Source organism: Terrapene carolina, unplaced genomic scaffold (assembly GCF_002925995.2).
Source record: "Terrapene carolina triunguis isolate 2854851 unplaced genomic scaffold, T_m_triunguis-2.0 Scaffold42, whole genome shotgun sequence".
Taxonomy (NCBI): domain Eukaryota; kingdom Metazoa; phylum Chordata; order Testudines; family Emydidae; genus Terrapene; species Terrapene triunguis.
This window is the reverse complement of record NW_020664393.1, coordinates 42,176,228-42,320,406: the sequence shown is the minus strand read 5'-3', so window position 1 is coordinate 42,320,406 and position 144,179 is coordinate 42,176,228. Positions and strand designations below refer to the sequence as shown.

At 44.6% G+C, this 144,179-nt stretch overlaps 1 protein-coding gene across 1 annotated transcript; it reads right to left on the bottom strand.

The window, feature by feature from the left end:
- Positions 1-62,734: 62,734 nt before the first annotated feature.
- On the bottom strand, positions 62,735-114,376 carry GCLC (glutamate-cysteine ligase catalytic subunit). Its single transcript, XM_024221008.3, has 16 exons — positions 114,092-114,376; positions 92,542-92,654; positions 90,285-90,467; positions 87,368-87,481; positions 86,661-86,719; positions 86,441-86,577; positions 81,689-81,763; positions 74,102-74,218; positions 72,902-73,040; positions 72,259-72,371; positions 70,849-70,941; positions 70,006-70,110; positions 67,251-67,332; positions 67,051-67,154; positions 66,834-66,954; positions 62,735-63,782 (listed from the first exon to the last, which is right to left on the bottom strand). Exons 1-16 carry the CDS (start codon positions 114,239-114,241, stop codon positions 63,574-63,576), a joined length of 1,914 nt encoding a protein of 637 aa, XP_024076776.1. The 5' UTR covers positions 114,242-114,376; the 3' UTR covers positions 62,735-63,573.
- Between the last annotated feature and the right edge of the window lie 29,803 nt (positions 114,377-144,179).

Genomic DNA, 144,179 nt, shown 5'->3' with positions numbered 1-144,179 from the left:
ATGCGGCACTGCTGTGTGTCCCTGTTATGGCCTCTGTCCTTCATGGCCCTGGAGACCTTTTCTAATATTTTGCCATTTCGTTTACTGCTTCGGAGTTCGGCCAGCACTGATTCATCTCCCCATATGGCGAGCAGATCCCGAACCTCCCGTTCTGTCCATGCTGGAGCTCTTTTGCGATCCTGGGACTCCATCACGGCTACCTGTGCTGATGAGCGACCTGTGCTCTCCACGCTGAGCAAACAGGAAATGAAATTCAAACATTCGCGGGGCTTTTCCTGTCTACCTGGCCAGTGCATCTGAGTTGAGAGTGCTGTCCAGAGCGGTCACAATGAAGCACTGTGGGATAGCTCCCGGAGGCCAATAACGTCGAATTCCGTCCACACACACCCAATTCCGACCCCCTAAGGCCGATTTTATCGCTAATCCCCTCGTCAGAGGTGGTGTTAAGAAACCGGTTTAAAGGGCCCTTTAAGTCGAAAGAAAGGGCTTCGTCGTGTGAACGTGTCCAGGCTTAATTCGATTTAACGCGGCTAAAGTCGACCTAAACTCGTAGTGTAGACCAGGCCTAAGAGAAAACCCCAAATATCTGGACTGTCCCTATAAAATCGGGACATCTGGTCACCCTACCCGTGGGGCCCCCAGGCAGCCCCCCTCCCAAGTTTTATTCACTGGTATTTTTAGTAAAAGTTATGGACAGGTCACCAGCCGTGAATTTTTGTTTATTAAAAATACCTGTGACTAAAGTGTAGCCTTAACTAATAGTAATGTGTCGATCGGGGAGGGGAACAGGGTCGGGGGCTGCACCACGTGGCTCAGCCCTGCTCTGGTGCTGGGTCGGGGGCTGCACCACGCAGTTCAGCCCCGCTCTAGCCGGGGCACAGGGTCGAGGCCGCATCACGCAGCTCGGCCCCACTCCGGCACTCTGGCCGGGGTGCTGGGTCGGGGGCTGGACCACGGACCACATGGCTCGGCCCCGTTCTGGCACTCCGGCCGGGGTGCAGGGTCAGGAGCCACACCATGCGGCTCCCAGAAGCCACGGCATGGTCCCACACTCCCATGGCCCCCTCCAGCGCTCCAATGGGAGCTGCAGGGGCGGTGCCTGCGTATGGGACAGCGTGCAGAGCTGCCTGACCGCGCTTCTGCATAGGAGCCGGAGAAGGGACATGCTGCTGCTTCCAGGAGCCGCTTGGGGTAAGTGCCGCTCGGAGCCTACACCCCTGAGCCTCTCCCCATGCCCCGACCGCCTGCCCCATCCCTGATCCCCCTCCTGCTCTCCAAACCCCTCGATTCCATCCTGGAGCACCCTCCTGCACCCAAAACTTCTTATCCCCAGCTCCACCCCAGAGCCCACACCCCCACCTGGAACCTGCCCCCTTCCTGCACCCCTGCCCCAGCCGTGATTCCCCTCCCACCCTCCGAACCCCTTGGTCCCAGCCCAGAACACCCTCCTACACCCCAAACTCCTCAACCCCATCCCCATCCCAGAGCCCACACCCCCAACCAGAACCCTCACCCTCTCCCACAGCCCAACCTCAATTTTGTGAGCATTCATGGCCCGCCATACAATTTCTATTCCCCGATGTGGCCCTCGGGCCAAAAAGTTTGCCCACCCCTGGTTTAGATGTTGCCATCTCTTTGGTAATAACATAATATACTAAAATTTGGGGATAGTGACTGGCTTGGAGACTAGAATGGAGATCAATATTTACCTGATGTGTCTCTCCCTCCTCAAAAAGGAATTTCACAAATGAAAGTAAATGACAGCTTCTTGCAGCCAGCCAGCTGAAATTGAGTGAGTGTGAACAGTTTGAATGAGTAGGTTGTGAGTTTCTGCTAGTTAAGATAAATTAAACAAAAAGTTGCACATTCCAAGAAGAGCTTCACTTTATCAGGGAAGGGAGAAAAGCAGACTTCATGAAATTCACAGAGGATCGAATTTACCTGAGAGCACTTAAATCCAGAATCACAAAGGTATTTTGTGCAATGACTAATCTCTATGTACACTGCTCCCTAATGGAATTCTCAGCTGCAAATTAGGCACCAGGGCTCCCTTTTCAATGCATGCGGGGAGAGAGGCACCAAAGGAAGGGATTCTCAGTAGCCAGCAAGCTGAGCAGGGAGTCGCCTAAGCTTGCCGGAAGTGCTGAGCAAAGCAGCAGGTCATAAGGCCCAGATCCTCAGAGGACATCGAGGGATCTAACTCCCATTGATCTCAGTATTAGTCATCTGACGGACAGACCAGAGAAAGATGCCTCCTGTCAGATGGGATCCTCAGCCATGAACCCTCATGAAAAATCTCTGGTTAGGGCACTTACTTAGGGTGTGGGAGACTCAAGTTTAAGTCTGTGCTTCAATAAATATTTATACAAAGCAGAACAGCTCCACCAGGAGATGCTGAGAGAAGACCCATCCCAGAATACCCAATAACCTAGTGGTTAGGGTAGTCATTGGGGATGTGAGGCTTGAGTTGAAGTCTGGAGCAGGGACAAGAACCCAAGTCTCTCACATCCTAGGTGACTGTCCTAACCACCAGGATGTGTGTACATTTTTCCAAAAAATTCTTAACCTGCTTGCCTCAGGCTGTCTTTTGTACAGATGATGTACTGCCTCCCCTCCTCCCATCAGTGGTCTGCATCCAGCCCGCCTGCTGTGGGATGTGGCAAGTATTAGGTCCTTGGTGTGTTCAGAGCACGCCTACAGGATTGGGCCCCATGGGCAAGGTAGGTGTAGCCCCCCCACCACTCCCCAGTTTGAGAATCACCCTTTGGGGCCATCAGGGCATTGGCTTATACTAGCACTCCAAGAAGCCTGTTTGCTGTGGGGAGAAGTCAGCCCTTGGGTGGCTTTGCAAATGCTGACCAGTAGGCACATAGGCACATAGGAGATTTAGGTGCCTCTGGGATTAGGCAACAGTTGAGTGGCAGTTTTGAGAATGTCAGTGGCACCTAAATGTGGCCTAAAGAGGCAGATAGGCACCTAAGTATCTTTGTGAATTTGAGCCTTAGTTATAGTGGTGGGTGTGATTGAAATCCCCAAGATGGATGGAAACAATTTTAAATTTTGAAAACATAACTAGTTGGTTATTCGTTTAATGTAGGCATTGACTATTGTTATTTTATTATGGAAAGCAGTGATTTAGAAAATTCAAATGTTTGTAGTGGAATTGGAGGGAAGAGGAAGCCATAAAAAGGGTGGCGAAGTGCAGGGGCATAGTAAAGAGTATGCTGTAGCATTTAGAAAATAATAATGGAAAATCTAGGAGAGTACAGAGGAAAATGCATTCTCCAGAGTTGGAAAGTTATTCAATAGTTACACCAGAGATTCTCAAACTGGTCTGTGGATCGATGGTAGTCTATGGAGAGCGGGCTGATCAAGTTACTAGCTCCTAAATACTCATACTTTATGGAAGCAATTGCTGTAATTGCCACAATGATTTTATGCAGTCATGACTAGGAGGTGAAATGATCCATGGAAATTACAGTAGAAGGGGGAGATAATGGAGATTGTTTCACATCACACTATTCAAAATGTTTGTGAATCTCTGAGTTAGAGGCACAGACTAAGAGGTCCAGGAGGAAGGAAGGGTTTTCCTCAGTCCCCTTAGCATAGAGTCTACACAAATAAAAACAACTTTGAGGGCCCATCTAAAGTGTGGGACTAGCTGGGCTAGACAATTGGATTGACACCGTTTTTTTGTTTGGGACAACATGTTGTAGAACCATTAGGGAATCATGTTTAAGCCTATGTCACAATTCCCTAATGGTTCTATTACATGGACTGACAGAATTACACTTGTAAACAAACCCTACGTTTAGTTTAAACTTTTGCAGACAAACAAGTGTGATAAAGTTCCTCCTCTATCTTGGTGGGTCCTGCTCTTATTGGCGGATTTTCTTGCCTCAGAGATTCACCATGTGGGTTGAGGAACAGCCCAGAGACCTTCCCCTCTGGAAGAACCCACAGTACAGGTCAATTGGGAGGTTTGGGGGGAACCCGGGCCCACCCTCTACTCCGGGTTCCAGCCCAGGGCCCTGTGGACTGCAGCTGTCTATAGTGCCTCCTGTAACAGCTGCATGACAGCTACAACTCCCTGGGCTACTTCCCCATGGCCTCCTCCAAACACCTTCCTTATTCTCACCACAGGACCTTCCTCCTGGTGTCTGATAACACTTGTGCTCCTCAGTCCTCCAGCAGCACACCCTCTCACGCTCAGCTCCTTGAGCCTCTTGCTCCCAGCTCCTCACACTCCCACCACAAACTGAAGTGAGCTCCTTTTTAAAACCCAGGTGCCCTGATTAGCCTGCCTTAATTGATTCCAGAAGCTTCTTCTTAATTGGCTCCAGGTGTTCTAATTAGCCTGCCTGCCTTAACTGGTTCTAGCAGGTTCCTGATTACTCTAGTGCAGCCCCTGCTCTGGTCACTCAGGGAACAGAAAACTACTCATCCAGTGACCAGTATATTTGCCCTCTACCAGACTCCTGTACCCCACTGGTCTGGGTCTGTCACATATCCCTCCCCCCTGCTCAACGCCAAGGGGTTGGGCAGCTTGGAACGCCGGACAGTGCACACATGACAAGCCATCAGCGTTGCCATGACGGCTCCCTGCTCTGTGTTGCACACGGAACTGGAAAGGTTGGAGGGATAAGAACTATCTGGTCACCCTTGTGTTCTCCTTGTTCCGCTGCATCCATTGAAGAGGGGCATGGTCGGTCACGAGGACAAATCTGCGCCCGAGCAGGTAGTAGCGCAATGTTTCCATGGCCCATTTTACAGCAAGGCATTCTCTCTCCACCACTGCATATTTTTGTTCCCTTGGAAGGAGTTTCCGACTGAGGTATAGAATTGGGTGTCCCTCCTCCCCGACCATCTGTGATAGAACGGCCCCCAACCCTACTTCCGATGCATCCGTCTGCAGGATAAACTCCTTGGTGAAATCACGGGCTATCAGTACGGGGTTACTGCAGAGGGCAGTCCGTAGGTCTGTGAACGCTTCCTCTGCTGCGTAAGACCATCTCACCAGATCAGGTACACGGGCTTTCACTAGGTCTGTCAGGGGGCTTGCCCTTGTGGCAAAGTGGGGGATAAATCGTCGGTAATACCCCACCACACCTAGGAATGCCCGCACTTGTTTCTTGCGACTTGGTCGGGGCCAATTTTGGATGGCCTCTAACTTGTTCACTTGGGGTTTTACCAGACCTTTTCCCACAATGTAGCCAAGATATTTGGCCTCCGTAAACCCTACAGCGCACTTGGCAGGGTTTGCTGTAAGGCCAGCTCGCCTGAAGGTATCGAGGACTGCCTCCACCTTCTCCAGGTGGGTTTCCCAGTCTGGGGTATGAATGACCACATCGTCCAAGTAGGCAGCAGCATAACTGTTATGCGGGCGTAATAGCTTGTCCATGAGGCACTGGAAGGTAGCTGGGGCCCCATGTAGTCCAAAAGGGAGGACAGTATATTGAAAAAGACCCTCTGGTGTAGAGAACGCAGTCTTTTCCTTTGCATCTTCTGCAAGGGGAATCTGCCAGTATCCCTTTGTCAAGTCTAGGGTAGTCAAGTACCGGGCATTACCCAGACGGTCCACTAGCTCATCTATGCGAGGTATGGGGTACGCGTCGAACTGGGATACTTCGTTTAGTCGCCAGAAGTCGCTGCAAAATCTTGTGGTGCCATCAGGTTTGGGCACCAGCACAATTGGGCTGGACCACTGACTGTGGGATTCTTCAATGATCCCCAACTCCAGCATTTTTTTTTTACTTCTGCTTTTATTTCCTTCCTTTTTGCCGCTGGCACCCGATAGGGCCTCATTGTTACTCTGGCCCCAGGGTTCGTGACGATGTGGTGATATGTCTCGGCTGTTCGACCCAGTTTTGTCGAGAACACATCTTGGTTCCGGAAGATCATCTCAGACACCCCATTCTTCTGGTCTGGTGTTAAATCGGGAGACACTCTCACCTGTTTGGAAGGCTTGTTTTCCTGGGTTAGGTCTTTTTGGACCGTTGTGCATGCCTCTTGTGCATGCCAGAGTTTCAGAAGGTTAACGTGATAAATCTGTTCTTGTTTTCTGTGTCCTGGCTGCCGCACCTTGTAGGTTACTTCCCCCATGGGTTCAACCACCTCATAGGGCCCTTGCCATTGGGCCAGAAGCTTGCTTTCTGCCGTGGGTACCAACACCATAACCTGATCCCCTGGTTGGAACTGTCGCACTTTTGCCTGGCGATTGTAATGGGTTCGCTGGGCCTCCTGTGCCTTCTCCAAATGTTCCCGTACAATAGGGGTAACCTGGGCTATCCGGTCTCGCATCTGCATTACATGCTCTATTATATTTCTCCCCTCATTGGGTTCCTCTTCCCAGATCTCTTTGGCGATATCTAGTATGCCACAGGGCTGATGCCCGTATAATGACTCCAAGGGGGAAAACCCACTTGAGGCCTGAGGTACCTCCCGGATAGCGAACATAAGGTAGGGTAGTAGGGTGTCCCAATCCTTCCCGTCCCGACTTACCACCTTCCTTATCATAGCCTTGAGGGTTTGGTTAAACCTTTCTACCAACCCATCAGTCTGCGGATGGTAGACCGAAGTTCTCAGGGTATGTATATGGAGCAGCGTACAGAGATCCTTCATTAGCTTTGACATAAATGGGGTTCCTTGGTCGGTTAATATCTCCTTCGGTAGCCCCATTCGGGCAAAGATCCCCACCAGCTCTTTGGCTATAGTTTTAGAGGCCGTGTTCCGCAGGGGGACGGCTTCTGGGTAGTGAGTAGCATAGTCCAAAACAACAAGTATATATTGGTGGCCCCGAGCCGTCTTCTCCAGGGGTCCCACTAGGTCCATGGCTATTCGCTCGAAGGGGACCTCTATGATGAGAAGGGGTACTAAAGGTGCCCTCAAGTGGGGATGGGGACTGTGCAGCTGACACTCCGGGCAGGAGGCACAGTACCTCTGCACTTCTTCATGTACTCCGGGCCAGAAGAACCGTCATAGGACTCGTGCCAGGGTCTTTTCTACCCCCAAATGCCCCCCAAAAAGATGACTATGAGCAAGACTTAATACAGCGTTCTGGTGTTTTTGAGGTACTAGGATCTGCTGTACCTTCTGCCCCTGTACTGGTGCAACCCGGTATAAGAGATCCTTCTTCATTATGAAGTAGGGTCCTGGTCCCTGGGTTTTCCCTTCCACGGGGACCCCATCTATTTCAGTCACCTCCTTCCTAATGTTGTCATACCTTGGGTCTTCTGCCTGGTCCCGTCCAAAATTTCCTCTCCTGGGGCTAATCTGCCCAAGATCTGGGGGCCCAGTCTCTGTTGCCTCTACTGGTTCAGAAGCATTAGGGTGGGGGTCAGACTCAGGTGCTTCTCCCTCCTGCGTGGCCTCCTTTTCAGCTGCGCGGATCCGCCTACCTACAAGAGCGACCCTCTGGCTTTGGGTCAGTATTCGAGTTCCCAAGGCCTTAGCTGCCCTTCTTTCCCTTTTTGTCTTTCTACCCTGTCTGGGAGTGGAGAACAAATCTGGGGATATTTCAGAGAAGATTGGGGGTTGACAGTCTGCTGTGGATGCCTCACCAATTTTAGGGTCCCCATCTTTCTCCAATCCCCCTACTGGGAGTAAGTTTCCAAACCCTGGGAAGTCCCTCCCTATGAGCACTGGGTATGGGAGTTTAGGGACTACACCTGCTGCTACCTCAGTAGTGTTCCCTTGGATCTTGATTTTTACTGGGATGGTGGGGTAGTAACTAACTGTCCATGGACACATGTTATCCCCATACGTTTAGCCTGCAGCAGCTGACTACACTTCACGAGCTTCCCTGAGATAAGCGTGATAGCACTCCCCGAATCAACCAGTGCCGTGGTCCCTACCCCATTTAGTTTCACTGGTCTGGTATACATATGTGGGGTTAGTGAGACCCCCACAAGGTGGATTAGGGAGCATGAATCTGCCCAGTTCCCCAGGTTACACTGCATAGGCTCCTCAGCATTGGGACACTGTGCAGCTATGTGTCCCCACTCCCTGCAGGCATAACATCTGTATGGAGCCCTAGGCGTTCCCCGGTCTCTTGGTTTGGGCAGTCTAACATCACGATCCTCTTCTCCCTCAGTGCTCCGACTCTTTGTGGCCTCTGATGGGCCTTCAGTCTCTCTCTTTTTCCACCTGGGCCCTCCTAGTGGCCCAGTCACCCGAACTTTAGGGCTTGGTGCTGCTAGTTTAACCCACGGTGCCTCTTCCTTAACTGGTCGGGTCAGCTCCCTCGCTGTCCTTCGCCTCTCTACCAGGGCGACAACCTCGTCATAGGTGGAGGGTTCGTTCTGGCTTACCCAGGCACGAAGGTCTGGTGGTAGTCCCCTCATGTATTGGTCGATGACCAGAACCGCAAGTATCTCTTCCGGACTCCGAGACTCTGTTTGCAACCACTTTCGTGCGAGATGGATGAGGTCATACAATTGGGACCGCGGGGTTTTGTCTTCCTGGTACCTCCAACCATGATACTGCTGGGCCCGCACTGCTGTCGTTACCCCAGATCTGGCCAGGATCTCTGCTTTCAGCTGGGGGTAGTCTGCCGCAGCCTCTTCAGGCAGATCATGGTAGGCCTTCTGGGCCTCCCCACACAGGAATGGGGCAAGGATGCCAGACCACTGATCTCGAGGCCAGGCCTCCCGTAGGGCTGTCCTCTCAAAGGCCAGAAGGTATGCCTCTACATCATCCTCCCGTGTCATTTTCTGCAGCCAATGGCTGGCCCGTATGAGCCGCGTCCTATCATGGCCGCGATTCAGCTCTGTAAGGGACTTTATCTGGTTTACCAGTTCCCAAAGCATAGCTCGGTCTTGAGCAGCCTGGTCCATCAGCAGGTGATTAGTCTCTTGCTGCAGCTGCACTGCCTCCTGTTGGGCGGCTCCCTGGACACGGGTAGCTTCCTGCTGGGCCGCCGTAGCTTGGGTTCCACGCCCGCCCTACGGCACCCGTGGGGGGAAAAAAAAAAAAACCCTCTCCCTTTTTTGTTGTTGTTGTTTTTTTTGTTTTTTGTTTTAAATCACCCTCCTTCTTCCGCCACGCTGTGCACCCCAAGATCCCACTTTTGACACCACTGTGACAAAGTTCCGTCTCTATCTTGGTGGGTCCTGCGCTTATTGGCAGATTTTCTTGCCTCAGAGATTCACCATGTGGGTTGGGGAACACCCAGAGACTTTCCTCTCTGGAAGAACCCACAGTCCAGGTCAATTAGGAGGTTTGGGGGGAACCCGGGCCCACCCTCTACTCCGGGTTCCAGCCCAGGGCCCTGTGGACTGCAGCTGTCTATAGTGCCTCCTGTAACAGCTGCATGACAGCTACAACTCCCTGGGCTACTTCCCCATGGCCTCCTCCAAACACCTTCCTTATTCTCACCACAGGACCTTCCTCCTGGTGTCTGATAACGCTTGTGCTCCTCAGTCCTAGGGCAACTAGGATGATCCGAGGAATGGAAAACCTTTCCTATGAAAGGAGACTCGAGGAGCTTGGTTTGTTTAGCCTAACCAAAAGAAGGCTGAGGGGGGATATGATTGCTCTCTTTAAATATATCAAAGGGATAAATACCAGGGAGGGGGAGGAATTATTTCAGCTCAGTGCTAATGTGGACACGAGAACGAATGGATATAAACTGGCCGTGGGGAAATTTAGGCTTGAAATTAGACGAAGGTTTCTAACCGTCAGAGGGGTGAAATTTTGGAACAGCCTTCCGAGGGAAACGGTGGGGGCAAAAGACCTCTCTGGCTTCAAGATTAGGCTAGATAAGTTTATGGAGGGAATGGTTTGATGGGATTACGTGATTCTAATCAATTAGGCAATAACGGCCATCGCTGGTAAAATGAGGGTCTGGCTAGAGAATCTTGCCTGTATGCTCGGGGTTCTGCTGATCGCCATATTTGGGGTCGGGAAGGAATTTTCCTCCAGGGTAGATTGGCAGTGGCCCTGGAGGTTTTTCGCCTTCCTCCGCAGCATAGGGCAGGGGTCGCAAGCTGGAAGATTCTCTGCGACTTGAAGTCTTTAGATCACGATCTGGAGACTTCAACAGCAGAGCTAAGGGAAAGTGGGGGGTCAGCTTTTGTGGCCTGCATCATGCGGGGGGTCAGACTAGATGACCATATTGGTCCCTTCTGACCTTAAAGTCTATGAGTCTATGAGTCTATGAGTCCTCCAGCAGCACACCCTCTCACTCTCAGCTCCTTGCGCCTCTTGCTCCCAGCTCCTCACACTCCCACCACAAACTGAAGTGAGCTCCTTTTTAAAACCCAGGTGCCCTGATTAGCCTGCCTTAATTGATTCTAGAAGCTTCTTCTTAATTGGCTCCAGGTGTTCTAATTAGCCTGCCTGCCTTAACTGGTTCTAGCAGGTTCCTGATTACTCTAGTGCAGCCCCTGCTCTGGTCACTCAGAGAACAGAAAACTACTCATCCAATGACCAGTATAGTTGCCCTCTACTAGACTCCTGTACCCACTGGTCTGGGTCTGTCACACAAGATTATAACACAGTTTGGTTGGCTAGAGTGGCAAGGGTCAATCATTTTTAAACCAAATAAAAAACAAACAAAATAAAACTGCTTTATCTAAAGTAGAGATGTAGGTTAAAGGATGTATGGGGTTTTTACCCTTGGTTGTCCACAACCAGCTTTAAACTGTTTTGCCACTATGTAAGGCAGGTCTAAATCACTCAACTTTTCAGTCCTAAATCACTCTGACTAACAATTATTATAATCTACAAATTGACCATCAGCAGACTATTTAAAAAACAAAAACTAGGATTTGTGTGGATGGTAAGGGAGATAGCAATTGCATCTTCTGATTATTGCTAGTTAAGAAGCTTTAAAAAAAATCTGTTACTTTGAAAACATGCTAAAAAAGGATTTTTACTGAAGTAGTTTTACTTACATTATTTTCTCTGATTCTGTTACGCAGTTTAGATTTTGAAGTAAGTTAGTAACTGGTGGAGTAATTCCATTAGTACTGTAATTATAAAATGCCCTTCAGGGCCAGTTTTCAGCAACGCTTTGTCTATCATGGCTCTTAGCTGGATGATATAAAGTACACGTTGGTAAGATTCCAAGTTTTATCTGCCAATTCATGTCTCAGTATTGGACTGGAATATCACTGTAGATCTCTTTATTAAATAAACTGCCAAAAGTAATATGGATTTCAAATTTAGTTAGTATTTTATTGTGATGAATAGATTGCAGAAGTGTAGAAGAAAAAGGGGGGATGGGTGATATCTTCCCATTTAAAATTCTATACACATACACTCACACACATTCTCTCTCTCTCTATAATCACCTGCTCCTGCATCATTGGTCACTCTTTTATTAACAGAAAAATTAAAAAATCTATAGAGAACATTGTCAGAGTAAGGATTTTGTCTTGAACCCTAAATTCACAAGGCACATTATGTCTGAAAGACCAAGGCCTACATTTTTAAAAGCATCCAGTGATTTTGGGTGTATGACTTGAGACTTGGCCATAATTTCCAAGGGACTGAGCACTCACATCCCTCTTTGACTTCACCTGGAACTTGGTGTGTTCAGCACTTCTGATAAATCAAGCTCAAGATATCTCAGCTGCAGCACTTCAAACAAGTTGCCACTTAAGAGGCTCTTAAGTTTGAAATCCATTTCTTTTAGACATTGGAAGAATATTCATTTCAGCCTATGGCCCCAATTCTGCTGCTAATGAAGTCAATGGTAGTTTTGCCATTGATTTTAATGGGAGAAGGAGCAGAGCTGTTTTTCCACTTTAGTTAAGTTGTCTTTGCATGCCTATAGAATGGAACAGGTGTTTTCACACCTGTAGAGCTAAAATTGGCTTGAAAATGTGCTTTAGATAAACTCATTCCTTAGGCCCCAGCAGTCTGCTGTCTAACACATTTGTGTCTCTGGTTTATGGATGAATTATGATTCCTTAAAGTGTTACTTTCACAGCCAAAACAGCTTTCGAAATCTGAAAAATACTTAAACAATTAAGACCCAATCTAGTATTTTTTTAAATAAAAGTACCACCCCAGAGCTGCATGTAAAAAGGAGAGAAGCAGAAGGCGGGGGAGCAGAGATACTGCTTCCAAGGATAGGTAGGTGGAGCTCGGGAAAGCCCTCTGAGGCAGAATGAAGGTGCTAATGGGACTATTCCATAGCAGATATATAAGGTGTGAACTCCATATCTCTCAAGTGCCCAGTCACTGTGGTATAAAAGTACAAAAATGACTCAGAACCCACTATAGTCAACTGGAGTTTTTCCATTGCCTTCAAGGGCTTTGCATTAGGCCCTGTGTGCCTGGCTGGCTGGTTGTCTCCTTCTCCCACAACTGCTAGCACTTGAGGGAGGCAGTGACCATTATTAGTTAGTGGAGGAAGATCCTTTTGAGCACCGGGATGTGGGCAAGTGCTAGCTCACCCACTGCTAAAAGCCCCTCCTCCAGCCTAAGTAGTGTAGGGAGATAGGGGAGAGGGGTTTTGTTTTTGCTAGCAGGTTCCCAGTGTGACAGTTTGCAAGTGGCCCATCAGCAGCTGTTTCCCTGTTCACCCAGACACCTCTAGAGGGTGCCCAAGCAGACCTTGTTATCAATCAGAAAAAGAGGACAAGGTCATTAAAAGTGAAATGCAATCTCAGAATTATCCGGTAATCAGAATTAAGCAATCAAACAGATTGTGGTTTAATTATTTAAGAGCTTTTCAGATTTGGAATGTAGCTTTGGTATTAAGAGTAATACTTTAACCAAAGGCTCAGGCAGAGGTCAGATTTTTGGGCTGTGTATACTGAGGCATGACATCATAGGTCAGGGGTTTGGAACATACATCACAACTGCACCATGAGCGAAGATATTACTCTTATTAATGACACGAAGGCCCCTTTCTGCAGAAATCCACTGACACTGCAGGTGGAATGCTGTGTTCAGTAAGTTATTGGCACCTCATTATCAGAAAGATGTAGATGAAGTAGGAGGAGGTCAGAGCCCAGCAACAAAAATGATCAGGGACTTGGACAGACAGATTTCAGGAAGTTTTAAATAATACTTTGCATTCATATAGCATCTTTCATGCAAGAATCTCAAAGTACTTCATAAACATTAGTTCTCACAATGCTTATGCGAAGGGCTGAGCACTTATGGAAATCAGGAATAAGTGATTAGTCCTTGATGAAAACAGAACTCGAGTCATGACATGCCAGCTACCGCTGTAGTCATTAGACACACTCCCTCCTTACATATGTACTATAGAGCTTGGCTAAATGAGGATTAAGTGGGACATAATAAATAACTACTAATATTTAAGGGTATAAATACCAAGGAGGAAGAGTAATAATTTGTTAATATTAGGCAGAAATCTCTTGACAATAAGAGAATCATGAAACAATCTAAAGAAGTAGTGAAAGCCCCATCCCTGGAGATATTTAAAATAGGGGGGACAAAAAAATTGAAAGATATATTTCAAGGAACAACTCCACATTGGTATGGAGCTGGATTAATAGATATTTTTTCTGCTACAATTTTATGTCAGTTTGAAGCCCCAGGCACTGCTAGATATAAATGTTTAAAAATATTATTATATTTTATTTGATTAGAAGGTTATAGACATCACCATTCATTATTTGCCACTCTCCCATTTAGTCCAAAATCCTCAATCTTGTGTTTCATTGGCTTCTGTCCAGGCTTACTTAGGCAGCTTCAGGTTTTTTATCAGCAAGGTAAGGGGGATATGATTACAGCTCCCTTTAAATCAAATATTGTACTAAAAGTCTTAGGTTTAAATTTCAATATCTACTCCCTCTACTGAATACAGTATTTTCTTCTTTTGTACCAACCACAAATGCTTCTCTTCATGCTGTTTGTACAACTGTGTCCAACTACATAATTACTTGATCCTCGTGGAAAAAGTTTCTGACCAAGTTTCTTTTTGCTTCAGTGTTTCTTGCCTGGCAGGTATTATAAACAGATGATTGGCTGAAACTTTGTTCTGACTATTTTAACACCACAGCACAAGACCAGCTGTGAACAAACTAACCCTTCTTTCCTAGAGATGAGCTAATTACTGGCATTTGTATTTTTAATATTTACTTTATTCCTTGAGAGTGCTTTTGCTATCCATCTCATCCCAATGTAATTCATGTCAGGCCAGTCCTGCCCCCATTGAAATCAGTGGCCAATTTCCCACCCATTACAATGTACTGTCATGCCCTGTCTGAACATTTCTAACCCAGTTCCTGTGATTCACATTAACACAGAAGCTGCAGCCCTAAGAAAAACTGAAGACTTACTGACAGGTTGTAATTGGATTTTCATTCTTACTTATTCTTTTACATCTCATTGCAGTACTCAGTGCTGTAGGCAACTGATTACTCTCTAAGGCCTGGATTACACCTAAATATTATATTAACCTAGCTAGCTCTGTTGCTCAGACCTGGGTTGAAATATCAAACTTACTGTGGATTCCCAGAGCCAACTCTACCATGTAGGTGGAACAGGTGGTGACTAGCAACAGGAAAATATATAGTTTCAAGACAACAAAAATCCAGGTCAAATAATGAAATTTGTATTTCCCATTCCTGCTAGTACATCTTCCTCTCATGTTATGTTTCCTTCCCATTTCAGACAGAAACTGTAATTAAAAGCCTCCCAGCGTTGACACTTATCCTAGCCACTCAGGAGCACATACATACTTATTTGACAACAATGTTAGCCCTGCCACCTTGTGATTGCCTTGATCCGAGAAAACAGCAAGCTCTGTGGATCTTTCCATCAGATATCATCCCCCGGCCCTTGTTGGCAGCCAATAGAGCTGTCCGTGGAAAATGCAGGAGAATTTTAAAAAGGAAGGGGTGGCTAGAGCCAGAAAAAGACGGAAGAGGCATGAAGATAAAAGAGAGGATGAAAGGCAAATAAGGAAGATAAAAACACTGAGCACTCAGCATCATGAAAACACTTTACACAGAATAAACTAAACCACCCCTCTGAGATTAGGAGGTATCATCAGTAATTTTTCTAGCCACCTACATGGCACAGAGAGGTTAAGTGACCACCTAGGCAAGGGTATTAGCATCTTCACTAGGACTGGGATAGCTCAGTGGTTTGAGCATTGGCCTGCTAAACCCAGGGTTGTGAGTTCAATCCATGAGGGGGCCATTTAGGGATCTGGGGCAAAAATCTGTCTGGGGATTGGTCCTGCTTTGAGTAAGGGATTGGACTAGATGACCTCCTGAGGTCCCTTTGAACCTTGATATTCTATGACTGGCATTCAGGAACTTCTAACTCACAGGTCTGTGCTCAGCCTGCATCTCTCTCTCAGGGAAAATCCTGTCTCATATAAACTCCTGTGGCACCAGAACTGGTTTCATTCTCTTGTTTCACGTTGCAGTGGATGGGCCAGGATTACAGGGGTACCTCAGCTCTGAGGCAGACGATCCTGGAGCTTGCCATTCTTCCCTCCCCCACCCCCTGAAGAAGGTGCACAACTGCAGAAAGGCCATGAAGCTTTGTCCTACTTCTCTCTTCCCCCGCCTTTTATTTGTTTATTCCCCTCACGGTTTCACATCTGAATTTAGATTCTAAGCTCTTCAGACAGGGACCATGTCTTTTAATTACTGCAGAAAGCAGCTTCTGGGTGCTATAATTGTAATAGCACAAGGGAATGACTTGAAGTTTAAGTATTAACTCTGAATTACATTGAATTATTGATTGGAAGCCTGATCCTTGACTACATCTGTGTATTCTTTTTGGGGGTACAGTGCGTGGATTGCCGTGTTAATCACAATCCACTCCATGGAAGGAAGGAAGATAGATCTCACAATTTCAAGGTGCAACACTACAGCTGTGGACTCTGAAATTCAGTCAACAGTTGCTGCACCTCCCCATCTTTTTCACCTCCCCAACTTACAACAGTTGTTGAAGTAGGATTTGTCTACTGCATTATATACAATAATTGGGTAGGTATGAATATGACACTATATTTCCATGAGAATATCAGCTATTCTAATTCATTTTCCAGGAGCAATTAGTTATAGCATTCACTTTTAACAAACATCACAAATTGAAACCATATGCCTATATATTTTATTACTATTCATGTTTATACAGTACCACAGGTGAACATATTTTACAGATATATGTGAAGACAAGATCCTTGCCTTTATAGTCTAATTCAGAGACAAACACTTCAGGAAGAAATCAAGCACAAAAAGGGATACAGGAGTAGATATCAAAAATTAAACAAAAAGAAGACGTAGAGAGCCCAGTCCTGCACCACTGAAATCCAAGCTATTGACTTCAATAGACATAGGATCAGACCCATAATGCAATGAATACTCACCAGCTATGGAGAACGCTGTTTTTCTGATAAAAAAATCTTCTACAAGGACATCCTTCCCAACCTTTTCTAGATTTTCACTGTCCAACTTTTGGATATTTATCCCTGGAGATGGTAATAGTGCTGGTTTTCAGAAGCATTGAGCACCCTCCTCTTCAGTTAAAGTCAATGGCAGCTACACTGAAAAAAGTCAGACTCCATCTGTGATTGTTGGTTCCTATCCATTTTGATGTAACCACAGCCAGTAGTAAAATTATTCAAGACAGCACCTTTGCTTGGCGCAAATAGTGAATCATGACAATTAAATGTGGAAGAGTCGGGGGAAAGCATTTTGTAAATGGTCTGATTTATTCATTTAAAAAAAAAACCAAACATAGCATGTACATAATACCAACAAGGAATAGTAACCAAAAGGAATGAAAACCAGTCAGACAAAAAACAGCTGTCAAATGCTTTCAGATTTGCCTTGTTCTTAACTTCCCAGTGCCAATTTTTGTGTATACATATATCCTTACCACTAAGTATGTTGTGAAGGGGTTGTTTTCCTCTCCAAAATTCTAGTGCAGCATGCCTCATTTTCCTTCCTGGGTCCTATGTAATGGCAGGAGAAGACTGATGTTCCAAAACAAAGGGCTTATCTACATAGGGAAATTGACCAAAATAAGTATTCTGCAATAACTTCATGTGTGGACAGGGGTGCTGGAACTAGGGGCATTGGGGATGTGGCAGCACCCCCTGGATTGAAGTAGTAATAACAACCAAATACATGGTTTCTGCTTTCAGCACCACCACTATAAAAATGTTCCAATGCTCCTGTGTGTGGACTCTCTTATTCCATGGGGAGTTATACTGGGAAAGCTATTGCAATTTAAATTCATTCCTTAATTTATTTTGGACTAAATGCAGACATGTGCAAACTCTTCCCTCCTGAGGTGTGGTGTAATAAAATCTCATTAACACACACAATATATATCCCCTCCCACCTGTGCCTTCTCAGGGTTTCTTCACTTGTTTTGTCCAAATTCTCTCTAATTACTCTTTATTCTTGTCAGCATACTCACTAGGGTGAGAGTAACCTTTTTAATTTTGTATCAGGAATTCAGAAGTCCTTCTCCTAAGGCAGAGGGGTAAGGTTCCAGGAAGTCTTTACCCTTTCCTGAGCCTTCTCTCATTGGAGAAACTCCCAAATATTCTCTTCTCTCTCCATAGTGGAGGACAGGATCTGTCTTTTATATCCTGCTTTCTCTTTCTCAGCAGAACTTGTCGTCACCTATGGTCATATAATCTGTGAGGACAGCAAGCACAGGTAGTTGCTGAGCCTGAACCTCTCTTAAAAACCATGCCGCCCATTACCACACATACTGAAAAAGCCCACATGCACGCGATACATGGAGTAGTAGGTTAAGGCCTAAACTTTCAAAAATGACCAATAATTTTGGGTGCTTCAATTTTTCATTACTCAGCTTGAGATAACTTCTCAAAATGGGCAACCAAAAATTGAAACACCCAAAACTACTGATCACTTTTGATAACTTAGTTCTACAGAGATGGATTGGGCCTGTGACCAAATCCTGCTTATGTCACCCCTGAAAACAAGAGTTTTACAAGAGTGCACCTGGTTACAGTTGCAGTGGGGTCTACAAAAGGTAATGTGCGTTGTGGTAACATCGCCAGAAATCCAAGATGATTTTGGATAGAAGGTGTTTCGGTATAAGTTTATTCCTGAAAACAATAACACTGTATCGGTTCACTTAATACTTCTGCAGTTTAATTATCCTGTATATGTGCAGACAATACATGAATATACACTCTTTTGAATTTTGAGGTTCCTTGTATTTCTTATTAGGATGCCACTTGGACAATCTTTCACTACAAATACATTTAAAGACTGAAATCCAAGTTTTTCAGATCTCTTGCTCATCTTTCCACTTTAAGGTATTTTGAGATATGTGCACCTGACATTTCTTCTGTGCCACTGGCACGGCGTTTGGGCTGTAGCTTTTGATTATTCAAACTTCCTGTTTATTCAGCTTATTTAAAATTTCTATCCAAGCTCTAGCTCTAGGTTGCATGCCTAAATTTAGTCTGTTGTTAAGACCTAAACATCTGAGAAATTTATGCCACTATGATCTTGGGCCCAGACCTTGCAAACACTTAAAAGCAAGCTTAACTTAAACCATTTGAGTCGTCGCACTGACAGGATTACTTGTGCTTAAAGTTAAGCACCTGTAAGCGTTTGCAGGATCAGGACCGTGGTGCATGACCTGATTCCTTCCTGGCAAGACTAATACATTAAACTAGCAACTGGAATATTGCATGAGTGTCTATACATGCCAAATTGTAGTTTTTAAAAATATGATACAGCTCACCTGGGGCCCAAGAGTATAAATTTTACTTTCGCTGGTGAAAAGTCAATAGTACCACTCATGTGAGCAGGTGCTTGCCAGAGGAATAAAAGTTATACAATCTAGTCCTTGATCTTTGACTGTTCTTGTTTCTCTCATATGACTCCATTATTTAAAGGCCTTTAACAGGCTTCCTCTTTCTCTGTGTATTTAATATAATGTTTTATCCTTAGCATGTGAGGCTAAGCACTTTACGTTTTGTGTACTGTGGTTTCTGTATATACACATATCATTTGCTGGTTTATGTCTAGCACAGGGATGGGCAAACTTTTTGGCCTGAGGGCCACATCTGGGTATGGAAATTGTATGGCAGGCCATGAATGCTCACGAAATTGGGGGTTGGGGTGCAGGGTCTGGCTGGGGGTGCAGGCTCTGGGGTGTGGCCAGAAATGAGGAGTTCAAGGTGCGGGAGGGGGCTCTGGGCTGGGGCAGGGGCTTGGGATGCAGGAGGGGGGGGAGGGGATGAGGGCTCCGGCTGGAGGTGCGGGTTCAGGGGTGGGGCTGGGGGTGAGGAGTTGGGGTGCAGGACAGTGCTCTGGGCTGGCACTAAAGGGTTTGGAGGGTGGGAGGGGGATCGGGGCTGGGGCAGGGGGTTGGGGTGCAGGAGGGGGTCAGGGGTGCAGGCTCTGGGCAGCATTTACCTCATGCAGCTCCCAGAAGCAGCAGCATGTCTCCCCTCCGGCTCCTACGCCTGTCCGCAGGCACCACCTCTGCAGCTCCCATTGGCCGTGGTTCCCGGCCAATGGGCGCTGCAGGGGCAGTGCTTGGGGTGGGAACAGCGTGCGGAGCCCCTGGCTGCCCCTACATGTAGGAGCCGGAGCGGGGACATGCTGCTGCTTCCGGGAGCCGAGTGGAGTGGGGCAAGCCCCGACCCCACTCCCCAGCTGGACCGCCAGAGCAGGTCAAGCCCCGGATCCTGTTCCCCAGCAGGAGCTCGAGGGCCAGATTAAAACATCTGGAGGGCCAGATGTGGCCCCCGGGCTGTAGTTTGCCCACCCCTGGTCTAGCAGCTACATTTTTACCATTTGCTAGCCTTAAACGTCAGGCTTTTATCCATTCCATTTTAGTGGTGGTCTTTATTTTCAAAAATATAAAAAGTTGGCTGGTTATTACAATTTTTTAAAAAGGCTTAAAACATATTGTTCTACTTACTAGGCTTGTCTCATTATATTGTTCTGTCATTTAATGTAGAGCACTGTGGCATGCATGAAAGGCAGCTTTCTAACACTGAAATAAAGTATTGAGGTTGGGATTTGCCTTTTTTAAAAACTTTGTAACCAAAATGGGGCTCGGTTACGCTTTTTCTTCAGGAAGGTTAATTTAAAAAATCCAAAATGTATTGAAACAAAGGTAAAGGCTCACAGAAGGAGTTACTTTCTTCTAACATTGACAAAGGCTGTTTATTAGAATCAGGAAAACAGCATTACCTCTAAAGTTACTGTGTCTCTGTACCTGTTTTACTTTAGAGCTTCTTTCTAGAACATCACTGCCTTCAACCTAGCCTCTGCTACAGAAAGCACCCGCACACACACAATTACATCCCCCAAATACCTGTGCAAAAGGAATAGTCATAGAGGACAGTGAAACTCTTATAGCTTCAGGTAACCCTGGTTGGTGCCAGAAGCTCTTCTAGCCAACATATAAAAGTGCCTCTGCATTCATACCTGCAGCATCCCTTCCTGATGCTATCATTACACAAGTTAAGAGTTGTGTATGCTCCAGTTTATTGCTGTAATGTACTGAATTTTGGGCAGTCATTGCTAGCTCATTAAAAACGTAAAGCTTGCTGCTTCAGTGTAATCTGTGCTAAAACAGACCACTTCAACACTTGAATGTTGCTTTTAATGTGAAATTAGTGCATGTGGATGCTTTTAGTAAAGAGTATTTGTTGTATTTTATTATATAATAAGAGATGTAATGGAAGCTGTTCAGAGAATATGCACACTAGTAATGGAAGCCAGGATACAGCGTTTTCGAAGGCAGATGTTAATGAAAACCCTCAGTGAAATGATTCCAGTTCTTCCTCTTGTTTTGGCCAACATTGAGGTAGTTGCCTGGGTACATTTCTTGTTTGGAGCATTGATCATATCAGTTAAAAACATCACACTTTTGATCTAGCTCTTTGTTGAGAACTCTGACTGCAAAGAAAACACAAGTCAGGACATATAGTTCTGGCTTATCTCTCAGTGAGTAGAATAGCTGTGCATATTCATATTCAAAGATTCATCAGAAAACCCCATCCTACTTATTCATTAGCTATTGGCAGATTTATTCGTTTCCATCCAGCTAATAAAAACAGCATGTATAGCAATGGCATCAAAGCAATGTGTGAAAGCAGCATTATGGGAGTCTTAGCACAGCAGCCCACGCTGTTGATAACAGAGATGACTACATACATTTTTTAAATTAAGGTCAATTATTCTCAGCAACAAGTTAGAATAGCTGATTTCTGACATTTAAGAATTGGCAGTGTTGTGTGTTGGCACCAAGAATGTGTGAATGGCCAGGAAAGGTTGAGATGACAGTAATGCGTCAGTTATGTTTGTACAGCACCTAGCACAATGGGGTCCTGGTCCATGACTGGGGCTCCTAGGTGCTATTGCAATACAAATACAGTACAAATAATCAAAAGGGAATCACAATGATTCTGTCAGGTTAAAATCCTGGGGGGGTTAAGTAGCAAATGTCTTTATTGCAGTATCCTTAACAAAAGCCATTACTTACAGTTTACCACCTCAATTCTTGAATAGTTACTTGATCTAGTGCTAACAACTATAACAATTCTGTTTAACTCGGATGATAGAGGCCCATGGTTTTGGACCTGTGGAACCAGGGTGCTCATCCCAGTTCGCCACTAACCTGCAGCACTCTGCCAAATACAGCACCTCCTTTTCTAAGGCATGTAAAAATCAACAAGTCAAGTAACTTGCTACGAATCTATCTGTAATGTTTTCACAGAAATGATATGGACAGCTAGATATTAGGAAGTCTATAGGAACCCTTGTTTGTTCTTAGACAAATGGAGAAGAGGAAAATGGCTACATTTATCAAATTGTATTGTGTTAGAAATACATTAATGATTAGTGTTGTGCCTTTTGCTTGTTTTACAAAACACAGGTAATATGAAGAAAGTACCAGGCACATCTGACCCCCAGCTAATCATGCTTATAAACTCTGTACAACATCCAAGAATTGACTTATTGCACACTACTGCCCCAGCAGGTTTCTGGTAGATTCCAGAACATAGAACACAGTGAGTGTCTCTAGACTATGGCTCACAAACCACTTCCAGGGATACTACCCTATTCCCGTACACTATGATTAGTTGAACCAGCTAGCATCTTTAGTGATGCTAGTAAACTGCAATGTAGCTTGGTACACTTTCCTTTTCAAGGAACTTGAAGAACTCTTCATTTCTGGCTGGAATATCTCCACTTCCTTTCCTTTTTAACTCAAAAATTCCATCATAGAAATGCCAGCTGTCACTTGGACCACATACAAAATGGTTCTCCACATTGGACGTTATGCCAACACCTTTGTATCTGTAATAACAATATCTCTGCTTTGATAAAGTGATTATGCAAATAATTTGCATCTAATCAATATTTAAAATATTTTAATTATTAGTGCATTCAGATTACATGGAAAAGAGCTACACAGAGGGCAGATGCAAGGTTTTCCTGGGTTGGGACATTTCATTCTCTGACTAGTTGGTGCCCGTTCTGCTGCTATGTGCTACCTCTGAAGCACTGTCAGCGTTTCCATTGTAAATCCCATTTTGAGGGAATTTATGTTTCTTGGGTGTAAACCCAGTAGATATGCTCTGGGTCAGGAAGCTCACATTTTGTTTGCCACTTTTCAAAAATATTAGTCAGTGTATCTGCTGGTTGTCCCCCCAGCCCAGGAAGGATTAAACACCACACCCAGAGTCTGCTCAGGCCCTTTCTGCGGAGCACCATTTATTGGTTGCACCAAGAATTTTCAGCTCAACTGCAAAATAGAAAACAAACAAACTGCCATTTAAATAAATCCAGCAGCTAAAACAGGTCTGTTCCCCTGACCTGGGGCTTCCTTACCAGAACCGCCGAGCTCCTGGCAGCTCCTCCCCAGTCCTCTTCTGAGACCACAAACTGGGGAGGCCTTTGTAAAGCACTTTAGAGATCTGTAGGGGAAAAAAAGCTACGTAAGTGAACAGTCTTATTTATTTTACAAGATAACTTCTGAACCAGACATGAGGAAAAAGAATGAGCCACACGGGTATCTTTGAACACTAGCAGACCAGGAGGGAGCAAAGGTGTTGATTGAGGTTATATCTACACTACTACTACTTTCAGTATAACTTATGTAGCTCAGGGGTGTGAATAATGCCCCCCCCCACCTGACTGACATAAGTTACACCAACCTAAATCCCAGTGTGGACAGCACTCTGTCAGCAGGAGAGCTTCTTCTGCCAACATAGCTGCCGCCGCTCGTTGGGAGTAGATTAATTAAGTCGACAGGAGAGCTCTCTCCCATCAGCTTAGAGCAGGTCCACTAGAGCAGTGGTTCACAGAGGTCTTGCAGGGGGTACATTAACTCATCTAGATATTTGCCTAGTTTTATAACAGGCTACATAAAAAGCCTAGCGAAGTCAGTACAAACTAAAATTTCATACAGACAATGACTTTATACTGCACTGTATACTATACACTGAAATGTAAGTGCAATGTTTATATTCCAACTGATTTATTTTAGAATTTTATGGTACAAATGAGAAAGTAAGCCATTTTTCAACAATAGTGGGCTGTGACACTTTTGTGTTTTTATGTCTGATTTTGTAAGCAAGTAGTTTTTTGTGAGGTGAAACTTGGGGTACGCAAGACAAATCAGACTCCTGAAAGGGGTACAGTAGTCTGAAAGGGTGAGAGCCAATGCACTAAAGAGCTTACAGCGGCACAGCTGCATCAGCGCTGCTGTAAGCTCTAGTGTAGCCATAACCTAAGTCAGAGATGAGAAGAGGAAAGCTAAAACCGATGCTTAGGGCTCAATTCTCATTTGCACTAAGGCCCTTTTTCAGTGCTTTGCCCTTAAAGGGTGTGCAAAGGTACTGTCACAGGTCCTTAGTGTAAATGAGAATCAGACTGTGCAACTATATTTCAGTGAAATAAAAAACAAAAAAAAGAAGAGAGACACATACAGGCAGGAAGTGTATATTTTTAGAGAGAACAAAAGATAGAGGTGAAATAAGAGAAGCAAAATACTTAAACTTTTTTACCAAAGGATAAGCAGTAGAGAGAAAGATCTCTGATGAACACAAGAGAGAAACAGAGAAATTAGAAAAGTCCCATTGGATTACCCAGTCCACCTCTCTGCAAATGCAGGATCTATAGATTAGGCACTGGTGTTGGCAATGTTGTTTGGTGAGAGGAGTGTACCCCTCTGCTTTGCGTTGGAAGGTACAGAGCTTTGGAAAATTCTGGCATTCTGTGCTATGCTTACCCACCCTCTGTGCATGTCCAAGAACCTGCTGTGATGATCCACTAGGGCCTGCATCACTCTGGAAGCCTGGGCTGGTTGTGGGAGGAAATGGGGGTGGGGGATGGAATGGGCATACAGGTGGAATTGATAGGTACAGCCTTTTGGGAAGCCCAATTGTTTATATCTCTCTGTGATATCTGGCACACTGTTCACTTTGACCACATGCCTCTGCAACAAGCAATGCATTGACATGCAAGCCTCTGTGAGAACAGCACCCATTTTGGAAATCACAAAACCACATTGGTGTGCAACTAACTGATAGGGTAACCAGTTTAGATAATTCTTATCAGAGATCTTATCCTTTTGTTCTGACTCTGCAATTTTGAGGCTAATTCACCACAGAGATACAGAAAGAGCCTTTTTCCTCATTCTAACCATAATACAATCACTGTTGCCATGGCAAGCGTGTGAACCACCATCTGGGGGAGGCTAGCCCCCAGCCATGCCCCTTCTGCCTGAGGCCCCACCCCCTCTATGTCCCCTCGCCGGAGCCCAGGGCCCCACCATGGCCCCCGGCCCCCATCCGAGGCTAGAACCCCCAGCCCCGGAGCGCCAGGAGGGTGGGTGGCATGGCCCCAGCCCTAGCTGGGGACAGCACTGGGATACTGGAGCCACAAATGGAGCGGGGGGGAGGGAAGGACTGGGGGGTGGAATGTGGGCAGGGCCACACCTGGCTGTTTGGAGAGGCACAGCCTCCCCCAGATTATGGTACCCGCTGCCCATGACTGCTGCTCATCTCAGGTCGAGAACAACTGTGGTTGTGGTCAGGACACAAAAGCAGTGCTCCATCAGCTGAACATCATCCTCGATAAATGCATGGATGCAACTGTTGCAGCAGGGGAGGTTACGTAGCCCTTTGCCATGAACAGCTGCTCTCTCCCTGGCTCTCTGTAGGTACCTGCAGTATACCTCCATCACCTGGCTGCAGCCACTGATTGGTTTTCTAAAGCCCAGTAGAACCCTGAGCAATAGCGGAGCATGCATCCTGGCCTCCCGTTAGAGAAAATTCCCTGGCAGCAGTACCCAGGGAATTATGGGAGTTATTATTGTGATTATTGTACACCAAACCCCCAAAGGGGGATTATTGTACACCAAACCCAAACACCCGGCCAGGAGTGTGCCTGGTAGACCACAACTTGGAGAAAACACTGCAGATGCTTCCGCAGCTAGGCCTTCAGGGTGGGAGGAGGGGACAGTGTCCCAATAACCTCTGAGAAACGTGGCTAAGTGAAGAGTATTTTATGAGGGCTGGCAGGAGAGGGAAAGGTTGCAGGTATCCCAGGTACAGAGGCTTACACAGTTCAAAGTGAGTAACAGTGGTTCCTGTTTGGGCAGAGACAACCCGTGCCTGCAAATAGTGGGGTGCAGAGTGAGGGCAACCGACTTCAGCAGTGTTACTGAGCATGCTCAGTCTGTGTGAGCATGCTCAGTACAAGCCAAGCAACAAATCGGGGGTGGGGGGGACAGGGGGGCACATGACCCCCCATGCGTCGTCTCGGTGTTTGGGTTCCTGGGCTGACCAATTGAGAGTCACAGCTCTTCAGGCCTCGTGCCTGGAGTGTCCTCTCCAGTTCAGTCTCTCTCTTCCAGCACATAGGCACTGTCCACAGTTCCAGGGCTTACCTCCGGCTCCCTGTTGCCATGCAGCTCCCACTCCCAAACAGCCCAGCCACTTCCTGGTTCAGGATCTTTCCCCTTACTTGGCCAGGGGAAAGGGAAGTGCAATGGGTGTGTTAGTCCCCAGCTTTGCAGATCAATCTCACCTCCCTCCTCTCTGAAAAAGAATGCGTCTTCTCATCTAGTGCTAGTCCGTGTGGAAGTTTTGGTGTCAGCAGGGGGCTCTGCATTCTCTGTGTGGCCTTAGGTTCCATCTTAGCTCTGGGTCCATTATAGGTGCCCCTCCACTCTATGGGGGCAGTTCTATTGGTGGGGTGACCTCCAGCAGTTCTGTCTCTTTGCCTGACTCGGTTCCCTCTGATATCTCCCTAATCCTGTCTTCCAAGAAATGAGGCCTCCCCCATGTTTAATTTCTCATGTCAAGCCAGGCTTATCTTCCACTGCCTTTCTTTTTTCCCCTTTTCTTCATAATCATTTCTCTCATATTGTTATCTTTCTATCTATGCCTTCGTTTTAAAGTTTATTACCCAGCAACACATTCACAAGACCACAATAATTGTAATCATTTGAACCACCATAAATACTGGGCTCAAATTATGAACCAGGGGGTGCAAGATCACCACCTCCAGTATAGGCCACCAGGGTGTAATCCCACATTATAAGCTTGCTGTTCCTTTAAAACATACTTCTGTAATTTTAAATTTGCTTTTATTTTAATTACACAATAAAAAACTGGTACAAAATAGAAAAATCTTTCCATTTATCACCACAGGAAGTTTAGGTATGAAACAGAACATAAGCCAATTAAAGTAACACTCCCTGGGTCCATACCTGAAGTGGTCCTCAGTGCTTATTATCACCAACATAGGCAGTTTTTACTTTCCAATGTCCCAGCATCTCAGATCTACTGTGCGACTTGGAAACTGTTCCCTAGAGTGAACCCACATACCAGCAACTCTGTAAGACATTACACCTGCATGTGTAAGTGTCCCCCAGGAACAAACAGTGGTACAAGTCTGAGGCTTTCCAGACCCTGCATTGTCTTGCCACAGTATTTGAGGAGGGAAAACAAACTTCTTCCACACTGTCTGGGCTGCAGTGGTTTCACTTTTAACTTCATGATGTTGGACCCTGGTTAATTTTCTTACCTTGCACCAACTGGTGTCAACTCTTTTGTATCAAATGTTTAACTTTTCTGTGGTGATAAGAGGGCCAGTTTTCTTGCTCCATATTGCTTAAGGCCGCTCTTACTTTGCATAGCATGTATCCCCCACAGACAAAACATGATATTAATATTAAAATACATTGACTTAATATCATACTTTTAAAAAAGCAATTATATCATGTATATTATATACAATTAACAAAGCTTCATTAACGTTCTTGGCTTTGCTCATTCAAGGGATGCAGTACTTTTGCTGCTATCTTCTGTTAAAATGCTGACAGCATATCGATGTCAACTTGGTTTGAGAATAGCATACTAATTTCAAACAGTCCAGTGTCTGTGCCAATCCTATTAAAGCTGTGACTGTACAGTGATTAGTATTCTGTGGGTACATCTACACTGCAATTCAAAACCCATGTCTGGCCCTTGCCCGCTGATTTAGGCTCTCGGGGCTCGGGCTAAGGGGCTGTTTAATTGCTGTGAAGTCACTCAGGCTCAGGCTGGAGCCCAGGCTCTAGGACCCTGTGAGATGGTAGCCTGAGTCCCACGAGTCCAAGTCAGCTGGCAGGAGCCAGCTGCAGGCGTCTAATTGCAGTGTAGAGATACCCCGTGTTGTGGCCGCAGCAACCTCGATTCGAATCTCAGTCACAACACCACTAAGTTGGGATAGCCTGCAAGACCTCTTCCACTTGGTTCCCCGAGAGCTCAGTTCGACTCTGAACTGGTCACTCAGGTTTCTTTGTTTGCCATACAGCAAAACTACACTCAGTTAATCAGACTCAAATGTAGAGGGTGGGTATAGGGTGTGCCACACATCCAAAGTTACACAGAAGCCCCCTTACTTTATACACATTTACACATCACATTACATTTCCTAGACATTGCATCACATGTTTTGGGATTAGCTTGGTTATTTTGCAGGAACCAATTCCTGTGCAGCACCCACTGCCCAGAGGCTGTCCCTGTTCAACTTTACTCTTTACCACATCGTTATGCCCCCATCTTTGCTTGCTCATTATTATCTTTTTCTTAGTAAATGGTGCCCTGGGTGTTCTCACTGTAATCTTAGCTAGCTCAGGCTGCTTTTAGCTTATTGACCCACTTAACTTGGCACAAACATTCCATTTTCAGCCTGCTGATCTAGTTACCTCCCTTGTTCTGTCTGCCAAGAAACGATGCCTCCCCCATATTTAATTAATTACGTCAAGCCCAGGCCTACACATGCTAAAGGGCATACCCAAAATTGCTGACAGATTCTCCTTTTTCTTGTCTTCCATTGTTGAAAGTTGCTCAGTTCTGCTCTGGATCTGTGGTCCAATCCAGAGACTGCTGTAGGGCATCCCTGACAAAGGCATATTCCTCTGAGGTATCATGTGTCAGTCTTTCAAACACCCCTGGGCTTTGTTTTGGGGCAGCAGGCCAAGAAAATCCAATTGGGTGGCCTCATCTCAGCCATTTATTTGGGCAGCTTGTTCACAATGGTTGATCCAGCTGGACTAGATGTGGCCATCCCTTGTATAAATTCCATGCATGAAGATGGGCCACTGTGTCTCTCTATCTGCACTGCCCTGTCTATTTCCACTCTCGGGGCTTAGGGGAACACAGTGAGCATCAGAGTTATTCATTTCTGCCAACCAAGTAACCCTTGTACCTATGGAACCTGTCTCTTAAATTCTGCCAGCCAAAGCTGTCAGTTGGCATCCCATCACTACCACTAGTGTAATTATTGTGGCTGCTCAGTATACCAAACCCCTAGGGTGCCAGTAGCAAGCCAGGTGTACCACAACATGGAGGCAAGCATTGCAGATGTTTCAGCAGCTAGGCCTTGTAGGCGTTAACCCTGGTGGGTCCCCATACCCACTCAGACACATGGCTCAGTGAAAGCATATTTGACTAGGGCTGGCAGGAAAGGGAAAGGTTACCGATACCCTAGATACAAAGATTTACACAGAGTTCAGAGTGAATAACAGCAGTTCTGTTGACTGGCCCCTAGGGCCCCAGTTGTTTGGGTCCCTAGGGGCCAAACAATTTAGAGTCAGGACCCTTCAGGCCTCAGGCCTTGGGTGTCCTCCAGTTCAGTCGCTGTTCCAGCAAATAGGTACTTTCGGATTCCAGGCCAGGTTTGGTTAGTGTCTCTCATTGAGGCCCTTCTGCACTAGCTCCCTGCTCAGATGCTGCTGCTCCCCCATATGTCCCACACAGACTTGCACCCAGCTGCATCATCCGGCAATCACAGCTTGTTCCATAGACAGATCTGTCCACAGTTCCTGGGCTTCTCTCCAGCTCTCTGCTGCCAATTTTCCAAAGAAAGTCCAGCCACTTCCTGGCTCAGGACCTTTCCCCTGACCAGGGGAAGTGCGGTGGGAAAGGGGCTTATGATCATGGTAGTCCCTTGCTTTGCAGATCCATCACTATTTCTCCTCCCATAATTCTTTTGGGTTCTCATAAGACCTTATGAAGTCTCCCACAAGCCACTACTTCAAATGTCCTGGAAATGGGAGTGAATGAATGAAGGGAAGGGAGGCAAAACTGCAAGTAAAAGAGTATGGCTACCATGGGTACACTGCACAGTTATTATTTACATCAGTGGTGCTATCTCACCCGTGGAAGTACCAATGGTTCAGTTCTGTAGTGTAGATGCAGCCTCCCTGTTACATACGCAGTTAAAGAATGATAGCATAGATAGGGCCTTAGACAGCTGAGGGCTACAGCTAAACTTTAGCATATTGTAACATTGTTACACTGTGTTAATTCTCCAGTCCTCCAAACAGTTCTCCAGAAAAAAACAATGAAGTCAGGGCCTGATATTTCTAATGTACAAACAATTTGAAAAAACAAACACAAGCAAAACAGAACCCCATTGAATCTATTTCTGTACATCCTAAAGGAACAATAAAAAGCATGAATAATGTTGATGTTGTTTGCAGTACACCTTTCACATAAATGGGGAAGAGAGAGAAAAAATATTAAATAGTGAAAGCTTGATGACTGGTGAACAGGAAACCACACCCACATGACTCGAGAGAGAAAAAAGAGCAGAACTAAAAGAAATACACAGGGAAAGACCTGTAGAGTAACCGGAAGGCAAAGACTTCTGAAGGACAGTAAAAGGGAAGGTGTTATGTGCCCTCCAGAAATGCAATACAAAGAAATTACATAAAGTTTCAAGTCCATGGGCGGTAAAAAGGAAAAACTGCACAGAAAAGGGGAGGAAATTTGAACTATCTGAACCACTGGGAACCTGCTTTAGACACCATATAGTGTACATTTGTTATTATCTTTTGTGGCATAACAGTGGTATATACAGGATAATACATCTGCTTATTTTCAAATAGTAACAGAAATTCTAAGCTATAATTACTTGGATACATACGCCTATTGCCAGTGTTTTAGAGCTGCAACCAACTGAGGAGAAAAGATCTCACAAACTCCCTTTCAGTGTCTGACTCCCCTTTTCTAAGAAAGCTACGTGAAAAGCTAGCAAAAAGCCAGTCTGCAATATTATCTGGGACCAACAGGGCTACAGCAACACTGCATACAACACAGCCTGTCAGCTGCCAGTGACCTTGATCACTCTCAGTCATGCTTCAGGCCAGGGCATGGTATAGATAAATGGTGTTGTTCTGGGGGATGATCTCCTTGTGCCCATAGAAAGGGAAGTACATCCATGCTTCTCCTGCTGGATCTCTCTGTAGCATTGGCTACTGTTGTTCTCCTGCTGCTCCTGTTCTACCTTCCAGAAGCTGCAGGTGTGAGCACAAACACCTTGCAATGGCTCAGGTCTTTCCTCTCAGACCAAGCTTGGAGGATCATTATGGGATCATGGGTTCTGGAGGGGCAACAGTTCCTGAGTGTCATCAGGCTCAGTCCTGTCCCCCATTTTATTGCACTGGTGAAATAATGCCTGTGGTATGTGGACAACACCCAAATCTACTCATACGTAGCACCATCTCACAGCTCTCTCACTGCTTAGACAAAATCAGCATCTTCATGAAGAGTTAGCTGGCTAAAGCTAAACCTTGGCAACTCCAAGGTGGTGCTGGTAGAAAGAGGGAAGGGCTTTGAAGAAATGGCATTCTCTGGAACATCGCTTCCAGCATTTTGCTGTGAATTTTTTATCTATTTTGTTTTGCAAGACTGGTGTGCGAAAATGTTTTGTCCTTTCCTAATGACAAGGGGGGAACTTGTACTGAACAGGTCTCTGAACTTGCCTGCACAAAATGTAATTCACAACTGTATGTAGAGGAGAGTTAATAGGATTGACAATATGGCCCTCTGTATTTATAAGGAGATGGTAGTTAATCAAATATTCCAGATCATTTGTGGTCATTAGAGATCACATAGAACTTTTTGTAGGGTGCTAACTGGCATCCTGGCTATCTTCCAACTTGCATAATTACATTCTGCCTGCTCAGATTGTCCCCTGCAGTTTCATCTGGATTTGGTATCTTTCCTCATTTCCTGACCTAAACTGTTGTGCAGTGTTGCTGTGCACTGTTAAATGGCTGCTGTTTTTCAGCCAAGAGATGGATTTCAGTGGTGGGAGATGCATCCTTTATCTACTTCACATGGGTGTTACGAGGGCTAGTTAGCTAATATTTGTAAAAATCCTTTGAGATTCTTGCATGAAAGGCACTATAGAATCATAGAATATCAGGGTTGGAAGGGACCTCAGGAGGTCATCTAGTTCAACCCCCTGCTCAAAGCAGGACCGATCTACAGCGGTACAAAAGTATGGGTCCAGCCATGCAAGGAGTTGAGTGTTCTCATGTCCCAGTGGCTTCAGTGAAACCACTGTGTATAGACAGATCTCATCTAGTATTAAAGGAAGAGGAACCACCATTTTAGCTCCCAGGTTTATGGTTATTAATATGGTAAAACTGATGGAAAGGAAGGACTAGTAAGTCTCAAGATGAGACTGCTTTGAGTCGATGGTGTTCAATCAGGTGATTCAAAAAGATATTGGATCGAGTTCTTTTTTCAGGTACACTCAGATAATCACACTACGAGGCAGGATCCATCCCATAATCTTCAAACAGACATATTAGCTACCACTGCAAACTGCTGCATCCGAATTCTCCAAACTCTCAAGTTTTTCATGCTGGGAAGTTGCATTAAAAGATAAGAAAATAAAAACCAGACAGATGTGTTCAGGCAAGCTGGCCTGAAGAAGTTCATTGTCTCTCTATTTTTAATATGCAGTTGAAGCTGTTTTGCTTCTTCTGCTCTTTAGCAAGAAACAACTGCTTTAAAAAGACTGGAAAACTGGAAGAAAGCAACTGTGTTCTTATGAACATGAATGTGCAAAAGAGAAACACAGTATATCTGACCAAGACCGATATGAATGCTTTCTCTGTCACATTTGAGGCAAGTTGTATATTTTAATCCATTAAGAACAACTGCCTATTATTTCCAGACAGGTTTTAGACAACTATGACATCCAAGGAGGAAAGAAGCACGGGTTAATGCCTGGAGCAGGGAATGAGGAATCAGAACTTCCTGTCTTTGTCAATGATTTGCTCTTTGGCCTTGATTAAGATAGAGTTTAAATGATCGTCTTATTTAAACAATCTCATATTTCTAATTAAAAACACTTCCTTCCCTCACAGGGAAGATGTCAGAATTAATGTTTAGAAAGCACTTGGAGATCCTTAGATGAAGGATATCTGATACATACAACATATTGTATGTGTTCCTAAAACTAATGCTGTGACACTTTATAACGCTATAAGGGATAGGCTAACTCAGCTTGTTTTGCCAGGTTGCAATTGCAGAAGCCAAACATAAGATCTGATTACAAGTTTTTATGAGTCCATAGTGTGGCTACTTTTCTGAGACCAAATGAGCTACTACTATTTATCTACATACTCTTGCTTGATTTTTTATTCTCTCTTTAAGATCTGATAACTTGCTCTCAGTGTTCTTTCTATGAAAATAGCACAACTGACCAATTCTTACTTAAACATCTAGTCTTAAGTAATAGATAACACCTGAAAAGAATAATCCAAGAGAGGTGGTCTAAAACACTTTTGGGTCTGATTCTCATTTACACTAATATCCTTTTATACTTATCTAGCAGCATAAAGGGGCTTTATAGGGAGAATGCATTACATTAGTGTTTTATACTACCAGTGCATGCAAACAGGCATCATTAAAGAGACAACACCATCATTTTGTTATTGTAGTGATTGGAAATTACCATCTTTTTTTGCATCCCTTGCAGACAGAGCAATTAAAACAAGTTCTAGGGAGACCCAAGATGCACCCCAGAGTCTGAATTCGCAGCGGACATCATGAAAATAAAGCTTTTCAGGATTCCTGGTGTATCTCCCCATCTCACCTGCTAAAAGAAAATGTTGTTCATATATGGCATTTTGTACACTTTGGTGCATCGTAATGGGAAAAGACAGTTACCTTTTTTGTAAGTGGTGTTCTCTGAGATGTGATGCTCATGTCTATTCCACAATAGGTGTGCATGCTTGCCATGTGCACCGGTGCCAGAAGATTTTCTCCTAGCAGTACCCATAGGGGAGTGCCCTAGCGACTCCTGGAGTGGCGCCTCCATGGCGTGGTATGATGGGCACCGCGCGCTCCCTCCACCCTCAGTTCTTTCTTGCCAGACAACTCCGACAGAGGGGAAGAAGGGCGGGATGTGGAATAGACATGAACAACACATCTTGAAGAACACCAGTTATAGAAAAGGTAACTGTCTTTTCTTCTTCGAGTGATTGCTCATGTGTATTCCACAATAGGTGATTCCAATCTATACCTGTTGGAGGTGAGAAGGAGTTCACCAACTCTCGGGAAGGAGAATGGCTCTGCCAAACCCGGCGTCCTCCCTGGTCTGAGAGACAATCGCATAATGTGTGGTGAACATGTGAACTGAAGACCACGTGGCAGCCCTACAAATGGGGACATGGGCCAAAAAGGCAGCCGACGAGGCCTGCGCCCTAGTCGAGTGTGCCTTCACAATTGGTGGCAGAGGGATTCCCGCCAGGTCATAACAGGTACGGATGCACGAGGTGATCCAGTTGGAGAGCCGCTGAGTGGAGATCGGCTGACCTTTCATGCGCTCGGCTGAGGCGATGAACAGTTGCGAGGACTTTCTGAATGGCTTACTCCACTCCAGGTAAAAGGCCAGAGCCTGTCGCACATCCAGCGTGTGGAGGCGGCGCTCCTCACTGGACGCATGGGGCTTGGGGCAGAGGACCGGCAGAAAAATGTCCTGACCCATGTGATAGCGGAGACCACCTTCAGGAGGAACGAAGGGTGTGGGCAGAGCTGGACCTTATCCTTACGAAACACCGTGTACGGGGGCTCGGAGGTCAGGGCCCTGAGTTCCGAGACCCGCCTAGCTGACGTGATCGCAACCAGGAAGGCCACCTTCCACAAGAGGTGTGACCAGAAGCACGTGGCTAGCGGCTCAAACAGGGGCCCCATGAGATGGGCCAACACCAGGTTTAGGTCCCACTGCGGGACTGGGGGCCTAACATATGGGAAGAGACGATTCAACCCCTTAAGGAATTGGCCAGTCATAGCATGGGAGAATACCTTGTGGCCCTACAGCGGCGGATGGAAGGTTGATATGGCCGCCAGGTGCACCTTGATTGACGAGGGCACCAGGCCCTGGGCTCTAAGGTGAAGGAGGTAGTCCAGAATAAACTGGATTGGGACGGCCACCGGGGAAATGCCCCACTCATCTGCCCATCTAGAAAACCGAGACCACTTTGCCAAATAGGCTCGGCGCATGGCGGGTCGCCTGCTTTCTAGGAGGACGCGCTGAACTCCTTCCGAGCACGTCCTTTCCTCCCTACCTAACCATTGAGCAGCCACGCTGTGACGATGCGGTTCTGGCGGAACCCAACTGAGAGTGCCAACTCAGGACAAATTGCTCAAACAGGGCAGTTACAGCCCAAGGCTGGGGTTTTTCCACCTCTAAGGCAAACCAAACCAGCCAGACTAGGAGGACTTCGGTCTCACCCCACTGGCTAACCGCAAGTCTCACAAGCAATCTCCTTAGACACTCCAGTTTCCCAGTATCCCCGCCAGTGCCACTCGTTATGGGGACAAATGGTTATGAAAACCAATACCCCATAAAAGAAAAAGGTTCTCCTGATCCCAAAGGATCAAGCCCCAGACCCAGGTCAATTTACAAATCAGATCTTACCCACAAATCACGCTGTTGCCAATCCTTTAGAATCTAAAATCTAAAGGTTTATTCGTAAAAGGAAAAAGATAGAGATGAGAGTTAGAATTGGTTAAATAGAATCAATTACATACAGTAAAGGCACAGTTCTTGGTTCAGGCTTGCAGCAGCGATAGAATAAACTGCAGGTTCAAATCAAGTCTCTGGAATACATCCCCCGCTGGGATGGGTCCTCAGTCCTTTGTTCAAAGCTTCAGCTTGTAGCAAAGTTCCTCCAGAGGTATGAAGCAGGATTGAAGACAAGATGGAGATGAGGCATCAGCCTTATATAGTCTTTTCCAGGTGTAAGAACACCTCTTTGTCCTTACTGTGGAAAATTACAGCAAAATGGAGTCTGGAGTCACATGGGCCAGTTCCTGCATACCTTGCTGAGTTACAAGGCGTATCTGCCTTCTCTCAATGGGTCCATTGTATAGCTGATGGTCCTTAATGGGCCATCAAGCAGGCTAGGCAGAGCTAACACCAATTTGTCTGGGATGTCACCCAGCAGCATAGCATAAGTTTGAAATACAGACAGTATAGAGCCAATATTCCTAACTTCAACTACAAAATTGATACACACATATAGACAGCATAATCATAACTAGTAAACCATAACCTTGTCTTAGACACCCCATTTGACCCCCTTTACACAAGATCTGGGTGCCACTACAGGACCTTGGTTGCAACAATGATCTATATGGTCCCATATTATATCAATAACGTCACACACGCCATGAGGTGGAGTGCCGCTAGGTTGGGGTGGAGGAGGTGGCCCTGGTCCTGGGAGAGCAAGTCCGGGCGGGATGGCAACGGCCATGGCAGGGCGACCGCCAGGCCTGTGAGGGTCCCGTACCAATGCTGCCTGGGCCATGTCGGGGCAATCAGAAGGACCCAGGCCTTGTCCGTCTTTATCTTTTCCAGGACCTTCCCAACCAGTGGGAACAGGGGAAAGTCATAGAGAAACAGGGTATGTCTTCACTATCAGCCGGATCGATGGGCAGTGATCGATCCAGCGCGGATCGATTTATTACGTCTAGTCTAGACGCGATAAGTCGACCCCCAAGCGCTCTCCTGTTGACTCCTGTACTCCAGCTCCGCGAGAGGCGCAGGCAGAGTCGACGGGGGAGCAGCAGCAGTCGAATCACTGTGTAGACCAGGCCTGGCTTGACCAGGACAGGAGGAAGGCATCGGAGATAGCGCCGGACCTGGGATAGCACCCCCCTGGAGCAGAACCGGGGACAGCGACGGTTCTGCCGAGTCACGAACAGGTCCAGTTGGGGAGTTCCCCACACTTGGAAAAGTCTGTGCACCACCTCTGGGTGGAGACACCACTCGTGCTGAGAGGAGAAGTCCCTGCTCAAGCGATCTGCCCACGCGTTCAGGGCGCCCGGCAGATGGAAGGCCTGTAGGCAGATGTTGTGGGCTATACAAAAGTCCCACAGCCTGAGGGTTTCATGGCAGAGGGCAGAGGATTGGGCCCAGCCTTGCCTGTTGATGTAGAACAACCAGGCCTTGTTGTCCGTGAGGACCCTAACCACCCGACCCTCCAGGTGCGAGCAGAAGGCCACGCATGCCAGCCGTACCTCCCTGAGCAACTTGACATTTATGTGGAGGGTCAGATCCTGAGCCGACCACAGACCTTGGGTCTGAACGTTCCCCACATGGGCCCCCCAATGCGTCGGACACCAGTTCTAGTGACGGAGCCCTGCCCCTGAACGGGACCCCTTGGAGCATGTTTCTCGGGGAGGACCACCACTGGCTTGGGCACCGTGAGGACTTTGTCCATCCTGTCCCTGGCCTGGGAGAACTCCAAGGCCAACCAGAGCTGGAGGGGACTCATCCTCAGTCTGGCGTGACGGACCACATACGTGCACGTCGACATGTGACCCAAGAGCTGGAAGCACGCTCTGGCTGTTGTCACCGGAAACCTTGTGACAGTGTCGATGAGCCCCTTCAGAGTCTTGAACCTGTCTGGTGGGAAGGAGACTCTGGCCGACGAGACGTCCAGGACCGCCCCAATAAACTCTCTGCGTTGTACCGGGACTAACGTGGATTTGGTGTTGTTTACCAACAGGCCCAAAGTGGTGCATGTGGACAGAAGGAGTCCCACATGATCCCACACCTGCGACTGGGAGCTGCCCTTGACCAACCAGTCGTCCAGATAGGGGAAGATCTGGATCCCCTGGAACCTGAGGTAGGCCATCACCACCGACATACATTTTGTGAATACCCTGGGGGCAGTGGACAGGCCAAACGGGAGGACCGTAAATTGGTAGTGTTCCTGCCCCACTGTGAAATGGAGGAAGCGTCTATGCCCCTCGAATATATGAATGTGGAAGTATGCGTCCTGCAGATCGAGAGCGGCGTGCCAGTCCTCCGGATCCAGGGAAGGGATGATGGAGGCCAGGGAGACCATGCAGAACTTGAACTTCACCATGTACTGGTTCAGGCCTCACAGGTCCAAGATGGGCCTGAGCCCCGTTTTGGCCTTCGGGATAAGGAAATAGCGGGAGTAGTATCCCTTGCCTTTGAACTCCCCCAGTACCTCTTCTACTGCTCCTAGGCCCAGGAGCCACCCCACATCCTGCTTGAGTAGAGCCTAGTGCGAGGGGTCCCCCAGGAGAGATGGGGGTGGGGGGGAGTTGGGCGGGGAGGAAGTAAACTGGAGGGTGTAGTCCTGGGAGTTGGTGTTGAGGACCCATCGGTCCGAGGTCAGCTGCGACCACTCTGGGAGGAAAGCACACAACCGATTGGAGAAGGGAAGCTTTATTGATGAGAACTGGCAGGGCACTCCTGGGCATCCCATCAAAACTGCCTTTTCTTGCTTGCTTACCCTTGGAGGACGCAGGCTGGGGGGCAGGCCGAGACTGCCTCTGTGGGTGCCTCTTATAGTTCCGCAACTTCTTGTAAGCAGTCTCGTATTTTGACTGGGTAGCCTGAGCAGGAGTCTGCTGTGGCTTGAACTTAGGTTTAGCCAGAGCCGAAACATAGAGACCCAGAGTCTGGAGAGTCGTGCGGGAGTCTTTCAGGACATTTGTTCCACAAACAGAGCTTTGCCGTCAAACAGGAGGTCCTGCAGGGAGGTCTGCACCTCCCTGGACAGCCCAGAGAGCAGGAGCTATGACGCCTTCTCATGGACACCACGGAGGCCATGGACTGCGCGGCCATGTCCACTGCATCCGAAGCTGCCTGCAGGGTTGCCGTGGCAGCCACTGTGCCCTCCTCCACCAGCGCTTTGAACTCCTTCCTGTCGTGCTCCTGGAGAGAGTCCTCGAACTTGGGCAGGGAGCCCCACAGATTGAACTCATACTGGCCCAGGAGAGCCTGGTGGTTCGCCACCCGTAACTGGAAGCTTGAGGACGAATACATTTTTCTTCCAAATGAGTCCAGCCTCCTTAAATCTTTATTTTTTCAGGGTAGGGGCTGGTTGCCCCTGCCGTTCCCTGTGGTTGACCGATTCGACCACCAGGGAGTTAGGAGCAGGGTGGGTGTATAAGTATTCATTCCCCTTGGTGGGTACAAAATACTTGCATTCCGCTCTCTTAGAGATTGGGGCCAATGAGGCCGGGGGCTGCCCGGTTCTGAGGAGGACAGTACATTAAACAGGGAGTCCGAGGGCTCCTCTATCTCCTCTGCTTGGAGGTGGAGGCTTGATGCCACCCTTTTTAAGAGCTCTTGGTGGGCCCTAAAGTCCTCCTGTGGGATGGAGGAAGGAGGGTCGTAATCGCCTCATCCGTGGAGGGTGAAGAGGCTGGCATGGTACTTTGTGTGTCCACCGGCAATGGAGGGTCCACCACCTGGTCGGTCTCCTGGCACGGTGCCAAGGATGCACGTCCCACCGACTCCTTCCTCGGAGGCTGGGAGAGGGAGACCGATGGTCCTTCTGAGGCTCTGGCCACCGAGCGAGCCCCCACTGGGGGCTGCGTTGGGGGCCATGGTGCCCACTGATACCATTGGGCCAGCCACAGGGCCCGGTGCCACTGCATCTGCTGTGGCACCGGCAGAGCCGGCTGTTTGGCCTTGCTGGCCTGGCCTATTGATTGATGACTACGAAGAAAGGCCGGGCTGACATACGACCTGCCACTATCCCTGGATTGGGAGGAGTGGCGGCACTGGGAGCGATGCCGACCATGGGACCAGGATCTTGACATGGAGGACCGGTCCATTGGTAACAGCTGCTCTGCGATCGGTTCCGGCGGGCAGACCCGTGACGGCAAGATGCTGGTGATCGATGCCCAGGGCTGTGGAGGCGGTGCCTGGAATGGGACGACGAACGGGAACAATGTCGACCTTCATGCCATGACTGACTGCGATAGCCCCTTCAAGACGAGGACCTTTCACGTTGTCTGCCTCAGTCCCGTCGGTGTTCGCTCCTCAAGGCGGAGCAGTGCCGAGAGTCTCGGTCAGACAGCCTTGTGGGCATTGAGGGCAATCTACGTGGACTTTGCCCTGAATGGTTCCCTCGACCGAGACCGGTACTGAGCCGGGGGCGACTGCGGAGATCCCAGCAGCAGCTTGCCTCTGGAGCGTGGGGCCAACATCGGTGGTGCTCCTGTTACCAGCATGGACATATCATCCCAGGCCTCCTGCAGGGCCTCCGGTGTGGAGGGCATCCGGACATCCAGGGAGGCCCGCTCCAAATGGGCTGGGTCTACTCTGCTCGACTTGAGTCGGAGGCCTAGAGGCCGGTGGGGATCGAGGACTGTCCAACATGGGTCTAGCCTCTGTCCCAGGTTTACTCTGGTGCCCTGGCGAAGAAGGCCTCTTCCTAGCCTTCTTGGCGTGCCCTGTGGACGGGGAGCTGTACCGACTAGTCGATGGCGCCGAAGGGTCGCTGCGCACCGACACCGCAGTGCCCATCTCTGACTCGGAACAGCACGCCAGGGCCAGGATCAGCACCGACTCCATCAGAATAGCCCGGAGGCTGATGTCCCTTTCTCTCTTGGTCCGAGGCTTAAACAACTTGCAAATCTTTCAGCGATTGCTAAGATGGGTTTCTCCGAAACAGCATAAACAGTCCGCATGCGGATCACTCACTGGCATAGATTGCCTACAAGTGTCGCACAACTTAAAACCTGGGGCATGGGGCATGCCCCGGTCTGGGCGCTCTAGCTAAACTAAACTAACTAAACAACTAACTAACTACAGGTACCGTACACTGAACGAACAAGCAGTTTTGGGGACGAGCTACAGCAAAAGTGGAGCAGAGCAGTTCCGAAGCACCTTTACTGGCGGCAAGAAGGAACTGAGGGTGGGGGGAGCACGCAGCGCCCCTTATACAGCACCATGGAGGCGCCGCTCCAGGGGTCGCTAGGGCGCTCCCCTAGGGGTACTGCTAGGGGAAAAACTTCCGGCACCGGTGCACGTGGAGAGCACACACACCTATTGTGGAATACACATGAGCAATCACTCGAAGAAGAAAAAGGAGCTTTTCAGAAATATTTCTACCTTTCCATCCAAATTACATTAATTTCTATTCCCCATTCCCTAAGGAGTGGGCAGTGGGTTGGTTTACGCCACTTCTACTTACAGGAAGGTTAAGCACGAAAAAGGCAAATCAACAAACAAGTTTTTCTTAAAGTAAGCAACAAAGTTTATGAGCATGCTGCTGTTTTCTAAATGAACCCTGAATATAGCTGTAAGGTACATAACATTGCTAGTGAATGAATAAGCTGATAATAACTTGCCAGCAAGTTAAAGAAGTAAGGATTGGATGAATGGACTATAAGGTGGATAGAAAGCTGGCTAGATTGTCGGGCTCAACAGGTAGTGATCAACGGCTCGATGTCTATTTGGCAGCCGGTATCAAGCGGAGTGCCCCAGGGGTCGGTCCTGGGGCCGGTTTTGTTCAACATCTTTATTAATGATCTGGACAATGGGATGAATTGCACCGTCAGCTAGTTCGCAGATGAGACTAAGCTGGGGGGAGAGAAAGATACGCTGGAGGGTAGGGATGGGGTCCAGAGTGACATAGACAAATTAGAGGATTGGGCCAAAAGAAATCTGATGAGGTTCAACAAGGACAAGTGCAGAGTCCTGCACTTAGGAAGGGAGAATCCCATGCACCGCTACAGGCTGGGGACCGACTGGCTAAGCAGCAGTTCTGCAGAAAAAGACCTGGGGATTACAGTGGCCAAGAAACTGGATATGGGTCAGCAGAGTGCTCTTGTTGCCAAGAAGGCCAACGGCATAGTGGGCTGTATTAGTAGGAGCATTGCCAGCAGATATTCGGCACTGGTGAGGCCACACCTGGAGTATTGCATCCAGTTTTGGTCCCACCCCACTACAGAAGGGATGTGGACAAATTGGAGAGAGTCCAGTGGAGGGCAATGAAAATGATTAGGGGGCTGGGGCACATGACTTACGAGGAGAGGCTGAGGGAACTGGGGTTATTTAGTCTGCAGAAGAGAAAAGAGTGAGGGGGGAAATAATAGCAGCCTTCAACTACCTGAAGGGGAGTTCCAAAGAGGATGGAGCTAGGCTGTTCTCAGTGGTGGCAGATGACAGAACAAGAAGCAATGGTCTCAAGGTGCAGTGGGGGAGGTCTAGGTTGGATATTAGGAAACACTATTTCACTAGGAGGGTGGTGAAGCACTGGAATGGGTTACCTAGGGAGGTGGTGGAATCTCCATCCTTAGAGGTTTTTAAGGCCCGGCTTGACAAAGCCCTGGCTCAGATGATTTAGTTGGTGTTGGTCCTCTTTGAGCAGGGGATTGGACTAGATGACTTCCTGAGGTCTCTTCTAACCCTAATATTCTATGATAATAGGAGAAGATAATCTGTTCCAATTACATACACCTCTCTCTGGAAGAAATCCTGCTTTCAATTCCACTGGTGTAAATCTGGGGTAACTTTTTAGAAAGTGAGATTCAGACCAACATAGATGAGAGCAGAATTTGGCTCCCTGCCTCATTCTGATATAAAACTCTGTGAACATCAAAGATTAATCATAGGTGTACTCTGCACCATACAATTACAGGAGAAGACAAATTACTGCCTCAGGGTGCTCCTCATCTTCTTTGGATAAACACAATAGAAATGATAAAAGCTCAGAAGCAAACCATGATGCCAATAGCACTGGAGAGATGCCTGCCATTGGAACGCTAGAGGGTCTGAAGGAGGAGAGGACTTGCGTTTGCACTTGGGAAGAGGGAGTCTGTGCACAGCAGGTAACAGGAAAAAGGCACCAAGCCAAGAGGAGAGAAGGCATCAGAGGGAACTGCTAGGAAAGAGGTTTGGGGGCAACACTTGTTCTGAAGGGGACACAGGAGAAAACAAGCTGTGTTTCTGATGCAAGTAAAAGCAAATTGATGAAGTGACTGACTGTCCTTAGCCTCTCATTCCATGCACTTAAAGGCAATGCAAAGCACCCAGCCAGGGCTGGATGTCTCTGGAAGGAAGTATGATATCCCTAGGGATGCCACTTTCTTTATTCCCCCACCAGGAGTTTTCTGTCCCTCCTTATTCCCTCCCCAGGAGGCTTCTGCTGCTGTTACCTTTTCCAGCTTCTTCGGCTGTTTGCAGCTGCGGTGCTTTGGCTGTAATGGGTCACTCTGGGCAAGAGGATAACGGGGCCGTTTGCACATTCTTTACTGCCAGCACTGGTTTCACTGAGACTTTCAAAGCTGCGGCCGCACTCATATAGCTCATGTGTAAAAAGAGAAACTGAAGACAGCAGAGACTGGCACCGAACAATGCCCATCCCCCAGCAGTCACGGGAAGCTGATCATATTGGACAAACCTACCAGATGATCCCTGCCCAGGGCTCACGCCCAGGCACCATGGTTCCTTGGAGAAGGTTCCTAGTTGCTTTATCTGGGTAAATCCTCCTGGGTGGTGTTCAAGTTTTATTAATGCTTTATTTTGGAGGCCTTACTAGATTCAGTCATGCAGAGTAACACATCACACCCAGAACTGATGCAGAAAGTGTTGCGTCCTCCCATCTCTTTCTCCCAGGGACCCAGTCTCGCTACTTTGCCACAGTTTACTCAGCCATGCAGCTGATGATTTCAGTTGTGCTTATGATTTCCCCAACTGGTGCTGCTGATCATCTGGCAGTGTGGGAAACCCCAGGAAAGTCAGCTGAACGCTAGTGTTGCTGGAAGAACAGAAAGCTGGTTTTTGACTTTCACTGTGCAGCTGGTTTTCCAGTCAGAAAGAACAGCTGCTTCCATCCCTCCAAGGGACAGGCAATGAGACAAGACACCCTCTAAGCATGAGAATTGCTGTTTGTCATTTTCAATGCATTTAAATGCAGCTTTTCAGGCCTTTTATGGAGAGCCGGACATAAAAGGGCAGAACCTTGACCAACGGAACTTGTCATACCCAGAGTCAAACACTGTCCTCCCATAAAGCCCAATCCTGACCCTCCCAGGCTTTGCCCATTTGCTAGAGCTGTCAGGCTTGACCATCCTCCACAGCTGTGAAATGTGACTTGGGTTTGGAGAGGGAGACGTGCCATCGAGGACAGCTCCACAACCCTGGAGCTTTAAAATTTCCCCGGTCCTGTGGAGAGTTTCCTGCCCTGGAGGCAGAATTCAACTGAATAACACTGAGTTCCTGTGTAAAAGACACTTCCTTCCTGCATGTGTTGTTATTATTGTCCAGGAGAGTGAAAACTGAGCAGTAGTGAGGTGAGGCCATGAATTCTATAGGGTAGAGATTGGCTTCAGTAGATGTGGGCAATGCTTTATGTATGGTAGGGTTACCATAAGTCCGGATTTTCCCGGACATGTCCAGCTTTTTGGGCCTCAAATCCCCATCCGGAAGGAAATCCCAAAAAGCCGGACATGTCCGGGAAAATAGAGAGGGAGGGGTCGTGGGGCTTGGGTCCCGGCCGGAGCAGCTGGGGCCGGCGGTGCTCGGCTGGGGGCCGGAGCCGCTGGGGCCGGCGGTGCTCGGCCAGGGGCCGGAGCCGCTGGGGTAGGCGGTGCTCAGCTGGGGGCCGGAGCCGCTGGGGCCGGTGGTGCTTGGCTGGGGGCCGGAGCCGCTGCGGCCGGCGGTGCTCGGCCGAGGGCCGGGGCCAGAGCAGGCCGGAGCCGCTCAGCCGGAACCAGGGCCGGCGCCCCAGGGCCCGAGCCGAGCCGGGCGGGAGACACCGGGGCCAGAGCCTCTTGGCCTGGGCTGGCCAGCCGCCGGAGGGAGCCGCTCAGCTGGGGGGCCTGGACTGGGCCGCACCGCACCACGCCCCGCCCCGCCCAGCCCCAGCCCCAGCCCCAGCTTACCTGCTGTCTCCCTGTTTCAGGCTTCCCGTGAACATTTGATTCGCGGGAAGCAGGGGAGGGGGAAGAGCAGGGGGGTGGAGCGTTCAGGGGAGGGGGCAGAGTTGGGGCGGGGACTTTGGGGAAGGGGCGGGGGTAGAGAAGGGGCGGAGTTGGGGCGGGGCTGGGGCCCCGTGGAGTGTCCTCCTTTTTTTAAATTAAAATATGGTAACCCTATGTATGGGCCTCCACACCCCACCCCTGCAAAGAAAGTAACAGTGCATTAATTTATAGTAAAAGCTACGTAAAAGTTTGTGCCAATCTGGGGCAGTCTTTGGGGTCCTGGATGGCACCAGTGTGCATCTTGGTGCCCCAGCGTGTGGGCATCACTGAACGATATGTTCTGACAGTCATAAAGACAACAGTACAATTGATAAAATCAATCAAATATTGTAAAACGTATTAAAGTTTAGGAATGTGAACTTCACCTTTCCACATTAGCCCTGGGGTTCTTCCAGTCAGGTATCTATCTAGTCTACCTTTGGCAGTAGCAAATACCTAATGTTTCAGAGGAAAGAAAAGGTCCCCTATAATGCAATGACCCAAATGTGCAGCACTGCATGATATCATGGTAAATAAACATGTGTTATGCCCCAATAAAGCGTTTTTCATCGGAGGTTCTCAAAGCACGTTACAGAATAGTGATGATCAGGAGCCTCTTTTACAGCTGGGAAACAGGCACAGAGAGGCTAAAGAGCCTGCTGAAGGTCACAGAAGAGCAAAAAACAGAGCCCAAGTCTTCTGACTTCTTGGTGCCCGTCCCCACCGATAGACCACACTACTTAAAGCATAACACAGCCTTGGGGAAGGGATTCCTTTCCCTAGCTTGAGAGCAGCTTGTCCTTTTCTACAGTTAAAATTGTTACCAAAAATCTATAGATAGACACATTTGTCTAATACACCAAGGAAAGAACAGTACAATCATGTGCAACTTGCTCCCTGTGCTCAGCTACGTCGTTACATGTATTTACTCTTCGAGCTTTCCCACGCATCACTTGTTGATGCTTTTTGAAGATAAAATGGAAAAATACTTGTTTGTATTAGCTTTTGGTTTGAGATCCAGGGGAAATGTCACATGCTATCAACTGACGATGTGGCCAAAACAATGACAATGTCAAAAGCTAGACTCAAGCCCTTGGAGACTGAAAAAACGGCAGCAGAACTCATGTAGCCGCACAGTTGTGGGGGGGACATCTCCATTTCCCGTCACCTCAAATCTCTAAAGAGTTTGAAAACACTCGAGCTAAAATGGAAACAAACATTGGGTGGGATTTTCAAATACACCTAGGAGCACACCTCCCATTGATTTCCAGGAGTTTCTTTGGTGTTTTTGAAAATCCTCTTCATGTTTCACAAACATTTGAGTTTTTCTAAATACAATATTATTTAGTGTTTGTTAAATATAAAATAATAGAATCACAGGGTTAGAAGGGACTGCAACAGTCATCTAGTCTAACCCCTTACCAATATGCAGGATTTGTTGTGGCTAAGCCATCCAAGACAGATGGCTATCCAGCCTCCTTTTGAAAACCTCCAGTGAAGAAATTTCTACACCTTCCCAAGACAGTCTGTTTCATTCACAGTTAGGAAGTTTTTCCTGAGATTTAATCTAAATCTGCTATGCTGTAGTTTAAGCCCATTGCCTCTTGTCCTGCCCTCTGTGGCAAAAGAGAACAACTTTTCTCCATCTTTTTTATGGCAGCCTTTCAAGTATCTGAAGTCTGCTATCATATCCCCCCCCTTAGTCTTCTCTTTTCCAGACTAAACATACCCAGTCCCTTCAGCCTTTGTTCGTATGTCTTGAAATTCCATCCCTTTGATCATCTTTGTCGCTCACCTATGGATCCTTTCCAGTTTCTCTACATCCTTTCTATACATTGGTGACCAAAATTGGACACAGAACTCCAGCTGAGGCCTAACCAGCGTCGACTAGAGCAGTACTATCCCCTCCCATGACTTGCATGCTATGCCTCTGTTAATGCAACCTAAAATTGCATTTGTTTTTTTTGCGACAGCATTACATTGCTAACTCATGTTGAGGTTGTGATCCACCACAACCCGGGGCGGCTCCAGGCACCAGCGCAGCAAGCGGTTGCCTGGGACGGCAAGCACCGGGGGGCGGCCTGCCGGTCGCTGTGAGGGCAGCAGTCTGGCTGCGTTCAGCGGCGTGCCTGTGGGAGGTCCGCCGGTCCCGCGACTTCGGTGGCAATTCGGCAGCGGGGACGTTGAAGGTGTGGCACTGGCGGACCTCCCACAGGCATGCCACCGAATCTGCATGACCAGTGGATCGCCCGCAGGCACGCCGCCGAAAGCTGCCTGACAGCTGTGCTTGGGGTGGCAAAAAACATAGAGCCGCCCCTGACCACAACTCCCAGATCCTTCTCAGCAGTGTTGCTGCCAAGCCAGTTTTCCCCCGTTCTGTATTTGTGCATTTGGTTTTTCTTCCCTAAGTGTAGCACCTTACATTTGTCTTTGTTGAATTTCATTTTGTTGTCTTTACCCCAGTTCTCCATTTTATCAAGCTCCCTCTGAATTTTAGTTCTAACCTCCAAAGTATTGGCAACTCCCCCACCCCCCAGCTTTGTGTCATCTACAAACTTGATCAGTGTGCTCTCTATACCTACATCCAGGTCATTAATAAAGATGCTAAACAACACCGGACCCAGAATGGATCCCTGTGGAACCCCACTTGAGCCCTCCCTCCAATCTAATGGACATCATTCCATTAATAGTTATTCTTTGTTTACAGTTGTTTAACCAATTTATGTATCCACATAATGGTAGTTCTGTCGAGCCTGCATTTCTCCAGCTTACTTATCAGCATGTCATGTGGGAGTGTGTCAAAAGCATTGCTGAAGTCCAGGTATATTATGTCCACTGCATTCCCCCATCCACCAAATCGGTTACCCTGTCAAAGAAGGACATCAAGCTGGTTTGGCATGATTTGTTCTTGGTAAAGCCTGCTGGCTGCTAGTGATCACCCCTTCATCCTCCAGGTATTCACAAATTGAATGTTTTATACATTGTCCTAGTAGCTTCCCAGGTATTGAAGTCAGGCTGACTGGTCTATAGTTCCCCAGCTCCTCCTTTTCCCATTTTTAAAGAGGGGCACTACGTTAGCCCTTCTCCAGTCTTCCATGAGTTTGTAAATATTAGTGCCAGTGGTGCCGAGATTTTTTCAGCTAATTCCTTCAGTATGGTGGGGTGAATAGCATCTGGCCCCACTGAGCTGAATTCATTCAAATTGGTCAGACGATCTCTTGACATGTTCTTTACTTATTCCAATCTGCATCCCGTCCTCTTTATTATCCATGGTAACTTCGCTAACCATCCAGTCACATGTTACTTTTTGTGAGAAGACTGAAGCAAAGTAGGTATTGAGCAGCTCTGCCTTCCTATCATCTTTGATTACCAGCTCATCTTCTCCGTTGAGTAGCGGACCCACACCGTCCTTGATCTTTCTTTTTTGTCTGACATATTTGAAGAACCCCTTCCTGTTGTCTCTAGCATTTCTTGCCAGCTGTAACTCATTCTTTGTCTTGGCTTTCCTGATTTTGTCTCTACACGCTCACACTAGTCCCATGTATACTTCCTTGGTGACATGCCCCTCCTTCCATTTTCTGTATGTATCCCTTTCGGGGTTTAGATAGCTAAAAAGCTCCTTGTGCAGCCACGTTGGCCTCCTGTGGCTTTTCTTATCTTTCCTCTGCATCAGAATAGCTTGGTTTTGAGCCTCTAGTATTACATCTTTTAGGAACTGCCAGTCCCCTTCGACTCCTTTTCTTCCTAATTGGTCTTTCCATGGGACCGTGCCTACTATATCTCAAAAGTGTACAGTATTTCATACTTGAGCTAACTTTAATCCCACCTAGAACCCTGGGCAATTACTTGGGCACCTAGCCCACGCTGAAGCATGCTCTGTTGTGGTTTTACTGCTCCAAAACCTGAGCTAACTAGGTGAAAGCTAGCTCAGGAATGTCTACTTGAGCTGTAATCACACCCTGTGATTGTGACATAGCCCTAGGGTGTCATCTAAGAATGGCCCTAGGTTTAGAACAGGGTGTTTCTCAGTCTCATTATTTTCTGTAACAAAAGCTTTCTAATAGTCCGAACAGGCCTACCAGCCAGTGTTAGTAATGTGGTTACTGCATTTTTATTTTGTGTTGCCTACTCTCTACGCTTTTTGCCTTATAGGCAAATGTTAATACTATTATAGCTAAGTGACCATATCACAGTTATGGATGCATCTTCACAGACCAATTCTGGGAGATATGGTAATAAGAAGAGTAGAGGTATTACAGACCAAACTGTTCTTTCCTCAGTAGCTGGGGTTACTGGCGAGTGTTTGAAACACAGATTCAGATATAGTAAAAGCCTACTCTCATTCCCAGAAAAGTCAGGGAACCTCACTCTTTGGAAGCTGAAGTTCCCAGAAGTATCCCCCTTCCATGGTTAGCAGTCTGTGTCGACAGTGATCCTTTGCCCCAGTATTGTTTAAAAATGGATGTGGTTTGAGAAACATTGAAAAAAGGGGATGCAATGCAGCATATGGCCTTTGGCTGATGCCACAGGGATGACTAAAGTACAGAAACTCAGAAGGGTGAGGTTAATATTATGAAATGCCTACGATCCAGGAAGCATTGCTTCCCCTTTCTTCATGGAGTCTTTCCTGGAATGCTTTCCTGTTTTTCATTAGGCAGATATATGGCAGTCTCTGGGCATGGATTCACAATTCCCTACATGGCCAAGAAAAATATTACAAGTTCTTGGCCTCTGAGTGCCCATGTTCTGAGTAAAGTGTATGGGATCAGATATCCCATCCTGTGTGTGGGAAATGGCCAAACATTTCAAAATGCACCCCAGCAAATGTTTTAGAGGAGGGAACAGGTGTAATTAAAAAATAGTTAAGGAGCTTGATTCTCTGCAGAGTACAAGCTCAGGTCACAGCTCCTGGTTTCTCAGCCAGCTAGCCCCAGCGCAAGACAAAGCTTCAGAGGGACAGCTGGACCTCAGGGACCTTATTATTATTATGGGAATGAGGCCTAGTGGGGCTCTACTCCTCCATTCCCTCTCCCCACTTCTTTCCCACACCCAACATGACTCCTCCCTCCCCTATAAATGGGGATAAGGATTACAGCACAGGGGCCACCTCCATGTGATTTATGCCAGTGGAGATTCCCTCTATGCAGGAGGGATACTCTAGTGGCAATCCTCAATCACGTTTGGTTCATTTTGCACTTCATAATGGCACAAAGTGAACTTGGCAGACCTTGAGAATCTGGCCCAGTGTTTTTCTGTAGCTTTTATGTTACAGGCCTGTGAGAGTAATGAAGGAAAGCACACAAGTGTAAGAAGCTTCTCATCTTTATAAGAAGCTAAAAATCACCAACTGGGGCCCCAGTTTGTCAAGAACTCCATCAAAACAATTTCTTTATGTTCAGCCCAAAAAACCTAAAAACCCAATCTTAGCAATTCAAAGACACGATCGAAAGGTAATAGACACCTAAGAAATCAATTTGCCATCAAATATGTCAACTGCTTCTAGTCAGATAACAGAGAATTATTTAAAACACTCTCATCAAAATCTACAACATCATCTTTGTAGAGAGGAGCTTTCTTTTTGCCTAATTGTGCTTGATAGGAAAATCATCATCATATTAAAAAAATGGTTGTAGTTTTAATCTTTTATATGCTTAAATTTTGCCAGAAAGGACAGAGAAAGCCAGAGATGAGAAATTCAATAACTTTCCTTTGTGATTTTGGGTAGTTTTGCTAAAAGTTAATTTAAACATTGAATCTGACCCTGGCTTCTGCATACTATACATTCCCAGAGTCACTGAGAGTGTCCTAGCTGGGGTAGATGAAGCAACCAGTTATTTAACTGGGGTAGATTTCAGAAATATATGGAATATCTTTAGGATATGTAATTGAGTTCAGGGGCTAATAGATGCATAGATTTTAAGCTCAGAAGGGACCATTGTGATCATCTAGTCTGAGCTCCTGCCTGACACAGGCCATAGAATTTCACCCAGGGGTTCTTGCGTCGAGCCCAATAACTTCTGGTTGAACTAGAGCATATCTGTGAGAAAGACATCAAAGCATGATTTAAAGATTTTAAGAGCTGCAAGCTCCACCACATCCCTTCGTAAGCTGTTCCAATGGGTAATTTAGAAAGTCTGATAAAATAACTCAGCAGACTGGAAGTTGTTTCAAATAACTCCTCCCCTGCATCCCTGAGATGTACTCTTTAATGCTTATAATGTGCTATCAGATTCTCAATGTATGTGCTATAGTATGACATACTAGTGGCTTTGTTCACTACTGATCTCGGGGAAACTGTAATGAATTGCAAAAACCATTTCCTGTTCTGTGGCAGTCTTCATGCAAGAACTAATGTAACCCACATGGCTCTATACTACAGCACTCGTTTTGGAGGGGGGGGGGGGAGGGGGTTGTCTTATAGAAGGAGAGAGAAGTATTGGGGAGGAGACATGGATTTGTTTGTAATACTCTTTCTCTGCATATATGCAGAGGACAGGACAGGGCAACTCAGCTAGAAGGGCCCAGAGGAATCCAGAAGTAGGGTGGGGCAGTTACTGGACATTCTTGGTGGCTGTTTCCAAAGCTGTGAAGAAAGGTTTTCATTCAGGGCAAGTAGTCTTGCAGGTTTCATATATTCACCATTTGAGAGCTGAGCCAATCGGAACTCAGGAGCAGAAAGGTTATTAATAGAACTGGTCAGAAACAGTTTGATAAACTTTTTTTTAACCAAACTTACCAATTTGTGAAAATGGAAATGTTCTATGGGGCCATGTTGACTTTGACAAAATTCCACCCCAGGCAGGTTTCTGTTGGAAATCTGTCTGGTTTCCTGCCACATTGCCAGCCTGGCTCCTCATCAGCCTGAGCTCCCCGGACTTTCAGGCACTTGGTGGGTTGATAGGGAGCCTGGAAGCTCTGGCAATCCCAACTCCCAGGCTCACAGCTCTTCAGTAGCCTGGGCTCCCAAGGTCCCTGCCTCTGGGACAGCCCACCTGGCAGACTACCATAGAACTGGGGCTCCCATGGCTTCCAGGGTCTCCAGGTCTAGGACAGCCCACCAAATGGGCTGCCTCAGAGTCAGGGATCTCAACAGAGCTGGGTGGAGAATGGTAACTCTGTTTCACTGAGAATTTTGGACGTGTGAGTGAAGCATTTGTCATCCCTACAGGCTACAGGGTCTATGGAATTTACATTTAGCTATCAGCTGATTGCTTTAAACAGGGATTCTATCTCAGTTAAAGAGAGAACAGGGGCAGTGATGAATGAGCTGAGGGGGTTTGTACAATCTTTCTTTACTTAACTGAGCTTATGGGGAAAAGATAGTGTCCTATAGAGGGAAAGCCTTATAGAAATCCAGGGAATGTATGTATTTTAAATGCTAATTCTAATGCCTGTACCACTTTGGATACAACCTATAGATTTCTGTTTCCCCAGCAGCTGAAGAGACCAGTCAGCTACTAGCCAAAGCGTTGGAATGCTGCTACCTAAAAGAATCCCTGGACTTGTGTGTTGACAAGGCTCAGAAGTGTTTAGAAAAGAACTGAGATGCTGCCATTCTTCTCAAGCTCTGAAGAATCTAGCTGACACACACTGCATATTATGGCCACGTTATAGAGACCAAGAAACCATCTCAGAGAAGTTCAGAGGGGAATATGTGTGCTGAAGTATAGACATATGCAACAGCAAGAAAGTGGGGAAGTTTGTATAAGAACTAGTAGATTTACTACCTAATAACTTTTGTTTAAGAATTATTCACAAGTGTTCCAAATTCTATTTACAATATTCTGTGTATATTAAATGTTTGTTTACTATTAAATGGTGTGGTATTCTCTCTCTGATGCTGACCGGGAACGGTTACTAACTACAATCAGCTGATTGACATGTCAGCACACTGACTAAATCACAGCAAAAGGGTGGCAGGGATGCAGCTGTCAAAAATGGATATTGAACTGGCGGCTGCTGCATTTGCATGTAATCTGACCCCCTGGACATAAGTGATCATTTAAGAGTGAAGGTTGTAGGTATTTAACTTGTATGACATAAATATTCATGATTCATATCAAATTATTCACAATTTATTCTACAGTATTTCCTGCAGGAGGGGAGGGAGAAAACAAACTGCCCATGTTTATGCTTGAAGCTTTAGAGCAGGGGTTGGCAACCTTTCAGACGTGGTGTGCTGAGTCTTCATTTATTCACTCTAATTTAAGGTTTCATGTGCCAGTAATACATTTTAACGTTTTTAGAAGGTCTCTTTCTATAAGTCTATAATAGACAACTAAACTATTGTTGTATGTAAAGTAAATAAGGTTTTTAAAATGTTTAAGAAGCTTCATTTAAAATTAAATTAAAATGCAGAGCCCCCCCGGACTAGTGGCCAGGACCTGGCCAGTGTGAGTGCCACTGAAAATCATCTCGCGTGCTGCCTTTGGCACGCGTGCCATAGGTTGCCTACCCCTGCTTTAGAGGGGATAGCACACTGCATTCAATTTTACAAGAACTGCTGCTGCCACCCTCAGGACATTCTTGGGATCATAAGGCACCTTGAGTTTAACCTTGATTGAAAGTGAAAGTAAAAAAAAATAAAAAAATAAAGCCGGCGCTGTAAACCCCCCTGAAGCTGGGGAAATCAGGACATATTGATACCAGTCAACTGAAATGAATCGGAATAAAACAGTAGCAAAGACAAGCTTTTGAGATTAAATAAGCTATTTAATAAAATACAAAGAAAGGGAAACCTACTGCCTACACTTTAAATGATCTCTGTCAGCACCAACTAAAGAGATGTGGGTGGCTTCCCCTATTGGCTGCAGTTTGAAACCAGTTTAAAAAGAAATTAAATGAATTCTTGACCTCAGTTAAAATGCTCTGTAGCGCCCCCTCCCTTAGAAAATTCATGTAAGCATTTTTGAGAACCAAGGGCAGCAGAGCCTGCCCAAAACGGGGGGGGGGGGAGGCCAGGTGGAGTATCTGTGGCACAGTGCCCCACAGCTGCTCCGGCTCCTTAGCTGGGCTTCAACTGCCAGCCTGAGGGGCTCAGGGGGAAGAGGAGGGGGTGGGACCCCTGCCAAAAAGTGAACAGGACAGGCCTGTCCACTTTCAAAAGTAGGAGGGCTCTGGCTCCCGGGTCCCCCCATTCCGGGGCCCCTGCTGAGAACTGAAATGGCTTGCCAGAGGGATGGCTGAACTTGCATTGTGTTTATAACCATTCTGCCAGGTGGAGTCAGCAGCAGCCAGAGCTGGGTTCAATGTCTAGGGGTTTCTTTTAACAACCGAAAATAGAACCAGTTTGAGCCCCCACCCAGCAATCTGGGAAAACTAAACACCGCCCTGGGCATCTCTAAGAAGCAACACTTCTCCTCTGACAAGCACTGAGTCTGTGCTCAACAAAACAAAGTTTTTATTAAAAGAGATAAGGGCATGCCACACTAATTTGGGAGAACACCACAGCCGTAATTCAAAAGCATGTGGCCATAGGCCTACCCCACAGTACATTGGGCAGCGCCCTTTGCCTCAGTTTTTCACCTTGTGGTGTGAAAGTCCAACAAACTAATGTCCCTTAACACATCACTTCCCTTTCCCGCCATGGCACCCCACTCACAGTTGGCGGTCCTTGGCTAGCGAAGACCCAAAGCAGGAGGGGCGTTGAGCAATGCCTCTGCTGCTGCTGTCTCTCTGATGGTGTCCCCCTGCTGCCGCTCACTGCCATGACTGCCTTCTGCTGCTGCTTTCTACCACAACTGCCGCTGTCCGCCTTCCTTCTGCTGCCACTGTCACAACAACACGTTCCACCACTGAACCCAGCGCTCAGTGATTTCAGCAGGTAGTGGTCTAAGGCTTGGCCCCTAGACTTGCTCAGCTGTGAGGACAGCTCTAGGAATCACTAACTGGAAGCAAGGACTCTTAATCGAGCCTAATCAGTTCTGTCATTAAATGCTGGAGACAAGCAGGTCAAATGGGGTCTAGGACTCTTTAGGCAGAGTCCACACCACCAAGTAGGAACACCTGCCCCCCACCCACACTCATCTTCGCTGGGCTTTAGAATCCCTGTTCTCTGCTTAGCAGGTGAGGTTCAGTTTAGGGTGACCCCTACTACCAGGGCAGGCTAAGCACAGTTCTGCCGCCCTTTCCTCATACAATGAGGATAACAGCATTTTGTTACCCCTGCATTTGAATACTAGAGTGAATTGGTCAGTTTGGCATAACAGCTCCATCATGCTGCACATCTAGGCAGAGGAGTGTCTCTGCAAAAATGGTCTGTTCCTGAAGTCTTTTTTCCCTGACAGTGCAACACTAGATGTCGAGAGCCACAGCCAGCAGCAGTGAAGAAGTAAGGATAGCATGGTCTGGTGTTGCCAACCGTACTTCTGCTGGTGGGGCGCTGCCTTCAGAGCTGGGCGCCTGGCCAACAGCTGCTGCTCTCAGCTGCTCAGCTCTGAAGGCAGCACAGAAGTACGGATGGCAATACTGCAATCCCCCCTAAAATAACCTTGCAACCCGCCTACAACTCCCTTTTGGGTCAGGATCCCCAATTGGATAAATGTTAGTCTCCCCTGTGAAATCTGTATAATATAGGGTAAAGCACAAAAAAGACCAGATTTCATGGAGAGAGACCAGATTTCATGGTCTGTGATGCATTTTTCATGGCCAGGAATTTGGTAGGGCCCTACCTATAGAATTAGGAATTATTCATATTCCTGATCCAGTACACATTGCCTGGAGCACAGCATGAATTATGAGTTGAAGAGAGGAGTTGGGAGAAGGAATGAAATTCCTAAAAAAATCAGGTATTTTTATTGGGGGTTATTGCTGTGGATTTGACATTGACAGCCAATCAGAAAGCTCTATTAAGCTCTAAAGTTTATATAGTATGGGTAACTGGCTTCTTGACATCTGCTTTCTTTCTTCCAAATCCAAGCCTTTCACAATGATGCTCTCCGCCCTCCCCTGCCGCAATGGGGTGGGCGGCCGGTGGCTTTTTTGCCTAGGGCGGCAAAAAAGCCAGGGCTGGCCCTGCTCCCTGGTTCCCAACAGATCCTGACAAGCCACTTTTTGGGTCTGCAAGCTCCAGCAGCTGGAGCCAGCAACAAGGAGAAGTCACCATTTGAAGACTGTCTCTTGCTTGAACTTTCACTTGTGTTTCAGCAAATGGGCAGAGAATCCATGAGATGCTGGTGGACATACTGGTGGTGGTTTCTGACCAACCAAAGACACCTGATGGAGAAGGACAAGGCAGAAGATGATACAGACATGGAAGAATGGACCTGGCAGATATAGCCCGTGATTCTTGGTGTAGATGCTGATAACGCCACATAAACCAGCACATCTGGAGTAGGGCCACAAGCACAGACTGGTGGGATTGCATCACCAGGCAGACCTGGGATGACCAGAAGTGGTTTCAGAACTTTTGCATGAAGAAATCTACATTTCGGGAGTTTTGTGAGTAGCTTGCCCCACCCTCCAGCATCACAACACAAACATGAGGGTGGCCATACTGGTCCAGAAGTGCGTGATATAGCTCTCTGAAAGCTGGCTAACCTAGACTGCTAACCAATTCAGCATTGGAAAGTCAACTGTAGGTAAAGTAATCGTGGTGGAATCTGAGGCAATCAGGCATGTGATCTACCCAAAGGTGTTGGGCATAAACAATGTCCCTGAAGTAATTGCTAGTTTTGAGAGAATGGGGTTTCCAAAATGTGCCAGGGCCATTAATGGGACTCGTGCTCATAGTTTGTCCTCCTCAAGGAGCACTTGAGTACATAAACTGCAAAGGAGACTATTCTATTATTATGCAAGACCTTGTGAACCACAAAGGCCAACTTATGGATGCCAAAGGGACTGCACTTGAAAAATTCATGATGCTGGGGTTTTCCAATGAAGTGTGTGGGGGAGGGGGGGGTGGAGGTATGTGGATTGCCATGCATTGTAGTTATGAATAACATGAGTACTTACAACCTAGCTAGGACTGTGGATCTACAGGATGACTTGATGTAGAGAAATGTATTGAGAAATAGTGTTTGGATGCACCTTCCCAGTTGTCGCTTATAATGTGTTTACCTTTATTGTTTGAAACACATTATAAAATAAAATAAAATAAAAAACGTTTTTGAACACATATTAGAAAAGCACAATATGAAGTCATTGCCAGGCAGGCCAGCTGCCATTAGCCCACCAAAACAAAACCTTTAACAAAAACAAAGTGCACAAATAGCGCAAACAGTTCCAAACAATAACCCCCCTACTGTTGTGTGTCCCTTGCCCCCCACCCCAATTCTTCTGTCCCTTCTTCTGGCACTGCCACAGGGGGGTGCGGCTGTTCACAGGAGTGGAGGCCTGCTGGGGGGAAGGAGCCTGCATGGGGGTGTAGGACTACATGGGGTAGATTTGCCCTGTCCAGCTGCTAAGTCCCAATTGCATGGGCAATCATGGAACGATCCAAAGTGTTTCTGGTCTATAGCACATGGATCCTTGCAGGGGGGCTCTCCTTACACACTGAAACTCTGTCCTCTTTCTCTGCAGCCTGTCTGTGCCTTTCCACTTGCTGTGAGTCTTTCTCCCTCTGATACTGCACCTGCTTGTTGGCCCTGTCCAGAATGTCCTCCATAAGTTCATCACAGAAAGGCTTCCACTTGGACTGGTCTGTGAGAGTTCTGCATTCCAGTGTCCTGTTGGAGTGGGCCCGCACTGCTCAAGTGGAAGAACCTGCAGAGGTCAAAGGACCATCAGAGTTTGAAGAGCCTAAAAAGCAGACATCAAACAGTGTATTATTGTTTCAGTGCTTCACAACAGGTACAGTCAACAGTCATAGGTCACCAGGACCAGATGTTATTCACCCAAATATGAAAGTGCAGAACTACTAACTGTGGTATGTAACCTATCACTTAAATCAGCTTCTATATCAGATGACTGGAGGATAGCTAATGTGACTCTAGTCTTTAAAAAAGGGTCCAGAGGTTTCAAAGGCAATCCTGGCAATTACAGGCCAGTAAGCCTAATTTCAGTACTAGGCAAATTGTTTGAAACTATAGTAAAGAACAGAAGTACCAGACAAAATAAATGAACACAATTTCTTGGGGAAGAGCCAAGATGGCTTTTGTAAAGGGAAATCGTGCCTCACCAATCTATTAGAATTCTTTGAGGGGGTCAACAAATATGTGGACAAGGGTGAGTTAGTGGATATAGTGTATTTGGACTTTTCCACAATCTTGTGGGACAGGATCTTTTGTCCTTTCTATCCCAAGACTTGCCAGTTGAGTCATAAGAACATAAGAAGATAAGAATGGCCATATGGGGTCAGAACAATGGTCCGTCTAGCCCAGTATTCTGTCTTCTGACAGTGGCCAATGCCAAATGCTTCAGAGGGAATGAACAGAACAGGGCAATTATTGAGTGGTCCACTCCCTGACATCCAGTCCCAGCTCCTCCTGACAGTTAGAGGCTTAGGGACACCCAGAGCATGGGGTTGCATCCCTGACCATCTTGGCTAGTAGTCGTTGATGGACCTATCCTCCATGAATTTATCTAATTCTTTTTTTAAACTCAGTTAGACTTTCCCAACATTCCCTGACAATGAGTTCCACAGGTTGACTGCATTGTGTGAAGTAGTATTTAATTTTATTTGTTTTAAACCTGCTATTAATTTCATTGCATGACCTCCAGTTCTTGTGTTATGTGAAGGGATAAATAACACTATAACCAACCATAAGTCCCCCAAAAAACCCTGCCAAGTACATATATTAAGGCTAGTTTGAATAAAGCACAACATAATTAACTTACTTTTTTGTTTTGTTTTTATTTTTTAGTAAAACTCTGTTGGGCTGAGAACTGCCAAGAATGATAGCCTATTTTACTTTAATTTAAATGAGTGATCAATGTTATAATGCTAATATGCCTATTTGTTTCCATTGTATAATATATATAGTTCAGAAGTAGTCAAACTTACTGACCCTCCGAGCTGCATACAATAATCTTCAGAAGTTCCAGAACTGCAAGACATGCACAAGTGGCGCCTGCTGGAGCGTGGAGCTTCTGCCCTGATACCTCCCTGCAGGGCTAAAGCCCTTAGATTCCCGTCCCTGCAGTGCAGAAGCCCCTAGTTCCACTACCCCACTGCAGGGCAGAAGCCCTGAGTGTCCCCCACCCAGTCTGGTAGGTGGAGAATGGGGAGGGGGGAGTGCATGGGGGCTCTGCGAGCCCCACTTTAACTGTGAAAGAGCCACATGCAGCTCACGAGCCAGTATGGCCATGCCTGATATGGTTGAATTGCTGTTTCTGCTATACATTTACATGATACTGTACCGGATTTGACCACTAGTGGGTGCTAATGTATTATGTTTTTAAAAGTTACAGTACCAATTTTTTTTTTAAAAAGTGGTTACTTGCAGATAAGTCATTTCTATAGTGTTCTTCAAAGTAGCTTTTTATTAAAAAAAAATATCCAGGAAATTATCAAGTTGTTGGTTTTGGTTTTTAAGTTTGAAATGCCTCTGGATTCAGACTTTATACACCTGTTTATACTCCTTTTTCAATTCTGTTCTATTGTATATATGTTCTTATATGGCCCTCCTCACTGTAGTATCTGAGCACCTTCCAGTAATGCGTTAAGCAACATGACTAACCTCCGTTACATGTTTGTTCCCTCATCCACTCCCCATGGAGAGTGTGCGCAGAGGAGGGGTTTGTTTTGGAATATTTTTTGCACACATATGTTAGAGAAGGCAGGTCAAAGAAATGTTCCTTGCACTTATAGAGCAGATAGATGATGGTAAGCTTTGTGATGATCCTTAGTTCCTGGAAGAGTTCATTCTATTGTCTCAGAGCAGTACCCAAGAAAGTTCTGTCTGTCGCACAAACAACCTTTACCCTTATTGTAGAAAGCTCCTTTGTGCCACAGGTGCAAAGTTGTTGTCCCTGGTCTTCATCCTGGAGTTTAAATCAATCTTTTAGATTCCCTGGGCCCAGGCCGTCAAGCTTTGAAGTTAAGGACTGAGTCCTTGAACTTGACTAGCTATTCTATTGGCAGCCAGTGCAAGGAGTGGAAGACAAGTCTGATGTAGTTGCAGTAGCCAGTAGCTGAAGAGATGCACTGCAGGATTCTGTGCTAGATGGAGTTTCCTAAGTACTGAAGGCTTCATGCCCAGGTATATTGCATTGGTGTAGTTCAACCAAGAGGTGATGAAGGTATGAATAACTGAGGCTAGGTGTCCTACACACAGCCCTGGTAAATCACAGTCTGCTGGACACTCACACTAGACTACTGTGTTGGGTTCCAGTCCACTGGACCCATGTGCTTTAAGTCTCCCTTGATCAGAGTAGGCTCCAGCACTGTCTTTGGCATCTCCAGCACATTCACAGGGCATAGGCTGTCCAGCTGGGACCACACAGTCCAACTGCCATAGACTGTCAGGACCAGTGTTGACCCTCTCAGACTTTCCTGTAACTTAAGCACACCTTTTCCCAGAACTCCAACCATAGGGGCACTCTGGATTTGCAGTTTAACTCTTCAGGGGCACAATAGTAAAAGCAAACAGACACAGATAGATTTTGCACAGAATTCTAACACGCCATTGTTCTTTACTTAGATAGCCTGGGAGAAACACAGAACTAGACAAAAAATAAATACCCCATAGGCATTTACCTGCCTCATTTTCCTCACCACTCTGGAGAGTTCTCTGAACTTAGGGCAGAGTCCTCTGTAGAGTCTAGATTCCCTCTCCTGAACTTGGTTTCTTTTCTGAATCATGGAGTCTCTCTCTCTCTCTCTGCTCCAGATCAGCTAGTTTCTTTTTCCCCAGCTGGTCCTGCAGTCAAAATAAGCCCTTTTCCCCACTACAAAAGCATGCTCGTGTCCTGCCCAAAGTTTTCTGTGTGTATCTGGGAGTCTTCCCTGATCCACCAGGCCTCTGTAGTTTAAAGTCTAGCAGCAGCACCTTGGTTTATTTGTTCTTTTGCCACTCCCCAGGACCCTTCCCTGCAGACAATCTTGGTTGAACTAGTTTCCTGAGGCTTCAGCCATCCCATTGTCCTAAGGTGTTTCCACCTGAATAGGTGGCCATTGAGGGTTAAAAACTGACAGTTGTAGCTGGTCTGTGAGGGACATACTACAGTCCCTGTCAATTCATGGCTGTCTCACTACACACTAAGGCCTGGTCTACACTACGACTTTAATTCGGATTTAGCTGCGTTAATCCGAATTAACCCTTCACCCGTCCACACTACAGAGCCAGTTAATTCGAATTAAAGGGCACTTAAAATCGATTTCTGTACTCCACCTCGACGAGCGGAGTAGCGCCAAAATCGATTTTGTTAATTCGAATTAGGGTTAGTGTGGCCGCACACCACCGAATTAATGTGGTTAAATTAATGGGGTAGTGTGGCCGCACACCACCGAATTAATGTGGTTAAAAACCGAATTAGTGTGCTTAGTGTGGCCGCGCACAATCGAATTTATACAACCTGTTTCCCAAATTCGAATTATCTAAATTCGGATTAATCCCGTAGTGTAGACATACCCTAAGCCCTGGTCTACACTGGGGCGGGGGAGGGGGATTGACCTAAGTTATGCAACTTCAGCTATGAGAACAACGTAGCTGAAGTTGACGTACTTAGATCGACTTATCGTGGTATCTTCACTACGGTGAGTTGACTGCTGCTGCTCCCCCGTCGACTCTGCCTGTGCCTTTTGTGGTGGTGGAGTACAGGAGTCGACGGGAGAGTGCTCGGGGGTCGATTTATCACGTCTAGACTAGACACAATAAATCGATCCGCGCTGGATCGATCGCTGCCCACCAATCCGGGGGGTAGTGAAGACATACCTTAAGGCTTTCCAGGCAGCAATTTCATAACATCAACCTGAATTATATAAGTTGTACATACATTCCCCAAGTTATAACACCAGGTCATCGTTCAAGATGGGATGGAGTCTCCTAGCCACCCAGGGATGATAGAAAGAATTATTCAAAGATGTTGCTATGTAAGAGCTTAGCAACAGTGAGGAATCCAGGAAGCACTCCTAAGCCATGGACTGAATTGAACAATTGTGGATGTGTACCTTCAACCAAAGGAGACTGCACTATGGTTGAGAACTCTTCAAAATGCTTTCCTCTGCCCACCAGCATCACTCTGTTAGGTATGGGTTGTACATAAGTGACAGTCTTTGGGGGGTTTTGCTTAAAAAAAATTATATATTTAAGATGTACCATGGAATCTAAACCACATTTGGTCTTAAACCTTGAAAGATTATTTCCAACAGCATTGTGACCTAGTATCATGCTGGAGTATTTCTTCAGTGTCAATTCAAGAGAGGAGTGCCACATAAATCAACACACACCTCTTCCTACTGTACTCTGGCTTCCCTTAGAAGTCTTCCATCCAAGTACTCATTACTTCCACTGCTGCTTAATTTGCTAGAAACGACAATCACAGCGATGGGGAATTTTCTGAAAAGAAGTTATTTGCTGCACTTGTGGCAAGAAAATGTTTCCACTCTGGTATGGATATTCTTTATATACATCCAAACAACCACTATATACTGCAAAGTTCATTTTTTATTTCCTTATTCCACAAACTAATGAGCATATCACCTGCCATCTACATCTTGATTAAAACAGGTTCACCAAAAACAGAAACAGGCATTCTTTCATTCTCTAAAGCACACCTATGAACACAGCACAAGTTATAATATTGATACATAAAAGCTTTTTCTGGTGCAGCATCATTACAATTTCTCCATTAGTTCCTTTTTAAAATGATTACACCTTAGATATTTATATATGCTTGTATTAAACTTTGCATAATCTACCATACAGTAAGTCACTTTTAGAAGCCATTTAATAAACTAAATTAAAAAGTCCCCATAAATTTAGGTTATATACAGCTGTAATGGTCAAGTTCTAAATTATTTACAATCTCTCTAAACTGCAGGTTCCCAATTCACAAAAGGATTAGTGCATTCCATGATTTCTCTTTAGATTGATTTTATGCAGGGATTAACCTGTGCTTACAATGCTCAATAATAGTTATTAGTAAGTTAGTGTGTTGACAACGGAAACATTTAGTAAAATCAGGGGTGGAGGAGAGCCTTAGGCTAGAAAAGGAATTAATATATGTTCTCATCTTGCTTTTGTGTTGCACTCTGTTGACTTTAGAACAGCAGCAGTTGGAAAAAAATAAAACTAAAGAGCAGCACAAAATAGAGCAGACTTCTCAGCCATTTCACCTTTCACATAAGCATTCCAGTTCTCACTCTCTCTCCATGTTTAAATTGAAAGACTTTCACCCACGGTAAAATCTATTTCTGGAATTGTTAGAGCACAGGAATTTACCAGAATTGTAAAACTATATCCAGTAAAGGATGCATTTATTTCTGAAGCTTTTGTGCATGTGGTGTGGTTGTCCTAAAGAGCCTTGTCAGGCCATCCCTTAGGCTCTGCTCATCAGGAAATGAGCAGATTTTGCATATTTGAGTGAAGACTGAGCAGATTCTACTGGTCTGTGGTTGATGAGTGCATGCAGGTGTTGTGGTAGCCAAGGGACTGGCACAAAGATGAACAAATAGGGAACATGTCAATTTATTCTGTTTTATATACTCAACGGAGGATGGAAAGGGAAGTTCTGTGAATCAGGTCCCAAAATTTTCTTTAAAATTAGGTAGATTAGTACATTCCAGGTAACAAAAAATTACAGTGAACATTCAATATCTGGAATGCATATAATATACAAGTACCATTATATTACATTTATGAAGTTGTTCAGGACAGTAATTTTTTTTTCCAGAATAAGCATAAAAAAGTTACAAGCTGGTTCACAACAACTTTAGGTACAATGTTATTAAAATACACTGATGTTAGTCATAAAAATATTTTACTATTTACATGTACACTGTATAAACCTTAACAATAAGAATATGCCCATTTTAGGAAGCCTTAAATGAATATCTAGGCAGATTGGCCCAAGTTAGGTGCAGTACTACCTGTTTTGGTCTTCACAACCTGAAACTACTGGATACACAGTACTGTAACTCATTCTTCACTAGAATGTTTACACTTTCTACTAGGTATTAAAGCATTTCATTAAAAAGAGCTAGTTTTATTTCCACTGTGTTTTATTTTCTTAAATCCTACTCCAAGTAATTCAGGGCACTCTGCTTTTTCTTGTGCAATTTGGTTGCATTTCCTAATAAGGCTGTAATTCATTTCATCAGTGATCACACTATCTTGCTTGTAGTCAGGATGGTTTGCAATAAACTCCCTCATCCACCGAGCAACTGTCATTAATTCTCCTGAAAGGAGAAAAACGTAAATAAAAATCATATTATAGACATGTATACATTGCATTTAGCATCTGCTTTATTTAGTACATTACATACCTGCAAGTATTTCTAATTACATGCACACTTTATATTCATGAGCATCACATATGCTTCATAGTAAAGTCTAGCCACATAAAAAACCCAAAAAACAAAAAACCATGAACTCACTATAGACGCATATTGAAGGACATACACCAAGCACACTCCCGACACAGACACTAGAAGTCACACTTATCTAGAACAATCTATATCCTAGAAGTTTTACTTTCAAAGTTTCAGAAGTAAAATATCAAGATACATTTATGAGCTTGCATAACAGAAACTATACAAGAACCTAAAAAATCAGAATGCAACAATGGGAAAAGCAGACAATTTAAGGCAGCAATTGTCAAACTCTTCATACAACAGCACATTTTAACAGAGAAATTGTCTCAGAGACCAAGTGTCAAACTATCTGTAATCACATCTCTACAGCAATTATGCGTATTAAAAATCAAGATGACTAATATTTTTAATCTGTTTTAATACAATTTAGCTGCTAGAAACAAGGAGACCCTCCAGTATGGCTCTGTCTATACACCTCTACCCCGATATAATGCTGTCCTCGGGAGCCAAAAAAATCTTACCGCGTTATATTGAACTTGCTTTGATCCGCCGGAGTGCACAGCCCCGCCCCCCCGGAGCGCTGCTTTACCGCGTTATATCCAAATTCGTATTATATCGGGTCGCGTTATATCGCGGTAGAGGTGTATTAGATATTTCCTTAGCTTTTCCACCTGTACAGTTCCATTAATGGGAGTGCTAGGGTCGACAAGCTGCTGGCACTATAAACACCGTTGTCTACCTATACCAGAGCAGGGCTAGATAACAGTAGCTAAGGTGCCAATTTTTAATCTATGCTAGTGCTCACGATGTTGCTACCTCTGGTGGAACTACACCAGTGGCAACAATAGTAGGAAATTTAAGGAAGACTGTCTGGCGTAGACAACATTAGCAACCAGATAGCTGCGCATGGACCACCGTTCAGGAACTTCTGACCCATAGGACCCTAAGGAGGTACTGGGAACAACTAGGAAATTCCAGAGCTTGTGCCTAAAAAACTGCCACAACATGTTAAGACACATCTAATGTTTTTTCTGTTATAAATTTCAATTTTTGGACATAAAAGTGTAATATTAAACATTCAGTGTCATTTCAGTATCAAAAACACCCAAATTCAAAGAAACATAGGACTGGAAGGGACCAGTCATCTACTCCAGTCCGCCTCACTGAGGCAGGACTAAGTGTTGTCTAGACCATGCCTGACATGTATTTCTTAAAAACCTCCAATGACGGGGATTACACAGCCTCCCTAGGTAATTTGTTTCAGAGCTTAACTACACTGACAGGAAAAGTTTTTCCTACTGTCTAACCTAAATCTCCCTTGGAGCAATTTAAGTCCATTGCTTCTTGTCCTGTCCTCTGTGGATAAGGAGAACAATTTATCACCCTCCTCTTTATAACAACCTTTTACATACTTGAAGACTGTCATAAGAGTTTACTACACAAGCTGATGTTAGTAGCACTTCAGACTTAGAGACCAGAAGAGAGAGATGAACGGAGTTAGTTCTAATGAGGAAACAACTACAGTAGAAGTCAGATGCTGAGTGGGTGAATGACTGATGGACGAACACCACCACCACACCCCCAAAAAAATTATTCTTAGAGATTACCAAAGCAAGTATAGCAACATCTACTTGTAATATTAAATTTATAATGTAGCAAGTCCTTATTTTCATCTTATTTTTTAAAATGCCATTTAGCTACAAGTTTCTATAGCATTTTCAAAAATGTGAAATTGTTTATGAGGTCATGAGTCGAGAGATTCATCTTTCAGTAAGACTGAAAACCAGCCCTTACCGTTACTACTTACGGTGGTTTAGAGACCAGGCGCACACACCATGGTATTTGCACATACAGACTCTTGTAGGCAAGTTTATCTGTTTATGCCTAACTTGAATAAAATGTTTAAAACTCTCCTTTTCTCAATGTACATGGTACACTGTAGAAAAAACAATCAATGGGCATGAAAAAACAGCCTACTGCATGTAGGCCTGGCTTGACATGAATAATTTGACATGGGTGAGACCTCATTTCTTGGGAGACGGGAATAAGGAGGTGAATGGATCATCAGGTTGGAAACAATATCTGTCCCAGCTAAGATTCTGGGGAACACCTAAGGAGCCATTAATAATGGACAAGGTAACAATGGCTAAGATAAGTAGGGAAAGTAAAGATGAGGTAAAAAGTACATTGTGCATGGACACTGCGTGAACAGAGCATGCTTTACAGCGATTGTTTCACACAAAGTAGCCAAGCCAAGCCCAAAAGAGGTGATGTAAATTCAATGCAATGTGTAAATATATGAAGGAAGAGGTTTGCTGTATAACTTTGGATACGTGGTACACTATATACCCATCCACTATACTTGAGCGTGATCAACTCAGTGTAGCTTTGCTGTACGCCAAATAAAGCAACCCGAGACTGGAGTCAAAACTGATTTCGACATCTTGGGGATCCCCAACACTGCATATCTGAACAAATATTTTTAAAGCTATGATGAGGTAAAAATAGGGGTTTAAAAGACTTTTTTCTTTAAATAATATCCCGTAAGTAGCTTTCGGGACCAAAGGACACAGGACTCCCTGCTTGTTTTATAAGACACCCAAAGACAAGGCTCCATGCTCTACTGCACCATATTAATGCTAAATTATGCTGCCAGCGTGATTAGCAAAATTGGTATGACAACAGAATTATGCAGCACTACCCCACAGACCCAAGTGTTGGTAAGGATTCATGATTCAACAGGTGCAGAAAGATAACAAATTAATAATATTCAAAATTGCTACAGTAGATTAAGTCCCTCTTTACATTAGAAATTATCTAAAAGATTTATTTAAAATGTCATACAATTGGGGGGAAAAAAATCAGGAAATTCACAGTCAAGTTTCTTTGCATCCAACATATAAGCATTAGTCATACCAGAGGCTCTCTTTTTAATTAACTTCAGGTAGTTCAGAATGGTGCATCTTGTGTCCACATCCACTTCCATGTTTTCGAGGTAAGAGTTTAGAATTGGGATTAAGCCAGGAAAGACACCATCCTGCAAGAAATAACACATGACCAGTATAAACTCACTTGATGTAATTTGTGAATAAGGAAAACAGTTCAGTGTTCCAAATATAAACTACCACCACACCTTTCCATTGATGATTGTGTCTATGCTCATCAAGGTGTACTCTTCTGCATCTGTCTCTTTCCCATTCTGTGCTGGGCCACATCCATCTACAACAGCATTTCCACCTTATCAAAGAAGAAGGGGGAAAAGCAAAACAATTAACTTTGTGCATCTCTTGAACTGGCCCTTAGCAAGTAATCTGAAAGCAGTAAGTGCAGTACCTTTACAAATATCTTTTCTGAAATAAAACATTCCCTGCCGAACAGCATCTCGTTTCTGGGCTACCTTCATATTTTCATCAACCTAGTAAGGGGAAAATCGCAAAGGTTATTTATCAGATGCTAGAAAATGGGCACTTTACCTACCGGAGTAAACAAACAGAGGAACGTGTGTCTTGTCAGGCAAGCTTCTTTTGATATTTAGGTGTAATTAAATGAGTACAGTTGGAATAAGAGGTTATGATTTGTTTTTCTAAAATTGGCATTTCCTGTTTCATATTCTTCAGCTGCTAGGGCTGGAGCAGTGGCTCCGACTGTTAGTCAACTCTCCCTCCGGGTATTTTTAGTAAAAGTCAGGGACCGATCATGGACTTCTGTGAATTTTTGTTTATTGCCTGCAACTTGTCCATGACTTTTACTAAAAATACCAGTGACAAAATCTTAACTTTATGTACAAGCCAACTAAAATGTTGGTTGAAAATTTTAAAATCTTAGCCTCTGAATAGCTTCTGGGCAGATTATGCCCAAATTCTTCAATCAATATGATTATTGGGGAGTTAGTAGTAGTCCACTTTCAAGCAGCTAACATTAGTGTAGCCTCTGGAAAAAGGAAGAGGATTTCCTACATTCAGTTTGTCTTCTCCTCTCTCAATGTGATGCAAAAAACTTTCAGCAAAATTAAAATGATATTTTAAAAAATATATATTTTGGACAGTTGGAGAAAAATCTTTTGCCCTCTTACTTATTTTATTATATCTTTTACTAATCAGTTTGTGTATGTTCTGAAGGGTGTCTCATGGCTGTTTTGAAAGATTAAAAGCACTCTAGGTGGCTGAAGTATAATCCCACATGACCCAAAAGTAGAGATCAGTTCAAGATTAGCCTCATAACATCCTTGTTCTTACAAGTAACAAAGACAAGTTATGAAGGTCCAGTAATTCTCTGTTGTGATGTCTGCCAAATTTCTCAGATCTAGGTCTAGGTTCACTAGGTCTAGGTTCACACTGTGCATGATCTGTTTTGTAGTCATAACTGGCTTTCATTAACTAACTAATGTTCTTGCCCATGATTTATTAGGCACTTCATGTTTTCGGTGGTGCTTTATATATTGCTGGCTTGCATAGTACTTGTTAGTTTCTCTCTGCATAAAACTGCATACCCATGGTATTGGGTAATTTTAAATTCCAATGTTTGATGCAAGATTTCTTTCTGCTCCTTATTTGCGAAAACTGTATCCCCGACTCCACAAAGAGAAAGAGTTTCTCCTTTCAAGTCTGAACATCAGACTTGAAAGGAGAAACACTTTAAAGTCTTTTAAAGTGAAGACTTTAAAAAGAGAACATTTCACTTAAAAAAATAATTAAAGTGGTAAAATATTAATACAAGCAATAAAATGCTAATATACATTAGGCAGGGCTGGTACCTCCGCCTCTTATTAAGGTTGCCCAACATTTCCTATTATAAGGCCCACTATTTTTGAGTTGCTTATAATTTTAGCAAACTGTTTGGACTGAAATTTTCCATGCTGGTGTCTGCCTCAGGATACTTTCTTTCTTTTTTTTTTTTTTTTGGGTGGGGTGGGGGGGAAGCCAGGATTCAGCACTTTTGACCGCTTGGCCCTGAAACCTGTCTTTAAGGGCTTACGTGTGTGATTCAGATCACTTATCCTTGATCCTTTATTACGGTATATGCAAGGCTTCTATTTTGGGAGGTTTATTAAGATCATTTTCAGGGTTTGTCTTTTAGCATTTTTTTGAGTTTTATGTAGATGTCAAAAAATCAGGGGCAAGGGGTTTTAGGGCTCTCTCTTTCTATATATTATACTGTAACAAGTACTTTCTCTGTACTTCTTTAACATAGTACTGTTTCAAGTAACACGATATTAAAGAGCACTAGGGAATCTTGAGTGCAACAGCAGGGTCACATGGACCAAATAGTGCGCTTTAGAAATCACACCGCCGTAGTCTGCATTACTGCTCTGTGTAGACAAACTTAGATATAAATAACAATTACTGGTGTTTATTGGATAAACAAACATTTATTTTTTCTTTTACCATTGTAGATGTTTTACCGGTGTTTATTGGTTAAAGATGAAAAGAAGCAGCCCTAGACATACACAAACAAACCAGAGTGGCTAAGAGAAGGGAGTTTTTGGTGACAGGCCTCAGCTCTGGGATGAGCTTTTCTCTTGAACCTAATTAGTCCCAAGTCTACTGACTTTTGGAGCACATTGCAAGATGCATGTATATATTTGGGCTGCTGCAGAGTTTGGCCTGTAGGAAAAGTCAGCTTTGTAGGGGAGAGGGAAGTTTGGCACCCTGGGGACAATCTAATTTTGTTTTTGTAATTTACAGCAGAGGTGCCTAAAGCCTTGGAGATGCCCCATTTTAATATAATATTAATTAAAACTATGCATATCCCTGTTAATATTGTACAGGGTATTAATGGTGCATCTGATCTTAGGAAAGACCACCACATTTTCATAGGAAAAATAATTTGTATTTATATATGCAAACAACTCACTTGAAGATGTTTTTGTTTTGATTTTTCACCCAATCCATCTATATAGTATGTGGAGTTAAACTGTATTAATCTATATTTCACCGTCAGCCTCCCCCCCCCCGCCACACACAGATTTGATCTAGATGAAGAGGGATTTAGTGATGTAGAAATACTGTCCTTACACTTTCACTGAGAAACACTACATTTTCTAACTAGCTTACAGAAGTAAAAATTAAATGTACAGCATCTCTCTTACCTTGGACAAAGGAATGAGAAAATCCAGTTTATATGACAGAATCACTCTGGTTAGCAATACCACAAACACAACATATGCAGAGTTTTCAAAGTCTGTTAACTGAACCTAGACATTAACAAAATTAAAGTGAGTTTAGTGGAATAGGCTTGATAAACAAAAATAAATAGCTGCATAGCAAGTTTACACACTTTGGGTCAATTTTTCATACACACTACTGCATGCCCAGAGTTGGGGTCTGGATGCTCAAATTCCTAATTGAGAGTCCAAGTCGGGTATATGCCAAAATACACATGCACGTCTGTAAACTGAACCCTCTAATACAAAACCAAAACCACAGTCCTGCACTTAAAAGGATGGCTAATCATGCAAAGAGTCTGAACCCACAGGTTATTAAAATGAAACGTCTTAAAGTTTTTAAAGTGTTAATCTAGAGAACTAAGTTACAAGACACCTATAAAATACAAGCACACATGAAACAGAAGGGAATGCACCAAGATCTGTTTAGTACTGACAGAAGCACAAGAGAAGCAAGGCCACCAGAAACTCAATACAACATTAAAGCCTTGTTTACAGTTGCTTTAATATATAGGTCTGACTTTTTCCCCTCTCCCTTACTCTCATTAGTGTTCTTTACTTTGCTAATGCAAATTCCCCTGCTAGTTTCAGTCCAATATTTATTGTGCATATTTGCTTAAATGCTGTTGTCCATTTCACTTCAGAAGACTAGCAATTCAGAGGGGACAAATCACACCATAAATAATAAGGTTTTGATACTAAATAGCAGAATGCCTCGTACTTTTCCATTTGTAATGGGATATGGTATTAAGCATATTTACTCCTTACCTCCATGGGCCTAAATTCTACTCTCCATCCAATATCTGAATTCGGAGGAGGTGGTTTAAATCTCATTGTCTGCCAGTTTGTGGACTGAATATTCTGCAAGTCACAAGTAAGATATTCTGTTACAGACAAGCACATTTCCATAATGCATATATGTAAAAACAAAACTGGATTATCTTCTGTCTTTCAACCAAGAGACATTCAAATGACCAAGAAACACTTAAAGAGGCTTGACCTATTTAAAGGTGGAATGAAGAATCATCACTCTAATGACATTATGCCACACTGCCCACGAAATTCAATTTTGGACTACATCTGAATAAGGCTGAGAGTCTGTCACAGAGGTCACGGCTTTCTGGGACCACCATAACTTCTGAAGTGGCTGGCCCCAGGGCCGCCCGAAGAACTGGCCATAGCACCAGCTGCTGGGGCGGCCCCAGGGCCAGCTGCACCAGCCACTGCTGGGGTGGCCCTGGTCAATTGGCCCAAGGGGCTGCCAGAGCAGCAGCAGTCCTGGTGGCGGCCCCGGAGGCCATCAGAGCAGTGGTCCCTGGAGGCCTCGGAGCAGAGGGTGGCTAGGGGCAGTCAGCCCCCACTGCTGGAGCAGGAGCCAGCTGTCGCCTCCCGGGGCCCCCCAGAGCAGCGGCGCCCCTCCCCCCGGGTCAGCTAAGATTTAGTTAGAGGTATTTATAGTAAAAGTCATGGACAGATCATGGGCCGTGAAGTTTTGTTTATTGCCTGTGACCTGTCCATAATTTTTTACTAAAAATACCCATGACTAAGCCTTACATGAGACATTATGTACACAGATTTAGTAGACCTTTTATAAGCAGTTAAAACATAACAAAACTAAAGATCCACACTTACATTATTAGACTAGATTACGACTCTATTGCTCAATTATTTATACAAGATACGATTTTTATCTAATATACTACATAACATGTAGTTGCTGTACATGGCATAATAAAATGAGAGAGCACCTGATATAAAGCTATTTTATGAAAGACGACATATGGCATTGACAGTTTTCCTTACCTAGTTAACTACTGTTTGTGCCTTTATAGTCTCTAATTTTTTCCTTGCTTATTTTCACTGCAATTACTAGTGCTGGTCTGCGTTTCACTAGGTTTAAAGTGAGAGCTATTATTTGTCTTGAATGAGGAATTAAACATTTTATAAGTTCATAGAAATAGGTGTTTGTGTCAGTGCAATATCAGAAATTGCATGTTGTAAAGAACTATTTGGAACATTTGAAACTAGCTACTTTTGTTCCTAGTTCCTGCCTATGCCGCTAAATTTTGCCAATATTCTTCGCTACGAAGTACTCAGCACTACATGATTAAGCAGTAAAATAGTGAGTATGCAATTATAACCATACAGTCATTAAATTGGTATGAAACAAGATACAACCTCAAAATGATCAGATTCATTTGCATCATCTAGATGTATTTTCTCTTCGAACAAAGTCAACGGGTCTCGAATAAATAAGTGTGCAATATGTTGTGCCAAAAGATGATCAATGCCTATAAACAAAAGTTCAAAGATCAAATTCACCAACAGACACCAGAGATAGTAAAGTAGGCCTTATTAAATGCCACGATGACTCAAGAGCCAGGAAACACCGTACTGCTCGAGGCTACCTCAACCAAGCACATCCTAAGGTGAAGTAAAAGTGATCACCACAAAAATACATAAGATGATTAAAAAGAATAGGAAGATATACTATTTTCTGATGATCGGTATAGCTGCCATTCTTCCTCCGCTTTCTCTCTTCCACCTCAGTCTCCTGTTGACTTTGACAGTTTTGCTCGATCCAGAAGGACAAAGTATTAATGCCTCTTAAGAAGTCAGCTACTCAATCTGGAAGTTGAGGTACATTTCCCATTGCAGACCAATGGCATTACCTATAGGCCAGACTACCACATGCTTAATGAGTGCACATCTCCACTAAGAGTGCATAGTCAATGCAAAAGTATGGTAGATTTAAAAAAAAAAAGCTAAAGAAAACTACAGGCATAAGACTAAACTGACTCACAATGAGTGAAACACTTACCTTCCTTTACTAGGTGCTCGTAGATTTCTTTATCTATTGTCAAATCAATGTCATTGTATTTTTCACCACATTCAGATAGATAACTGTCTATGGAATCATATCTGGATTTACTGATTCTATAATGGTTGTTCTTCAGTGGCTATATAATTTAAAAATAGAATATTTTAAGAGCTTGTAAACAATGTTACCTTACTAATTACACTATTCTTGGAGAACTGTTAAACAGAAGTTGCTTTTAAACAATCTAAATTAAATTCATAGGTCTTCAAAAATAAGGAAAATCATAGTGGGCAGGTACATTGAAAAGTTCCATTAAACAAGAATCTTATGGAGTTTAAGTACATTTAGCAGTTTAAAGGGTATATAATTAACAAGCTTAATGAAAAGTAATTGTCAGTAAAAACCCAACTTTGTTTCCCCATTTATGATAATTTGAATAAAAGTCACTTCACTGTATTGACTACCCTATCCTAACAGTTTAAAAGGAATTCATCTGGATAACATGGCACATTTCAAAATGGGTGGCTTGCCAAAAAGGTATACTGGGACATCATGGTTATATTAGTATTGATGTAAACAAATATACTTGTCAGAATACTGAACAAAATTTTCTACTGGAACATTTTTATAAGTTTAGATTTTTTTAAAAAAATTATAATTCTCTAGATGGTCTCTGCTGTCCGTTCTCTGTAAAAGAAGTTCTATACGTTCAAGTTGGTCCTGCCTCAATGCAGGGGGCTGGACTTGACTTCTTGAGCCCTACATTTCTATGATTCTAAGTTCTGGTGACCATATGCTTTAGCATTGCTGTCGTGGTTTACAGTCTTATCAGAGACCATCTACAGAAGTACACATCATGTAATACAGGGCTACCATATACACACTGTTTTTTAAACAAATCACCTTTTGGGTTGAGGCAAAGAAAGGGAAGCGGCAGCACCAAATGAAGAACTTCTCAGGAAATTGTCAATGAGTGAAAGTGGAGTTTAAAAGGAATTCTATACTCAACTATAACGTTTGCTACTGTGGATGCTATAACAATAATTAGGGTGAAAGTTACACCTTCAGAATCATGTGCAACAAAGACTACAATCTCTCGCCACTAAGTACTCAGTGATATTCAAAGAATATTTGAACTTGTATAACTAAAATAACCAGAAAATTGTTTAACTTTTACTCTTTAAACTAGTATTCACTTGCCTCCAATCCTCTCTCCTCTCGTGTTCGGTCATCTACTGATGCAGATATTACTCCCCAGCGACAGTCAATATCCGACACGTAGCCTCTGTAGAATGGAGCTGCCGCACTTAATGCCATCTAAAATAAAACCAAGTCACACATGAGAACACGGGACAAAACAAATGAAAACCACCAACACAATGTAAAAAACAGTTACTCACCTTCTTGTAACTGTTGTTCTTCGAGATGTGTTGTTCAGATCCATTCCAATCAGGTGTGCGCGCGCCGCATGCATGGTCGTCGCAAAGTTTTTCCCTTAGCAGCTCCCGTAGGGTCGGCTGGGGAGCACCCTGGAGTGGCGCCTTCATGGCGCTGGATATAGGACCCTGCCGACACGACCCCCCTTCAGTTCCTTCTTGCCAGCTACTCCGACAGAGGTGAAGGAGGGTGGGGTATTGAAATGGACGTGAACAACACATCTCGAAGAACACTTACGAGAAGGTGAGTAACCATTTTTTCTTCTTCGAGTGCTTGTTCACATCGATTCCAATCAGGTGACTCCCAAGCTCTCCCCCGGAGGTGGAGTCGGAGTTAAGGAATCCCTGATCAGAGAACTGCTCTGCCGAAAGCTACATCCTCTCTGGCATGCTGGGTGATGGCATAGTGAGTGGTAAACGTATTCACGGAAGACCAGGTTGCCACTCTGCAGATCTCCTGGAAGGGCACCTGGGCCAGGAAGGTGGCTGATGAGGCTTGTGCTCTTGTCGAGTGGGCTGTAATAGCTGGGGCTGGGACCTTAGCCAGCTCGTAGCAGGTACAGATGCAGTCCGTGATCCAGGAAGACATGCGTTGAGAAGAGACTGGAAGCCCTTTCATCTGGTCCGCCACCGCCAAAAACAGTTGGCTCGATTTCCTGAAAAGCATTGTGCGTTCGATATAGAATGCTAGCGCGCGCCGGACATCCAGTGATTGAAGCCTCTGCGCCTGCGCACTAGCATGAGGCTTGGGATAGAAGACTGGCAGAAAGATGTCTTGGCCAATGTGCAATTGAGACACCACCTTGGGCAGGAATGCTGGGTGAGGCCTGAGTTGTACTTTGTCCTTATGGAAGGCCATGTAGTGCTTTTAGCTTGGACACCCTCCTGGCTGACGTGATGGCAACCAGAAATGCCACTTTCCATGAGAGATACAGAAGGCAGCATGTTGTCAGTGGTTCAAAAGGGGCTCCCATTAGCCTGGAGAGGACCAGATTGAGATCCCAAGCAGGTACAGGTGGTCACAAATGTGGATATAGCCTTTCCATGCCCTTCAGGAAACGCCCTACCATGGGGTTGGTGAACACAGAGCACCCCAACTCTCCCGGGTGGAACACTAAGATAGCCGTGAGGTGTACCCTGATGGACAATCCTGCCAATCCCTGCTGCTTTAGATGCAGTAGATACTCCATGTTGAGCGGTATAGATGCCTGAAGTGGAGGTGTGCGCCGCTGCTCACAGCAGCACGAGAACCTTTTCCACTTGGCTAGGTAAGTGGCCTGGGTGGAAGGTTTCCTGCTACCAAGCAGCACCTTCCCCACCGATTCCGAGCACTGGCACTCTCTTGGGTTTAACCATGAAGCTTCCAAGCCATGAGATGAAGGGACTGGAGGTCTGAGTGAAGGAGGTGACCGTGGTCCTGTGTGATCAGATCGGGGTAGAGCAGCAGTGCGATCGGGGTGTTCACTGACAGCTCCAGAAGTGTGGTGTACCAATGTTGGCATGGCCACGCTGGGGCCAGCAGAATTCCCTTTGCTTTGTCTCTGCGGATCTTGAGCAGCACCTTGTGGACGAGTGGAGCCGGCGGGAAGGCATACATGAGCTGGCCTCCCCCGGGTAGCACGAACGCATCCAAGGTGGAGCTCGGACTGTGTTTTTGGAAAGAGCAGAACATTGGATGCTTCCTGTTGCTCCTGGTCGACCTGGGGAAACCCCCACCTTTGGAAGATGGAATGTATGACGTCTGAATGGATGGACCACTTGTGGTTGTGAAACAACCTGCTGTGGTGGTCTGCAAGCTCGTTCTGAACTCCTGGGAGATAGGACGCCTCCAGGTGAATGGAGTGGGCTATACAAAATTCCTGAAGCTGGAGAGCTTTCCAATAGAGATGGGAGGAGTGGGCTTCGCCCTGCTTATGTAAAACATGGTGGTGGTATTGTCGGTCATCACCGCTACGCACTGGCCCTGTATTCTGGACTGGAAGGTCTGGCAAGCTAGTCGCACAGCTCTGAGCTCCTTGATATTGATGTGGAGTGAGAGCTCAGTCTGTGACCACAGACCCTGTGTCTGGAGATCTCTTAGGTGGGCCCCCATACCCAGAGCTGACACGTCTGTTACTAGGGTCATGGAGCATTGAGGGGTGTTGAAGGGGATTCCTTCGCGGACCGTGCAAGGGTCTAGCCACCAAGGGAGGGATTCTAGAACTCGCTCCGGCACTGTCACTACCGAGTCCAAGTTGTCTTGTCCTGGGTGATAGGTTGACGCGAGCCACGCCTGGAGTGGTCTGAGCCTCAGTCTGGCATGCCTGACCACGTAGGTGCAAGCTGCCATGTGGCCAAGGAGACTCAGGCATCCCCTTGCAGTTGTGGTGGGGTATCACCTGAGAGTCTGGATGATGTCTGAGATTGATTGGAATCGGGACTCCGGCAGGATTGCTCTCGCCTGTACCGAGTCCAGCACCGCCCCAACGAATTCTATTCTTTGGGTCGGTGACAGCGTTGACTTGTTCATGTTGAGGAGTCCTAGTCTGTCGAAAGTGGCTCTGACTAACCGGACTTGAGACTCCACCTGCTCCCTGGAGCATCCCTGCAGCAGCCAGTCATTGAGCTAGGAATACACCTGCACCTGTGACCACTGACATGCACTTGGTGAACACTCGGGGGACTGTGATAGACCAAATGGGAGCACCGTGAACTGATAGTGTTTGTGGTCAACCACAAACCACAGGAAATGTCTGAGAGCTGGACGAATGGCAATGTGAAAGTACACATCTTTCATGTTGAGGGCGGCGTACCAGTCTCCCTTGCCCTTTAGCTTCTGAGGAACCTCCTCCACTGCCCCTATGGCGAAGAGCGATTGCACCTCCTGGATAAGGAGTTGCTCATGAGAAGGATCCCTGAAGAGGGACGGGGAAGGGGGGTAGGAGGGAGGGAAGGAGCAAAACTGGAGAGACTATCCCACTTCTACCGTGCGAAGCACCCAGCGGTCCGACGTTATTTGTGACCAAGCACGGTAGAAGTGTGACAGACGATTCATGAAGCACGGGGAAGGATCTGACATCACAGCAGGTACGCCATCCTTGGGAGTCCCTTCAAAAACTGTTGCTTGGAGCCTGACGATGGCTTGGTTGGGCCCTGTCCCTGCCCCTACGGCGGTAGAAGCCTTGGGTGGGGCTGGTACTGCCTCTGCTGCTGCGGCTGAGGTTTGAAATGCTTGCACTGGGTAGCCAGCATGTTCATCCCCAGCAACTTCACAGTTGCCCTAGAGTCTTCAGGCTGTGCCGCTTTGAGTCGGTCTGGTCCAAGAACAGCCCTGCAGCCTCGAAGGGAAGGTCCTGCAAAGTCTGTTGGACTGCCAGACATAATCCGGACAATTGGAGCCAGGAAGTTCTTCTCATTACCACCCCGGAGGAGAGAGTACGGGCAGCTGAATTAGCCGTGTGAAGGGAGGCCTGTAGGGAGGTCCTCACTACTGCCTTTCCCTCCTCAACTATGGCGGAAAATTCTGCCCTTGACTCCGCCAGAAGCAACTCCTTATACTTGGACATAGAAGTCCAAGAATTAAAGTTGTACCTGCTGAGGATAGCCTGCTGGTTGGCTATCCTAAGCTAGAGGCCCCCTGCGGCATAGATCTTCCTGCCGAAGAGGTCCATGTGTTTAGCCTCCTTAGACTTGGAGGCCAGTGCCTGTTGCACCTGACGCTCCTTTTCATTTACCGCCGAGACCACCAGGGAGCAAGGGCGTGGGTGCGAGAAGAGGTACTCATAGCCCTTGGAAGGGACAAAGTACTTCCTCTCTGCGCACCTGGCAGTGGGTGGAGTGGAGACTGGAGTCTGCCACAGGGTGTTGTTAGTGTTTTGGACGGTCTTTATCAGTGGTAGCGCCACCCAGGAAGGACTTTCTGGGGCCAAAATGTCTACCATAGGGTCCTCTGTCTCGACCACTTCCACTGCCTGCAGGCCCATGTTGTGGGCAATGCGATGGAGCAGGTCTTGGTGTGCCCTGTGGTCAATAGGCGGGTGCCCTGAAGCTGATGCCTCTGCTACTGCCTCATCGGGCGAGGAAGATGAGGTGGCAAGTGGTGGTACAGGGTTCTCCTGGCTCTCGAGCTGCCTGGGTTGCTCCTGGACTGTACCAGGCTCCACTACTGGCTCAGTCGGGGCGGCTGTCTCGTGGACTAGTGGCAGGTCCTGAGATGGTTCCGATCCCACCTCTGCAGTCTGAGGAGGCGGCTTGGAGAGGGCAGCTTCAGCTCCCCGAGGTGCAGATCTATCTCTAGGTGACTGGGAATGTGACCTCGGGATGCCACCAGACCTAGAGCCTCTGGACGGGGTACCCTGGGCAAGATGGTTAGCACGGGGGGTCCAAAAGGGCCATTGAATGGGAAGATGCCACTATGGCTGCCAGGCCGCATGCGCATCCCTTCGGCATCTGTCCGACTCATTGACTGGGCCTCGAATAATACGAGTCTGCGTCAGACTCTAAAGAGCCCGAGGGTGCTGAGTGGAAGAGGCAGGGGACCAATGCCACAATGATCTCGTCGAGAATTGGCGCCAATGGTCTGATGATGGGGACTGGTGCCGGCGATCACCTGCTGGGCTCCGGTGCCGCTTGTTGGTGCCAGTCCTGCAAAGGTGTTGTGGACCGGTGCCAATCCATCCTCGTGGAGATAGATTGCCGTGTTCCCGGTGCCGGGCGTGTTCCCGCTGGACTCTGTGCCAGGGAGTGATGTTGCGGTGACCGGGATTGGGAACAGTACCGGATGCGGTGCCGGTCCGGTGACTGGGAATGCCGCATCATGGCGGGCTTGCCTCTGGATGGTACTGGTCTTGATGGTACCGGAGGCTTGTCCCTAATAACTGGAGGCTGAGCTGCAGTTGTCTGTAGGAGATCTCTTGCTGCTTCAAATGTGTCTGGGATGGACGGTGGATCCAACATCTCCACCTGGCACTGCCCTGCTGGAGAGTCGCAATGTGCCAGACTCGACGGTGCCTTCTGGGGCGCCGGAGTCAACGGCACTGACTCTTGCTGTCTGGGAGCTGGGTCCTTTCTCGGGTGCAGCAAAGCGTCCCCTGGCAGTCCTGCAGCTCTCTGAGGAGAGCGCCCTCTCTGTCTTTTTATGCCACCTGCAGGGCACTGGGGAAGTTGAGTGGTGCCAGGCTGCTGCTCCCTGTTGTGGTGCCAGGGATCACTGGTGCTGAGGGCCTCTCGCACTAGAGTCCTTCCTCAGCCCACAGTCGTGAACTGATGCCGGAGCGCTCCGCACCAAAGTGCTTGGGCCCAAGCCTTGGCGGTCTGAAGCCGCTGGATGAAGTGAGGATTCCATGAGCAGCTGCTTCAAATGGAAACTCCACTCCTTTTTTGTCCTAGGTTTAAAAACTCTGCAGATTTTGCAGCGCTCAGTCTGATGCACCTCCCCCAGACACCCCAGGCAAGTGTAATGGGGGTCACTATTTGGCATGGGCTTGTGACATGAGCTGCAAGACTTAAAGCCTTGGGCTCACAGCATGCCCCAGAGCCCAAGAAGGCATGAGGGGATTGGGAAGATCCCACTCAAACACCTATACTAACTATAACTATACTAACAACTACAAAACTAGAAAACAAGAAGAACTAGACTAGGTAACTGCGCTAAGGGAGCACTTGCAAAGCAAGGGAGTCACAGTTCCAACAGCTGCCCCGGACAGTAAGAAGGAACTGAAGGGGGGTTAGGTCGACAGGGTCATATATTGAGCGCCATGAAGGTGCCACTCCAGGGGGCTCCCCAGCCGACCCAACGAGAGCTGCTAAGGGAAAAACTTTCCGATGACCGTGCACACGGCGCACGCACACCTGATTGGAATCGACGTGAACAAGCACTCAAAGAACTGTACAGAAAGTTTACTTTTGAGCTCCTGTATACACACGCCTATAAAAAAATGTATTATGTACTCAGAGCCCAAACTATTATTGGGGGCAGGAGTGGGAGTGATTTTTTTTGCTCACCCCCATGCTGTTGCTATACCAACCCTCTGCTGATGCAGGACAGCACATTTCTTCTTCAGAAGCCATTGCCATTAACCGACCACATAGAAAGGAGAGTTATTTACCTAGTAGCTGATGTTCTCCAAATATATTGCCTCTATAGATCCACATTTAAGGAGCTACAACGTGAGATCTACAGAAATAATTTCATAATGGACAAACAAATATTGTGCTACCATACTTCCACTTCTGTCAGCAAACTTAATTTGACCAACATTTTATCTTGTTAAACTCAATGACCAGTTATTACTGAAGTGATTAGTTCATTTAGCCTACTCTAGCTGTATCTGTAAGTCCAAGCTGGTAGTTGGAGCCTATAATATTAAGGTTGCCTAACACTCCCCATTACAAGACACTGTTTTCTGTCATTTATACAAATCTTACCAGAATTAAACCATCTGGGCTGAAAATTTTCATGCAGGGTGTCTGCCTCAAGCTAAATTCTTTTGGAAAGTTTCAGCAAAAACGGTTCAGCCATTTCCATGAAAAAAGTAAGGAAAAAATACATTTTACACATGTTGAAAAATTCTTACAACCATTTCATTGAGAAAGTCTAGTGCTTCCTTGCTTTGGAGTGGGACTTGAAATTTGGCAGGTGCATTGCCCTAATGTCAAGAATGTGCTTTTTGCCAACCCTGTGAAAAATTGTTCGGGGGAAAAAAAAAAAAATCAGTTTGCCTAACAGCCTTTCAAAACAGGCTGCCAGATTCACATTTGAAAATGGAACTAAAGCTCCTAACATTTTGAAAAAGTTACTTATAAACTTTGCCCTTTATCACTCCCCCATTTGCCTTTACTGTTACCTTTTCATCATGTCATGCCTAAATTGAGACTGTAAGCTCTTTGGAAAGGAGGCTTGCCTTTTGTTTGTTTGCTATAAAATAAAGCCTGATTATTTTAGTTTACTTTTTTAAAAAGTATATCCTGTACATGTTACAAGATTACATGAGAGCACAGTCATTTACAGTTTGGTAAAAGTTACTAAAAAACCCCAAAAATAATTTAATTGACGTGACTTCTGCAGCCAAACTGTTTTGTTAATTTCTGCCTACGAGTAGAATAAGCCACACATGTACTATGGCAATCAGCACATTAGTTATAGATTTCCCCCCCAGATATACTACTGTTACTGTACAACCACCTAATGTAGCACTTTCCATTTTTGCTGAAGACCATATTTTTCAAAACACTGGTAGAAAAGATTACCTGATGCACTAATTTATTTAGGTTTGTAACTAGAAGATAGAAAGGTCTTTTTTATAGGACATTTTAAGCTTTATGTTTTTTGTACAGTAAATAGAACTTTATCGCCAAACATGCTATTACTCACCACAATAGGACATATTGGGGCTAGCTGATCATAAAGGCATCTTGCTTCAGAAATGCTGCAAGCCTGGAATGTTACCTGGTAGAAGAAGTAAGATTATTACACAAAAGCAAGTCTGCAGGCTCTAGACCATCTATTGGAACCAGCGGTATTCTGAAAGTCACTTCCACTGTCTATTTTAATTTGTCCATGGACTGAGGATCTTTGCTGCCAGTGTTTCCAGTAGCAACCATGTCACAAACTTCAACACTTCAATGTTCATCAAAGATTTTAGGTTGCATTACAAGGGCACTCAGATGCTGGGGCTGTAGCTCAAATGTTAGCCAGGACCAAAAGAAATGAGGACTAACATCTCTAATGAACATGAGCTGCTAATACACCCATTAAGCAGCATTCCAGAAGCCAGCTCCCTCAAAGAAACACAGTCAGAAAGGATTACAAGTCATAGCATTTATTTGACATTACAGGTAAATTTGTTTTTACAGAATCCTTTAATCCAAGATCCTTTTGTGAGCTCCAGCCTAATTATAGGTTATTGTAAAACTGGGGGGGAAATGCAAGTGCTTTGGTGTAATTTAAAGTTTCTGTAAAAATGTACATTTGCCCGTATTAGAGAGAGCCCTGCTGGCTGTGCATTATGTCTCCATGTAGACAAAACATGAGTTACTGAAAAGGCTTTTTCCCTCCTGTTTCTCCGCTTTAAACTTTGTGACATTACAAAAACAGGAACCATCCCCAAGATAATTGTACTCTCTTTGTCACCACTTGAACTCACGTAGCAGAGATTGCTGCACTAGGGGAGAGAGAGGATAAAATGGGATCCAGCTGGGGCTACCCCTCCCCCAGCACTCCATTAGACCTAGAACTGTGTAGGCAAGACCACCTCAACACTCTGGGAACACTAACACATAGGGGGTACTTCCCCCATGTGGGCTTGGGAGAAAACTGCAGAGAGGCCACCAGAAACTCCAGCTGGCCAGGGCAGCTAAAGCAGGGACCTTTGGGCAACCGGGAGAAGTTTGTACAGTTTTGACTGGATTGCTTCTGCCCTGTGCTGACTGGCTGTTTGCTTCAACCCTCCCACTCCCCTTTCCTCACAGTCTCTTCACCTCAGCTTCATTCTACACCTGCCCCTTTTACCCTCTTCCCCATTCCCCCCCCACTTACCTTTCCATTTAGTTTATCCCCTCCCCTAACCCTTCAATAAAAATTGTGAAACCAACTTGACATTTGCTGCCATCACACCGTTCTCTCTGCTTGTATGTTATACCCTTTCCCCAACCCTGCGCCTACCTCGAATATTTAGATAGCAAACTATTTAGAGCAGGGACAGTCTACTACTCTGTTTGTACAATGCCTAACACAACTGGGCCCCACTCCTGGTTGGTCCTTAGGCACTATCACAACAAACATTATTAACTGCAACATTACAAGGTTGCCAGTTTTCCTCCTGAAGAAATTACAATTGAAACTGTGTAAAATATAGACACCTCCCCCACAATCCCATGATCTCTACTACTGAACCCCACATATTTCCCTTCAAGGAACAGTAAAATAAACTTTGAAAGCCTCTTTCAAAAGAAGCGTTTAGCACTGGAACAAGACATACAAATTAGTTTTACCCCTGCCTCTTTTTTTTTTTTTTTTTTTTTTTTTTTTTTTAAGAGGAGCACTCAGTGGGATCTTCCCTAGGTTAGTTTTGCTTGCAACCAATTTAACAGATATGGAAGTAAGGTGGATAAAATTAAACTAAAGGGATTTAAATAATCAATTTTAAGCAAAGGAGTATCATCTGTAGTTAGTGAATAGAACTGATTGTTTCTGGTCACCATGTCCTTCACGATATTAGACTTAGTAGATCTCACCCTTTCACACCTAGTTTTTATTCATAGATTGGAAGAAGGGAGAAAAAACCTCAACTTTCCTGCATTTTCAACTCTCGATTGGTTTGTTCAATGACTAGTTCATTCAAAGTTAACTAAACTAGTTGAAGGGTACCACATCAAAGAAAAACACACAGCTTGCCCGTGCCAGCCAGCTTGGTCTGCAGCGATGTTTCATTACCGTGTAGCCTTCTAGGCTAAGTCTACACAGCAATGAAACATCCCCACAGCCTGAGCTCTGCGAGCTCAAGTCGGCTGGCACTGGCCAGCCACAGGTTTTTCTTTGCTGTGTAGACATACCTGAATAAACTGAAATGAAGAAATTCTCTTTTCACCTACAGAAGAGGCTACTGCTGTCAAAAGCTGGTTTAAGTCTCTCAATTCTTAACTTACTGTACTGTGTTATCAGCTAATGCTCAGAACATGATACCTGATTAATTTAATGTTACAGATTAATGTAAATGGAAGAAGTGCTTCAAGTTGATTTGACAGCAGCAGCAAAAAAGAAATGTTTCAGTGATACTGATTATCATCTTTGTTTATTATGCCAAAAGATCTATTGAGATTAAGAGGTCAGCATTAAGCCAGAAATCACTTGAATCCACTCACAAGTGGTATACCCATAGTTACATAACATACATTAAATAACTTTAGGGTTGTAATTGTCATGTATTACAAAATCCTTGTTCTTTAATTTGGCCGTGATCATTTTTAGGCATAAACGGGGAGACAAAGAGTACTGACTAACTGCTGAATCTTTGAGTACTATCACTGCTCACCTGGTTAAACACAACGCTCAGTGGCACCTTACATGCTATGAGAAGTGCACCCATAAACTGAAATTTGACAAGGTTGGAGAGGAAATACATCAAGCATCCAGAAAACAATGAAGATGTTGGGACAAGTGCCAGCTATGGCACTTATACTAGGTCCCATTACATGCGCTTGTGATCCACTATAACCCCCAGATCCCTTTCTGCAGTACTCCCTTCCTAGGTGACATACATAAAGATGACAGGTTTCAGAGTAGCAGCCGTGTAAGTTTTTGATGATGATAGAAAATATGGACATATTTATAATGTCCAATCTAAACCTCCCTTGCTGCAATTTAAGCCTGTTGCTTCTTGTCCTATCCTCAGAGATTAAGAACAACAGTTTTTCTCCCTCCTCCTTGTAACAACCTTTTATGTACTTGAAAACTGTTATGTCCCCCCTCAGTCTTCTCTTTTCGAGACTAAACAAACCCAATTTTTTCAGTCTTCCCTCATAGGTCATGTTTTCTAGACCTTTAATCATTTTTGTTGCTCTTCTCTGGACTTTCTCCAATTTGTCCACATCTTCCCTGAAATGTGGCGCCCAGAACTGGACACAATATTCCAGTTGAGGCCTAATCAGCACAGAGTAGACCGGAAGAATTATTTCTCGTGTCTTGTTTACAATACTCCTGCGAATACATCCCAGAATGATGTTTGCTTTTTTTACAACAGCGTTACACTGTTGACTCATATTTAGCTTGTGATCCACTATGACCCCCAGATCCCTTTCTGCAGTACTCCCTTCCTAGGTGACATACATAAAGATGATAGAAAATATGGACATATTTAAAGAATTAATGCTGCATATAAATGTTTAACACTGCAAAAGGAGTCTGGATGTATTATTGCATGGATCCTCCGTAGCTGCGTTTGTAGTGAGCTTTCTCCCCTCAATGATGTGTAACTCGCTGTCAGTGAGATTTTATTTTTTGTTCGTTCATTCATTCTTTAGTCTTTTAATCTGGAACAAAGGTGTTTTGAAATGAATACTACAAGTGCAGCCTACAGAACGCTGCGAAACAAGAAGCACGTAGAAGATTCTATTTAATTCCATGGAGGCATAACAATGATCTCTTCCTGGTTACCAAGAAAAAAGCAACAACAAAGACAGAAGCTATCATCACAAAGTCCAACACAAGGAACTACCTCAGCCATCAGCCCTTTGTGCAAAATTACTACAGTAGAGTGACACTCAGAATAACCAAATTTAAAAGGTACTGGAGCACTGTGAAATGCCAAACTGTTACTCTATCTTAAGTAAAAATCAAATTAGTAACTAGGGAAGAGAGATGGAAAGGTACAGAGGGGAAGATTTGCTTGTGCAAGGATTACGTGCCTGTTAGTAAATAATGGCAGAAAAATACCTGTGTGGATTAATTAGGAGGTTCACAGCATGGTTAAAGAAAAGAACACATCTAAAAATATCTATGAAGAAAGAATTTTACACAGGTGTAAAATATAAAAAAATAGCAATGGCATTTATATTTATTTAAAGGTGCTCTGTAATTTAAAATGTTCCAGAGAGCTTTCCCTAACCCTGTTCTTAGTTTTTTGACCCCTTTCTCAAAAGTCCACCTGCAAGCTGGGTGACCTGCACCTATTTCCTCAAAGTGTGGCCTGCTAAGGACTGACGTGAGATTCTGCTTAAGGTTTTTCACCAATCCAAAAACATACTTCAGTCCTGATCTGCACGTCTTCCACACCTTAACGTGGTGGAGCTCCAAGACAAGGTGCTTGGCTAAATAAAGGGGCCTATTCAGCACAATCATCAAGACACGCAAACCGTGTTCCAAGCCTTGCTCTCTTTATCAATGAAGACTAAAAATGGGCCCTACCAACAATATAAATTGAATATAACCTTTCTATAAAGAAGTTAAATATTGGCAAATTATCAAGTTACAATATAAAATTAGACAACGGTGAACTGTGGACAGTGGACTGTCCTCAACTGGATTTTGAGAATGTATCTTACACAGTGTGATGCTATTTGCAAATTTATAGGGCCGATAATGTCATTGCATTATTTTACAACATTTTGAGACTCAGATGTATTTTACCTGAAGGCAGCAGTTGCCCATTCCAAAACCCATGGCATCCATATATATATGGTCTGGTTTAGCTGCTTTTGCTGCTTCTCCATCATCCTTAGGAAATGTTTCTATAAGTGGTGATGGAGTATTCTTATCTTTAAATACTGTGAGGAAAATACAAGTATTCAGTAAGTAAAGTATCAGACATAGATCAATTACTTGAAGAAAACCACTAGCATTTACTCACTTGGTACATTTATCACTACTTTCTCTCCTCTTCGGTGTCGAATGTTTCTGGTCAGAGTACTAAAATTTAAAGAGTTTAGATTAAATGCTTTTTCCAGGAGAAACTTCCAAACATTTGTCCACTTAGCCTCTCACTCATTTTCATTTGTACTGTAGCAGATTTGGTCCTTCACTGAAGTCAATTCTATTTTTTGTGACAATAATATCACAAGCAGAATAAAGAAGCCTATGATCTATGGGAGAATGGGGCAAGGGAAGTTTTGCAAAGGTTAAGTCTTATGCTGTAATAAAAGCCTCTGCAAAACTACACAATATTGTCCACCTCAAATAGGTTGGCTCCATGCTCCAGTTAGATTCCAAGATGGTTGTGATGTTTCCAAAATAATGAACGTTGGGACTTCACTTTGAGCAGGAGTGGGATGACTGTGCCAGGACTTAAGGAAAACAGTCAATTTTAAGGTAACGTACTGAATGATATTAACCATGTGGTGGATTCTGCCAGTATCAGGCTAAAGTTGCTGAAATTGTGATTTACCTTTATAGGTCACCTTGATAGTAAATATGTAACATTACATCTTTGTCTATGTCCCTGGGACTTGTACAGCAATTATTCACATAGCTCTGCATTCCACTTACACAATTTTATCATAGTGTATTAAATATATACATAAAGAGTTGTTCTTCTTTCTCTTCAAAACTCACTCTTACCTAAATCTAGGATGTTTGTTGATAGCTTCATCTGGAAAGAAGAGAGACTTTGAAGCGCCTCCTTCTACTGGCGTCGGCTCACATTCCGGTAGCGTAAATCCAGGACATCCTAATCTATAGATGACAATTTGAGTAAATCATAAATTAAATAGATTATAATTTTATGTTATTAAATGCCCTGTGGTTAGGTGAGACTAGGATCTTAATAGACAAAGGAATAAAAATGGTGAAAAAAATATATTTACCGTAGGTATTTCTAAGGCACTTTTCAGTGTTACCTAATCACCAGTAGTCATTAACACAGAAAGGGGCCTTATGGCAGTCACTATTAAAAGGTCAGTATTTGCCAACAATTACCACAGTTATAGACTGTGGTTGCAATAAGTGGAATCTCATACCACTATGTGTTAATGGATGGTAAATACTCACTTTTTAATGGCAAACACTAAAAGAAGCTTTAGAAAATTAGTCCTCATGTATGTCATAGTATGCATTAGCACTCGTGATTATTAAAAGTGAAATGCAATGACATTCTCTACCCTCAACTGCTCCTTTTTATGGTACTGTTTAATTCAAATCCCTAAAGTAATCTATTTCAGTAGTGTTTACAATAGTTTACTTGTCATTGTTAAAGGGACAAAGTCAACCTGAAAACTAGTTAATTTCAGAAGAGTAAGTAGTAGTTTCAGATACTACATATGTCCCAGGACCCCCTGCCAATTTGTGATTTTACAAATTAAAAATGCTCTTCTCCCTCTGCTGTATGAAACACTCACACAAACATGGAAAACTGAATGCACACGTAACAGTGAAATAGACTAAACAAAGTGTTGTGAAATGCACAAAGTATACCAAAATAATCCCCCTCATCTTTCAGTTATGGTAGATTTACGAGTCGCCTATTGTCACATCCCTGGACAACCTGCCCTTTCTGAGATCTTGAGTGCACCTCTTTCAAGTGGCAGGTCCATGCCTCCACTTCTCTTTGGAGTGGGATACCACAACCCAACCACTCTCGACTGGGTCTTCGGGTTATACCTTCCCAGCTGCCAACCGGGTTTCCTAGCAGTCCAAGCAGTCCAACTGGACTTGGACGCTGCCAGAGTTCTCCTTCATGGGCTATGGTCAGTAATATCATGCAGTGACTCAGAAGCAGTTTCTCTGAAACAAAGTATGATTTATTTGCCCAAACTGTACACAGAGCTCAGAGAAGTAGACACAAAAAATAAAAAGATCTCTATGCATATGGTCTTAAATACACTTGGCATTCCCCTCAAATCTCTAGGCAGACATGATTTAGCTTTGGTGTCCCCTGTCCTTTCTGGGCACTAAATTACAGCAAGGTGGCTGCAGACCCTAGCTCTCAAGTCTGTCTGTCAGCCGCGCTGTATGCTAACTCTGGGTCCCCCATCAGCTTCCAGATGAGTTGTCCACTACCCCCTGCCCACCCCTTTCTGCCAGGAACACCTCTTTAAACTCACAGGGACTTTTGATCTCAGTCCTAGCCTTAGGAAGAGGAAAAACATCCTAATCCATATGGTGCCAGCCAGGCAGGTTCTTCCCCCAACTGATGGCCCAGCCATTGTTGTCTTAACTCCTTTGAAGCAGGTACCTGAGAGGCTGTCTTATCTGTGTCATTGTTTCACCCTTTTTTGGTACCTTAACAGCTCCCCTTTATAGCCTCCTTTGATTTGACTACATGCATTCAGTCTACAGTAATGTAAAATTCATTTTCTGAATTTGAAAACTGCACGGCTTTAGGGAAACCTACATTTCATGTTTAGTATTCTTACGGCAACTTAGAAGCCAATGAAATGTACATATTTTATATGATAACCTCTAATCATTCTCTTTGACACTAATCAGAAATTGTTAAAGTAGAAGATATATATCTAATTTTTAATAAGAAAGTCAAACAGTAGCGAAGATGGAGGTAAGTGTGTGAGTGATTGACTTACTCCACACCACATGCTATGTATGACCAAGGCTATGCTTTTTAAAGCAACCCCCCATGTTGTAAAATAAAACCTGGTTGCACATAAACAAGCAATTCAGCATACCTTACGATACTCAAAGTTAAAGATTTTTTTAAGATTTGGCATAATATTTCATGTAGTGTAGCATTTGTTACAGTTTAATTTGAGACATTACAGGCTGCCTTATCAGATAAAAATGTAACATTTAACACTAACTGGCATACACCACACAGTCTGCATGACCAGACAAACTGTATCACTCTGATCTTTAAGAGTGAAGCCTACTGATCTGACCAAATTCAGAATCAGACGACTCTAGTTCTATTTCCAGCTTGGCCAATGACTTGCTGTGAAACAGGAGGCAAATTCTAGCCTCTTTAGGCTTCAGTGTCTGTAAAATGGGCATAGTAATGCATACTCACCTTTCCCAAGTGTTTTGAGTTTTACAAATAGGCGATACTACAAGCACTGCTAATTAATTTTAATAAGCACATTTCTATACCCCCTTTTTACTGCTCCTGCTTGGGAGAACTACAGCAGCTTTCATTGTTTTTCATAAACTTTCCAGATGCCTGCAATTTATATTCATTTTATATTGCATTAATTTCAGTAAATGTCTTCAGTAAGAAGCAAAGCTATTGGGGAATGCTTGAAAGTGACCTACAAGAATGAAAAATTAGGCAAAGCACATCAGCATCAACAGGAAATAACTTTTTGGGAAACAAGATTTATCTATATAGCCAAATCATCAAAAATAAATTATGTGACACACACAGCTGCACTGACTGACCTGAACAGCAAGAGCTAGAAGTGAGATAAATTCATCTCCTTTTCTTTTCAAACTGAAAATCACTTACATGACAAGTGTTCATCAGCCCCACAGAGGCCACTCAGCCCACAACCTTACATTTGTACTTCTCAAAAAAAATATAGCATCTAACCTTGGAAATGATGTCACAGTACAAAGAGCCTCATCTTCTTTCAACACAGAAGCAGCCTCCTGCCGTCGTTTCCTCATGTTGTCCTGTACAGTGTTAAATTCAGACATGGTTCCTCCATATGGCTGCCCAGGTGTCCCTTCAATCATATAGCTTCCATATTCTGGACGCCAAAGTGTTGGGTGGCTGGAATGGAAGAATAGCATAGTTTAAATATTTTTATACAACTACAAAAGAGATAGATTATTAAATATGAATTATAGGGAAGACTAGAACCTTTGTGAAAGATTGCATATTTCAAAAACTTACCAAGTCTCTAAAATTCTATGGAATTAGAAATTTGATAAAACCTATCTTGCAGAATGTGAGAGAAGTAGTAGTTTCTACCATTTAAGTGCTGTATGACTGTGACAGATTTCTATTACAGGCAGAGCTAGTAGTGCCGTTTGTAGTTAAGATAATTATGGAAAGTGTTAGGCAAAGATCCTGTTTTCAAGTTGCTTACAACTTTGCCAAACTTCAACCATTTGGGCTGAAATTTTGCATGCTGGGTATGCTGGAGGTTGATATTTTTCCTGTTAAAGTTTCAGCTAAACTGTTCTGTTTTTTCCATGATCAAGTGTAGGGGAAAATACACTGTTTTGCCCATGTTACAAAATTCTTACATCTGTTTTGTTGAGAAGCTCTAGTGCCTCCATGCTTTGGAGCAGGGACTTACCATGGTGTCACAGATGTGCTTTTTGCTTTCTGTGACGGTGTGTACCTACCCCACACTGGTTCAGCAAGCGTTAAGCACACTCTGTGGGCAGAGGAAGCCACACCCCCTCGTCCCTGCTGGACATGCTCCAGCTGGAACCAGGACATAAAAAGGAGCAGCTCAGCTCAGTCTGGGCTGACACTCGAAGGGCATGGATGTGCGTTGCAGGCTCCTGCAAAGAGACTGCTGGCGCTCCAGGACGTAGAGGCCAGCTGGGCTGCAGCACCAACTGCATTAAAAAAACCTGTATTAACCTATATTAAAAGAACAATAAGCTTGCAAAGTCAAGCACTCAAAAAAGTCAGGAAAAGTCAGAATTAAGGTTGCACGTGTAGCCCTAATTCAAACCCTGGTCTGACCCCAGGACCTCTGCCTCTTTCAGTGAACAGACATTTAATATTCTTTTTTATTCTCAATCAGCATGAGGCCCCAGGCCTAATTTAATATATACTATACATATACTGCTCTGAATACAAAATTATTAATTTCCTCCTGGGCATTTCTCTTGTGCTCTTACGGTATCTGAATGCTTCAAACATTTGTCTTCACAATACCTCTGTGATATTAGGTGTTATTTTCATATTACAGATGGGGAACAGAGATTGCCCAAAAAAGCCAAAATTGTCAAGTGTCAACTAAACTTTAGGTGCCCAACTTGAAACACCTAAGGCCTGATTTTTCAGAGAACTCAGCATTTTTATAGCACTTTTTATATTGAAAACACAAGTCCCATTTGGGAAAGTTGCAGCTGAGTTGTCAGCCATAGGATCTCAAGTTGGGCACAGAGAAAACAGGGAACATGCACTTAAGGACATGTCTACATGGCAAAAAACAAAACAAAAAAACCCATACCTGTGGCAGAGAGTCTCAGAGCCGAGTTCTACAGATTCAGACTTGGGCTCACGAGGATCACACTATGAAGCTAAAAAAAGCTGTGTAGATGTTTGGACTCAGGGTGAAACCCACTCTGTCCCTAGGCTTCAGAACCCAAGCCTCAATGTCTAAACGGCTTTTCAGTGCTATAGCATAAGTTGAAGTCTGTAGATCGAGGCTCTGAGATGCACTGCCAGAGGGTTGGGTTGTTTTTATTTGTTTTGGTTTTTTTTCCATTTTAGACATATGACAAAATGTTCAGTTGGCCAGAAAGAGCTGCCCAGCATCACATAGAAACTCCATGGCAGAGGTAGGGATAGAATCCAGTTCTCCAGGGTAACATTCAACTGTGAGACCTTCCTTTTTATTTATTTATTTATTTTTTAATTCCTGCAATTCCCTGCCCAATTCACTACACACCTTCCAACTTCTGCAACAAATACTAAGGCAGGAGTCCTACAGACAACAACCTCCTTCATCACGCAAACCTGATTCCTGCCCAGAACACCACCCATCCTGTGTGCTGAATAAGGCAGGGGTCTTATGGGGGAAAAATCATATGTGATCATGTAATTAAAGATTGTACAATAGTGCATTTTCACAAGGAGATAAAAAGAAACTGCTACTTACTTGGGATTGACTCTTTCCCCCTTCTCTTGCAGTGTATAAAGAACTTCTTCTCCAGTTAGTGACAAACGTACTTTCTTATGTTCATGATCAAAAGCTACCAACATATATTCCACCTATTGTAAATAATGAATGAAAACACACAAAATGTTAGCATTTAGGAACATTTTTAAAAGTGTTAAAACAGTAGGGAAAGTTATACACAAACTGATAAGAGCCCCTGGAATAGACAGTTTCTTTGTATAGTATGTATCATGAAATTGTAAATTTATTGAAATATTAAAATAAAAGAGACTGTTAAATGCATTAGACGTTTAACTACTAACCTGGTTTTCATTTAATAGCCAGCTGGATTTGTTGAAAGTTCAGCTATATAGTTCTGGATATCAAATTTGATGAGTTATTGGCAAAAAGTAGTTGCACTATGGATTTATTGTGCTGAGCATGTTAACGATATAAGCAAGTAGGTCTGAGTTAATTTATTGTTTTAAATTTTTTTTCTTTCAAAACAGGAGATGCAAACTATTGAAGACTGCTCAAAACAAAGCAGTTATTTTTATCCTTCACGTTTTTAAATGAGTTTCAACAGATCCCAACTAACATCAAAAAGACACTATATCATAGGTTCACGTGAACAGCTAACAGAAATTCTACACCCATGACACACACCAGGGTCTAGAAACAAACAGAGCCGATATTTAACTAGTTTTCAATACATATATAATTTTTCATCATTCACTACCACTTCAACTGACTTACAACCATGCAAGAGCACCTTTAATTTTGTCCTCGTTTGTTCTGTAATGAAAAAATGCTGGTGGATACAGAAAAGTTATTTTCCTTCTCCCCCTTATTGCCTAATTCAGGAATCTGAGTGAGAGAGCCTCCACAAACTAAAAAGCAATTCTCAGCAACACTATCTGATTTGGAGTTTGGATGCCAAGCCATTTGGAGATGAGAGCTAACGTGGAGTACCTTCTTTCCCCTTCACAGAGTCTAATCACTATTCAGCACAGCACTGTCACAATTAACAGTTGTATGTGCATTTGTGGTCCTAGTTGCAGGGAGAGTGCAACTTGTCAGTTTCATTTAACTAAACTATCTGCTGCCAGTTCTTTTACAAAGATGTCCCAATGCTCATAAAAAAAATCGGCATCTGGATGAACAGCTGGCTCAAACCAAACCCAGCCAAGATTTAAGTGAAGTTGGTTGGGTTGGGTTGGGAAAATAGTTCAAAAAACTAGCTAGGTCACTATCCTGCTTCCAATCTAAGGTACCTACCCCCCATTCAAAGTGAGGAGAAGCCTTGAGCTCCTGGTAGACCACCAACCCTAGATGACTGGCAACTATAATATGGAGAAATATCTTCTTTCATCTTCAGCCTGTTAGACTTTATCCCTTCCTCTTGGATGGATCGGGCTGACAATCAACACATGAGCCATCTCCTTCTAGATTACTGGAATTATGTGCACCAGGGGGTAGAGGCAGAACAAATCCAGAGGATCCAGCTTGTTTAGAATGCAGTAGCTCATCTTAGCACGATCGACAGCTGTGAGAACATGACCTCTGTGCTCCAATCTCACCACTGGCTATTAGTCTTGTGTGATCAAAACCTTGAAAAATGGTTTTAAGGCCATCAACCAGCTACCTCACTGACCCTCATCTCCACTTATAAATCTCTAGGACAGCTGCATTCCAAGACAATGCAGCTAACAAGCATTAGGATGAAAAGCATTAGAGCCAGAGAAAGCATTCTTAGCAGAGAGGGGGCCGATTGTTGAATAAGTTGTCAGAGATTTCTTTAGATTTAACATTGGGGGGAGGGGGAGTAACATCCATAGAAAAAGCTCTGAGGGGCCTGAGAATTGGACTTACGATAACTAATCAGCATTAATACGAATATACAAATATTAATTCCATCAGTCTTAAATAATCAAACCTCATCTCAGACAGCACACAGTGGGGAAAAAAAAAAAAAAAGACTCTTAAAAAACCCGCACCCCTATGTCTTACTCAAATCCCTATCAAACAGAGGGCTGTGTGTGTGCATGGAGTGTCACCAAGTTCAGACCATTTTGGATCCAGGAGGGACAGCAAGTTCCAAGGTCGTGTAGTTCTAGCAGAGTACACCCAGTTAGCAGCCCCCTCTCTTTTTAATACAGGAGATCCAGTTCAAGAGCCACTGCTGACCTCACAGCAGTGATAGCATAGAACAGGGAGAAAGGTGATCTCAGGTAGGCAAGACCCAGGCCACTTCAGCCTTCTAGGTAATGAAAACCATCTTAAACCTCTACCCAGAGGACAGCTGATAGCAATGCGGAATCTGGAGCAACTCCCCGCAAGATGCCCTGCTCATTAAGTGAGCTGTGGGCATTCTTCACCAGTTTAATTCTCCAAATAATTGTAAGGTGTAGTTCCATGTGCAGTGCATTGCAAGTTGACTCTTGAGATGACAAAGGCATAGATACCAGTAGCAGGGTCTGCATCCAAAAGCTGACCTGGTTATTGTTGCAATAATCATTGAGCAGCAGAAGGAAGTCTAACATGCACCCAAGTTGCAATCTCTGGCAGGCTAATGGGGAACGTACTACTTCAAGGGGACTGTATTACCTCTTCTATCTCCTCTGGCTACTTCCCACAGTCCACCATCACCACCTCCTTCTTGTTTAGTTTGAGCTTCAGACAGCTATCTCAGCCACGCCCCAATCTCAACTACACAGTGGCTGAAGCACTGAGCTGCACAAGACAGACATACAGTTGGGCATCACCAGCATAGTGAAACCACCACACCCCATACCTCCTTACTAACACTCCTCACAACCCCAAATATATGTTGAATAGGAGGAGTGAAAGAACAGCACCCCATACTCATGAGCCCTTTGAGAAGATGAGCAACTACCCTCAATTAGACAATTGTGTTCAGACTCGTCCTGAGTCTTAGAGCTTTTGGAACATGCTGCAACAACCTCCTTTTTGTCACAGCTTTCCCACTGTACTAGGAAGGGGTTTTTAAAAAAAATATTTAAACAAACAGAGCCCCACAAATATAGCTAGAGTTGCCTTAAACTTGGAAGGATGAAGAGCAAATTCCATTATAAAGTCAACTATAGACAATAAGATGGGAGCTACAAAGAACTCTGAGATAAGTTAAGGATGCAAACTTGATCCAATCAAAATGATTCATAATGTGAACACATTAGTAAACAGTCTCCCTCATTCACCCAGCTGTAGATGTAATAACTGATCTTGTATCCAGAGTGTCTGACTGACAGCTCCACAGCCATCCTAACAGAAGGATCTGCTGTTAATTACTGGGAAAAAACAAACAAGCAGCTGTCAACAATTCCAGGCAATCCACAGAATTTGCTTGCCAATGTAGGTTACATTGAATGAACAGCTTTAAGCAATTTAAAATTAACCTGTCAAAAGTCTTCTCTTGTAGCTAGGTAAAAAAGGGTGGTCTATTCAGACTTCACATGTTTGCATGATGGAGCCAGCGCTTACTGTAAATAGATTCCTCACATGCTTTCTATCTATGGTAAAGTTCAGAGGACAGTAGTCACTGGTAAGTTTCAGTGCCTACAATAGCTGTAAAAGTCTTGCACTCTCTATGTGAAATTTCACCCAGCATTGTTACAGTTATGTAGCTTTGTTAGGTTCTTCTGTAGTTCTTCATTTTTCTCCCTAGTTTTAACTAGCTGTATTAGAACAAGTTACTAGTGTACATGTCCAACAAAAAGCGTTGCTAGGAATCCCTAATGGGGCAGCATGCTTTGCCATTTTAAGGGAATAAATTGTTCAGTGACAGACTGGAGATTGCATGCCCCAGAAACATTCCAAATCTGAAATGAAAGCAGCTAGTTCCTTGTTTCTCTCACTGGCACAGGCTGAAGTAATGCTGATAGAGGGGTAGCAGAGCGCACTACTTCCCTCCCTAGAGAGAAGGACACTACATTTTGCTGGAGTGGCCAGACTGGTTTGTTCACTGGCTCTTGAAGGAGTCATAGCAAGCTTGCCTTGGTGGGGAGGAGGAAGGATCTTGCATAGATGGTGATAAATGGAAAATTCACATCCACAGAAAAATAAACCTAGCGATCATGGAAGTTAAGTATATTAAAAAGGTAAATCAACCCTGCACTCAGTCTAAGAAACTGAATATAACAGAACCTAACCTTGTGGCACCACATACGAAAATAACTGTTGAAGGAAGAAACAGTGCTCTTTCCTTGGCTGCTGACCTATCACCTGTGATATGTAGCTACTGCTACTTCTGGGGGAATTCTGTGCCAAAAAATTAAAATTTATCCAAAATTCTGAATATTTTATTTGTCAAATAACACAATAGAATCATACCAGTTTCAATTATTTTGGTAATTTATTTCAAATACTTGTCAGCAAATATATCTAACAATGCAGACAAAAAAAAAATCAGAAAATGTTTTTTGACAAATAGATTCCTTACTAGGCCTATGAATACATAACTGAGTAATAATTCATTTAACTATAATACAGAAATGTATTTCCTGAACCCCTCAGAAGCAGTGCAAAGGCTTGGGGAAGTCTGTGGTAATGGAGGAGCTCTGGGAGAAGGAAGTAATGGCTGGGAAGGAGTTTGCCAGTGAACCTGGAGGGTTATTGTGTGTGGATAGGAGAATTATGGAAGAGTTGGGTATGGGGTTTTTTGGGGGGGTGGGGAGGAGTTGGGGAACCTCCCCCATGCAGACTCTGGCTAACTCCTAGTCTCTTCCATTCAGTCAAACACATTTGCCCCTGCTCCAGTGTGTCACTGCACCCACACTCAGCCACTTCTCCTCCCCCATGGCCCCACAGCCTCCTCCTCCATTTCCACATGTCCCTGCACTGCCACTCCCTTCAGCCCCTGGCTCAATGCTGTCACCCCACTAGCTCCTGTGCCCTCACCCTAGTCTGTCCCTCTCAATAGCCCTTCTGAACCCAGTCTGTGTGAACCTCCATGGACCACGCTCTGTCTGCCCCACCCATATCCCTTGTCTCCTCACCTGGCTTCATGGGCAGGACACTGTGAGGGAAGTAGCCTCTGCCCCCTCCATTTCTGTGGCTGGCTGCTCCAGCCCAGAGCCAGCTGCCCTCTCTTTTGGCACCACAACAGCTGTTGGGCAAAAGCTGTCACTACAGCACCTCTCCTGGCAGAATGTATTTTCTGTGGGGGGAAAAAATCTGCGGGGAGGACATGAATTCTGCACGGGTGCAAAGTGCAGAATTCCCCTAGGAGTATATTGTATAACAGTTCTGGATCATCCTTACTTCAACACTATATCTGATAGATAAAGGGCACAGAGCAGTAGCCTGCTACAAGAAGGATCTATGAAATGTATTATTTTAATGGTCAGGAGAGCTTCTCACGGGATGAGAATTTTCTGACTCTTCATATCTCTACAGCCAAGGCTACAAACCCAACTCCTAGACAAATCTTGAATCATCCTCTAAGGGATAGAAGCAGATCACTAGCTACAAAGAAAGCCAAACAGTTGCATTCAGCTAGTCCTGCAGTGAAGAGAGGTAATCTCTGCTTTGGGACAAAGGGGACAGGGGCAGATGTGCCTGACTGCATGGGGGAGGCTTCCCAAAACCTTAATCTCACCCCCATAAGAAAAACCTCCCACCCACACCCAACACCGTCCAGGTTCACTCCTAGGCTCCTTCCCTCTCCCTCAGCTCCTCCGTTACCCCTGACTCCTCCAAACCTTTGCACTGCTTCTGACAGGTGCAGGAAATACAGTTTTGTATTGTAATTTAAATGAATTACACAAAGTTCTATATTAATATGCCTAGTAAGGAATCTATTTGTAAAAAAAATTACCAGAATATTTTTTTTGGTCTGTATTGTCACAGACATCCTTGCTGAGAGAGATTTTGAAATAAATTACCAAAATAATTGTATCTGGCATGATTATAGTGTGTTATTTTGACAAATAAAATATGCAGTTTTGAAATATTGTGTGCAGAATTTTTAATTTTTTGGCACAGAATTCCCCCAGGAGTATAATGTGCCTTTAATGGTAGATTTTGCATCTGGAATCCTCCCCTCTCGCAGCATCCCAGAACCTAGGCACCTGTCAGAGCCCGAACATCTACACTGCAATTTTATAGCCCCACACTCCAAGTCCAAGTCAGCTTATGTAGGCCAGCTGTGGGCGTTTTACTGCAATGTAGACATATCCTCTGGGATTAAGTGAAGAGGGAGCAAAATGACACTGGCAGCACAGCATGAGTAGCTTTTCCACCTTTAGTTATTCAAACTCCAGAGCGTAAGAACAGAAGATTTTATTGGCACAAGACAGATGGTATCTATGCTTACGAGAGTCCAGAGGAGCACTATTTTTTGTAGAACATCCTACTATAGAATTGCTCACATCTACTGGGTCAGAGCAATACTGGGACTCAAATTTTTAAAGCAGTGTTCCTATGCATAGCTTTGGTCTAATGGAATAAAGACTTGTAGTTCAGTAAAACTTATATTAATTCCCTTGCTTTATTCATTTAAATTAATATGAACTTCTATATGCCAGGTACTGAACCCAAAGAAAAAAGCACGACAAAGGTTTTATACAGACCCCACTTTAGGCTCACAAATAAAAGATGAGATAGAAAATACGTTGGTATTTTAGTTCTTTGAGTTTATGCCACTGCAAAAAGAATTCAAGCGACAATGAGGATGGTGGTGGGGCAGCTCATGTTTTAGATAACAAACAGACTAAACTGTAAGCATTTGCTTATCCCCCTCCCTCTATTTACATCAGGACAGGATATTTTGATCTTTTGCACGTGGTGTTACATGACTAGAGGATGTCCTGTGAAGCACATACCACAAACCAGGAAGCAGGGTTATTGAAATCTAACCCGAGAGATTATAGTCATTTGTATACAGCTAAAGAAAAAATGTGGAACATTAAAGAATAAAGAACTCCTTTCTTTGACCATTGTATCACATAACACAGAGGGGTGTAATACTGTAAAAAGAGAACATAAATAGTCACATTTACAATATAAATCTAACTTCAAAGGCCTTACTTATGAATTGTATTGGGTTTAAACTGAAAAGCTATGTCTTTCGTGCAATTTTAGACATTCGTTTGTACAACTGTGTTTTCTACTCCACATAGGTTTAGTTTGTTCATGGACCAATAAAGGAACATTAGTCAAAGCCCGAATCATAACTGTTTCCTTTTTAAATAAAGTCTTCTTGTTTGATATCGAATTTGAATTTTACAGAAAGAAGGAAGTTCAGAGCAGTAATCAGAATGGTCCTCTACCACAGGAGCCCCAAATATTGGATGATCAAAGCTACTATTAAAGTCTCTGAGCAGGGCTTGAAAAATCCATTCACCAATTGGTGAGAGAACCTACATCAATTTCTGACAAATTTTAGCTCTCCTTGAAAAAAGTTCTAGCCTTTATGGGTTGCAAAAATAACCTTCCAGAAGTGAACCATTATAAACCAATCCCCTACTGAAGTGCTTATCTGTGACAAGCAGCAGCACTAAGAAATTAACAAAGCTCTCATCAATTTCACTGATGTAATTCACAACCATGTGGACAGCAGTGAAAAACTCAGGAATAATAGTTTTCTAAAGCAGCAACATAAAATCAGGAGCAAAATAGGAAGGATAAGAACAGGGTAGAGTAATGGAACCCCTCCCCTCTCCTAGAAGCTAAGAGGCTCTGGATGGGAGAAGAGGTAGGAAGCCCTTTCTCTCTTCCAGTACTTGGGTGGATTCTAGGGTGGCGGGAGGGGAGAGAAGCAGAGTATCAAATTTATCATATGCCTCCTAACCAGAGGAGGCTATCAGAGACTGAACCCCCTTCCATACCTCAAGTAGGATTCAAGAGTGGCGCCTTCTCCTCACCTGATAGTGGAGGGCTGGGCTTCTGACCAAGGCGTTGCCATGGACTTTACCAGTGTCCCCAGCTCAATTCTTGTCTTTCATATCTTCCTCAACCTAATAGGTCACGTCTTCTGTATATCAGGTGTCCAGTAAATATTTCAAATCTGGCCTTTCCGCCAGTTTAGAGCTCAGTAGGTAATCTGTACCAGCCTGAAACACTGCAGTAGTACGGACTATGCAGAAATACAGCAGAGATTAGAAACCCCAAAGTTTCACATTTACAGTGGCAAGATCTGTTATTTCCTTCAATGTATATCTATGGTGCTATAGTTCTTACAAAAAATATATCTATATCTACAAACACAGAGTACCACCCCCCAAGCAGCTCACAGTCTAAGGCCATGGCTACACTGCCACGTCAGCAAAACTTATGTCGCTCAGGGGGGGTGAAAAAACTCTCTCCCCTCCCCCGCCCGAGCAACGTAAGTTTCACTGGCATAAGTGTAGTGGGCAGAGCTCTCTTGCGTTGACATAGAGCGGCTATACGAGATCTTTTACAGTGGCGTAGCTGCATTGGTACAGCTGTGATGCTGTAAGTGTAGTGTAGACATAGCCTAAGACAAGACCCACAGATGAAATGAAGGGGAGGGTGGAGGCAGAGGCTAGGTGATCACAGGGACATTGGAGAGGTTAATATGTACTATGTACACATCTTGGGGGTTGAGGCTTTTTAAAAAAAAATATGTAAAATAATTAGCTTAAGCTCTCCCCTGAAGTGGGTTTTGATAAGGATACTAAAAGACAGGAAGGGGGTGATATGCCTGAAGGTCACACTAAGGCAGAGAGATGGGCATAGAAACACCACAAGGCAAGCAAGTTAGTAGCTTTGTCTAGATTAAGATTTAAGGTGTAACACTAGCATGCAGTAGCTAACACATTTTTAAAATCTAGCGTAGACTCTAGGCTTTTCAAAGTGTCAGCTAACGTGTTAACACCTTTAAATCCTGGCCTAGAAAAGGCCAACATGATCAATACAGCAGATGCAGTTATACAAACGTTAGGGACATGCTAAATCTTCTGTTTGTATCAGAATAATGCCATTGTCCTACTTTTTGTATTTAGTCAAATTGTGCTCTGAGAAAAAGCATGAACAAGCAGTCATGTGGCAATTAACCTAATCATTCATGAGTGCTGCTTTTCTCATGTGGCACACAGGCAAGTAGCGATTAAGACAGCTACCATTCAAGCACCATTCAAAAACAGCCACCATTCAAATGCAGCCAGTCATGCTGTATTTGGCGCGGGGCCAAAACTTTGAAATTTTGCATGAAGGATAAGAGTTTTAAAAATAATACAGCCTGTTTTCAGAATTTTACTGTCTGGAAGGATAATTTGCAGAGGCTTAAAAGAACTGACATGAACCAACATTTAAATTTTGTAAAAACAAGCTTTTACAAAACTTAAAGACCAATACAAGTGTTTCTACAAACTTAAGATGCCGAGGAAATGATTTAAAACAGCATTCTTCTGCAGCATATGAAACCAATGCACGGCAGCAATAAGTAGAACCTGAGAATGAAAGTCAGTTCATTCATCACCATTCTACACATTGAGAGAAATACATAAAAAGTAAACAAAGAGCATAAACAGTGATAAGCATATTGCATTTTTAAAATGCTCACTTCTAATAGCATTAGTAACATAGGTAAAAAAAAAAAAAAGATGTATTTTAGGTGATTCTGTCAATTTGTATCTTCACCTAGCTGAAGTTTTAAAGATTTACATATAGATAGCTAGCAACACAGGCAATGCTATAACCAGATCAAACAGCAGGTGATCTATTCAAGTATTCAGTTTTTGACAACGGCTAGTACCAGATGCTTCAGAGGAAAGTTAAAGACAATCTGCAGGGGACCATTATGGAATCACCTACTCATATGATTAGGTTTTTTTCCTATCCCCCTCAGAGGTTGGCTAGTGACCCGAAGCATGAAGCTTTCTACTTTTTTAAAACTTTACTATTGTAATTCTGGCTATTCTTGTCATTCATGAAAGCGTTAAAGACTTTTTTCAATTCCGTTAAGTTCTTGGTCTCAAAAGATATTATGCAACAATGGGTTGCACAGGATAACTGTGTTGTACAAATAAAATAAATTAAAAAAAATACGTTTGCAGCTTTTCAATTTCACTGACTTATTCTTGCAAGATGAGAGGGTTAAATATACAATTTACTTTCTCTGCACATCATGACCTTTTTTTCTGTTTGTTTGGTCTCCTCTCTAAACTCTTTTCAACGTCTCTTGTTATGGAAGTTTTTCCTTTATTCATTTTTACTGTCAAGTCTTCAAACCCCTTCTTCTCTTCTTCTCAAAAAAAAAAAAAGAGTGACCAAAACAGAATTCAGCATTCCAAATGAGTGTAGCACATATTTATATAACAGTATTATAATTTTTCAGCCATATTTTCCATCCATTTCTTGTGGAGTCTAACACTGTTCACTTTTCAGGGGGGACCACCACAGCATATGGAGCACGTCTTTATTAAGTTGTGCGCAATGACACCCAGATTATTTTTTCCTCAGCTGCTTCAGTTAATTTACAACTATTCAGAAATCATGTGGGCAATAATACAACTGCCAAAGACCTATTAGTTTTACTATGCGACGGCTGCTGCTGGGAACAGCTTTAAACAGCATGTGAGGGCTGGCACAGGAGCTAGCTCTGGGAAGCACCACAAAAGATAGCAGAAAGTTAAATTAGTAGAGTCTTCTTACCATCCATGCAATGAATATGTTCTCTTCCATATTTGTCAGACAAATTCCTAGCCAGAGACAACATCCTTGTGTAGATTCCAGGAACTACATTTTGGTAAAGAAACCAGCTTACCCTTCCCTTTCACATGGGAAGGAGTGCTAGGCTTCTTGCCGGGGTGTTGCTCTTGGCAATGGGGCCCCTCATTTTAGGTCTCTGGTTTAGCATAAGACCATAAGAACGGCAATACTGGGTCAAACCAATGGTCCATCCAAGCCCAGTATCCTGCCTTCCAACAGTGGCCTACACCAGGTGCTTCAGAAGGAATGAACAGAACAGGTAATCATCAAGTGATCCATCCCATGTCGCTCATTCCAAGCTTCTGGCAAACAGACACTAAGGACACTTCAGAGCATGGCTTTGCATCCCTGCCCATCCTGGCTAATAGCCATTGATGGACCTAGCCTCCATGAACTTATGTAGTTCTTTTTTGAACCCTGTTATAGTCTTGGCCTTCACAACATCCTCTGGCAAAGAGTTCCACAGTTCGACTGTGTGTTGTGTGAAAAAATACTTTCTTTTGTTTGTTTTAAACATGATGCCTATTAATAACCCACCTTGGTCGTCTCTTTTCCAAAGCTAAAAAGTCCCAGCCTTATCTCTCCTCATATGGAAGCTGATCCATACCCCTTATCATTTTTCTTGCCCTTTCTATACTTTTTCCAATACATATATTGGAGATGGGGAGATTATATCTGCACAATAGTATTCAAGATGTGGATGTAGCATGGATTTATATAGAGGCAATATTATATTTTCTATCTTATTATCTATCCCTTTCCTAATGATTCCAAACACTGCTAGCTTTTTTGACTGCCGCTGCACATTGAGTGGATGTTTTCAGAGAACCAACCACAATGGCTCCAAGATCTCTTTCTTGAGTGGTAACAGCTAATATAGACTCCATTTTATATGTGCAGGTTTTCTAATGTGCACTACTTTGCATTTATCAACATTGAATTTATTCTACCATTTTGTTGCCCAGTCTCCCAGTTTTGTGAGAACCCTTTGTAACTCTTCGCAGTCTGCTTTGGACTTAACTATCTTGAGTAGTTTTGTATCATCTGCAAAATTTTGCCACCTCACTGTTCACCCTTTTTTCCAGATCATTTATGAATATACTGAACAGTACCGCTTCTGGTACAGCTCCGTGGGGAACACCACTATTTACCTCTCTCCATTCTGAAAACTGACAATTTATTCCTACCCTTTGTTTCCTAGTTTTTAACCAGTTACTGATCCATGAGAGTACCTTCTCTCTTATCCCATGACAGCTTACTCTGCTTAAGAGCCTTTGGTGAGGGACCTTGTGAAAGGCTTTCTGAAAATCTAAGTGCACTATACCCACTGGATCACCCTGCGACACTGAACCCCATATTCTTCACGTTGATATTATATATAGATATATGATAATGGCATAATTATGATGCATTTTATGCAAGATGGGTCATGTGAAATGTCATTTGAAAAGTTATGATTTGCCGAATATAATTATATTTGTATGCATGGATCATATTTGTACCTGAAGTTATGAATATTGACTATGTATCTGCATTTCAAATGTATGTACACCTGGGTAACGCCCCCTAGACAATCAGTCTATATAGTTGGTGGGGAAGAGCCTATTCAGGGCAATGGGCCATTAGGAAAAAACAATAGGCCTTAGGAGAAGCTTATCTCCCACCCAGCGAGCCTTCCTGTGAACGCTCCAAACAGCCTGTAAGGAATGGCTGCTATGACTCTAGAAGGACATGTGACCAGGCCACGTGATTCTTGACTCCATCATGGGATGTCCATATTTTTCCACAGATTGGTCTGGGAACCAAGCTTTGGAACAAACGTTCCCGCCCTATACAAGAGCTATATAAAGCAGGGAGTGACATCATCTGTGGTTCTTCACTCCCCACACAAGAAGACTCCTGGAAACACCTGAGGAAGAGAGACTGAACTGGGGGAAGTGCTGGGCCCAGGCTAAAGGGATTTCTAGCCCGTGAATGAAACACCTGGGGATTACAAGCTGTAAGCAAGTGCAGCTTGCCCCTTAAAAATCTGCAGCCTGCTTGTATCATCTCTCAGGATGAGAATCTGCTAATTAATATCCAATCTATTTAATATATTAAGCTTAGTTTGCATTTTTTATTTATTTGCTAGGTAATCTGCTTTCATCTGTTTGCTATCATTTAAAAGCTATCGTTTATAGTTAATAAACTTGTTTTTGCTTTATCTAAACCAGTGAGTTAGAGTGAAGTATATAGAAATCATAACTCAATGGGCAAAGGCTGTTGCCTATTCCTCTCCACACTGAGGAAGGGAGCAAACTTTATCAGCTTACCTGTACAGTTCCCTGTGCAGTGCAAGACAGTATAATTTTGGGTTTATACTCCAGAGGGGATGCATGCCTGGGGAGCTGGGAGTTACCATAGCTGTAGCCTTCCTATTCAGGGGCTGGTCAGAGAGCCTGGATGTGACTGCAGCTGGGTATGTCCCTACCTGTATGAATGCTGGTCAAAGTGCAGGCTGGAGGGCTTTGCAGCTTGTCACAGCAGTACTGTCTGAGAGGGAGCCCAGGCTGGTGGGTCGGGGGCTCAGTGTTACCCCACTTCCAGGTGGCACCTGGTGGAATCCATCACACAACCTTGTCCACATGCTTGTTGACCCCCTCAAAGAATTCTAGTAGATTGGTGAGGCATGATTTCCCTTTACAAAAACCATGCTGACTCTTCCCCAATAAATCATTTTCATCTATGTGTCTGATAGATATAGATGAAGCTGACGGAATAATGTAGAAAAAAAGGAAGGGTTAAGATGATGAAATACAATGTAGGAAAATATACACCATGAAAAAGAGAGAGGGGTCAGGAAGAAACAAGGTGTACAAGAAAACCAGGAGAGAGCACTTTTTTACAGCTCAAAAAGAGTTGACCGATAACATTAAAATTAAATACAATGCACAAAGAGTACACGACGGTTTTATTATTCATTTAAATTTTAAGGAGTGTGGTGGCACAGATTCTTCACTGTGGCTAATATACTTAGCTGCCAGGCAAGTTTTCAAGCCGTCCAAATTCATACACCTTTTCTTTAAAAGGAAAATGACCCTGTGAAAATTGAATCCACTCATTGTATTATATGCCTAAAAACTGACAGTGGCACGACTTGTATCCAATAGAAGGGTCATCGTGTCTAATTTCAAAAAACAAGCAAGGACAGAACAGAAATTGCAAGCCAGATTGCCATTTCATTCACATTCTTGCACATAAAATCATCATTATTGCAGCTTTAATTTTGACCAAAAACGTTACCCCCTTTGCAACTTTTACACACACACTGGAGCATCTCCTTCCTGTTCTGGTGCTGCTTCTTAGTCCCTGTAGCGAGGTGGTGGGATACCCTACAGCCCCGCGGAGGGACGAGCCTCCCCTAGCACCAACGTGGGCGGAGCCAGTGGGTCCTGCGCCCGCCCCCAGAGGTCACTGCGCAGGACAGGAAGTAGAAAAGCCCAACTGCAGAGCTCACTTGAAAGCCAGCCGCCGGAGAGGCCAGATGCCAGAGCAGCCACTCCTACCCCTCACCAGCTACCCTGAGGAGCAGCCATGCCTACCCCTCGCCAGCTACCCAGAGGAACCGATGGTGCTGGAAACCGCCAGCCAAACCCAGGTACCTTACGAGGGGGAGTCCGGAAGTAGCCCAGGGGCAGCCGACCCTGGCCTGGCCACAGCAGGGCCAGAACCAATGTCAGTGTGTTGCGGTCAGGATCCCCACTGACACAGCAGCGAGTCTTCTGCCGCTGCTAGGGCCCCAGGCTGGGACGCAGTGGAGCGGGTGGGCCTGCGTCCCCCCTGCCACTCCACTCACGGGTGGCAGTCTCCCCCTTGCACCAGACGCTCAGAAGCCTGAGCTTCTGACTGTTTGCTGCCCTGCCCTGACCTAGGGCCAGAGCTCATACTGAACTATTGGCTCAGCCCCTGCCTAAGGGCCCGAGCTCCTGACTGTTTGTTTACTGGCCAGCCCTGACCCAGGGCCTGGGCCCATAGCGAACTATTGCGAGGCGGTGGGATACCCCACAGCCCCGCGGAGGGACTAGGCTTGGCCGAGCCCTCCTACAGTTCCTTTTCCCATCTCTCTTCTAGTCACTCTTTTGCTCATACCATTTACTCCAGGTCTGGCATGGCACAAGGTCTGAAAAACATCAATCATCTTGTTTGGTCTTGCAGCAAAGTGGACTGCAGAGACAACTTAAATAAAATATATCAGTAGGGTTTCACTTTGTATACCCAAGTGCATGCACAGCACAAGGCAATGGAACGGAGTCTAGTGGCCAAGAGCCCAGCCATTTCACTCTTCGGAATCCAACAGAGACTGCAAAATTAAACTTCATAGGTCTGCTTTGACTTGCAGACAGAAAGATGGACTGGAACAAAACGGGAGACTGGTAAAGCACTGCTGTGTATAGATACCTTTTCAGGAGGGTAACTGTGGAGAAGCCAGAATATGGTCTACCTTACCTCCCTGCAGCGTAGTTCTTTATATCGCTAGTATCTGCCAACCTGCACTACAATGAATCATTAATTTGACTGTAAGGAAAAGTTAAAAGAAAGGTGAATGATGCCCTCTCCTTTTTATAAGAACTTTTTATACAACTTTCTTTTGTAATCTTAAAGAGACTTTTAATAAGATTTTCTAAACAAGAAGCTGTATTTGTTGTTATTCTTGTGTGTCTGTCTTTGCTGCTGTGGCGGTTCAGTTGTTGGAGCAGTGTTGTTTTTTTGGGAGAGATGGGTCAAGAAGAGAGGGAAGCAGCCTGGCAAAGACATGACCGAGTATCATCTTAGCCTCTCCCAAGTCTGTATGCAAGATTGTAGATTAGCAGTTCAAGAGGTCATAAAGCCAATGCTTTGATCTTTCAAACTTGCTACTGAAAGGTGAGCAGGAACATTGTGGAATTACACTGGGCGGAATATAGCACTACGTTAGCTATGCTTAGCTTTGTTCAGAATAAGTGGATCACAATGATGGTGTGAATGCTGTTTTATGTCCAGATACCTTCCACCTGATGTTCGGAGATGGAAAGCACTTGCATCTCCAACTGAAGTCAGGGAAGCCATTGATGCGCTACACCTCTGTAAGCCAAGTGCATAGTGTGCTACAGGTATGCTATGTTATGACAAAATGACAATGTTCTAGAATGGACAAGGCATTGGACGCTCTACAACCCCAGGCTGCAGGTTCTCTCTGCATTCACAAGCAAACACAGTGACTCCACTTTGTGAAAAGGAATTTTGGAGATGAAGGGGGAAGGCATCTTTTAAATATTTCTATCTGCCTGTGGACAAGAACAGACAGGATCTGCAGGTAATGACCTCACTGTTTATCTACCTCAGTGTTCGACACAGAGCTGGGCAGGCAAGTATATATTTGATAGCTTTATTTCTGTTTTTTTTAAAGGAATACTATTACTCAACTGTATCTCAGAAATAAGAACATAAGAACGGCCATACTGGGTCAGACCAAAGGTCCATCTAGCCCAGTATCCTGTCTACGACAGTGGCCAATGCCAGGTGCTCCAGAGGGAGTGAACCTAACAGGTAATAATCAAGTGATCTCTCTCCTGCCATCCATCTCCACCCTCTGACAAACAGAGGCTAGGGACACCATTCCTTACCCATCCTGGCTAATAGCCATTAATGAACTTAACCTCCATGAATTTATCCAGTTCTCTTTTAAACATTGTTATAGTCCTAGCCTTCACAACCTCCTCAAGCAAGGAGTTCCACAAGTTGACTGTGCGCTGTGTGAAGAAGAACTTCCTTTTATTTGTTTTAATCCTTTTATTTGTTTTAAACCTGCTGCCCATTAATTTCATTTGGTGGCCCCTAGTTCTTGTATTATGGGAATAAGTAAATAACTTTTCCTTATCTACTTTCTCCACATCACTTATGATTTTATATACCTCTATCATATTCCCCCTTAGTCTCCTCTTTTCCAAACTGAAAAGTCCTAGCCTCTTTAATCTCTCCTCATATGGGACCCATTCCAAACCCCTAATCATTTTAGTTACCCTTCTCTGGACCTTTTCTAGTGCCAGTATATCTTTTTTGAGATGAGGAGACCACATCTGTACGCAGTATTAGAGATGAGGGCGTACGATCAATTTATATAAGGCAATAATATATTCTCTATCTCCTTTTTAATGATTCCTAACATCCTGTTTGCTTTTTTGACTGCCTCTGCACACTGCGTGGACGTCTTCAGAGAACTATCCACGATGACTCCAAGATCTTTTTCCTGATTCGTTGTAGCTAAATTAGCCCCCCATCATCAAAAGGCTAATGTAGTGCCCATCTTTAAAAAAGGGAAAGAGGAGGATCCGGGGAACTACAGGCCAGTCAGCCTCACCTCAGTCCCTGGAAAAATCATGGAGCAGGTCCTCAAGGAATCAATTATGAAACACTTAGAGGAGAGGAAAGTGATCAGGAACAGTCAGCATGGATTCACCAAGGGGAAGTCGTGCCTGACTAACCTAATTGCCTTCTATGATGAGATAACTGGCTCTGTGGATGAGGGGAAAGCAGTGGATGTGTTATTCCTTGACTTTAGCAAAGCTTTTGATACGGTCTCCCACAGTATTCTTCTGCCAAGTTAAAGAAGTATGGGCTGGATGTATGGACTGTAAGGTGGATAGAAAGCTGGCTAGATCGTCAGGCTCAACGGGTAGTGATCAATGGCTCCATGTCTAGTTGGCAGCCAGTTTCAAGCGGAGTGCCCCAAGGGTCGGTCCTGGGGCCGGTTTTGTTTAATAACTTTATTAATGATCTGGAGGATGGTGTGGACTGCACTCTCAGCAAGTTTGCCGATGACACTAAACTAGGAGGCGTGGTAGATACACTAGAGGGTAGGGATCGGATACAGAGGGACCTAGACAAATTAGAGGATTGGGCCAAAAGAAACCTGATGAGGTTCAACAAGGACAAGTGCAGAGTCCTGCACTTAGGACGGAAGAATCCCATGCACAGCTACAGACTAGGGACCGAATGGCTAGGGAGCAGTTCTGCAGAAAAGGACCTAGGGGTCACAGCGGACGAGAAGCTGGATATGAGTCAACAGTGTGCTCTTGTTGCCAAGAAGGCTAACGGCATTTTGGGCTGTATAAGTAGGGGCATTGCCAGCAGATCGAGGGACGTGATCGTTCCCCTTTATTCGACATTGGTGAGGCCTCATCTGGAGTACTGTGTCCAGTTTTGGGCCCCACACTACAAGAAGGATGTGGAAAAATTGGAAAGAGTCCAGCGGAGGGCCACAAAAATGATTAGGGGTCTGGAGCGCATGATTTACGAGGAGAGGCTGAGGGAACTGGGATTGTTTAGTCTCCAGAAGAGAAGAATGAGGGGGGATTTGATAGCAGCCTTCAACTACCTGAAGGGGGGTTCCAAAGAGGATGGAACTCGGCTGTTCTCAATGGTGGCAGATGACAGAACAAGGAGCAGTGGTCTCAAGTTGCAGTGGGGGAGGTCTAGGTTGGATATTAGGAAACACTATTTCACTAGGAGGGTGGTGAAGCACTGGAATGCGTTACCTAGGGAGGTGGTGGAGTCTCCTTCCTTGGAGGTTTTTAAGGCCCGGCTTGACAAAGCCCTGGCTGGGATGATTTAGTTGGGAATTGGTCCTGCTTTGAGCAGGGGGTTGGACTAGATGACCTCCTGAGGTCCCTTCCAACCCTGATATTCTACGATTCTATGATATTGTATGTATAGTTGGGGTTATTTTTTCCAATGTGCATTACTTTACATTTATCCACATTAAATGTCATTTGCCATTTTGTTGCCCAATCACTTAGTTTTGTGAGATCTTTTTGAAGTTCTTCACTCTGCTTTGGTCTTAACTATCTTGAGCAGTTTAGTATTTTATAACATCAGTTTTATTACAGCAGCCCTAACTGTATCACTACAGTTAAGTGAGCTGTCATCTCCATTATTAATTCCTAACTTTAAGGGTTTATAGCCAAGGCAATAAAAACATTTTTCAAGCTATAATTTGGTATACAAGGTCCAAGTCCACAGCACTTTCTTTTGTTAAGTTTAAAACAGGGTTAATTCTTCTGAGTTCAACATAAGATGCCACAAAGTTTTCCACAATCCTTCTGGCTATTTGATCAGAGAAATCTAAAAATCAAATTTCTTTTTCAACTAGTCAGTGTAATACAAACGAACTATTTTACGAGCTGAAAAAATATGGAAGTAAAATAAGTTACTGTTCTGTGTGCACACAGAACCATAAATTCAAATCACAAATTTCACCAACTAATGTTTGACAGATTCCAATACCTTGTTGATCCCTTAAGACCCATTGAAATAGCAGCTTACAATATGTCAAGACAGAGCGATCTTAACATACATTGATTGATACTACTCTGACAAGTAAAACTAGTAGGTGTCAATGTATTATGTAGCAACGGTAAACAAATAACAGCAATGAAATAATCTTTTCTGATTGAGTTGAGACAACTCCTGCTTGCTCTATAAAAACATTTTTAAAGGAGGAGTCACAGGTATTAACCTGCTCTCTGAAAGGCACAACATAATACAGTACACAAATCTATATTACTACATCTGGGGCAACAGGTCAGGACAACCAGAAAGAGGGAAAGTTTGTTGCCTGTAATTCTGCCTCCCTGAAGGCCTACAGGCTTCTCAGGCCTACATTTTAGCTCTTTAGCATGAGATTGGTAGAACTCCCCTAGATCTTAAGATTTTGATCCTTGAGAATATCAGCAGCCAAGAAGAGGGCAAGCCATTCCCGCTACTGAACATCATGCATTGCATCTGCCAAGTATAAAAGTTGCCCTCAGATAGCTCCAGTCAGTTCTTCTGCATGGGAGAGGAAACTTCCAGAAAGAAAAGCTAATTTAAGACAAAAAAAAGAGAAGAGGAAAACATTAAAAAAGATGTAATAGAAAACCTAAAAAAAAAATTAACTTTCATACTAAAAAGGCGGGAGTTCTCCTCTGCCACTCCTTGATCCTGAGACTGCTCATGGACAGTGTGTCCACAGTCGTGCTCTCTTTCCAGGCCAGATTTGGTAGCTTGTGTCTGGTCATCAGAGAAAGAACATTAAGAAGGGCTACAGCCAAGAGTGGAGAAAAGAAGAGACCTACATTCCCTCAGCAGAGAGGGCAGTCTCTTTGCCCAGCTATCTTCAAGGGGCTCAAGAGCTCACTCCCACACTTGCAGAACTTCCCAAACAGGAGGCACAGTCAAAAGCCTTCCTGGATTGTTTACATAAAACCTGGTGGCCCAACAGTGCACTTGCCCCATGACCACCTTTTCGGATACAAGGTCTCTGACAGCCGCCAGTGTGTACAGGGTTGCCCTAATCTCCAGAGCATTTATAAGCCGTTAAAGACTAAATTCTTTCATAATGGAGCCCTTCCTAGGTTGGATTATACCTGTGGTTACTGTGCTTTGGAAGGGAAGTGTTTGAAAACCTATTCCTAATAGCAGATTGTCAAATCAGAGAGATCCAATGATCTATGAACAGAGCTTGAGGTGCATGCAAGAGAGAGTCCCAGGTCTCCTGAGGTTACCTCCTATGGAGATGTACTACTCAATAACTATAGATAACAAGACCAAATATTTGTAATATGATTCAAGCTGTGACCTGCTAGCTCTTCCTTAACATTTTTGACAGAATGGTGGTATCCTAGATCCCATTGTGGGGCAGGGAAGCCTCAAGTAATAAGAGTTAAGTTATTCTGTGCAAGAGATAGAAATTTCTCAGAGGCTGGTCCAAGGCTGTGGAATGAACTCCTCCAGGAACTGAAAACTATCACAAACCTCACCATCTTCCACTCCAAGTACAAGGAGCACTACTTTGACTTTATAAATACATAGCAACAGGTGTATTTAAAAACAAAAAACCTACTAAAACACTCCATGGCACATAGGAGGGGATGAAAGAATAAACATCACCTTGCTTAATGAATGACTGGAAGATGCTCAGATACTATGAGCATGAGTGTTGTTTAAGTACTGGAGTATAAAACAGATGATAGAATAGAACCTATACAGAATAGTGTCTGCGGGGGCAAATTGGGGTAGTTTACCATGAACCATACGGTAGGGAGAATGACACTCACTCTACCTCTGTCACTAGTGCACTCAAGACTTTAAAGGAAAGCTTGAAGAGCTGGGGGGTTCCATCGATCTCAAGTTCAGGCGCTAAGTCCCAAAAGAAGAATCCTGAACAGATGGTCTCCAGGAACCTAACACTGAAGTTAATCTCCTAGACACTGTCCAACCCCCCTTACAATTTCCCACTCCTGACTATTAAGTCAGAGGCTTAACATGAATCGCCCTGTTCTGTAGTTTAGTTTTTAAGACTCGTTTTTTAAAGCAGAAAGGGCTTGGGCTCAATAAGCACAACATTTTTTTGCTTTAAAAAAGCAACCCACTGCAGTTGCTGGGAGGTAGCAGCGTCCCAAGTATCACACGTCTAGAGATGCCACGGGAAAGCGTTTAACATCACTCTGGTCCGCAGCGCACACTGCAGGGGGAGGCAGTTAAAACAGCGACGGAGAGTTGCCGCCCCCACCCCCGGGGAGCGAAGCGCCACACACACGAAGCAGGCAGCGAAATCAAAGGCGCCGGGGATGCGGCGATCGCTGCCAGCCCGCGGGGCTGTAGGCACCAGCGGCAGCAACCTGGTCCCCCGCCCGCCGGGTCCATACCCGCCCAGCCCCCAGGGGGCGAGCGCGAGCCGCTCCCGGCTGGTGCCCAGCGCGGCTCTCGGGAGGGAGGCTGACAGGCAGAGCGGCCCCCCGCCCTCGCGGCCGCCCGACACCTGCCCCCCGGCCCCAGGGGGACGCCCGCCCGCCCCGCTCACCTCGTCCCCCCATTTGAGAACGTCCTTCTGGCGCTCGGCCACGGCGCGGTAGATGTGCAGGAACTGGAGGATGCCGTGCCTGCGCACGTGCTCCGCGTGCCGCTGCGTCTCCTCCCAGCTCAGCGGGGAGCCTTGCGACAGCAGCCCCATGCCGAGGCCTCCGCAGCCGAGTGGGGCAGGGCGGCGCGGCCGGCCCCGGGCTCTCGGAACGGCGGGCGCGGCAGGTGCCCCCTGCGGCGGCTCGGAACGCAGTGCGCGGAAGCGGCGGCAGGAACCTGTGTCCCGGCGTAGCACGTGACGGGGGCGGGCGGCGGCGGCCCGCGTCAGGCCGTGACTCAGCACTTTCCGCCGGGCCAGCCCCGCGCCCCGCCCCTAGGCCGTCGGTCACCTACGGCCCCCGAGCTGAGGGGCCGGGAGGCTGCTGCCGACGCGAGGCCCCTCCACTTCCCGCTCCAGGCTGGAGGCGGAGCCCTGCTGGCCGGGAACTTCCTGCGCCCGCGTCTGGGGCAGGGCGCCCCTGCTTCGCAGCCCGAGCCCCGCTTTGCTGCCCTGCAGGTGGGGGACGCCCTTGCCGGGAAAGGGAGACTCTGAAATCCACCTGCTCCGGCGGATTGCCCGGGAGCCTGCTGGGCTCGGGCGTCCCCATCTGCGGTCACTTGAGCAAGGGGTTTCCGAAGTATCGTCTCTTCCCTCGGGAAAAATGGGTTTCTTAAGCTTCCCAGATTGTACCAGTGTTTTCTGGGGTGCACACACCATGGCTCCGGTCGTCCCCGCACTGATCTTAATCACTTGGTAGTGATCCCAGCTAGTGTATGGCACCCGCGAGCCCTCTGGGGCAGGAATATTTAAAATAGTATTAAATAAAGACAACAAGGAATCTGGTGGCACCTTAAAGACTAGGGCCTGGTCTACACTACGAGTTTAGGTCGACTTTAGCAGCGTTAAATCGACTTAAGCCTGGACACGTTTACACTACGAAGCCCTTTCTGTCGACTTAAAGGGCCCTTTAAACCGGTTTCCTAACACCACCTCGACAAGGGGATTAGCGATAAAATCGACCTTAGGGGGTCGGAATTGGGCTAGTGTGGACGGAATTCGACATTACTGGCCTCCGGGAGCTATCCCACAGTGCTTCATTGTGACCGCTCTGGACAGCACTCTCATCTCAGATGCACTGGCCAGGTAGACAGGAAAAGCCCCGCGAACGTTTGAATTTCATTTCCTGTTTGCTCAGCGTGGAGAGCACAGGTGACCATGCAGAGCCCATCAGCACAGGTAACCATGATGGAGTCCCAGTCCCAGTCCCAGGATCGCAGAAGAGCTCCAGCCTGGACCGAACGGGAGGTACAGGATCTGATCGCCATCTGGGGAGATGAAGCAGTGCTCGCCGAACTCCGAAACAGTAAAAGAAACGGCAAAACATTAGAAAAGATCTCCAAGGCCATGAAGGACAGAGGCCATAACAGGGACGCGCGGCAGTGCTGCGTGAAAATTAAGGAGCTAAGGCAAGCCTACCACAAAGTCAGAGACGCAAACGGAAGGTCCGGGGCAGAGCCGCAAACATGCCGCTACTACGCGGAGCTGCATGCCATTCTAGGGGGTGCAGCCACCACTAGCCCAAGCGTGTTCTATGAGTCCCTCTCTGCAAACGGGGAAGCGGGTTCGGCGGACGAGGAAGATGAGGATGGAGAGAACATAGATAGCTCACAGCAGCAAGGAAGCGGAGAAACCAGTTACCCCAACAGCCAGGATATGTTTGTCACCCTGGACCTGGAAACAGTAACCCCCGAACTGACCCAAGACCCTGAGGGCACACAGGGGACCTCTGGTGAGTGTACCTTTGTAAATATTACACATGGTTTAAAAACAAGCGTGTTTAATGATTAATGATTAATTTGCCCTGGCAATCGCGGCCAGTACAGCTACTGGAAAAGTCTGTTAACGTGTATGGGGATGGAGCGGAAATCCTCCAGGGACATCTCTAGAAAGCTCTCCTTCATGTAATCCCAAAGCCTTTGCAAAAGGTTTCTGGGGAGGGCTACCTTATCCCGTCCGCCATGGTAGGACACTTTACCACGCCAGGCCAGTAGCACGTAGTCTGGAATCATTGCATAACAAAGCATGGCAGCGTATGGTCCCGGTGTTTGCTGGCATGCAGACAACATCCATTCCTTATCACTCTTTGTTATCCTCAGGAGAGTGATATCATTCACGGTCACCTGGTTAAAATGGGGCAATTTTATTAAGGGGACATTCAGAGGTGCCCCTTCCTGGTCTGCTGAACAGAAATATTCCCCGCTGTTAACCACGCGGTGGGGGGGAGGGTTGAAGTGACCATCCCAGAGAATTGGGTGTGAGGGGGAGGGGAGTTAGTTGGGTTTGTGCTGCATGTTAAACCTGAAATCGCAGCCCCTCCTTTTACATTGCAAACCCATTTTAAATGGCACGGGTGCTTGGTATGGGAAATGAGGGCAGAACTGTTTGAAACCATCCCCACATGTTAAGAAGGTTAAAAAAGCCCAAAGACTATATGTCTTACCATGGCTGCCTGCAAGCTGAAATCTGTGTCCTGGCACTGCGTGAGTGATCTCTCACACCAAACCAGGAGACTCTCAATATAAGAGGAAAAATGCGACCTTGTAACGAAAGCACATGTGCTGTGTGATGTTGTGAACAGCAAAATCTAACGTGAAAGAGTCTACCCATTGTTCTCTAAAATGTATCTTTTTTAACAACCTCTCCCTTCTCCACCAGCTGCAAATCTTACTCCTTCGCAGAGGCTAGTGAATATTCGAAGAAGGAAGCGAAGGACGCGTGACGAAATGTTTACTGAACTTCAGACTGCCTCCCACGCTGACAGAGCACAGCTGAATGCGTGGAGGCAGTCAATGACTGATTTTAAAAAAGCCCAATATGAGCGAGAGGAGAGGTGGCGTGCTGAATCGCGGGCTGAAGAGGAGAAGTTGCGTGCTGAAACGCGGGCTGAAGAGGAGAGGTGGCGTCAACTTGTAATCAGAAAGCAAGAGTCGATGCTCCGGCTGCTGGAGCATCAAAGTGATATGCTCCTGCGTATGGTTGAGCTGCAGGAAAGGCAGCAGGAGCAGAGACCGCCGCTACAGCCCCTCTGTAACCAGCAGCCATCCTCCCCAAGTCCCATTGCCTCCTCACCCAGACGCCCAAGAACACGGTGGGGGGGCCTTCGGCCACCCACTCACTCCACCCTAGATGATTTCCATAGCAATAAGTTTTAAAGTTTTAAATTGGAGTGTGTCCTTTTCCTTCCCTCCTCCCCCACCCATCCCGGGCTACCTTTCAAATTATCCCCCTAGTTGTGTGCTGAATTAATAAAGAATGCATGAATGTGAAGCAACAATGACTTTATTGCCTCTGCAAGTGGTGCTCGAAGGGGGGAGGGTAGTAGGGGAGGGTGGGGTGGTTGGTTTGCAGGGAAGTAGAGTTAACAGGGTGGTGGGGGAGGGGCAGAGGGTTCATCAAGGAGCAACAAACAGAAGTTTCACTCCGTAGCCTGGCCAGTCACAAAACTGGTTTTCAACGCTTCTCTGATGCGCACCGCGCCCTGCTGTGCTCCTCTAACCGCCCTGGTGTCTGGCTGCGCGTAATCAGCGGCCAGGCGATTTGCCTCAACCTCCCACCCCGCCATAAATGTCTCCCCCTTACTTTCACATATATTGTGGAGCGCACAGCAAGTAGCAATAACAATGGGGAGATTCTTTTCGTTAAGGTCTGAGCGAGTCAGTAAGCTGCGCCAGCGCGCTTTTAAACGGCCAAATGCACATTCCACCACCATTCGGCACTTGCTCAGCCTGTAGTTGAACAGGTCCTGACTGCTGTCCAGGCTGCCTGTGTATGGCTTCATGAGCCATGGCATTAAGGGGTAGGCTGGGTCCCCAAGGATCACGATAGGCATTTCAACATCCCCAACTGTTATTTTCTGGTCTGGGAAGAAAGTCCCTTCCTCCAGCTTTCGAAACAGAAGAGACTGCCTGAAGACGCGAGCATCATGTACTCTTCCCGGCCAGCCCACGTTGATGTCGGTGAAACGTCCCTTGTGATCCACCAGGGCTTGCAGCAGCATTGAAAAGTACCCCTTGCGGTTTATGTAGTCGGTGGCTTGGTGCGCCGGTGCCAAGATAGGGATATGGGTTCCGTCTATCGCCCCACCACAGTTTGGGAATCCCATTGCAGCAAAGCCATCCACTATGGTCTGCACGTTTCCCAGAGTCACTACCCTTGATATCACCAGGTCTCTCATTGCCCTGGCAACTTGGATCACAGCAGCCCCCACAGTAGATTTGCCCACTCCAAATTGATTCCCGACTGACCGGTAGCTGTCTGGCGTTGCAAGCTTCCACAGGGCTATCGCCACTCGCTTCTCCACTGTGAGGGCTGCTCTCATCCTGGTATTCTGGCGCTTCAGGGCAGGGGAAAGCAAGTCACAAAGTTCCATGAAAGTGCCCTTACGTATGCGAAAGTTTCGCAGCCACTGGGAATCGTCCCACACCTGCAGCACGATGCGGTCCCACCAGTCTGTGCTTGTTTCCCGGGCCCAGAATCGGCGTTCCACGGCATCAACCTGCCCCAGGAACACCATGATTTCCACATTGCTGGGGCCTGTGCCTTGTGAGAGGTCTAGGTCCATGTCCATTTCCTCATCACTCTCGTCGCCGCGCTGCAATCGCCTCCTCCTCCTCCTCGCCTGGTCCTGGTTTTGCTTTGGCATGTCCTGGCTCTGCATATACTCCAGGACAATGCGCGTGGTGTTCACAGTGCTCATAATTGCCGCGGTGATCTGAGCGGGCTCCATGATCCCAGTGCTAGCTATGGCGTCTGGTCTGAAAAAAGGCACGAAAGTAGTATCTGATGGACCAGGGGAGGGAGGGAGGGAGGGAGGGAGGGGCGAGTGACGACATGGCATACAGGTACAGGGAATTAAAATCAAGAAAGGTGGCTTTGCATCAGGGAGAAACACAAACAACTGTCACACAGAATGCCCCCCCCCCCAAAGATTGAACTCAAAAGCCAGGGTTTAACAGGAGGGAGGGAGGGGGGGAAGCAAATGAATACAGAATAAATCTATTTTTTACATCTTAAGACGACGGTGCAGCATGACTGATAGCCCTTGGCATTTTCTGGGTGCTTGGCAGCAAATACTGGGCGCTTGGCAGTAAGCCTTCAGGTCTATTGCACGATCTGATACCCACTGCAATATGACAATGATGGATACCAATCGTAATATGCTATCTACTGCCCAAAAGGCAAGGGGTTGCTGCTGTGTAGCAATCTAGCCCCACATCTGCCAGCCCCATGTCTGCCAGCACCCAGATCGCCATCGGCCTCTTCTGGGTGCTTAGCAGACAATACTGGGCACTTGGCAGAAAATAGCATACTACGACTGATAACCATCATTGTCTGCCCGGGTGCCCATGATCGACAGCCACTGCAGTACGATGACGACGGTTACCAGTCGTAATATACCATCTTCTACCAAAAGGCAAGGGGCTGGTGCAATGCAGCCCTACGGCTGCCAGCCCCACAGCTGCCAGCACCCAGATCGCCAATGAAGGCTACCAGTCATGCTGCACCGTCTACCGCCAAAAGGCAGTAAGCTGCTGCTGCTGTTTAGCAATGCAGTCCCACGTTTGCCGGCACCCGGAAGAGATATGGTGACGGTGAGCTGAGCTGAGCGGGCTCAATGCTTGGCGTGGTATGTTGTCTGCACAGGTAACCCAGGTAAAAAGGCGCGAATCTATTGTCTGCCGTTGCTGTGACGGCGGGGGAGGGGCCTGACGCAATGTACCCAGAACCCCTCGCGGCACTGCTTTGCATCATCCGGGCATTGCGATCTCAACCCATAATTCCAATGGGCGCCGGAGGCTCCGGGAACTGTGGGATAGGTACCATAGTGCAATGCGCCGGAAGTCGACGCTAGCCTCGGTACTGTGGACGCGGTCCGCCGACTTCATGCACTTAGAGCATTTTAGGTGGGGACACACACAATCGGCTGCATACAACCGGTTTCTATAAAACCGGCTTCTATAAATCCGACCTAATTCTGTAGTGTAGACATAGCCTAACAGATTTATTTGGGCATAAGCTTTCGTGGGTAAAAACCGAAGAACTGAGGTTTTTACCCACGAAAGCTTATGCCCAAATAAATCTGTTAGCCTTTAAGGTGCCACCAGACTCCTTGTTGTTTTTGTAGATACAGACTAACACGGCTACCCCCTGATATTAAATAAAGAGACTCTCTGAGCTAGCACGTGCTAAAGGATCACATGTGAAATGGATTACAGCAGTGATACTCAGTGGTTCAGGAGCCGAATTAGGGATCATTACTCAAAAGAGCCACAAGTAGTGTGAATTCATTGTTTCATCTACTCTATGGTACTACTCCTAGTTACACAGTATGACAAGGGAAATATTTAGTTTGTTTATACATAAAATTCTCAGAGCAAATACTTTAATAACTTTGTACAAACTGATAGCTTAATGGGTTAGTAACTGTCAAAGCTTCCTGTTTGGTTAATAGCTTAGATTGGTTAATATAAAACCAGTGTTTTAATATGTGCTGCAAAGACTGAGTCAAGATCAACCCCAGCTGGAGGTTATAATGGTAACCTTAGCTAGCTTCATCAAGCTAAAAACTACTTGGCCTGCAGGGCCGGCTTTAGGCCAATTCCACCAATTCCCCCGAATCGGGCCCCGCGCATAAGAGGGCCCTGCGCCCAGTGGCAGGGCCGCCCAGAGTGGGGGGGCAAGTGGCAGAGAATCCCTTCCCTGGCTAGAGGCGCCTTTTTAATTTTTACTCACCCGGCGGCGCTCCGGGTCTTTGGCGGCGGGTCCTTTGGTGCCGCCGAAGACCCGGAGCAAGTGAAGGACCCGCCACCAAAGACTAGGAGCACGGCCTGGTGAGTACAAGCCCCACGTTTGTTTTTTTTAGTCATTCCTGTCGGGGCCCCATTGAAACTGTTCGAATTGGGCCCCACACTTCCTAAAGCCGGCCCTGTTGGCCTGGATCTCCAAAGGGACTTAGGTATTGCAATGCCTAACTTTTAGGCACATAGAAAAATCACAGGAATGCCACTGAAATCTACAAAGCCTGAATTAGGTATGTAGCTCCTTATACAATGAATGGGGAGAGAGGCACCTAAAAATACAATCCATAGCAGCCAGCAGAGTAGGCTAGGACAGGGGTTCTCAACCTTTTTCTTTCTGAGTCCCCTCCTCCCCCGCTATAAAAACTCCACAGCCAACCTGTGCCACAATAACTGGTTTTCTGCATATAAAAGCCAGAGCCATCATTAGGGGATAGCAAGCAGGACAATTGCCCAGGGCCCCAAGCCACAGGGGCTCCCATTAAGCTACATTGCTCAGGCTTTGGCTTCAGCCCCGGGTGGCAGGGCTCAGGGCCCTGGGCTTCAGCCCCATGTGGTGGGCCAGGGGCCTTTGGCTTTCTGCCCTGCTTGGTGCTTCCCTCCCCCCAAAGAAAACCTGCTTACGGTCCCCCAGGGGCCCCGGACTCCTAGTTAAGAACCACTGGGCTAGGAGCTGCCTAAATTGGCCAATGAAGATGCTGAAGAGAGGGTGTGTGCTAAGCCCCACCCCTCTCACAGAGGTGCTCAAAGATGGGCTGCACGCAGACACCTGTAATTGCTTGTGATCAACAACTGGGAACTCCTTTCCTGGAGTGAGGCAATTTAGGTACCTAAGTCCTTTCTTGTAAGAATGAGTTAGGCATCTGCCTCTCTCCACTCCAAACAGCTGGAGGAGGAGGTGGTGCTTGCCTCCCTCCACACAAAATGGCCACCAGAGAAGATGGTGCCCACCGTAATCTTTTAGGCCAGTGGTTCAAGCATTCACCTGGGATGTGAGGAACAGCTTCAATTGGAAAGACCGAGGAAGTCCTACACCAGACTATCCCATAGTTCTGTAGTTAGAGCCTGCTTCTCAGAGGTCAGGGAAGTCCCCTGTTCAAATCCTTTCTCCCCTGCTGTCTGAGGTGAGGGGAATTGACTCTTGGGTTTCTCACATCCCAGGTTAATGTGCTAACTACAGGACTAAAATTTATAAAGGAGACCCTACACCACCCAGATTTTGAATGGAATGCAAACTAGTAGGTGGTCTCTGAGCTCATAAGTTAGGTAGATGAACTCTTATCTTCTTCCAGTTCATGGATCACCAGGGGGCTTAGGCACAAGGTATGTGTCCCTTGATTGGGGCAGCAGTGCTCATGCTCAGAGGCAGAAACTTAGGTACCTAGGGAACTCTTACTGAAAAATTTAGGCACTGAGTGAGTTTAGATGTCTACAGGGTTAGGTGGCAGCCAAGCAGGAGTTTTGTGGATCACAGTGGAGCCTAAAACTGGGGGCTAGGCACGTGAATACCTTTCTGGATCTGGGCTCCTGTGCCTTGACTCCACTATGATTTTACAGTGAGACAGCTAACTATCTCATTATAAAAACACACTCTTTTTAGCAGTGAAGATATAGTCTCTGTAATCCACACTTCCCTTTTTTCCTAAAATGAGCAGCATCAGAGGACAGAGTAGAGAGTAAGCACACCAATACATAATATTTTAAAACTCAGATATTTTCCTGAATAGTTGTGAACCCCAACAACAACAAATGTGTGCTACTATATGAGAGACAAGTGAAACAGACTATATCTACCTATTTTATCAGGGTTTCAGAGCAAGACCCATCATGTACCTCAGCGCAGTTTTGCTAACTCACAATTTTATCAAGAGTCTCATGATATTTGGTGTTTTTCTTAATGCTCCAAATCCTGGGAACATGTGAATATATCACAATCTCAGTTTTTATTTTTTTTAAAAGTTTCTAGTCCTTATTGTTGCAGAGTAAAATTTGAAAAAGTGTACATAGTGTATCTGAAAGGCTCAGAAAGCACAAGGCAAATACACAGTAAAATCCCCTATGGTGTTTGGTGGGTGTCGGAGATTTTTCCTTTTATTTTAGATTAAATGTGCTGGAAATTATTTAGGGTAAAATATTCTTGTGCGTTTTAAAATAATATACAATTTCTATCTGATGCACTATTTAACACTTCTGCATGGAATGGTGTTAGACGTGGGATGGCTTATTTACTTCGATGCCTACAGTTTCCTAGACGGAAGAGGCAACCCAAATACTGTCTAAACACCTCCATTTATAGCCCACAGACATCCAACCAAAGTGGTTGCTTTTAACTACTATTATGCTAAGCATAAAGGTAGTTTATGTCTTTATCACTTTTGCCAGTTATGAGGGGAAACTTCTTCGTTGTCCATTATAATGTATCAGTTCTCAAGTTTACCATACTACAAGTAGTGTAAAGCATACATACAAGTGCAGATGAGTGGTAATTGTATTCAGATACTACAAAGATGACTATGGTATAAATGCTGAGAGAGACAGATTTTGAAAATGAAATCTTGAATCCCAGGAGAAAAAATAACATTAATGATCAGTCAGAAGGATACAAAATGCCAAATAGCACTTTGCATTAAAAAAGAAAATCTTGTCTGCTCAGGAATGCTGTTCTCAGTGATGTATGTTGTTGGAAATACATAGTATGCTTATAATCAATCAAACATAACAACACAGTAAAAGGAGCAGAGATCATATAAAATATGCCAAATTTCAATTTTCTTATGCCTGCATGAGTGTGCAAAATAAGGTCGCTGGACTTTTTTTTTTTTTAACTAAAGAAAAAGGTGGTTTTTTTTCCTCCACTCTCATACTCAGGCCTAACTGAAGTGTTTTTCTTCAGACTCCCAATAAGAACAACAAAGAAATTACCTTCAGGTAGAGATCAAGCAGAGAAAATTTAAGCCTAAAAGATAATTTTTTGAGAAAGTTATGAGCAACTGAAAATAGGGCATGATAACAGAAATCATTACGTAACCTTAATTATAGTGGTTACTGCTGGTTTTGCTATAATATGTTTTATCTTGACAGTGTTTTTTTATCTGACAACTTAATCCACATCAGTAAAAAAATAAATTATAAACTTGTGCCAAACAGGATGTTAAATAACATGTTTAAATGTATTATTTAATTTGGATTATCTTGAGCAGGGGTAGGCAACCTATGGCACGCGTGCCAAAGGCAGCATGCGAGCTGATTTTCAGTGGCACTCACACTGCCTGGGTCCTGGCTGGCTCTGCATTTTAATTTAATTTTAAATGAAGCTTCTTAAACATTTTAAAAACCTTATTTACTTTACATACAATAGTTTAGTTATCTATTATAGACTTATAGAAAGAGACCTTCTAAAAATGTTAAAAAGTATTACTGGCACGCGAAACCTTAAATTAGAGTGAATAAATGAAGACTCGGCACACCACGTCTGAAAGGTTGCCGACCCCCGATCCAGAGCCTATTCAAGGCTCTAGATACCTCAGATTACACTGCTCTACAGCCAAAATGCTTCTGAAATAAATGTAGTCAAACTTTACTAATTCTGGGTCACTGAGAATGAAAATGATGCTTAAAATTGTTGATTGGCTCTAGTTTTCAAGATATGCTATTGGGTCACTATATACGACCCTTGACTTGGGAATGGCGGAGGATAAGTGAGTTATAAAGGGAAGGGATCTCAATTTAAACCAGAAATGGCTAAAATACATCTTTGACTGGATCTATGAATAAATCTATGACTGGGTTTGGACAGTACTTGCTTTTTAGGCAAAACAATGAATGATGCAATCTGAAGCTGGTATTGCATCATACATGATATGAATTGCATCATGTTATTACTAGAAGTCATGGATGATGCAATCATAACGAAGCTTACATCACTCTGCTGAACAAATTGCCCTATATCAGCTCTAGAAATCATACAGTGTCGTGCTCTCTTATTTGTCAGTGTTTGATTTTGCAAAGGGACACATTTCTGTTTAGCCAAAGTGAGCAGAGATGCCTCGTACTTGTGTGAACAGTGCAGATAACTTCTGCTATGTTTGTGGTGAAGTGACTTTTGCATCACAAAAGCGCCGTATAACCACTATGGTTAAGAAAGCCTATCACCTTTATTTTGGCTGCAAAATTGGAGATCAGGACAAGAGATGGGCCCCACACATATGCTGCAACACTTGTGCAACATATCTTCGACAGTGGTTGAACAGGAAAAGGAAATCTATGCCTTTTGCAGTGCCAATGATTTGGAGAGAGCCAACAGATCATAGCAGCAATTGTTACTTCTGCATGGTGCCTCCAGTTGGGAAAGGTGTGTCAAAGAAGAAAAAGTGGACTGTGCATTATCCAAACATTCCATCAGCTATACGCCCAGTACCCCACGGAGAAGGACTGCCAGTTCCTGATGCACCAGAATCATTCTCACTTGAGTCAGACGAGGAAGAGGATGAAACTTCTGGTCCTGAACCATCAATGTCACAGGACCCACATTTTCTCCCATCCTCCTCCTCTGAACCACACCTCATAACACAAGGTGAACTGAATGACCTTGTCAGGGATTTGGAACTACCCAAGAGTAAGGCAGAGCTGTTGGGCTCCAGACTACAGCAGTGGAATCTCCTGGCAGGTGATGTTAGGGTTTCCATGTTCCGTGACCGTCAAAAGGATCTTGTCCCATTCTTCTTCATGGAAGGTGATCTTGTAGCCTGCAACAACATCGATGGTGTGATGGCAGCCCTCAACATCGTTCACGATCCAGATGAGTGGAGACTGTTCATTGATTCATCGAAGACGAGTCTTAAAGCTGTTTTACTGCATAATGGCAATGTTTTGCCATCAATTCCAGTTGGTCATGCAGTCCATGTGAAGGAAACCTATGACAACATGAAACAACTTTTGAGGTGCATAAACTATGACCAACATCAGTGGCAGCTTTGTGGTGATTTGAAGGTTGTTGCTCTCTTGCTTGGTCTGCAGACTGGATACACAAAGTACTGCTGTTTTCTCTGCGAATGGGATAGTCGTGCAAGAGATTCCCACTACATCAAGAAAGATTGGCCACTCCGACAGTCATTGGAGACTGGGAGGAAAAGTGTTCAGCATCCACCACTTGTTGAATCAAGGAAGATTTTGTTACCACCCTTACACATGAAGCTGGGTCTGATGAAGAACTTTGTCAAGGCCATTGACAAAACACAAGCAACTTTCAAGTACCTCCGTGGAAAATTTCCAAGGTTAAGTGAAGCTAAGATAAAGGAAGGTGTCTTTGTTGGTCCTCAGATTCGTGAACTTCTTCGAGATGATGCATTTGACCATGCACTGCGTGGCAAGGAAAAGACGGCATGGAAAGCCTTCCAATTAGTGGCAATAAATTTTCTCGGAAACAACAAGGCAGACAACTACAGGTTGTTGGTGGAAAACCTCCTCAAGGCATACAAAAGCCTTGGTTGCAACATGTCACTAAAGATACCTTTTTTGCACTCTCATCTAGATTTTTTTCCACCGAACTGCGAAGCAGTGAGTGACAAGCACGGCGAGCAATTTCACCAGGACATTGCAACAATGGAGAAACGCTATCAGGGCAAATGGAGCCCATCAATGCTTGCAGACTATTGCTGGACAGTGACAAGAGATGCTCCATTTAATGAATACAAGAGACAAGCCAAGAAGCGCCGAGTAGACACTGAATAGGACTAAACTATGTACATAATAGTTTTTTGCCTTTTGTTTCATAATAAATTTTATTTATATAACCCTTTTGCTGATTTTTAAAGTGTTACATAAACAGGACAGGTGAAATATTATCATGTAAAGCAACCATAAACACATGAAAAGACCTAGGTTTACAATTTATGATTAAAACTCTACTATCTGCACAATATACATAGACATAAAATGTAAAAAATTAAATATCTTAGAAACAGTAGCGAATCAGTTGTTTTAATTGTCATATTTGAATTCAGCACATCAAAATACATAATAAATAGCACATTTTATCTCTGAAGCAGACGACTTCTCAAAAATTGTAGACCAGTGTTATGTGTAACCTTTTTGCCAGGTGGAGCCAGCAGCAACCAGGTCTGGGTTCAATATCTAGGGTTTCCTTTCCATCGATACAACACAGAACCGGCTCAAGCCCCCACCCAGTACTTGGGAAAATTACACACCACCTCTGGGTGCCTCTGAGAGGCAATACTTCCCCACTTGCAAGCACAGAGTCCGAGTGTAGAAAAGAAACTTTTAATAAAAGGAGGGAAGTAACTTAGAGTTAATTTGGGAAAACACCGCAAACAGGGTTCATAATCATAAACCATGAGTAAAAGACCCACCCCCAAGTAGGTTGGGCAGTGCCCTTTCCCCCTCAGATTCTTAAGTCCAGCAACCCAAAAGTCCCTTTCACATGCCTGACCTTTCTCTGAACGCCACTCACAGTTGCTGTCCTTGGTCAGTGCAGACCCAGAGTTCAGATGTGCATCTGCAGAGTTCACCTCCCACCCTGGGTGGGGGGTAAAGAGGCATCTTACTTGCTCCGCTGGCTGCTCACTGCGCCCAGGGCCGGCGCTTCCATTTAGGTGACCTAGGTGGTCACCTAGGGCGCCAGGATTTGGGGGGGCGGCATTTTGCCGCCCTCGGCGGCAATTCGGCGGCGGGGGGTCCTTCCACGCTCCGGGTCTTCGGCGGCAATTCTGCGGCGGGTCCTTCACTCGCTCCGGGACCCGCCGCCGAAGTGCCCCGAAGACCGGGAGCGCGGAAGGACCCCCGCCTAGGGCGCCAAAAACCCTGGTGCTGCTCCTGACTGCACCCCTCCACCAGCCACCCTGCTGGCATCTCATCATGCCTCTCTGCCACCACCCTGCTGGCATCTCATCACACCTCTTCATTGCCACCCTGCTAGTGACTCATTTGCCAGCTTACTGCCAGTCACCTTCTGCATCTCTGCTGTGACCATGGCACATTAGTCTCTCAGTGATTTTTCAGCTCTTTTGCAGGCTGAACAGAAACACTGCCCTATCTCAAGTAATTTCAGTTCCCAGTGATTTTAGCTCTTAGCAGGTAAGGCAGAAACACAGTTCTACAAGAAGTTATTTCAGCTCTCATTGAGCAAGTAAAATAACAAAAGAGGCTGCTAATAAAGCCTGTTTAGTACTATTTTTTAAACAGTGAGGAAGAACATATTAAGCCAATCTAGAAAAGACCCCTGGAAAATGGGTTGTACAGCTTCCTGACCAGACTTTCTGTACCCCTTTTCCTTATTTTCACAGGGCTCTGACATTCGAGGCCCTGCTTAATGAGGCTCTTTCAACTGAAGGTGCACCCCCCTCATTTGGGACAGGTTAAGCACAGTCCGGCTTTCCTGTATTCCTATAATAATTACAACATTGGTAACCATATTTCACTACACCTGCATTTAGTACAAAGGCCATTTGTACCCTACACCAGCCAAAGTTGATCCTTTGACACAGCTAAAAATGATGAATATGTAAACAGAGCAGGAGCAAACTATTTACATAAACACACCCATAGTCTCTTCCCCTCCCAGCTAGCTGTCAGGGAAGCATTCATTCAAACCCTGCTTACATATGTAAGAAACACTATTATACAATTTTGTCAATATAGTTCAGTTAATCAAGTATCCAGCAACACAATTTATCCAAGAATGGGCTGCACCACAATTAAAATACTCTACTAAGCCCAACGACTCCAGCAATACTGTCCTAATGCATATAAGCCCTTCTCTTATAAACCCCTGCTTTTCCTAAAGGTCTGTGAAAAAATAGCAGGGTAAATGCTGTGTAATCTTGTAAACAAGCTAATTTCCTTAGGAATGAGGCATAATGTACTTTGCCTTACTCATTTTTTGTCATCTGCTTTGTAAACCTGTTTCTTAAATCTCTTCACTTTCTCCAGTAATGTCTCTACAGGGTAGCCTTCTCAGAAGAAAGAAATGTTTTTCCCACAAACAACGTTCAGCTCCGTTTTCAGCTCTTTCACTTAGCAAAGATTTTTAATAGGGCTGTCAATTAATCGCAGTTAACTCATGTGATTAACTCAAAAAATTAATCATGATTAAAAAATTAATTGCAGTTTTAATCGCATTGTTAAACAATAGAATACCAATTGAAATTTATTAAATATTTTTGGATTTTTTCTACATTTTCAAATATATTGATTTCAATTATACCACAGAATACAAAGTGTAAACTGCTCACTTTATATTATTTTTATTACAAATATTTGCACTGTAAAAATGATAAACAAAAGACAGTATTTTTCAATTCACCTTGTACAAGTACTGTAGTGCAATCTCTTTATCATGAAAGTGCAACTTACAAATGTAGGTTTCTTTTGTTACACAACAAAACAAAACAATGCAAAACTTTAGAGCCTACAAGTCCACTCAGTCCTACTTCTCATTCAGCCAATCGCTAAGACAAACATGTTTGTTTACATTTGCGAAAGATAATGCTGCCCATTTCTTATTTGCAATGTCACCTGAAAATGAGAACAGGAGTTTGCATGGAACTTTTGTAGCCACCATTGCAAGGTATTTACGTGCCAGATATGCTAAACATTTGTATGCCCCTTCATGCTTTGGCCAACATTCCAGAGACCATGCTTCCATGTTGAAGACGCTCATTAAAAAAAATATGTTAATTAAATTTGTGACTGAACACCTTGGGGGAGAATTGTATGTCTCCGGCTCTATTTTACCTGCATTCTGCCATATATTTCATTTTATAGTAGTCTTGAACGATGACTCGGCACATGTTCTTTTTAAGAACGCTTTCACTGCAGATTTGACAAAATGCAAAGAAGATACCAATGTGAGATTTCTAAAGGTAGCTCCAGCACTCGATCCAAGATTTAAGAATCTGAAGTGCCTTCCAAAATCTGAGACGGATAATGTGTGGAGCATGCTTTCAGAAGTATTAAGAGAGCAACACTCTGATGCAGAAACTACAGAACCCGAACCACCAAAAAAAGAAAATCAACCTTCTGCTGGTGGCATCTGACTCAGATGATGAAAATGAATATGCGTCGGTCCACACTGCTTTGGATTGTTATTGAGCAGAACCTGTCATCAGCATGGACGCATGTCCTCTGGAATGGTAGTTGAAGCATGAAGGGACATATGAATCCTTAGTGCATCTGGCATGTAAATATCTTGCAACGCCATCTACAACAGTGCCATGAGAACACCTGTTTTCACTTTCAGGTGATGTTGTGAACAAGAAGTGGGCAGCATTATCTCCTGCAAATGTAAACAAACTTGTTTGTCTGAGCGATTGGCTGGACAAGAAATAGGACTGAGTGGACTTGTAGGCTCTAAAGTTTTACATTGTTTTCTTTTTTGAATGCAGTTTTTTTTGTACATAATTCTACATTTATAAGTTTAACTGTCATGATGAAGGATTGCACTATAGTACTTGTATTAGGTGAATTGAAAAATACTATTTCTTTTGTTTTTTACAGTGCTAATATTTGTAATAAAAATAAATATAAAATGAGCACTGTACACTTTGTATTCTGTGGTATAATTGAAATCAATATATTTGAAAATGTAGAAAACGTCCAAAAATATTTAAATAAATGGTATTGTTTAACTTTGCGATTGATTGCAATTCATTTTTTTAATTGCTTGACAGCCCTAATGTGTTTTATTCCAGTTTCTTAACTTCCCTGCAATTGTTTTGGTGTAGCTTTCAAAGGTGCATGCCAGGTTCTCAAGTACTTTCAACTTAGCTGAGTTCCTCTACACTTTTTCTCCAGTGAGACCAAATAGTTTTCAGCAGATCTGTCTTTCTGTTATTTATTTCAAATATTTCCTGTGTAGATGCACTATCTACTGAGGAAGATGGTAGTGCTGTTGAGATGCCTAGAAAAAGTTATTGTAACGGCGCAAAGGCTTTTGATATGACCAAGTATAAGGCTGAAAGAAGTCATTTATCTTTATTTTCTCCCTCTTGTTATTGTAACACATTTTTCAAACAGGTTTCTATAAGGATTATGTTATATCAATAGATTTGCTACTCTTCTTGGTTCAGTGATCATTCTGGTAAACTGGGACTTCCATTTTCCTTGTCAACTCTGCAGAAGTTTAAAACCAGACAGAGAAGTATTAAGTGGCACCTGGAGCTCATTAAATTACAGAGTGTCCATGCAAATTATAAAAAGCAGAAGAAGGTGTATTGAATGTATGAGGAGGGCTCTGCCATGAGGTTTATTTATATCTCCTAAAGGGGAGGAGTTAGGACTTCTTTTTTTCTGTCTTGGGAGTGTGTGGTTCATGTACCTTGAAGAGTGGTCCCTAATATGTGGGCTGTGCCCCCTGAAGGGGGCACAGAGGAATGTGCAGGGCGGGTGTGCGGTGGGGCCCAAGCCAGCTCCTACTGGGGGCAGGGAGGGAGCGCCACCCAGCGCCGTTCTGCCCCCAGTCCAGCTCCACTCCCAGCCACGGCTCCACTTTGTCTCCAACCCAGCTCTGCCCTCATTCCCTCTCCATCCCCAGGCCAGCTCCGCTTCTAGCCCCAGCTATTCTTCCATCCCCACTTCAGCTCCCAGCACCACCTTCAGTCCAATCTCCTCTGCTGAACCAACTGTGCAGTAATGAGGGGGAGGGAGGCGTGGAGAGATTCCATTACTAGGGGGGGGGGGGGGGCACGACAGGAAAAGTTTGGGCACCACTGCCCTAGAAACACTAAAAGTAATAGAAGAGAACTGTGTAAACGCAACACATACCTGAGACTTCTGTGCTTCTGTCTAACCCCAAAATTACTTATATACCACCATCTTTATTTTTTTCTGCTTCATATTGGAGAGCCAACTAGTGTTATTAATTATGTATTGCATTTACTTGTTCCTCTATTTGTTTAGAATTAGCTGTAATAGATATTGCAACCCTATGCAGTATCTTTGGGGACCATTATATTACATGGGAGAGGGTTACCACAGCTCCTACAGGCACTAAAAAACAGTAGGAGGTAATTAAGGTGAGTCCCTCAGCTTAAACAACTCCAGAGAAGTTCCATCCCCTGGTTTGCACATATTGGTTTAGGCTGGATTTTCAGAGACTAGGGAACAAAGGAAGGGATTTTAGTGTAAAAACTGAACTGACTCATGGCCTTCTTTCTGATCCAGCAAATGGACAGGACCTGTCCAAGGAGGTCTGCAGCCCCTGCAGAAGGGTTAAAAAGATTTTGCCCTATTAGGGTCCCATAAGACTGAGGGGTGACCTTTGGTAAGCATTTAGCACATGTATAGGATTTTTTTCCCCTATATTTTCTCTGTAATTGTTTTACCTTATGAATAAATGTGCTTGCTTAGAAAGAGCTGTGTGATAACTTGTAACTGCTGGCAAGACACTGTTCTTAGCCCCCGGAGCGAAAGCAGCACAGGCGCTGGCCATTAGGCAGACTGGCTGGCTTGCTGGGGATATCACTGTGTAAAGCAGGGCCTGTGCAGCATTAAACAAACACATTCAGAAGAGAGGGGTACAAGGCATTCTTGTCCAGAGACAGTGGTATCTGTAGACCTGAGACCAGACTAGGCACTGCTGGAGTGAACAATGGAGGTGGGGATACAGGTGCGGTTACCCTGCATTTACTTATTCTTCTATTGTTTAGACTTAGCTACAACATATTCTTTGTTATGTAGAAGAAAAACTAATTTTGGTACTCCAAATGGGTTACTTGGGTGATTTTTAATACTAAATACTAGGATTAATTCAGATCTCCAGGAAACACCTCCCACTCCTTATCTAAATTTATGTTGCTAAATTGTGCCCACTTTGTCTATACTTAGAGTTTCTTCATGAGTGACCAATTTTAGCACAGTATTAAATAGTTCTACAAAACATTTTAAAATATAGCATAGGATAAAATAGTCAATTTTTAAAATGAAATCAAATTAAAGGCCTAATAATCTGATACTTAAAAAGGAATTATTTATTGAAAAGTTGAGCAAATTAAAAGCTGAAACTTTCCAAAGAGAATGGTGTTGATTTTAATGAAGAAGCATCACTTTTGAATGAAAAGGAACAAGGTCTGTTTTCATAAAGCTTTAATTTTCCCATTGCAGGCAAAACCCTTTTTCTAGTGCGATACAATTGTTAGTACAAGAGTGAAAACAGAGCAAAACACACAGCAAAGTCTATTCCGGGAAATAAAAATATTTTAGGAAACATGTACCGAAGTCAGTTACACGATCATAAGAGATTTCACTGAGCCCTGCCTTAAAAGCTATTAGAAAATTCAGAGAGAACAACCTGCTTTGATCTTTGTGTATTGTGACAGACCCAGACCAGTGGGGTACAGGAGTCTGGTAGAGGGCAAATATACTGGTCACTGGATGAGTAGTTTTCTGTTCCCTGAGTGACCAGAGCAGGGGCTGCACTAGAGTAATCAGGAACCTGCTAGAACCAGTTAAGGCAGGCAGGCTAATTAGGAAACCTGGAGCCAATTAAGAAGAAGCTGCTAGAATCAATTAAGGCGGGCTAATCAGGGCACCTGGGTTTTAAAAGGAGCTCACTTCAGTTTGTGGTGTGAGTGTGAGGAGTTGGGAGCAAGAGGTGCAAGGAGCTGAGAGTGAGTGAGTTTGCTGCTGCTGGAGGACTGAGGAACACAAGCGTTATCGGACACCAGGAGGAAGGTCCTGTGGTGAGAATAAGGAAGGTGTTTGGAGGAGACCATGGGGAAGTAGCCTAGGGAGTTGTAGCTGTTACAGGAGGCGCTATAGACAGCTGCAGTCCACAGGGCCGGAACCCAGAGTAGAGGGCGGGCCTGGGTTCCCCCCAAATCTCCCAATTGACCTGGACTGTGGGTTCTTCCAGACGGGAAGGTCTTTGGGCTGTTCCCCAACCCACATGGTGAATCTCTGAGGCAAGAAAATCCGCCAATAAGAGCAGGACCTACCAAGATAGAGGAGGAACTTTGTCACAGTATGTACAAAGCAATTAAAAGTCAGTATTTGGCATGCATATTATTTCTAAATTAAATTACTGTTCATTTGTGGAATATGCACACCTCTCAAGATGAAAGGTTTGTGTTCCTGTTAGAATTCTGGGTGAGACTACTTATAAATGTTTTCTTTTAGGAAGTACCATATCTCTATACAGAACAGACCCACAATATTGATGCAAAAATAATATATAACTCTTTTTTATTAAACTTGCCTGTGCCTTTACTGAAGCTTAAGATATTTTCATCATTACTTTCATAACATGGTGCCTGGAGAAGAGTACATCATATGCAGTCATTTTTGTTTATTTAATTATATGAAATGTCCAAGCTTAGGAAACTCCTAAAGGATCTGTGGTCTGCTAATATGACACCATGTGTGACAAAGTGGGAAAGTTCTTAATGTTTTCTCTGAATAATGTGTTTGCCTCAGTTTCCCCCATGCCTTTCTTAAGTATCTAGGTGGTGGGATAAGGGTGTGTGATTGTTGCAGAGCCTTAGCAGGCCAGTGTGATGCTGTCTGCACAGAGAATGGCTGACACTCTGTCTCCTGGCAACTGATGGCCTGGGCCCCTCCCCTGCAAAGGTGCCAACTGAAGGCGTTGGAGAACAAAGAGATCAGGTGGCCTCCTGGCCCGGGAAAGAGACAAAGGTCAGAGGAGGGGCTGGAGGGGGTTTCAGTTTGGAGCTGGCTGGGGAAAGAGAGGGAGGCCCAGACCCGGGGCCTGCCTCCCTGCCTCCAAGATGGACCTGACTTAGGGGTCCTGTTTCCTGTACCTACAAGCTCTGTTTTGGACTGTGTTCCTGTCATCTAATAAACCTTCTGTTTTACTGGCTGGCTGAGAGTCACGTCTGCCTGCGTAGTTGGGGTGCAGGGCCCACTGACTTCCCCAGGAGCCCCGCCTGTGCGGACTCGCTGTGGGAAGCGCACGGTGTGAGAAGGGGATGCTGAATGCTCCGAGGTCAGACCCAGAAAGGTCGAAGCTGTATAAGCTTCTTGCCCTGGAGACAGTATGGTCACAGAGAGGAGGCATGCTCCCCCAGAGTCCTGACTGGCTTCATATGGAATAGTTCCATGGCACCATCTTACGACCCTTGGAATGCAGCTTTGAAATTCTGCAGTGTGGATTCCTCCTGTTCCACAATTGGAATGTGTTAATGATGCTCATTTGTTGTGTTAGACGAGTCTTTGGATATAGATTGCAATTGTTACAACTCCATTCCAAAAAGACAATCCTCATGTATAAGAGGTAAACAAGAAAGCAAACTTTGTAAAGAACAGGTGTTACAAAGGACCTGGTCATATAAAAGACTGTGAGAATGTTCCTTATTCAGGGTATTCCAAAGAGTATGGTGTGTACTTAGTGATAAGGTGAACCCTCCCTCTCCTTGCAGAGAAAAGCCTCTAGAAAAAAACATGGGTACTTGGAAATGTTTTAAACCTTTTGTTTATTCCTTAAATGTTGAAGTTTAATGGGGTCCAATTGGATTTAAGATTCTCAGCATTCATTAAGTGGCCTGTTTTAAGATAACTCCATATTGGCTTCTTCTAAGTAACTAATTTTAATATTTGATTTCATAGATTTAGTAAGATTACTTTCTTTGCCCATCTATAAATAGGGCAGGGGGTTATTAATAACTAGACAGGTTTTACCTGTCCTTAAACAAATTGTTTTGCTCATACTGAAACAGTTTAAGGCTCTAAGAAGATATTCAGACTGGATTCACAATAATTTTTAGGAGACAATATACTTTCCCTGCTTCCACAATTTCAGAATATATGAAGGGGACAAATTTGTCAAATTTTCTGCTTGAATTTGTCTGTCATCAGGCTACAACTCAACACAACCTGTGTTCAACATAGCTGATCACGGCCAGTGATGAAGACTGTTGATGCCTCCCCTTGAGAGGCATCCGTAAGGAGGCACCCCTGAGGTCTGTACTGAAAATACCACTTCTTGATGTTGAAAATCTTGCAAATTATTGACCTGTACCAAATCTTCTATTTTGGAGGAAGAACAACGAGAAGGTTTTGGTGAAGAACTTCATTTATTTTTAAATTAGCAGGGACAATTTGTATCTTTGTATCTTAAGAATTCAGCTGATCTTAAAAAGCAACAGAAGGGATGACCTGGAATCACCTTTTCTCGTTATTGCAGTTATTGCAACTCTGAATCATCACACCCTCGTGCGTAAATTCTTCAGTCAGTAAATTCTGTCAATGGTCAGATGTGTGCCAGTCTCATTGAAATTCATAGGAGTTACATGTGCTTATCAGAGAGCAGGATTTGTCCTTTAGTCTCTTAGGGCCTGAACTGAAGTCGTTGACTTCAGAAGTTTTTGGATTAGGTCCCTGGAGAGAAGGTCTGGTTCTGATCTCATGCCAGTTCTACACTGCTGTAACGCTAATAAATTCAGTAGAGTTATTTCTGATTCTCGCCAGTGTAAGATCAGTATCAGGCTCAGTTTTTTCCAAAGGGTATGAAGAATTAGAAGAAAATACTCTTCGTTTTTGTTGTTGCTATTGTTGATTTGTGGTGGTTTTTTGTTTTTTGTTCTAGGTACAAATGAAAGTTAAGTCAAGCATTTCAGTTTATAAAATTCATATACATGTATGGGCAAGATGAGTGGTAAGAAGGTTTTTTGATATAATTGTCATAAATTAACATGTCCATTCAGCAAAGAACTTGTATTTCTAGTTTCTTATGGGACCCACCCATTGCCTTGTAACTGAGTACAATACAGAATTTCATGAATACCTTGCAAAATCTGCTGTGCACAGACATATCATCAGCCCCACTCAGTGTGGACAGCAGATACACTGGTCTGCACCTGCTCTTTTTTAGACACAGCAGCCACTAATGTCTGTAACCAGCTTACTTTGTTTTTTAAACTATAATCTTCATTGGCATTTCCTACAGGAAGGGATAAGATTTAATTTGCTAAACTATTACACCTCAGAATTTTTCAATTGCTCTGCACTGTCAATAGTGCCCATCTCAGTGCCCTATTCATCTCCTCCTATTCCTATCTATGGCTTTTTACATGTCCCCATCTATGCATGGATGCCCTTCCCATCCCAGTTTGCCAAGCAATACTCTCCCTTCATTCTGGTCTCTCCTAAATATTCTCTTCTTCTGTGATAAGATATGAACCACTAATAAAATGAACAAATGAATCCTCCAAGTTATTCCCCCTGAGAGTTTCCCAGTTTATCTTGTCTTCCCTGTGTCTATCTTTTATACCAAAAACTCTTGCGGTAGGGATTATCATAATTTTTTCTTATACAGGGCCAATGTGATCTTTGGTATATCAACAGGGGAATAAGTGAATAGGATGACTAGGGAGGTGATTTTACTTCTGTATGCAATATTGGTGAGACTGATACTAGAATAATACAATTTTGGTGTCAACATTTTAAAAAACATGTTGAAAATTTGGACAGGGTGCATAAAAGAGCTACAAAAATGATATGAAAGCTGGAGAAAATGCCTTACATTGTGCTCTTAAAATGTAGCAATCTGTTTAGCTTATCAAAAAGAAAACTGAAGGGTGATTTGAATACAAGGTATAAGTACCTTCAAGGGGAGAAAATACCAGGTACCAAAGGGCTTTTTAGTGGAGAAAAGCATAATAAGAACCAGTGGCTGGAAGCCAAAGTCAGACAAATTCAAATTAGAAATAAGACAGATTTTTAACAGTGAGGATGATGATCCCATGGAACAAACTACCAAGAGAAGTGGTAGATCCTCTATTTCTTCATATCAAGACTGGATGCCTTTCTGGAAGGTATGCTTTAGTCAAACACAAGGTTTTTTTGCTCAATGCACTGGGTTAACTAGGTCAAATTTAATGGTCTATGGTATATAGGAAGTCAGACTAGATGTTCTAATGGTCTCTTCTGGCTATAAACTCTGATTCTAAGAACAAAAAATGTAAACCACATTTCCTAGATGGGGAACTCTATCCTAGAAAAATACTGGGGGGGGGGGGGGGGAGAGGGGGAAGAGGGTCATTGTGAATAATCAGCTGATCATGAGCTCTCAGTGTAATTCTGTGGCCAAAAGTGCTAATGCAATTGTTAGATGTACAAGGAGGGGAATAGAGAGTAGGGGGTGGAGAGGTTATATAACTGCAGTTTTTGTCACTGATGCGGCTGCAGCTGGAATACCGTGTGCAGTTTTGATGTTCGCACTTCAAGAAGGCTGTTGAAAAACTGCAGAGAAGTTCAGAGAAGAGCTATCAGAATGATTAAAGAATTGGAAAATGTGTCTTCAAGTGGAAGATTCAAGGAGCTCAGTCTACTTAGCTTGTAATGAGAATGTAAGGGGTGAATTGAACACAGTCTATAAGTACCTCTGTTGGAACAGAAATTTGATAACGGAAGGTTCTTCAAGCTAGCAGACAAAGATACGATACAATCCACTGGCTGGAAGCTGAAGGTAGACATATTCAGACTAGAAATAGGGTGCAAATTTTTAACAACTGAGGGTAATTAACTATTGGAACACTCTACCAAGGTTTATGGTGGATTTTCCATCACTGGAAATTTTTAAATCAAGATTGGATGTTTTTCCTAAAATATAGTTGTAGTTCAAGCACACCTATTGGACTTGAAGCAGGAATTAATTCAGTACATTCCTGTGACCTGTGTTATGCAGATGGTCAGACTAAATCAGGGGTCGGCAACCTCTGGCACGCGGCTCACCAGCGTAAGCACCCTGGCGGGTTGGTCCAGTTTGTTTACCTGCCGCATCCGGAGGGTTCGGCCGATTGCGACTCCCACTGGCTGCGGTTCTCCGCTCCAGGCTAATGGGGGCGGCGGGAAGCCGCAGCCAGCACATCCCTTGGCCCGTGCCACTTCCCACAGCCCCCATTGGCCTGGAGTGGCAAACCGCAGCTAGTGGGAGCCACGATCGACCGAACCTGCGGACGCGGCAGGTAAACAAACTGGCCCGACCCGCCAGGATACTTACCCTGGTGAGCTGCATGCCAGAGGTTGCCAACCCCTGGACTAAATAATCACAATTGTCCCTTCTGTCCTTAAAATTTATGAAACAGCTTGTTACATAAGAATGGCCAGACAGGCTCAGAATAATAGTCCATCTAGTCCAGGGTACTTTCTTATCGTGGTCAGTGCCAAATGCTTGAGAGGGAATAAACAGAAGAGGGCAACTGCAAGTGATCCATCTCTGTTGTCCAGCTCCAGATTCTGGCAATTGGAGGTTTAGAGAGAGATGGAGAATGGGGCTGCATTTCTGACCATCTGGGTTAATAGCCATTGATGGACCTGTGATGGGATCCCCCTGGGGTGCCACCTGGAACTGGGGTACCACTGAGCTCCCTGAACCACCAGCCTGGGTTCCCTCTCACACTGTACTGCCGTGAGAAGCTACAGAGCCCACCAGCCTACACTTTCACCAGCATACATACAGATAGGGACACCAGGAGCGCCGCATGCCACCTCCCCACAGAGGCAGCGGAAGGTCCCGCCGCTGAAATACCGCCACGGTCACCGCCCCCCAAATTGTAGCGCCCTAGGTGACTGCCTAGGTCGCCTAATGGGTTGCGCTGGCCCTGAGGGACACACCCAGCTGCAGTTACAAGCAGGCTCTCTGACAGCTCCGGCATGGGAAAGCTACTCCCAGCTCCTCAGGCACGCACCCCCTCTGGAGTATAAACCCCAAATTATACCATCTTGTGCTGCACATAAAATTCGCCCCCTCCCTCAATGTGTAGAGGAATATGCGACAGCCTTTTGCCCTTGAGTTATGATTCCGACACACTGGTTTAGATAAAGCAAAAACAAGTTTAACAACTACAAAAGAGAGATTTTAAGTGATAGCAAACAGATCAAACAGATTACCTAGCAAATAAACAAAAACGCATACTAAACTTAATATACTCAATAGATTTAAGGTGAGAATCTGCTAATTGATATCCAGAGATGATACAAGCAGATTCTTAATGGGCAAGCTTCATTTGCTTTACAGATTGAAATCTCTTTAGCCTGGGTCTAGCACTTCCCTGAGTTCAGTCTTCATTTATCAGGTGTTTCCAGGAGTCTTCTTGGGTGGGGAGTGAAGAACACCAGATGATATCACTCCCTGCCTTATATAGCTTTTGCATATGGCGGGAACCCTTTGTTCCAAAGATTGGTTCCCAGACCGGTCTGTGGAAAAAGACTGACATCCCAAGATGGAGTCCAGAGACATGTGATCTCGTCATATGTCCTTGCAGAGTCATAGCAGCCATTACTCGGAGGCTGTCTGTAGCATTCTCAGGAAGGCTCCCCAGTTGGGACATAAGCTTCTCCTAAGGCCTATTGTTTTTTCCTACTGGCTCATTGCCCTGAATAGGCCCTTCCCCATCCAGCTATCTAAACTTAAAGCATCTTGTCTAGTGGATGTTACCCAGGTGTAAATACATTTGAAATTCAGATACATAGTCGATATTAATAACTTCAGATACAAAAATGATACATGCATACAAATAGTATAATTATATTCAGCAAATCATAACTTTTTCAATGACATCTCACATGACTTATCTTGCATAAAATATGTTATAATTATGCCATAATCATATCATAATAATATCACTCTGAAGAATATGGGGTACAGTGTCACAGGACCTATCCTCTATGAACTTATCTAATTCCTTTTTGAACCCAGTTAGACTTTTGGCCTTAAGAACATCCCCGGTAATGAATTCCCAGGATTGACAATATGTTGTGAGAAAAAGTACTTCCTTTTGTTTGTTTTTTAAACCTGTTGCCATTAATTTCATCAGGTGACCCCTAGATATTGGATTATATGAGGGGGTAAGTAACACTTTACTATTCACTTTCTCTATACCATTCATTAATTTATAGACTTCTTTTATCTCCCCACTTAGTAGTCTCTTTTCTAAACTGAACAGTTCCAGTCTTTTAAATCTCTTCTCTTCTGAAGCTGTTCCATGCCCTTAATCAATTGTTACCTTTCTCTGCACCTTTCCAAATTCCAATATATCTTTTTTGAGATGGAACAACCAGAACTGCATGTATTACTCAAAGTGTGGAAGTACCATGGATTTATATAGTGGCATTATGATATTTTCTATTTTATTATCTATTCTTTTCCTAGTGGTTCCTAACATTCTGTTAGCTTTTTTGACTGCTGATACACATTAAGCAGATGTTTTCAGAGAACTATCCACAATGACTGCAAGATCTCTTTCTTGAATGGTAACAACTAATTTAGACCCAATCATTTTGTACCTATAGTTGGGATTACTTTTCATATGTGCATTACTTTGCACTTATTAACATTGAATTTCATCTGCCATTTTGTTGCCCAGTCACCCAAGTTTAGTGAGATCCCTTTGTAATTCTTTGCAGTTAGCTTTGGACTTAACTATCTTGAGTAAGTTTGTATTGTCTGCAAATTTTGCCACCTCACTGTTCACTCCCTTTTACAGATCATTTATGAATATGTTCAACAGCACAGGTTCCAGTACAGATCCTTATGAGACCTTTATTACCTTTCTCCATTATGAAAACGGACCATTTATTTCTACTCTTTGTTTCCTATCTTTTAAGCAGTTACTAATCTGTGAGAGGACCTTCCCTCTTATCCTGTGACTGCTTAATTTCCTAAGAGCCTTTGTTGAGGGACCTAGTCAAAGGCTTTCTGAAGTCTAAGTACTTTATATTGACTGGATCACCCTTGACCAGAAGCTTAACACCTTCAGAGAAACCTAATAGATTGGCAAGGCATGATTTTCCTTTATAAAAGCCATAACTGACTCTTCCCCAACACACCGTGTTTAGCTATGTGGCAGATAATTCTGTTCTTTACTATAGTTTCAGTCAATTTGCCTGGTGCTAAAGTTAGGTTTACTGGTCTCTGATTGCCAGGATTACCTCTAAAGCCTTTTTTTAAAAAAAATAGGCATTACAATAGCTACCCTCCAGTCATCTGGTAGAGAGGCTGATACAAGTGATAGGTTATATACCACAATTAGTAGTCTGCAATTTCATATTTGAGTTCATTCAGAACTCTTCGGTGAATACCATCTGGTCCGGTGACTTATTACTGTTTAATTTATCAACTTGTTCCAAAACCTCCTCTACTGACACCTCAGTCTGGGACAGTTCCTGCGATTTATCACCTAAAACAGATGGCTCGAGTGTGTGGATCTCCCCCATATCATCTGCAGTGAAGACCGATGCAAAAAATTCATTTAGCTTCTCCACAATGGACTTGTATTCCTTGATTGCTCCTTTAGCACTTCGATCATCCTGTGTCCCCACGAACTGTTTGGCAGGCTTCCTGCTTCTGATGCACTTAAAAAAATTGCTGTTAGTTTTTGTGTCTTTTGCTAGTTGCTCTTCAAAGTCTTTTTTGGCCTGTCTAATTATACTTTTACACTTGACTTGCCAGAGTTTATGCTCCTTTCTATTTTACTCGTAGGATTTGATTTCCAATTTTTCAAGGATGCCTTTCTGTCTCTAACCACCCCTCTGTTGTTTGGCTATAGTGGCATTTTTGGAACTCTATTTCTGGAGAGGGGGTAATAAATTTAGTTTGAGCCTCTATTATTGTTTTTAAATAGTTTGCATGCAGTTTGCATGCATTTCAACCTTGCAATGGTTTCTTTTTATTTCCATTCAACTAGCTTCCTCATTTTTGTGTAGTTCCCATTCTTAAAGTTAAATGCTACTGTGAGGGGTTTCTTTGGCATTTTTGTCCCTACAAGAATGTTAAAGTTAATTACAGTGTGGTCGCTATTTCTGAGCAGTTCTGCTATTTTCATCTCTTGGATCAGATCCTGTACTCCACAAGGGACTAAATCCAGAATTACCTCTCCTCTTGTGGGTTCCAGGACTAGCTGCTCCAAAAAGCAGTAATTTATGGTGTCTAGAAATTTTACCTCTGCATCCCTTCCTGAGGCAACATATACCCAGTCAATTTGAGGATAGTTGAAATCCCCCATCGTTATTGTGGTTTCTGCCTTTGTAGCCTCACTGCATCCCTAGTCCTAGCCCTTTATATTGATGGCATTGTAACACAATGACAGTGGTGGGGCATCAAGGCAATCGAGATTCAGTGATTTTGGATGTAAATGTCATCTTTGGATTCAACACTGTAAGCCTTGTGACTCAATCCCAACTCAGAATTCTGTCCTCTTCTGGTTTTTCTGCCTCAGATTTGTGCTTTTACTACTTGTTTCATAATGTAATGAACATAGGAGTCACTAATGTCAATGCCAGGTGAAAAGAGTAGGATCAAACATGATTCATAATGAGGGTACATTGGTGGGAAATAAATGTTTATGACCAAGCCTCATGCTCCCCTCTGATTCTGTGAGCAGGAGAGGGCCTTCACTGGAGGGTTACAGGCTGGGAGTGGTGAGGTAACATAATCTCCCCCCGGACCATCCCACAGAAGGTATTTTGCAGCGATGCTGTGCGGTTCCAGTTCTGCAAGTTGAGAGGGGTAGGTAGTCTGGCAGATTCTCTTCTCCAGGCCAATGGGGTAAGCCATCCCAAGTCACTGTTAGAGTTGGCAGTAAGCCCCCTCGGGGGGGGGGAGGGGTGTCTGTAGTCCTGGAAGGCCCTGGAAGTGTGGCTTCTGCAGGAACTGTGCTTTCCAGGAGGTTGTGTGGCAGGGCAGAAGCCCCTTGACTCTGAGAGATCCCTGAAGTCCATGCACACTCCAAATCCTCAGTGGAAGAACTACAAGGAAACTGTGTTAAATTGGCTTAGTTTGGGCTGTATTGTTCTATCATTCATTTTAGTTATTTCAATATCTGGTGTTAGTAAGTATGTTATTTTAGGTTTGATTTTTTTTATTTAGGCTGAGTTTGGGATAAATGCATTTACTTTCAAAAGAGTCCCTATAACATGCAAAGGAAGGGGTCTGAATATGACAGGAATTTAAATTAAACTCTAACAGAAGTTGGATTGTTATGCTGACATTTTGCTTCACACTTGCAAAGTTTCTGGCGCTTTATTATAGAGAGAATTCATATTGGCATAAGTTTAACAACTCTTCAGAGACACTAAGAAGCAGCCTGGTGCCTGAGATATTGTGGGGTTTTGGCTTTATTGACTTGTGGCCTGATTCTGCCATCCCTATTCATGCAAAACTCCAATTCATGTCAATGGGCCCTTTGTTGTTTACTGGACTCTTCAGGCCCAATCATGCATGG

Coding starts and splice junctions, on each gene's coding strand:
- GCLC (XM_024221008.3), bottom strand. CDS start 114,241: ATGGGGCTGCTGTCGCAAGGCTCCCCGCTGAGCTGGGAGGAGACGCAG. Junction 72,372..72,901: donor CGAGCACCTAGTAAAGGAAG/GTAAGTGTTTCA, acceptor TTTTGTTTATAG/GCATTGATCATCTTTTGGCA. Junction 67,333..70,005: donor TTCTCATTCCTTTGTCCAAG/GTAAGAGAGATG, acceptor TCCCCTTACTAG/GTTGATGAAAATATGAAGGT.